The sequence below is a fragment of the Lutra lutra genome, chromosome 15, assembly GCF_902655055.1.
Source record: "Lutra lutra chromosome 15, mLutLut1.2, whole genome shotgun sequence".
Taxonomy (NCBI): domain Eukaryota; kingdom Metazoa; phylum Chordata; class Mammalia; order Carnivora; family Mustelidae; genus Lutra; species Lutra lutra.
The window spans coordinates 5,132,193-5,254,088 of NC_062292.1; the positions used below are offsets into that span (position 1 = coordinate 5,132,193).

Consider the following 121,896-nt stretch of genomic DNA (forward strand, 5'->3'; position numbering starts at 1 on the left):
ACCAGAGTTGGTGGCATCACAATTTCAGATTTCAAGTTCTATTACAAAGCTGTCATCATCAAGACAGTATGGTACTGGCACAAAAACAGACACACAGATCAATGGAACAGAATAGAGAGCCCAGAAATGGACCCTCAATGGACCCTCAACTCTATGGTCAACTTATCTTTGACAAAGCAGGAAAGAATGTCCAGTGGAAAAAAGACAGTCTCTTCAACAAATGGTGTTGGAAAAATTGGACAGCCATAAGCAGAAGAATGAAACTGGACCATTTCCTTACACCACACATAGAAATAGACTCAATATGGGGGCGCCTGGGTGGCTCAGTGGGTTAAGCCGCTGCCTTCGGCTCAGGTCATGATCTCAGGGTCCTGGGATCGAGCCCCGCATCAGGCTCTCTGCTCAGCAGGGAGCCTGCTTCCCTTCCTCTCTCTCTGCCTGCCTCTCTGCCTACTTGTGATCTCTGTCTGTCAAATAAATAAAATCTTAAAAAAAAAAAATAGACTCAATATGGATGAAAGACCTCAGTGTGAGACAGGAATACACAAAAATCCTTGAGGAAAACACAGGCAGTGACCTCTCTGACCTCAGCCCCAGCAACTTCTTCCTAGAAACATCACCAAAGACAAGGGAAGCAAGGGCAAAAATGAGCTATTGGGACTTCATCAAGATCAAAAGCTTTCGCACAGCAAAGGAAACACTCAACAAAACCAAAAGACAACTGACAGAATGGGAGAAGATATTTGCAAATGACATATCAGATAAAGGGCTGGTATCCAAAATCTATAAAGAACTTATCAACCTCAACACCCAAAGAACAAATAATCCAATCAAGAAATGGGCAGAAGACATGAAGAGACATTTCAGCAAAGAAGACATCCAAATGGACAACAGACACATGAAAAAGTGCTCAACATCCCTCGGCATCAGGGAGATACAAATTAAAACCACAGTGAGATACCACCTCATACCAGTCAGAATGGCTAAAATTAACCAGTCAGGAAACGACAGATGTTGGTGAGGCTGTGGAGAAAGGGGAACCCTCCTACACTGTTGGTGGGAATGCAAGCTCGTGCAGCCACTCTGGAAAACAGCATGGACGTTCCTCAAAAAGTTGAAAATAGAGCTACCCTACCACCCAGCAATCACACTACTGGATATTTACCCAAAACATACAAATGTGGTGATCTGAAGGGGCACATGCACCGAATGTTTATAGCAGGAACGCTCACAATAGCTAAACTATGGAAAGAACCTAGATGTCCATCAACAGATGAATGGATAAAGATGATGTGTGTGTGTGTGTGTGTATATATATATATACATCTAATTATGTGTATATATATACATATATATATACACACACATCTAACTAGGTGTGTATATATATATATATATATATATATACACATATATACACATCAGCCATCAAAAAAACCTGAAATCTTGCCATCTGCAACAATGTGGATGTAACTAGAGGGTATTATGCTTAGTAAAATAAGTCAGTCATAGAAAAACAATTGTCATATGATATCTCTGATATGAGGAATTTGAGAAGCAGGGTGGGGGGATCATGAAGGGTAGGGAGGGAAAAAATTAAACAAGATGGTACCAGGGAGGGAGATAAACCATAAGAGACTCTTAATCTCAGGAAACAAACTGAGGGTTACTGGGGGGTGGAGGGGTAGGAAGAGGGTGGCTGGGTGATGGGCATCAGGGAGGGTATGTCTATGGTGAGTGCTGTGAATTGCGTAAGACTGTATCCCTGAAGCAAATACAGAGACACTCACTGTACACAGACCTGTACTCCTGAGCCAAATAACACATTATATGTTAATTAAAAAAAAACAAACCTAAAAATAGAATTACCGTATGATCCAGTAAATCCCCTACTAGGTATTTACCCAAACAAAATGAAAACACTAATTCGAAAAACTACATGGCCCCCTATGTTTCTTGCAGCATTATCTATAATAGCCAAGATATAAACAACCTAAATGTCCATCCATAGATGAATGGATAAAAATGTGAGATATATATCTATGGAAAGATAAGTATATATGTATATATACATGTATATATATGTATAAAATATATATATATATATTACTCAGCCATAAAGAATGAAATCTTGCCATTTACAACAACATGGATGGATCTAGACGGTATAAAACTAAGCAAATTAAGTCAGTAAGAGATAAACAAATACTATATAATTACATCCATATATGGAATTTAAGAAACAAAACAAAGGAAAAAAGAAACAAACAACAACAACAACAAAAACCCCAGCAGACCTTTAAATCTGGTGGTTGCCAGAGGGCAGGCTGATGGGAGGATGGGTAAAACAGATGAAGGGGATTAAGAGTACAGTTACGATAAGCACTAAGTAATGTATAAAATTATTGAATCATTACATTGTACACCTGAAACTAATATAACACCATGTTCATTATACTTAGATAAAAAAAAAATCAGTGGATGCTAAAACTAATGGTGAATGTTTGATGGGATATTTAATTGGTCTCAAAATACTTTCCACAAAATACTAAGTAAAAAGGGGGAAAGAATACTTTTTTTTAATTTTTTATTTTTTCAGCGTAACAGTATTCATTATTTTGCACCACACCCAGTGATCCATGCAATCCGTGCCCTCTACAATACCCACCACCAGGATCCCCCAACCTCCCACCCCCGCCCCTTCAAACCCTCAGATTGTTTTTCAGAGTCCATAGTCTCTCATGGTTCACCTCCCCTTCCAATTTCTCTCAACTCTCTTCTCCTCTCCATCTCCCCTTGTCCTCCATGCTATTTGTTATGCTCCACAAATAAGTGGGAAAGAATACTTTTACAATAAAGGAACCTAGTAGATACTCTTAGTCAAGTGATCAAAGTATTATCTTTAATAAGACAAATTAATATTGGGCACCACCTATTGGAGGCAATGAGAAGACCATCACTTCTGCGATCCTCCTGCCTAAAATAAAAAAGGGTTACCTACATCTAATTATGAAGAAATACCCGATAAACTCAAATTGAAGTACACGTCACAAAATAACTGCCCTGTAATTTTATAAAGTGTGAAGGTTCTGAAAGTCAAGGGAAGAGTGAGGAATGTATGTCCCACTTTGAAGAAGACTAAGGAGACACAGCAAGTAAATGCATTAGGTGATCCCGGACTTGGCGAAACTTGAATGATGTCTTCACAGTAAGTGGTAATAATGTAGCCATGTTATCTTGCTGAATTTGATGGCTGTATTATTATTATGTAGAAGGATGTCCTGTGTGAAAGAACTATACACCAAAATATTGGCGGGAGGTGTGTGGGGACAGAGCATCAGTGCCAGCAAATTCCCCTCAATTGCTTCAATTGAAAAATTATTACTCTATTCTTGCAAGTCTTCTCTGTTTGAAATTATTGCAATATAAGAAGATAAAATTAAATTGAAAATCCAACTTTTAGGAGTAAAGCCAAGGACTACAGAACTTGTAACCCAAGTGGTGTGTGTTTCCTGAAGAACATGTGCTTCTAGAGGTTTATAACATGTCTTAAACGAAGTATTTTTTTCTGACATAAAAATATGGTTTCCGCATGCAAAGCGAATGTATGGTTGGAAAAGAGAGGACTCTGGTCCCCCCGGTGGGAGGAGAAAGAGGAAGTAGTGACTGTTAGCAGTGAGGAGCTTTTGCAGTTTTAGCATTCTGTTTCCTGACCGAGGCGCTGGGTGCTCGAGGGGTCATCCTTATGCATTCCCTCAAGCTCTATGCTAAAGCTTTGTGCTCTTTTCCCTACGCATGTTATACTTCAATAAAATTTAAATTTAAATTTAAAAAATTAAAGTTAATTAAAATTAAAAATAGTTAAGGAGGGCACGTATTGCATGGAGCACTGGGTGTGGTGCATAGACAATGAATCTTGGAATGCTGAAAAATAAAATCAAATTTAAAATAATAATAAATAACAATAATAAATAAAATAAAATAAAATTAATATTAAAAATTAAGATTTTAATTCTAATTTTAAAAAATAGTCCCTAATCTTTAAAAAAAACCCCACAAACCACCATAAACACTAGACGACGGCAACTTCGTGGGAGCTGCAGGTCACACCCGCGAAGCCACAGCGGAAATCTGCAGGTCAAAGAAATTCAAGGAGACGCGTGGAAGCCGCAACAGTCCGCGACGACAACAAGCGTACAAAGCAGCCACACCCCACTCTGCGACAGCGGCGACAGCAGCCCGGTAGTCTGGACCCGCGGGCGTGGGCCACGCCGGCGCGAACCGGATTCTCCTACCGCCTTGTTCCCGCCTCCCTCGACCGTGTGAGGGAAGGTTCGCGCCTCAGCCGTGTCCACTGGAAGGGGACTCGCTGCGAAGACTCCAGGGATGCCGCGCAGTCAGGAGCCCGTCTCCGGGAGGCCCCGCGCCGCCGTCCGGACAGCGCCGCCGGCGGACTCGCAGGGACGAACGTCGGAACGCACCCGCCGTGGCCCGCGCGCGACAGGGACGCGCCGCCGCGCCGAGCGTCCTCCTCACCCGCCGTGTCGCTCTCGCCTGGAAACCCCGGCTCCCTCGGTCGGGAAAGCACGGCCCCGTGCGAGCGCTTGGACCCCTTGACCCCACACGGTGGTCCTGCCTCCTCTGGCCGCTTCTCAGACGTCACCCTCGGGACCTGGTTGAAATGTGGGGTCAAGGGGCACCGGGGTGGCTCAGTTGGTTGAGCGACTGCCTTTGGCTCAGGTCATGATCCCGGAGTCCCAGGATCGAGTCCCGCATGGGGCTCCCAGCTCCGCGGAAGTCTGCTTCTCCCTCTGACCCTCTCCCTGCCCCCCACCACCCACCCATGCTCTCTCTCTCTCTCAAATGGATAAATCAGAAAAGAAAAGAAAAAAGAAAAATGTGGGTTCAAATCCGGGGCGGCGACTCAGCGTTTCCAAGTGCTCGGTGGCCTCACCTGGTCAGCCAGGCATTAAGGATGAACCTTTGTTTCATCTGTTGGCTTCGCCTTTGTGGGAAAGAGTTGATCTGTTAAGACTGAGGGAGGAGGGGGGCGCCTGGGTGGCTCAGTGGGTTAAAGCCTCTGCCTTCGGCTCAGGTCATGATCCCAGGGTTCTGGGATTGAGCCCCGCATCGGGCTCTCTGCTCAGCGGGGAGCCTGCTTCCTCCTCTCTCTGCCTGCCTCCCTGCCTACTTGTGATCTGTATAAAAAATAAATAAAATCTTAAAAAAAAAAAAAAAAAAAAACTGAGGGAGGAGGAATTGCGCTTCCTGCAGTGACGCGCTCAAAGCCTGGAACGTGAGGCCGAGAGCTGGGTGTGAATGGACGGTGTCTCGTCCCCCGCTGTGTGCGCTCATCTCCACGACACCCTTCTTGGCTGTGGAACCCCCAGTCCTGGGTTGAGAGCACAGCTCTCTGGTCCTTACAAGTTGGGGGAGGGGGGGAGCAATGCCACTTTCTCTGTCCTCTTTGCTCACCAGTAAGAACAAAATAATACTGTGTTCTTTGTTCTTTTTGTATTAAATAAAATGTAGTGTGGGCAGTTGGTTTTACATAACTAAGCAATGTGAACATGCTGTTAGGGCATAAAAAGGAACCCTGAGAATGGGGGAGGGTGGAGGGTGGGGAACACGCCTCTGGACTGATAATAATAGTCATGACAGCAGCACATGCGATTGTGACTCACTGAGTGACAAGCCCTGGGCTTCAGCCTTACAGGCTTGACGTTACCTCGTTCACTCCGAGTAACAGCATCATGAGGTACATATTGCCCCATTTTGCAGACAAGAAAACTGAGGGCTCAAGAGGCTATCTGTGGCCAAGAAAGTACAATTGTTAAGGGGTAAAGTAGAGGCAGAATTGAAAGCCCAGTCTGAGCCCAAATGCTAAGTACCAAAATGATTTCCAGAATCATCTGTTTATCATATTCACCTGGATGGCTTAAAAAGATGCCAGGTTCCTGGGCCCAAGCCAAGACCCACAAGGGTAATTCTTACATAGCCTGGCACCAGTCCACACATCTGATTTCAGGGACCACTCTGAAATGTGCTGTCTTCCTCTAATCAGGTGAGGGGACACTCAAAATATGTCTATTGTTGGTATAGAGACCCCAGTGACACTTTAACAGTCATAAGCATGTGTAAGTGACCCCAGCTGGTGCTGGGTGTTGCAGTCAGGTGGTGAGATTCAAAGACAGGGAGAGAAGGTCAGAAAGGCCTCGTGGAGTCATGACCAGGTCGCTAATCTGCTCATCAGTGAATACCAAGGCATCCAAATGTCCATCACTTCCCTCTGGCTGCCAATGAGAAGACCCTGCTGCTCCTTGGAACTGGGCCTCCCCTCGGATTTTCTTGAAGCATCCAGAGTTCAATCCCAGATTCCCAGGACTGGCCACAGTGGGATGGAGCCCACTGTCCTAAAAACCAAGGCATAGCAGCCCCACCAGGGAGACATTACCCAGTCTGGTATAGTCCTTGAGGTGTTTTTCTCTTCACAAAGATCTCTAATGTTTCTTTGACAGGAAGGACCTCGGGGAAGTCCCTCTGAATTCTGCCTGTTGACACTGATCTACTTTGGCCTTCTGACTTGTGTGGGTCCTGAAGACCAGAGGGGAATCTCACTTTCTATTTGCCCAGGGTCAAAGCAAGAGAGGAAAACCTCCACCTACCTTAGTCTACCATAAGCCCAAACTGAAAGTGATGACGTTCATCACCACCCTCAGGTCTTTCTTTGACAGACTACAGGTGGAAGGTGGGAGCTCAATCCAGGAGACCCGAGTTTTAGCTGGGGTTCTTATTTACCAGTGGTTTTACCCCAGTTATGATGACGAGAAAATTATTTACCATATCCTCACCCTGGTTTCTAAATCCAGAATATAAGAAAGTGTTTTCAAGTAATTTCCAAAATCCTGTAGTATATAAACTCCATAAGAATGTCTTAAACAGAACAAGAAGCAATAACCTTGGAAAATATTAATACATTGACCTTACGTCCCTAGAAGTACATCATTAAGGAGCTGAAAATGCAAAGCGGGGGGTAGGTGAACACGTTTGCAATATGTGTTATCAAGCAAATACCAAGCATGTGTCAGAAGATCCATACATTGAGAATACATAAAGAATTGCTAGAAGTCAATTAAAAAAAAAAAGACTAACAATCAGTGTTTTTCAGAAACGGGCAAAAAGCTTAAACAGCCACTTGAACAAACAGGATATCCAAATGGCCAGTATGCATAGGAAAGTGTTCAGCACCATTAGTTATCATGGAAATGCAAGTTAAAACTACAGTGTGATACTGTGATGTCCAGTCAAAATGGCCACAACATATAAGGCCAACAATAAGTATAGGCAAGCATGTGAACCAACGGTAAGTCTCATATATTGCTGGCAAATGTGTAAATTGGTACAATCACCTGGGAAACTATCTGGTAGTACCTCCTAAAATTACGTATTTTTTCTGACCTAGAAATTCCACTCTCGATCTACACCCAAAGAAATGAGTGCTTGTATCTGCCAAAACATACACAGTAAAGTACATACCAACATTATTTAATAGTGCCAAACCAGAAACAGCCCAGACGTCCCTCAATGGTAAAATGGATAAATTATGCTAAAATCCATACAATAGAATACCATGTAGTGTGAAAATGAATAAACCAAGACTATATAAAACGACTTGGATGAATTTCACAGACATAACGTTGAGCAGAAAAGCCAGATCCATAGTGTTTGAGTTCATCTAAATGGCTGTGAAAGAAAGGTAAGATTTCTATCTGTGGTAATGAAAGTCAGAGGAGTGATCCGCTCTGGATAGAGCACGCCAAGAGTGTAAGTAAGGGAGCCTTCTGGGCTGCTAGAGATGTCCCATAGCTCCATCTTGGTGGTGGTTCCACAGGTGTATAAATATGGAAAATTCATTGAGCCACACATTTAAAATTCATGCATCTTACATGTAAGTTAAAGTTCAATTTTTTTAAAGATTTTATTTATTTATTTGACACAGAGAGAGAGAGAGAGCAAGCATAAGCAGGGAGAGCTGCAGAGGGAGAAGGAGAAGCAGGCTCCCCATTAGCAGGGGGAGCCAGCCATGAGGCTTAATCCCAGGACCTTGGGTTCATGACCTAAGCCAAAGGCAGACACTTAGCCAACCAAGCCACCCAGGCATCCCAGTTATAGTTCAATTTTTTTTAAAGATTTTATTTATTTATTTGACAGACAGATCACAAGTAGGCAGAGAGGTAGGCAGAGAGAGAGAGGGGAGGAAGCAGGCTCCCTGCTGATCAGAGAGCCCGATGGGACACTCGATCCCAGGACCCTGGGATCATGACCTGAGCCGAAGGCAGAGGCTTTAACCCACTGAGCCACCCAGGCACCCCTATAGTTCAATTTTTTTAAGTGCCAGCCTTCTTAGGTCATAAGTCTATCCCTGGATCAGTCACTTTGGCCAAAAAATACAATGATTGGCATGGACCTGGTTCAAGTGTTTCCTTTCTAGAGCATAAATGGACAGAGAAGGGACCCTGAAAAGGGAATGAGGAAGTATTTCTGGAAGAGGAGACAGAAGTGCTAGAGGAGAGAGACAACTAATTTCCCACAGTCAAGAAGGAACCGGCCCTCACCATGAGCAAGTGAATCAGGAAACCTAGTCCTCAGGAAGACAGAGAGAAAGAAAGACTACAGAGAGGCAGCGGCAGAGCAACCCAGCTCCTGGCTTTCCAGTTTCTGGTTCTTGGTCCTTTGAGCGAAGCTACACTCTCTATTTTGGGGCTCTATAAGATTCCTTATCCATGGAGCAGCTTTTCATGCCTGTTGGCCATCTGGCGTTTTGAATCTCCCTTTGTTGTCTGGGAAAGCTCCCCCACCTTGTGAATCTCGATGCGAGCCCTGTCAGTGCTGCAAATGCCAAATGCTCGGTTTTCCAGCCTTCCTTGCAGCTAGAATGTAGCAGATGGGTAATGTAGGCTCTGCCAAGGAGATAGCCCTGCTCCTGAATTATGGGGTACGGGGACCACAGGCACATTCATTCTGAGAGATGGCCCACCATCTTGCCGGTTCAGTCCAGTCCTGGAGGTGTCAGAGCGTCAGGCGGCAGCAGCCAGTGTCCTGTGGTGTGGCTCTGTGGTCCTCGCACACCCTTCTACACACGTGTCTACCGAGACCCCACATGGCACCTCCAGTCTTCCTGACTGGATTCAGTATCCTATTCATAGTTCCTTTTCAGTCTCAGTCAACCAGACTTAGTTTATGCTACTTGCCACTGGGTGGCTTAAACAAGAGAAATTTATTTTCTCACAATTCTGGAAGCAAGAAGTCCAAGATCAAGGTGCTGTGAACTTCAGTTTCTGGTGAGCCTCTCTTCCTGGCTTCCAGCCAGTTCCTACCTGCTGTGTCTTTACCGCCTTCCCTCTGTGGAGTCTCTTCCTCTTCTCAGAAGGACACCAGTCCTATCAGATTACAGTTCTGCCCTTAGGGGAGCTCATTCAACCTTACTTGCCTCCTTAGAGCCCGATCTCTGAAAAAGTCACATTGGGGGTCACATCTCCAATATACGAATGGGGAGGGGCACAATTCAGTCAATAACAGGTATTTCCCCTATAGTAGAAGAGGTTAAAACCGTTGCGCAAGGTCTAAATAAAACCTTTGTGCTCTCCAGTCTCAATAAGGAGAGAAAGTATGAAATCCTAGAAATGCAAGCTTGCAAAGCACTGGACGAAACTACATGGACATAGTCAGACATAAAGAAAAATGGGGGGAACATGGGTGACTGTCCAAAGGTCATCCCCAAAGCCAGGGGCTGGAGGAGCCAGATCCACCCACTGGAGCTTGGCCAAGCTCCGGCTGTGTCCATGACTGCCATACTCTCCCGGACTCTCATCATTCTGAGTCCTCTGTGTAGGTCTTGACTCTTTAGCTGCTTCTGGACTGCGGACAAGAATGCCCTCGTTGAACAAACGTTAGTCAGGCTCTGAACCCTCTTCTCCAGCAGGCCTCCCTTGGCCGGCTGAGCCCAGCTTTATTGTGCAGAGCCTTGGCCCCCAGGGCAGGGATGGGGGGTTTCTCTGCACCTAGTAACCATCATCTTCATTGTCATTCCAGCCAAAACACCGCTTCATTTCTTCAGCGACATTACAAATGTTCTTCTTAAGACATGCACGTTGCTGGTGAGAGGTAAGTATCCTCAGCACCCATTTTGTGAAATCTCTTTTAATCATCCGGGCACGGAGATTGTGCTACTTTTTAAAAAGATTTTATTTATTCATTTGACAGAGAGAGAGAGACCACAAGTAGGCAGAGCAGCAAGCACAGTAAGAGGGGGAAGCAGGCTCCCCGCTGAGCAGAGAGCCCGATGAGGGGCTGAATCCCAGGACCCTGAGATCACGACTGGAGCTGAAGGCTGAAGTCCAACCCACTGAGCCCCCCAGGTGCTCCAACCCTGTGTTATTATCTCTGTCTTACAGGTGGGGCAAAGTGTTTTCCTGGGGCACCATTTCCCACATTGTGATCCACAGAATGGTAATAATAATGCTAAGAGAGAAGGATCATGTAATTAAAAATACTTCTGTGGCCGGATATGCTCGAGAAAGAAGGCAAGGGAGGACCATGTTCATAAGCATAGACTCAGGAATCACACAGACCTGGGTTTGAGGCCAGGCTCTGCCAACACTTAGCCATGCAGTTTGAGCAAGGAATAGCCTTACTTGCTTCATCCATAAAATGGGAGTGAGGACACCTGTTTCAGAAGTTCATTGTGAGCATTAATGTCATGAAGGAATAAAGTTCTCAGCGCAGAAAGTCCTCAGTAAATTCGAGCTCTTACTGACATTGTAGCAGGTTAAGTATTGACATCGGAAACCATCTCTTCATTCTTTTTAGGGAGAGATCCATTTCACATAGAAATACACCCAGAGGGGCACTTGGGTGGCTCAGTCGTTAAGCATCTACTCAGGTCATGATCCCCGGGTCTTGGGATCAAGTCCCTCATCAGACTCCCTGCTTGGTGGGAAGCCTGCTTCTCCCTCTCCCACTCCCCCTGCTTGCGTTCCCTCTCTCGCTGTGTCCTTTCTGTCAAATAAATAAATAAAATCTTGAAAAAAAACAAAAACAAATACACCCCGATATACCATTTGGAGAGTGCACAGAGACGAGACTCTGAAGTTATAGGACAGGAAGAGCCAGGACCCAAACCTGGAAAATCAAGTCACAAAATCCAGAGTCTCAGAGCGGGTGGGTCCCCAGTAAGTGGCTGGCTGATTTCTCACCCAGGCTGGTTGTGGCCACAGAAACAAGGCCTTCCCTAGAGTCTTTGCCTCTCTCTTTAGGGCACGACTATACCTTCTTACACATGCACACCTGCACACACTCGCACACACACAACTTTTCAGGGAAAAAGCCACAGCACTGAGTAGAAGTCCTACTACTAAAGTTTTCTCTTTTCTTCTTCTTCATTCCCCAAACCTTTTCTAAAGGAATATATTTCTATGAAGTTTAAATTATTTCCAATAGGATGCATTACCTTTGTAACTAGATTTTTTTTAAAGATTTTATTTATTTATTTGACAGACAGAGATCACAAGTAGGCAGAGAGGCAGGCAGAGAGAGAGAGAGGGGGAAGCAGGCTCCCCGCTGAGCAGAGAGCCCGAGGCGGGGCTCGATCCCAGGACCCTGGGATCATGACCTGAGCTGAAAACAGAGGCTTTAACCCACTGAGCCACCTAGGCGCCCCGATTTTCTTATTAAGAGAAAAAAAAAAGACTTTAAAAAAATGTTCAAGACAGCCCAGTCATGATAAACCCCAGGAAGCCTCCCCTAAGTTAGGCGCCCCTCAAATGAGATCCCAGAATGCCCCTTGTCTTCCCGTGTTATGGATTGAACTTATCAGGGCAGTTGGGTCTCGTGCCTTAGCCAGGCACCAAGCTCCGGGTGTCCAGGGGCCCCGAATTCCTCCCACTCGTATTCCCGGCACCTCAGTGCTTGGCAGACAGGCGGCGGGGTCCTGCCATGGAGGGGCCTGTGACAAAATTGGGCATCTCCCTAGGAGAAGAGTCTGGTGACGGAGGGGAGGGGTCCGAAATGCTACCCCCCACCTTCCTGCAGGACAAGTGCTCAGACAGTACACCTTCCAAGGCCCAGAGCGATGTTCTTATTACATCCCGGAAATCCCCTGGTCGGGGGCTTTTGGGGTGACATCCAGTATGTAAATACGCGGGGTGGGGTCCCGGTGAGCAGCAGTAGCGGTGCCCGATGGGAAAGTTCCACCAGTAGCAGAAGGTGCTTTCATTAGTCATTTCAACGGCACACAGCTGTAAGGAATCTGGCGGAGTTCGATTTGGCTGGGGGGAGTACATTTTCCACTCGTGGGCGTCTTGAAAACTTTCACACCCAAAAAAAAGTAAAAAAAAAAAAAAAATGGTCATAGTCCAAAACGGAAAGCCAGAAAAAGACAGCAGAGACGCTAGCACAGTAAATGTAATGGAGAGAGGCCCAGACTTGGCCTCACTCTGGCCCTGCCACTTCCAGGTTTGTGATGGCCTCGGGCATGTCAGCCCAGGCCCTTGGGACCCTCCCAGGCAAATGGAGATAGAATGCCTCCTGGAGGCAGAAAAGACTCACTGAGCAGGTGGGTGTGAATACGGGCTGCCAGCCAGGCCATGTGCAAAGGTTAGGCATTATTTGGGGGAAGAGAGGCAGAAGACAGAGGGTGCTTAGGAAAGATAGGAGGGTGAAATTTGGGAAAAGGAACTGATGGAACCAGCCCCCACACCTGCATGCAGAACCTGCAAAAGACCCATGAAGAGAGGAAGAGAGATCAAAAAGAAATAGCTCTTCTAACTATGGTTGGGTCGGGGTCAGTAGACCAGGACTAGACTCTACTTGTTTGTGTCCTGGCTATAATAGACTTGAGAATTTTTTCAGATTAAAAAAAAAATAGATTTATTGGGGCACCTGGTTGCTCAGTCGGTTAAGCATCTACCTTCAGCTCAGATCGTGATCCCTAGCGTCCTGGGATCGAGTGCTGTATAGGGCTCCCGACTCAGCAAGAAGCAGTCTACTTTCCCTGTCCCTTTGACCCTCCTTGGCATGTTCTCTCTCTCTCTCTAATAAATAAATAAAATCTTTTTTTTTTTTAAATAGATTTACCATGAATCCTAGAGCAGACTCTCCTGATAAATTTACCCTGGGCTCCTGCCTTCCCTGATTTTAAACTTGGTTTGTTCATGAGTGAGATGAGAAGCCAGAATCTAAACGTAATTCACTTTGTCTGCTCTTTGGCAGAATCACTGTGTTTCCTTTCCTGCTGATTTTTTTCCTCACATTTATGCACTTTTTTCCTTTCACATTTATGCATTTGAAACATGTATATTGAATGAGCTACACACAACAGGATGCAAGTGAAACCCATGATTTTTTCTTTTTTCTTTGTCCCTTCAATGCCACCATCTGGATTTGCACTTTGCCTGCCCTTTGGGTGAATGCTGAGCAACGCCAAGGATTTTTTAGCCACTTTTAGCCATGAAATAAAGAGGCCCTTTGTCATGGCCTTTAAAAGACCAGTCCAATGTAATAATCAGTACTCTGCTCCATACAAAGCTTCCTTCTCTGGCTTTTCACTTCAGGCTTGGAAACCCACAGTACGAAGGGGATGGGTATGGACTTCAGCATTTTCACTACTCTGCGTCCCTTGGCAAGCTGCTACTTCTCAACCTCAAGCCTTGGGAAAAGGAGGAGTGGGGGAAGGAGTACAGTTGTTCGTGTCTCTTGCTGTCATAACACATCCTTAGTGCCCTCACAATCTGGCAAAGTTCAAATTCTAGGGCTCTTCTTGGGAACATTGCAGTAAGAAGCCATGGCCACCAGGTGGCACTAAATGTCTTTTTCCTTGCCGGAAGAGCCTGCCTGCCCTTTTAACCACCACATAATTTCCATAAGATAAAGCTAAATATACTTTCCCTCTGTTTGAAAACAAAACAAAGAAAATAAATATCTAAAACCACAAACAGATCAACTTAACTAACATAAACTAAATATAATTTTAAAAATGATACTGACAATGAGTCTTTGCTTGACCAAACTTTAGTCAGGCTCTTAAACCTTCACCTAGCCCATCTGTAAATTTCCTTGTAAAACCCAGTTTTAGCAAAGACCCTGCTGAGTCCATTCAAATGGAGCTTCCCCAAAAGGACTAGGTTTGGAGAACCTCCGGGTCCGTGAACACACAGAGGTGCTGGGAGAGAGCATGCCTGGAGAGGGCATGGGAAGCTCGTGCCTTTTCCCCCTGCCTTGTCCTATCTATCTCTTTCACTTGGATGTTTGCCTGTGTTCTTTCTCATTTCCGTTTATGAATGGTAGGATACCCAACTGGTGTCCAAAGAATTCCTTGAAGGTGTGAAGATTACCCCAATATACATGTTGGAACTGAGTCCAGGAACTCAAAGAATAGTTAAATTTGAATCCAATAAACAATGAATAATGTTTTAGTATAACTATGTCCCATGCAATACTAAAGACATACTTATTGCATGGGACACAAATATTTCATGGGACATATTCATACTAAAAAAATTGCTGGATATCTGAAATTCAAATTTAAGTAGGCATCCTGCATTTTCATTTGGTAAAATTGGCAACCCAATCCTATTTTTATGGATAAGAAAACTGAACCTTTTAGGAAGATAAGAAACTTGACCGAAGCTAACACCTGGTAAGCAGGGTCACAGGGGAACCCCAGACTCACTGAACCCCATCTCTTCCATTTTATATTGCCCCTTATTTGTCCAGGGAGTTATCTTTATCTGCCAGCTGCTTCCATCTCCTGGTAAAATAACCCATCACCATTCCCAGCTAACCAGAAGAAAAGCTTTCCTTCCCCGCAAAGAAGGATTCACTGAAAGGTGAATACTCATGACTAATGTTCCCAAATCTATCTTCCTTGCTAACATACCTCTTTTGAAAAAAAAAACAGTGAAAACCTCCCTCATGTTTTTCATGCTCTTACTCACATTTCCATAACTCTTTCAAGGCTACCTCTGAAATTTAAATACAACAATCCATCCCTCATCTTGTCTTTCTGGCTTACATTACCTGAAACATAATATAGTCATTTAAACGCAAACACAAAGAGGAAACACGCTGTAGTGTCATTCACCGGGAGGCATCTTAAGCTTAGCTTTTTGTGACTCTTGCTCCGACTCATATCTTCCAACATCGCAGTGATGGTACATCCAACCAGCTTGTCTCACTACAGCATTTACTGCACTGTGATCGGACTATAGCAGGATGGCTACCTCCACAAGGTCAAGGTTAATCTCTGGCACAAAAATTAGGTAACAAAGAATGTGTAAAGTAGTTTATCCATGTAAAGTGCTTGAAACAGTGCCAGGCAAATAGCAAGTGGTCAGTAGATGTGAGCTAACGTCGTTCATTTTCAAATGGGGGGGGGTATGCAATAGTGATGGTCAGCACAGGAAGTGGTCTTGTAATGAATATACCATAAACAATGCAGAAAGATAGGGAAGAAATGATGGTGCCCAAAGGGAAAAAAGTTAGGACTGGGCGAGAGTGGAGGAAGTCCACTCACTGGTTTAGTAGCTATGTGCTAAGTGAGCTCTATGTGCCAGGTTTGCAGGGCTGGGGAGTCCTGTGAGAGAGGCAGGTCCTCGTAGCACAGTGTGATAATTGGGCAATGAGAGAGTGATGCCCAGAGACAAGGGGAACCTGAGACACTCAAGGTGGCCAAAAGGGGCCAAGGTGACATCCTAGTTTGATGCCTCTGCTGCCCCTTCCTGGGGCCCCGAGAGCTGGCCAGGTTCAGCTTGGAAAGACTATGCATTCCAGGTAGAAAAGGCAACACTAAATCAAAGCACAGACTTAAAACAGTGAAATGTACACAGGGGAGGTAGAAACAATTCAGTTCTCCTCCTCCTTGGGAAACCAGTGAATTACTGAGCAATCTGTAGTGACTAGGACAGCAGACACTCAACCGTGCTCCCCTGCAGAAGGGAGCCCAAATGGAAGCCATGTGCTAACCACTGAAAATGTTACATGTTGCATCCTGGTTAACTATGCTAATATCTCTTGTAACCAAAAGAGTTCTAACCAATCTCTGAGCCTTCCACATTAATTCTCATAACCTTCCAAGCATAGATTTTATTATCCCCATCTTACATAAGAGGAACTTGATCCCTAACGAGATTAAATGGTTTTTCTCAAGATTACCAGTAGCAGGAAGAGTAGGAATTGAACTTTTCAATATCACACATAATTTTATTTCCCCTTCTTTTCCACATCTTTAAGGAAAACACAGCCTTCAAGACCCTGCTTAGATCCCACCTGCCCTGCAAAGCTTTCCCCAACCTCCCAGGACACAGTACAGCCTCTCACAGACCAAGTACTCAGTAACAGTTTGATGATTGGCAATGATAATTAATGATTCGATTGTCTGGCAATTACAGATTTGTGTGGGTAAAAAGCGATGACAGTGGCCTGGACTCAGTAGAGAAGTCCTGTAGGAAGAGCTGGCTTTGAGCCAGGTCTTGAACACGTGGTAGCTATGAACTGGCAAAAGCATGTGGTATACAAAGGAGAGAAAAAACAATTTGTACAAAGGCACAGAATGGAAGTAAAACAAAACTACCTTAGCTATAAATCTCCACACGTCCTTGTTGTGGTCAGCCTTTCTCTTACTGAAATCGTTTTTCTAAATAAAATCTTTTCTTTCCACTCTATGTCCAGCTCTGGCTTTTCCTCCGGCAGTGAGCAGTTCAGTCATGTTGAAGGGGATGGTGAACAGTAAATACACACAGAGCATTCTGTGCGTTCGTGGAAGCTCTGTGAACTCTGTGAACCAGCAACAGTGTGAACCAGGCCACGTCTGGGGACTATAACCAAACCATGACTGCTTCTACTTTCCATACGCTGTTGTTCTCTTCTCTGTTAGGATCACTCTTTAGATCTATGGATGAATTTTCCACCCCTTTGAATTCTCTGTTACAGGACTGTGAAAGGCAGAATAACAGCCCCCCAAAAGATGTCCATTCCTAATCCTCAGAACTATGACTATACTAACTTACATGACAAAGAGGATTTTGGATTTTTAAATGGAGGGCTTGTTCTGGATTATTCCAGTGGGTCATTATCCCAAGGATTCTTATAAAGAGAACATAAGAAAGTCAGAGACAGAGAGTGAGGCTGCTGGCTTTGAAGATGGAGGAAGGAGCCTGAGCTAAGGCATGATGGCAGTTTCTAAAAGCTGGAAGATGCAAGGGAACAGATTCTGTCCTAGAGCCTCTAGAAGGAATCCAGCTCTGCTGACACCTTGATTTTAGCCAAATGAAACCCAATTCAGACTTTTGGCCTTCAGAACTATAAGACAGTAAATGTGCATTGTTTTAAACTACTATGTTTGTCATAATTTGTCATCAAGGCAATAGGAAATTCATACAACAGGGGTAGTGAGTGGCCAAGGCCATTTACCTCCATAAAGGTCGAATCAAACCTGGGAGATTGGACCTGCCATACCCCTAGTCCCTAAACCTAACCCTAGGTTGGTTTCTGAGGGGTCTGTCTTCAAGAGCTTAGATCTAAAGAGCCAAGGATTGGGGGCACTTGAGGAATACCAGTGATCTCAGCCAGCCCCCCAGAAGGATACTGCTCCATTTGGAACTCTCAAAAGCTTTCCAAGTAACAGAAGTCTGCATGCCCACCTCTGGCCACCCCCACATACAGCAGGCCCCTGTACCCAAACCCAGAGCTTGACACTCACCCTGAGCAAGGCCCTCCACTCAGCCTCCGGGAAAGATGGAATGAGCGCTGGCAGTCTGGACCTGTCATGCCACTAGGTCGTAACCTTAACTGTAGGTTCAATTCAGAGGGTTCTGTCCCCAGAGGCCTGGCACACAGCCCTCCAGATTGGGGACACCGGAGCCATAGTGGAGGAATCAGACTGCCCCCCAGAAAGAAACACTGCCATTTGGAACTATGGATAGGATGAACAGAACTCTGTATGCCCAGCTGAACCCACACCCACATTGAGTCAACCCCCGGACACCAACCAGAGTCAGACACTCACTCTGACCCATCACGTCAACTCAGCATCTGGAAAACGCTCCAATGTGCCTTTAGATTGTTCCTGCGATGCCTCTGGGCCCTAAACCTAACCCCTCACTGGGTTCCGTGAGGTCCATTCCCAGGGGCCATTCTCCAAAGGGCAAGAATTGGGGATACCTGAACAATACCAGAGGACTCAGGCTGCCTCTTAGAAGGAAACCGCCTTTTGGAACACCAGAAAGGATTCAGTGCTGGAGAAATCTGCATGCCCACCTGAGGCCGTCCCCATGTTCCGCGGCCCACTGGACACAAACCCAGAGAATGATACTCAACCTTACATTCTCTGTCAACTCAGCCTTCAGTAAGGATCACAACAGAGTGGAGGTCATGCCTGATATCCCCCTAGACCCTAACCCTACGTCTGGTTTTCAGGGTTCTGTCCCAGAAGCCTGGCACCCGCACCCTATAGGTTGGAGACACCGGAGCAATACCAGAGGACTCGCCTGCCACCCAGAAGGAACCCGTGTCCACTGGAACTCTGGAAAGGATTCAGAGTAGGATAAATCTGCATGTATACCTGTGGAACCCTGGACACAAATCTGGACCCTGATCCTCACCTTGACCCACGCTCTCAAACCCACCCCCACCATGAACCTCCTGGATGCACCTTCAGTTTGGTCCTGCCATGCCCTGCGCCCTAACAGTCACAGTCGGTTGGGTTCTGAAAGTCTGTCCCCGAGGGCCTGCCTGTAAAGCCCCAGGGATTTCGGACACCTGAGCAACACCAGGGGACTCTGCCCACAACACAGAAGAAAACTGTGCCGTTTGGAACACCAGAAAGCTTTCAGAGCTGGAGAAATCTGAAGGCAAAGCTGGTCCCATCCCAGAAAACCCCCACTTTCATCGATCCCCTGAACACAAACTCTGAGCCTAACCTCCACCTTATCCCTAAACTAACCCTAATCCTAAACCCTAAACCGTAACCTTAACTCCTATCCTCTAAGGCCTAACCCTCCCCCTGACCAGAAGCAGCAGCCTGGAGAACGGAGAAAGACGGTCCAGCCCGCCGCGCGGGGGGACAGCTGAAGCGGGCCCGAGCGCTCTTCTGTAAGGTGGAACCTGTGACCGTCTCCGCAGCCCACGTTATGTTGTGTCCACAGGACACTGTCCCTGTTCGGGGTCAAACGCACTGAAGCACCGTGTGGGGAGCGGCACACGCGGTAAAGACCCGACGGCCGCGGAGTCCGAGGGCGGAGACGGAGCGGATTTGCGCAGCGGCGACAAGGCGACGGCACTTTGGAGTCACCGCAGAGCAAAGGACTGTTCCAAACAGCCGCGTTCCAGCCCGTCACAGCCGCAGGAGGACAGGAGGCTTCGGGATGGAGGCCAAGCCCTCCCAGCTCCCGCTCGCCCTCGCACGAGGCCACACGCCAGCAAGAGACGCGCGGGAGGGCTGGACCGGGCCGGGTCTCGGGTGCGGGAAGCGGCGGGGGTGGTTCCAGTTTCCCGCGCGCCCCCACAGCCGGGCTCGGACTGCGCCGGCGCGGGCGGGAGCCTCCGCACAGCGGCCGGGGCGCCGCCACTCAGCGTCCGTCCCGGGAGCGACCGTCCGTCCCCGACCCGCGTCAGACGCCGCCGCGGGAGAGCCGCCTGCGTCCCGGCAGGGGAAGCCGGAGGTTCCCGTCCCACAGGGAGTCGCCGTCCCCGCCGCCGGCGAGGGTCCCCCGTCACCCGGAGCCCGGCCCGTCGTCCTCCCGGGGACCCGCCTTCCCGGCCGCTCCCGGCCGCCGCCTCCTCCGCGAAGTCGCGGTCGTCTCCCGGCTCCCGGCGCGGCCGGCGGGGGGCGCGGCTCGCTCCCCGGACGCCGCCCTCCGCCTCCCAGACGCGCCCGCGGAGCCGCGCCGGAACCGGGGCCGGAGCGTGAGGCGACGAGCGCGCAGCTCACGAAACCCGCGGGAGCGCCTCAGCGTCCGCGACCCCCCCGCGCCTCCGCGGGCTCGGAGCGACCGTCGGAGAGAACCTCGGAGCAGCCTCGGCCGCGGCCGAAAGAACGAGACACGAGGAGCCCCGAACCCGGGAGGGGACGGAGCTGCCGTCCGACGCCGCGCGACGCTTACGACAGACCCGGAGGGAGACGCCCCGGCGCCGGGAAGCACCCGCTGTGCGCACAGCCGTCCACGCAGTCCGCCGTCGCTCCGCACGCCCCGACTCCGGCCCAGCCCTGCGGCGGGTGTGGACGCGGGGGAGCACGAGCACCGACGCCCGCGGCCGCTCCCGGACCGCAGACCGTCTGAGGAGCCCCAGGAACCGAGTCCGGGGGCGCGGACACAGCCGCGGGGCGGGGGGCGTCCGAGCCCAGAGAGGGGGGACCCCACAGCCCCGCGCCAGCCCCGCGGGAGGCCACGGAAACCCCGGTGTCCGCACGGCGCGCGCTTCCTCCGTGGGGTCCCGAGACCGCGCGCCCCCTCGCCAGCCCCGGCCGGGGCGGCTTCTCCTCACTTTCTCCTCCCGCGGCGGGTCCTGAGAACGCCGGAGTCCCGTCGGTGTGGACGCGGCCCCACGTCCTCCACAGCGTGTCCTGTCGGTGTGGACGCGGCCCCACATCCCCCGGAAGCCTCGACAGTGGGTCCTGAGGAGACCAGGCTCCTGTTGGTGTGGAAGCGTACCCATAACCACTCAAAGCCTCCACAGCACGTCCCGTCAGTGTGGGAGCGGCCCCATGTCCTCTAGAAGCCTCGACAGCCAGTCCTGAGGAGGCCGGGCTCCCGTCCCAGGGGCACCTGCGCAGGCCAGGCTTAGGGCCGGAGGTGGGGTCGGGCGCCCTCTGCAGGTGGTAGAGGGCAGTGCAGGACTAGGGCTGCTCACCCTTCAGTGGAAGCACCTGCTCCCTCCCGGGATCCAGCTGAAGTCTTTTCATTCTGGAAATTCAAGCAGAATGGAGCCCAATATCCTCCTGACTTCTCAAAAAATAGCTAAGGAACAATGAATTGGAAACAATATGGAATGACAACAGTCCCTGACCCAAAGAGTAGCGCCGAACATGACCCTGGACGCAGACGCACACTCTGATCTCAACTTGGTCTCAAGCCTAGCCCAATCCAAGACCCTAACCCTAGCCCCCAGCACGAACAATGTTCACAAGAATCAAAATGTAGAAAATGCAAATATCCATCAGTTGTGAATGCATAAACAAAGTGTGGTGAAGGGTTTGAATTTGGGTGCAGGTTCAGGTTCCAGTCAGAGTTCTAGATCAGGTTTGGGTCTAGGATGGGGGTGAAGATTTAGGGTGAGGGACAAGGGAATGGTTAGGGTTAGGGCATTAGGATAATGATTTAGGGTTGAAGACTTAGGGCTTAGGGGATAAAGTGCAAGGTCAAATTTGGGGGTTGGGTTCATGCTAGGGTTTGGGTTCAGGGCTTGGATCCAGGGCTCAGGTTCAGAGTCCAGGCTTCGGGTTCCATTTCAGGTTTTAAGATTCAGGGTTCCAGTTTGGGCTTTAAAGTCAAGTTAGGTTTCAACATTCAAGTTAGGGGTTAAGATTAGGTTTAGGGATGACACATTTTCTTCAGCTATCACTGTGGACACAAAATTTCTATTTGAAGTTTCTAAATCTGAAATTTATTTTGTCTGGGTGTCAGGAGCTGGTTTGGAATTTAGGGACCCAGTAACTCCCTACAGATAGTATTCGGATCCTAGAGTCTTCCAATCACCCAGAATTTATGTTCTTCTTGGCCCAAACATACCCTTGGCAGAGAAGGGCAGGCTGGTGCCAAAGTTGGGATGATTTCCCATTGGTAGAGTTGTGAAACCAAATATTGTGGAAATGTTCATGGAAAATGAAATAGGAGACAAATAATTGATTGACTCCTGGTTCTTCCACAATAACTAAGTCCAAGTTTCTAATAGAACCTGATAATGTGCCCTAGGAAGGCCTATCATACTCATTACCAGTACCAAAATAAGCCTCCCTCTCCTGGTTTAAACTAGGAATCACAGCAGGATACTTCCAATTTTGTGTCAAAAAATAAAATTTTATTATTTGGCTGTTCCAGTGTACAATTTGTGGAAGCACTGACAACATTTTCCATCTCAAATCCTCACCAACACATGAGTAAAATGCAGGCACTGTTGCAATGCACTGCTCCTTAGAATACCAAGTACAAGAAGGGCTATTAGAAGTAACAAAAATATTGAATATGAAACTCAGAATAAGCATCTTCGATGGACACTTAATGAGGATCCCTAACCATAAGATCTAACATCTCATCCTATGGAATTCTCCCATAAAAATCATCAATAACAATAGCCTGCTGACTACTGTAACCACCTCACCATTGACCTCTAGGCTTGTAATACACACTCCAGCCACTTGTAGGCAGCCACGGACCCAGCTAGAGGCGAGGGATCAAACCAGGCCCTGACTCGTGCCTCCTGAATATCAGTTGAGTTGCGCTTGAGAAAGAGCCTGAGCCATGGACCCTAAGACTCGCTGACGTGATGGCCTGCATGTATTAAGAGGCAAAACTGGGTTGTACATTTAACTATTACAAGATTACCCTGTACTTGCACGGATTATAAATTGTACCATTGTAAGCTCGTGAATTGCTAGTTAAAGATTAGCTAAGTAGACAAAAGTTACTGGCGTCAGAAGATCCACTACCAGCGCTTGGGAAATGGGCTTCGTAAAAGCTTGAGGGGTTCCATGTGAATGTTACGTGTGTATGAGCAATCAACTGAAAATAGATATTTCCTTATAATTGTTTCTGTTAGCTATATGATGCCTCACAGCCTTGAATAAAATTGGCACTGCTTGGACATCATCCACTGTGTCCCTCCTGTCCTCATTTCTTTACAAGTCTTATTCTTTCTCCATTCTCTTACCCTCTTGACCCTGCTCGTGTCGTCACACCAGCCACGACACCATTAGAGACACACTTCTCAGCAGCAGAATGGGACTTGCCCACTCCCAGTAGACCAACTCTTAAAATGAAGCCAAAAAAATCCCACCCCTTGGAAATCCCAGCCATTAAGACAATGTCACAGAAGCACAGAAGCACACCCAGAACTCAATATAGGACAGACATCTCATGAAGCGGATGTTGCAGATCACCCCCACTCCCACGAAGTAACTCTACAGTGGATTCCAGGTCTGTCCCCTTCCTGGGATCACATGGGACACCGCATTCTTCCAATACTCCATCCTCAGAACAAAACCATGAACTGTCCTTGTCAGTCCTATATGAAGGCTCACAGTGAGCTCTACAAAAGCCAGACACCTTCTTGAGAGCACTCAGCCTCTCACGCCTCTCCTAGCAGTCAGAGGGCAGTGCTCTCCCTGACTTCCACACCAGCTAAAGAACACTTGGAACCAGTCTTGCCAGACTCCATGTGAAGGCATGTTCCTCATCTGCAAAATTATGGATGGTGAAACACCACGTATTCCCCACACCTTCTTGAACCTAGGTAAATTGGAGGTACAGCTTCGCCAGAGCTATTATCCCCAACCTCCTAAGCACACATACCCTTCCCTTGTGCACTCCAGACCCATTTCCATCCACTTTGCTCATTCTCAGCCATTGTCTCTGCAGAGCAATACAGTAGTTCCGAGGTGCTGAGACTGATGTGCTAGGTGCTAAGCCAGCACCTTGGACCCACTTACTATCAGAAATTAATATTCATTTTAACAGATGTGTCCCAGAAGATCTTGCCACCACGGCCATTAGAAAAGTCATTACAGGGGCGCCTGGGTGGCTCAGTGGGTTAAGCCGCTGCCTTCGGCTCAGGTCATGATCTCAGGGTCCTGGGATCGAGTCCCGCATCGAGCTCTCTGCTCAGCAAGAAGCCTGCTTCCCTCTCTCTCTCTCTCTGCCTGCCTCTCCGTCTACTTGTGATCTCTCTCTGTCAAATAAATAAATAAAATCTTTAAAAAAAAAAAAAAAAAAGAAAAGTCATTACAACAGAGGTCCTAACAACCAGTGCCAATCTCCATGGCTCCACTCCCTGGGTCCAGGGATGGGCTCATCCATGGGAATATGACCTGGTCCCAGCCAATGAGGTGGGAGGAACCTTGGGTCTCAGCCTGCAGAGCCAAGCATGGGATGGACCACCCAGGCCAGGGGCTTTTCCATTGCAACGCAGAAGTGGCCTAGGCCAGGCCCGTGCCAATGCTACAGAGGGCCCAGGAAGCCAGGTGCTCCATAACATTGCTGAGGGCTGGATTGGACTCGTCCTGAAGCCCACACATGCTAGATCCTCCACCAACTCAGGAGAACCCTAACAGTGCTCATGGTCTTGGCCTGAACAAGATGACCATCTGTGTGCTATATAACCCACAAGATATACCCACCAGGCAATGTGGACATACTCACCCAAACAATACCCACATGGAATTCAACCACAGACAAACATCTTGTGGCAAGTTCAAGGCCTACAGAGAAAGGTAAGAGAATTCCTGATGCCTTAATTGTTGGCCAATCTCACTACCATCTTATTTTCTTTTTTTAAAAAAAGATTTTATTTATTTATTTGGCAGACAGAGATCACAAGTAGGCAGAGAGGCAGGCAGACAGGGAGAGAGAGGAGGAAGCAGGCTTCCCGCTGAGGAGAGAGCCCGATTCGGGGCTCGATCCCAGGACTCCGGGACCATGACCTTAGCTGAAGGCAGAGGCTTTAACCCACTGAGCCACCCAGGCACCCCCCCCCAATCTTATTTTCAAATGGAGGGACTGGGGTCAGGCAGGGTAGATCCCAGTGTATTCCCACTCTGCCACTGGAAAAGAAGAGCCTTCTCCCCCATCATCCATCATGTTGCACATCTGGAGTGTGGGGAAACTACCACCCATGGGCCCAATGAGACCTTCACCTGTATTCTCTCAATCCAGTGTGTCTGGTACATGAGTTATGGACGGTCGGTGGCTGCTCTCAAGGCACAATGCCAGAGAGGAGTCGTTGTCAGAGATGCCACATGGACTGCAGCACTTGACAGAAAATCTTTACAGAAGACTTCCCAGAAAAGTCTGTGCCAATCTCTGGTTTCAAAGATCCTAGGACCATGTCCCTTCTTTTAGTAGAACGTAGCACCTTCTGGGTAAAATCTAATTTCTTCACCCCCAGAGGCAAGGACTTCCATCCTTTCAGCCAGAACGCCATCTCCATCCTCCTCTATGTACACCTGGAATGGCACAGCTATGGGTCTGCAGCCCAATGGGAATTCAGTGTGGTTTCTATTGTAGTGATGCTCAGAAATGGAGGTGTAAGAGTGAACTTGTGAGTGTGAGTGTGTGTTTCCTCTTTGTTAGCCACAGTGTGCAAGAAGAATACAATACAGTAGCATGATTTCTGTCCCCCAGGAATGGCCACGCAATGTGGTTCCATAATGATCTCAGAAGGAAGCCACCTTCATAGAACAAACTTCATCTGGGAGGATTCTCAAATCCTTTGGCCTAGCCACTATGTTCCACTGAGACTGGGGCACACAGAGGGACAGAGACTCCTCCTGCCCATCAGGGTTCTAAAGGATGCCTGCTATTCCAGGACAAAAGATCCCAAAACCCTTCATCTACCTGTCACCCAGCCAGGCATCTGGGAGAGAGATCTACTCCAAGCAGAAAGGACAGACATAGAGACAACAAATGACAGCCTTGTGTGACAAGTGTCATGATAGGGGATACTCAGGAGGACTGGGGGTGTGCAGGGTTGGCCAGACCAGGAGGCAGGGGGACCAGGAGTGCTCCATAAGGATGTCACAGTTGTGCCCTTCTATGCTGCACGTGTCAGTGTGAGCGGGCATTGGCCAGAACGGGAAATGATAGGGCGGGCAAGGGGCTGTGTCCCTAAACTGTCTTCTGCAAAGCAAAATCCCATAATGAGATTTCTTTCAGTACAATTTCATTTCACATGCATCTATGAGTCCCTAAAGCTGATTGTGTAGGACATGAAGTACACAATTTGCCATTTCTTTCAAACCTGAGGTGCCAGGGGCAGAGCACACTGGATAGTTCATACTCTGCTTTCAGAGTATGAGGACTTTTCCCGCCTTCATCTCCAACCCAAGGACAGAGAACTAAGACAATAGAGATCTACACTATGAAATGTCTACAGAAATCTGCAAACCCAAGTTCTCCCAGGAGCTAAAGATTCAGCACCAGGGTGACAGAAAGCAGAGGCAGATAGCAAGGAACCAAAAGAATGCGTCACGAGCATGTGAGCTGGCCCACTTCTCTGCCTGTCAGAAGCAAGCCATGCCTAACCGGAGGGAGTCCCAGCTGCACCTGGTCCCAGTCTGTCTGTTTGCTGCCCTTGAGAAGAGCAGAGGATGTGCTGAGCTGGGTGTGGATGTCGGGGGGGAGATGGCCAGTTGGCCACAGATGCTACCTGCCAAGTACCAGTAGGACCAGCTCCTGGTCCTCAGCTAAGATGAAACAGTAATTATGTTTAGTGACCAATTTCCGGGGACAGAGAATGTGCTCAGTGCTTTGGTGACTATATCCTCTCCCATTTTATTTTTTGAAAACACTATAGGCAGGTAAGATTGGCTTATTAAAAAGCTGTCCGTAGTTAATGTATGCAACTTGACCCTGACCCTAGCCCTAATCTCTAGTTAAGGTATACTTGATTTAGAATATCGCTCATAAATTAGAGGATGGTTTTTAGGAGCTAAGGAATTCAGCAACCAACCTTCTTCTGTCTTTACCTTCAATCTGGTAAGTTGCAACTCATTGGGCCACGTGCTATCTGGAGAGTGGCCACACGGGGGCAATGGTGAGTAAACATTGCCACAAAGCCAGTTCTTCCTTCATCCTGCCAAACCTTGTTCATTCAATGTTTACAGGTCATTTTATAGATTATGAAAAGTGTGACTTTGTCGATTTAAGAACTAAAGAAATTCTTTCTATCTATTAAAAATAGAATATGTTTTCAAAAATCTCCGAGTTGGCAAGCAGATGAAGACCCAGGGGCCTGGGAAAAGGCTATTACTGTTCAATCTATTCAGGTCTACTTAGGAAACAAGGATGACTTCTATCCCAATTCTTTTCAGGAAGAATTTCAGTCAACTAACAGCACTGAATCCACACAAAATAGTGCAGCTCAGAGGAAAACAAAAGGAGAATCAACAGCCTCCAGAAGCAGAGACATAACCACACCCAGGAACCAAGAAAACAGACCACGGAGGCTCTGCTTAGGCCAATTTGCAGCCTGTAGATCCTCTGGAGCTAGAATGCCCCCAGTGCCCCTGGGGGTCGTGGGTCAGCCAGAACACACACACTGATGCTGCACTATTAGAACCCGTGACAAGTCTCCTGGTCCCTTCCTCCACCAGACACCTTTTATCCCCTGGCAACTGCTTCTTGGAACTCCCATTCCCCTTTCTGACCCCATCGTTCACTTTTCCCTTCACTGCCATAATATGGAGTACATTTAACTACTTCCTATTCTGTCATTTAAATGTTTTTTTGTCATGTTTGCTTTGAAACTATACTTTGCATCATCTACTCTGATGTAGAATCACTTGTTGTGTTGCATGACTTAACTGGGGACTCCAAGTGCCCACACAGTTTCACAGGGCTGGTGTCCTGGGCAAGGTCCTCACTAAGCTGGCTCAGCTGTTGCAGTGAAAGCCTGATCCAGGCATTGCTGTTTTTGTGCAAGTAAGACCACACAGCCAAAACCTTGGTTTGGGTTTGGAATTGCTCAGGGCCCCTCAGCCACATCAGATGGCTTGGGGGCACACACCCATTGATCTTTCCTGGACTCCCAGACTCTTGTGGGACTCTTCACAGGGCATACTGTGCAAACAAGGGTCATGTCAGTGCCACAGAAACCTCTGGCACTGGTTATAGCGAGATTCTATGATGTCCATAGAGTCGCCAAGCCATAGGCCATCTCAGAGTTTGTCTGCAAATATATGGTTGTTGGGAAACCCACAGGCTGACAGAGGGTAGAGGAAAATGGAAAAGCTAAGGAAAGAGGGAGTGCTCATGTCACATCTGGTCCCAGATGACACAGTGGTGTTCAGCACGACAAGCCCCCCAAACGCCCTCCAGTGCCTTCACAGAACTCACCTTAAGGTTTAAACTGAGCTTCATACATGGGTCATGAGTGCTCTGGTTGGCTCAGGGAAGCATGACACAGGATGTAATAAAGACACAGTCTTGACAGATGTATATTCATGGAGCAAGAGATTTCTCCAAATATATTCTGAAATGGTAAAAAATCACTGATAAAACATGGATATTTTTGATGAAAAAGAAAGTCATACTTATTCAATTAATAAATATTTATGGAGTATCTACTTAGTGCAGATGTATAGTCCTAGTCCTACCTGGGAGCTTGCGAAGAGGTGAGACATAATCAATGGATCAGCGATAGGAAGGAAAGCAGGCTTAGGGCTAAGAGAGCCATCCTATTCAGAGAGGCCCATTAAGGAAGCCCACTGAGAAGTTGCTTTTCAGCCAAGACCAGAAAGACAGAGCCAGCAAATCCATCTGTGAGAAGAGTGACAGAGCATCTCTATTTTTAAGTATTTTGACCATAAAACATAAATGTCAAGAAATATTGTCTTGGGTGTTGCTGTGGAATATTTGGTTCTTCTCCGTAACTATTGGGGTTACATGCTAACCTTTGAACAATGTAAAACACTCTAAGAAAAGGTCTTATTTAAGCATGGACATCTTGTATTAAAAGGCAAATAAATTAACCCTAGCAAACCACTACACCTAACCACTAACCCTAACCTGTGACCCTAAACCCTGACCCTAAGCCTCACCTCAACTCTGACCCTAGGTTGGGCTCAGAGGGGTCTGTCCCTAGAGACCTGGTGCCAAAATCCCACAGACTGGGGACTGCCAAGCATTCCAGAGGACTCCGCCTGCCACCCAGAAGGGAAACATGCCATTTGGAAATCCAGAAAGGCTTCAGAGCAGAAGAAATCTGCATGCCCACCTGAGGCCACCCCCACATTCAGTCCTCAGTCCTTAGGGCTCAACTCAGCTTTCTGGGAATCTTGCCACATAGCTGACAGATTGAACCTGCCATGATCCTAGGCCCTAACCCTAACCCTAATCCTAGGTTGGCTTTTTAAAAGGACAATTCCCAGAGGCCTGGCTCCAAATCCCTAGGGAATGTGACATCTGAGTGGAGCAGAAGACTCATCCTACAACAAAGTCAGAAATCATGCCTTTTGGAACTGTAGAAAGGATTTAGAACAGGAGAAATCTGAATGACATCTTGAACCAATCCCTGCTTATGTATACTTTCATACCAGACTGAATGCAAATCCTGAGCCCGATATTCTCCTTAACTCTAGCCCTCAATTCAGATGGCTGTGAGGGTCTCCACACCCAAGCACATCACACCTTCCATGCCCTTGGTACCACCCCATCCTAGATTAAGACATAGGTGTAAACATGAACACACCTTTCTACCAAGAGGACATACAAGCAACCAAGAGACACACAAAAAAGTACTCCACAACAATAGCCATCAGGGAAATACAAATCCAAACCACAATGAGATACCACCTTACAACAGCTGGCATGGCTAAAATTATCAAGGCAGGGAACAACAAAATGTTGGCCAGGACATGGTGACGGGGGAACACTCTTACACTGCTGGTGGGAGTGTACACTCGTACAGCCACTCTGCCACGTGTTATCAAGTTTCCTCAAGAACTTAAAAATAGATCTACCCTATGACCCAGCAATCACACTACTAGGTATTTACTCCAAAGATACAGATGGAGTGAAAGTTAGTGGCACCTGCCCCCCAGTGTTCATTGCAGCATCATCCGCTGTACCCAAACTACGGAAAGAGACCAGATGCCCACGGACAGATGAATAGATAAAGAAGATGTGGTTCATATCTACAACAGAATATCATTCAGCCATCAGAGATGATGAAGACTTACCATCCCACCCACCTGGATGGAACTGCAGGGTATTAGACTGAGCAAAATAAGTCTATCAGAGAAAGACAATCGGCAATGGGTTCACTCATATGTGAAATAGAAGAAACACCACAGAGGATCAGAGTGGAAGGGAGGGAAAACTGAATGAGAAATCATCATAGAGAGAGAAAAACCATGAGAGACTCTTCATTACAGAAACAAACTGAGGGTTGCTGGAGGGGAGGTGGATGGAGGATGGGGTAACTGGGTGATGGGTATTAAGGAGGACACGTACTGCAATGAGTCCTGGATGTTAAACACACCTGATCTATTAGCGAACACTGCATCTGAAACTAATGAGGTACTCTAAGTTGGTTTATTGAATTTAAACAAAAAGAACTAAAAAAAAAAAACACTCCTAAAAACTTGTCTGGAACCACTAAAGATACTCAACATCCAAAGCAATGTTGAGAAGAAAAAGCTGGAGGAGTCACAATTCCAGATTTCAGATTGTAGTACAAAGCTGTAGTCATCCTAACACTATGGTACTGGCAGAAAAATATACACAGCAACCAAGAGAACAAGATAGAAGCTCAGATATAAACCCACAATCATGTGGCCAATTAATCTTCCACAAAGCAGGCAGGAATATCAAAAAGGAAAAGGACAGTCTCTACAACAAACAGTGTTGGAAAATTTGGACAGCTTCACACAAAAGAATGAAATTACTCTGCTTCCTTACATCATACAGACAAATAAACTCAAAACAGTTTCAAGACCTCAATGGAAGACTTGAAACCATAAAAATCCTACAAGAGGGCACAGACAGTAACTTTTTGACATGGACCAAAGCAACATTTTTCTAGACTGTCTCCTGAGGCAAAGGAAATAAAACCAGAAATAAACTACTGGGACTATATCAAAATAAAAAGTCTCCACACAGCCGTAGAATTATGAAGAAGTAATAATAATAATAAGACAACCTACGAAAGGGAGAAGATATTTGCAAATATCCTATGCAATAAAGGGATAGTGTCCAAAATATATAGAATGGATACAACTCAACACCCCCAAAAAACAAATAATCCAGCTAAAAAAAATCATCAGGACACATGAACAGACATTTCTCCAAAGAAATACAGATGACCAGTGGTCCCATGAAAAGATGTTCACCATTACCCAACCTCAGGAAAATTCAAATCAAAAGCATAGTGATATAATACCACATACTGTCAGAATGGCTGCCATCAACAACACAAGGAACAACAGGTGTTGGGAGAATGTGGAAAAAGGGAAACACTTATGCATTGTTGGTGGAAAAGCAACCTGGTGCAGCCACTCTGGAAAACAGTATGGAGGTTCCTCAAGGTGTTAAAAATAGAGCTACCCTAGGATCCAGCAACCACACTACTGGGTATTTACCCAAAGCTTATGAAAACTATAACTCAAAAGGATACATGCACCCCTATGTTTCTTACAGCATTATTTATGAGATCACAGTATGGAAGCAATCCAAGTATCTGTTGGTAAAGTGATAAATGAATGATAGATTTGTACACACACACACACACACACACACACACAGTGGAATGTTAGCCATAAAAAGAATGAAATCTTGCTATTTGCAGCCACATGAATGGATCTAGAGAGTATCGTCCTAAGTGAAAACTTCAGTCAGAGAAAGACAATACCATGTGATGTCACCCTTACGTAGAATTGAAGAAACAAACATACATAAATAAAGGAGAACAAAGAGACAAACCAACAAACAGATTCTTTTTTTTTTAAAGATTTTATTTATTTATCTGACAGAAAGAGATCACAAGCAGGCAGAGAGGCAGGCAGAGAGCGGGGGGAAGCAGGCTCCCTGCTGAGCAGAGAGCCCGATGCGGGGCTCGATCCCAGGATCCTGAGATCATGACCCGAGCGAAAGGCAGCGGCTTAACCCACTGAGCCACCCAGGCGCCCCCCAACATACAGATTCTTAACAATAGAGAACAAACTGTTGGTTACCAAAGGGGAGGTGGATGGAGGGATGAGTGAAATAGATGAAGGGGACTAAGAGTACACTTTTCTTGAGCACTGAGTATAATATATAGAATTACTGACTCACGCTATTGCACACCCGAAACTCATACAACGCTGCGTGTTAACTCGACTGGAATTAAAATAAACAACAAGTAAGATTTTTCTTTCAGTAACCTACTTGAAAAAGCTTTGGTACACAATGTTCGTGTGCCCTACTTGGGAGTATTTCCTTGACAATAATTATCCACTCTATGCCTCAAATTAAAATTTCACTGAATTCTTCTATTTTACCTGTTAATCCTAGCCTACAGGAGCTATGGTCCCTTTCCGCCCAGGATCAGCACCTATGCAATCAAGAGAGTGTAAATAGAGAATGAGGCCACTTCATAATCCAGAAAGCTATTACTGTTTCTGTTTAATATGAGATGGCCACAGAGTTTGGGACATGTTTCAGAGCAGCTTTGTTCTCTATCCTGGGTCGCTAATTAAGTGATTGTTCCCTGAATTCATTTGGCTAACAGGTTCCCTGCGGACAAGCTTGCTTCCAAGCACATCCATGGAAGACACAAAGGTGGGTGGGCTCTGTGTGGGATAGGAAGAGGATCAAGTACAGACCAGGGTACGATCCCTCCCCGATCCAGGAACTGTCATGGGTGCGGGTATGGAAGACAGAAGTAACGGGAAACCACCAAGCTCACCAGCTAAAAGCAGGTGGTACAGGTCAAGGGATCTCGAGATGTAGGGCATGGAGGCTGCTCTGAGCTGCCTCTGGGAGGGAGGGGGGGAAGGAATGAGGAAGAGAAACTGCCTGCACCTGGCCCATGCCAGCTGCCCACCGCTCCTGACACACATCAGTCTACACAGCTGACATAGCCTCAGCTCAAGATAGGCTGGCTTGGGTCCCTCAACACTCAGTGAGACAGCTGGCTCCAGGGTCAGGGACATGCTGAGGGAGGTGGCAGGGAAGGCTGCCCTCTGAGGTCATTGCCTCTTTGAGCAGACAGCCCTGCAGGACAGCTGAAAACCCACTGAGAGGTTCAAAAGATATGCCATGAATGAACTAAGGCATGGAGAAAGAGAAAACAATATTGGTTTTTAAGGTTAGAGCTGTCATCTCAGGAAGGAAGGAGAGCTTCCTTGAGGAAGACTGAGGGGAGGGCAGGCCAGCCTGAAAAGGGAGACATGACTCTCCTGATTGGGGACCTGCCGCCCATTCCAGGGCAAGGCCTCGTCCTCACCTCTCAGGTGATTGATGGAAGTGTTCCATCAGGCGACTGACAGAGCTGCCTCTCGAGAAGACTGCCCTGGCATTGGATTACACAAGGCAGAAGATGAGGGCCAGATGGAGGGTGGGCAATACCCTGGGGGGCCATGGAGCAAGAGCAGAGGCTCATGGCCATGGAGATGATGGAAAGTAGGAGGCAGCAGCATGGGAACTGGCTGGCACATAAGTGCCATGGGCATGGTGCCCACAGCTACAGTGACTGGGTGCCTTCTCTGCCAGGCATGGTTCACTTCAGTGGGCTCCAGACAAGTCCTGACCACAACCCTAGGAAATGTGCACAACCACTGCCCTCCTCTCCCCATGCTGCTGCTAGGAATCATAGCCACCAGATCCTGATTGGTTTTCATGGAAACCGAGCAGTGCCTCCCACCACACACTGCCCCTCTGGTGGCAGTCTAGTGTGACCCTAGTGCCGGGCAAGAGACTGTTGTCTACCTGTCTGTACACAACTCAACAAACAGGAGGGTTTCCTTGAATTCCATGGGCTCTGATGAGACAGATCCACAGGCCCCCCTACCCCACCCACCACCAACCCCCAGTGGGTCACTTGGGACCTCGGCTATTGTCATGAAACTCACCATGCCCCATTTTTGTCACTTCCTACAGAAAGTTGGGATCTAATCCCCCAATTTGCCATACATCCTGGTTGCTGACTTGGGGCCATGCCATGAACCCTCACAGCCCCTTTCTGTTAGAGAGGGCCACCCTGAACCTCCTACAAAATGTTTCTAAGGAAGTACATGTCCATCAGGACTACAGTGTGAAGGGTGGTACACAGCTTGCATGGTGGTGATCAGTAGTTGTAACAAGCGTTGACCACCCCCATGTCCCCAGTCTCATAAAACCTTTTTCTGTCCCCATGGATGTTGTGGTCTTCCCTTAAAAAATATCCCAGGAAACTAATCTTTAAACTGAATGCTCCCTTCACACTCTGGTTCAAATCTTATCCAATCACAATAGTATGAAAGTAGAAACCAGTCACAAGAAGAAAATGGGACAGTCAAAAATATGTGGAAATTCAACAACATGCTAATAACCAACAGTCAAAGAAGAAATCAAAAGAAATTTTAAAAGTACCTTGAGACAAATGAAAAAGAGAATTTATGAAAAGCTATGGGATGCAGAAAAAGTAGCTCTAAGGGGAAAGTTCATAGGAATTCAGGTCCTCGTCAATCTACCTGAAAGCTCTCCAATAACCAACCAAGCATGGGAAAGAAGTGGAAAAAAAAAAAAAATGGGCCCCAAATCAGCAGATGTAAGGAAATAACAAAATGGAATGGGGAAATAAATCCAATGGAGACAAAAAAAAGGCAAAAGATCAATGAAAATACAAACTGCCTTTTTTTGAAAGATAAATAAATAAAACTGATGAACTTTCAGCTAGTCTCACCAAAAAAGAGAAAGGACACAAATACATGGGGAAAGAAAGATAATTGATTCCTGTCTCACATCACGATCCTAGAGGAGAACACAGGCAGCAACAGCAACCTCTTCAACCTTGGACACTGCAACTTCTTGCAAGAGATGTCTCTAAAGGCCAGGGAAACAAAAGCAAAAATGAACTATTGGGACTTTAACAAGATATAAAGCTTCTGCACAGCAAAGGAAACAATTAACAAAACTAAAAGGCAACCCACAGAATAGGAGAAAATATTTGCAAATTATATTACAGATAAAGGTCTGGTATCCAAGATCTACAAAGAATTTCTCAAACTCAGCAACCAAGAAACAAAGAATCCATTCAAGAAATGGGCAGAAGACAAGAAAAGACACTTCTCCAAAGAAGACATTCAAACAGCCAACAGACCATGAAAAAAATGTTGCACATCACTTATCATCAGGGAATTCAAAACAACAATGTGATAATACCTTCCAGTAGTTAGAATGGCTAAAATTAACAAGACAGGAAACAAGTGTTGGTGAGGATGTGGAGAAAGGGGAACCCTCTTACACTGTTGGTGGGAATGCAAGCTGGCACAGTCACTCTGGAAAACAGCATGGAGGTTCCTCAAAGACTTAAAAATAGAACCACCCTATGACAAGCAATTGCACTCCTGGGTGTTAACCACAAAGTACACATGCATGAAAAGAAGGGGCACAGGCTCCCCATTGTTCATAGCAGCAATGTCCACAAGAACCAAACTGTGGAAGGAGCTGAGATGTCCTTCAATAAAGGAATGGATAAAGAAGATGTGGTACATACATACAATAGAATATTCCTCAGCCATCAGAAGGGTTGAATACCCACCATTTGCACTGACATGGATGGAACTGGAGGAGGTGATGCTAAATGAAGTAAGTCAAACAAAGTATGACAATAATCATATGGTTTCACTCATGTGTGGAACATGAGGAAGAGTGTGGAGGACCACAGGGGAAGGGAGGGAAAACTGAATGGGAAGAAATCAGAGAGAGAGACAAACCATGAAAGACTCTTAATCATAGGAAACAAACTGGTAGGCTGGGGGGCAGGGTAACTGGGTGATGGGTATTAAGGAGAGGACATGTGGTGATGAGCCCTGGGTGTTATATACAAGTAATGAATCATTGACCATTACATCAAAAACTATACCTTGGCTAACTGAATTTAATTTTTATAAAAATGTGAGAAACTTGAAAAAAGAAAGAAAGATGAGATATTACAATGAATACCACAAAATACAAAGGATCATTAGAGAGTACTATGAGTACGTAGAGGCCAACACCTTGGACAACCTAGAAGAAATGGATAAGTTCCTAACAACAACCTAGAATGACTGAACCATGAAGGAAAAAAAAAATCTGAACAGATTGATCACTAGTAAAAAGATTGATTCCATAATCAAATCCTCCCAACAAACAAATGCCCAAGACCAGACAGTTTCACTGAGGAGTTCAACCAGATGGTAGAAGAAGAATTAATACCAACCCTTCTCAAACCATTTTTTTTTTAAAGGAGAGAAGGGCATACATACATCCAAACTCATTTTATGAAGGCAGTATTACCCTGCTACCAAAACAAGGACGCTACAAGAGAAGGAAAAGCCAATATCCCTCATGAACAGAGATCCAAAATCCTTGACAATTTTCAGCAACATTAATTCAACAATCCATCAGGAGGATCTCACAACACGATCCAGTGGGAATTATTCCAGGGATGTGGGATGACTCCACATCTGCACATCCACCAATGGGATGCACCACAAACAGAAAAGCGACCACTTTCTGCAAGGTAAAAGGTGCAGAGAAGTGAATCCCAGGCTATGTATGAGGAGATAGACTGAGTGGGGAGGGACTCTCTCTCAGCCAGCTACCAGCAAGTACTAGGGGCAGCGGAGCACAAAATCCGAACTTTTAGAAGTCTGCTCTGGTGAGGTATGTCACTCTGGTGGCCAAGCAGGGTGTGGAACCCTCGATGTGGTCTCAAGATCCTTAGGGTCCCAGAAAGACCAGAGGTGCTTGAGGGCAGCAGAGCTCCCAGGTATTGGAGTGGGGAAGCCGGCTGCAAAGAGTGAGCCCAGGAGTGGGCTCTAAGCTGGAAGTTGCCATAAACTGTGATCCATGGCACAGTCTAGCCACTGCTCTTTGAGAAGGGCCCAAGAAGCACAGAACCAAGGGGAGCCCTTTCCTCCCCAGGAGGAGCTGTGCAGGAGTGCACTCGGGAGGCTGCTGGGTCTGGAGACTCCAAACAGGGTCATGTGCCACAGGTAGAAATGCTCAGTCACAGGCCCAGTGAGCATGGAGTATGGACAGAGGCCAGGGAGACACAAATGATTGACCATTTTTCTCTGAGGATGCACTGAGGAGTGGGGCCCCACACTCTCAGTTCCAGGGACAGAGATTGGGCAGCCGCCATGTTCATGCTCTTCCTCTAAAGCTTTGCAGAAAGCCTTCCAGGAACAAAAGCTACAGAGAGCAAACCTGAGCAGAATACTTAGCCTGGCCCTGGCAAGGACGGTGCAATTCTGACTTAGGCAAAGACATTTGAGAATCAACACAATAGGCCCTTCCCCCAGAAGACCAGCAAGAACATCCAAACAAGACCAAGTGTACCAATCAATGAGACCTGCAAAATGCCAGCACTAAGGGAAAATAGAATTCATTTAGCATATAGCATAAGCATATAGAATTCATGGCTTTTTCCCCCCAATGATTCTTTAACCATTCAACTTTAATTTTTAAAATCTTCTTTTTCAGGGGCGCCTGGGTGGCTCAGTGGGTTAAGCCGCTGCCTTCGGCTCAGGTCATGATCTCAGGGTCCTGGGATCGAGCCCCGCATCGGGCTCTCTGCTTGGCAGGGAGCCTGCTTCCTCCTCTATCTCTGCCTGCCTCTCTGCCTGCTTGTGATCTCTGTCTGTCAAATAAATAAATAAATAAAATCTTTGAAAAGAAAAGAAAAAAAATAAAATCTTCTTTTTCAATCAACTTTTCAGTGCCTTTCTTCAATCCTTTTTAATTTTCATTTTTACTGTCATAGTCTATCCCTTCATTGTAGTTAACCTTATTTTTGTGTATATAATTAAGTTTTTCTTTCTTTAAAATTTTGGGATGCTATTTCTTCTAACACACCAAAATGTACCCCAAATCTAGGGTATGGCTCTGTTCCAATCACTTGCCTGACCATATACTCATTTCCACCACCAACCCCCTCAGTTTGGGGTCTCTTCTGTTTAGTGTGTATTTCTCTGGATTCATTGTTGCTCTTTGAGTATTTTTGTTCTCTTATTCATCTATTCTTCTCTGGACAGAATGACATGATGGAAAAACTCACCTCAAGAAAGAGAACAAGAGGCAGTACTTACTGCCAGGGACTGAATCAATACGGACATTAGTAAGATGTCAGAACAAGAGTTCAGGATAAAGATTATAAAGATACTACCTGGGTTTGAAAAAAGCATAGAAGACACTAGAGAATCCCTTTCTGGAGAAATAAAAGAACTTAACTCTAAGCAAGTTGAAATAAAAAATGGCTACTAATGAGATGCAATCCAAAATGGAGTCTCTAGGGGTGCCTGGGTGGTTCAGTCAGTTAACCATCTGCCTTTGGCTCCAGTCATAATCCCAGGGTCCTGGGATTGAGCCCCCACATTGGGTTCCCTGGTCAGCAGGGAACATGCTTCTCCCTCTGCTGCTCCCTCTGCTGTACTCTCTCTCTCTCTCTCTCTCTGTCAAATAAATAAATATATTAAAAAAACAACAACAGGGAGCTCTAACTGCTAAGATAGATGAGGCAGAAGAGAGAACTAGTGATCTAGAAAACCAAATGATGGAGAATAAAGAAGCTGAGAGAAAGAGAGATAAACAACTACTGGATCACGAAAGACTAATTCAAGAGAGAAGCGATGCCCCTAAGGTGAAACAATATTAGAATAATTGGGATCTCAGAAGAAGATGAAAGAGAGAGAAAGGCAGAAGGTATATCAGAGCAAATGATAGCAGAGAACTTACCTACTTTGAGATGGAAAAAGGCATCAAAATCCAGGAGGCACAGAGAATTCCCTCAAAATCAGTAAAAATGGGTCAACACCCCAACATCTAATACAAAAATCTTTAAAAACTCAGAGACAAAGAAAAAATCCTCAAAGCAGCTTGGGACAAGAGGTTGGTAACCTACAAGAGTAAAAACATTAGGTTGGCAGAGACCTAGCCACAGAGACCTGGCTGGCCAGAAAGGACTGGCACAGTCTATTCAGGGAACCCAACAAGAAAAATATGCAGCCAAGAATACTTTATGCAGAACATAAGATGCAAGATGGAGGAGGAGTAGCAGACTGAAATGACATCAGGCCCAAGGAGATCAGCTACATAGTTATTAAACCATTCCAAACACCTACAAACTCAACAGAAGATACAAGAGAAGAAGAGCAGCAATTCTGGGAACAGAAAATTGACCACTTTCTGGAAGGTAGGACCTGCAGAGAAGTGAATCCGAAATGAAGGGAAGATAAACCACGGGGGAGGGGCTGGCCCCCAGCAAGTGGTGGAGCAGCTGAGAACAAAATCAGAACTTTTAGAAGTCTGAGGGACATGGCTCCAGAGGCTAAGTGCAGGTGGAGCCCTTGCAGGGACAGTGTGGTCTCAGGTCCCATTGGGTCACAGAAAGACCGGGGGTATTTGAGTGTGGCAGAGCTCCCAGGTATCAGAGCAGGGAAACCAGCTACAGAGACAGAGCCGAGGAGGGGGCTCTCAGCTTGGGGTTGCCATAAACTGTGATCTGAGGCACAGTTGGGCTGCTGCTGTTCTAGCAGGAACCCCACAATTGGCAGAACTGGGGAGACTCACCTTCCTCCTCTGGGAGGAGTGGTGCAGGGTACATGGCAGGAAACTGCTGGGTTTGCAGACTCAAAATGGGGCCGTGTGCCAGAGATAGAAACGCTCAGTCATAGGCTGGGTGAGCTCTGAGTGCAGCCAGAGACCAGGGAGATGGAGGGATTGACTTCTTTTCTCTAAGTGCACACTGAAAAGTGGGGCCCCAAGCTCTCGGCTCCTATGGGGCTAGAGATTGGGCAGCCACCATTTTCATTCTCATCCTCCAAAGCAGTATGGAAAGCGCTCAGGGAACAAAAGTTTCAAGGGCGAACATGAGCAGATTACTTAACCTGGCCCCTGGCAAGGGCGGCGCAATTCCGCCTCCAGCAAAGACACTTGACAATTATGGCAACAGGCCCCTCCCACAGAAGATCAGCAAGAACATCCAGCCAAGACCAAGTTCACCAATCAATAGGAACTGTGAAACTCCAGAGCTAGGGGAAAGCAGCACCTAAAATTCATGGCTTTTCCCCCATGATCCTTTAGTCTTGCAAAGTTAAATTTTTTAATTTTATTTTTTTCTTATTCTATTATTTTAACTTGTCCTCTTTCCTCTTTTAAAGTTTTTTAAACTAGTTTATCTTAACATTACCTTTCTTTAAAAAATATTTTTAGGGGCGCCTGGGTGGCTCAGTGGGTTAAGCCACTGCCTTCGGCTCAGGTCATGATCCCAGGTCCTGGGTTCAAGCCCCGCATCGGGCTTTCTGTTCGGCAGGGAGCCTGCTTCCTCCTCTCTCTCTGCCTGCCTCTCTGCCTACTTGTGATTTCTCTCTGTCAAATAAATAAATAAAATCTTTAAAATATATATATTTTTTTAAATCATCATTGTTATAGTCAGTTTTTAGCCCTTCGTGGTATTTAACCTTATTTTTTGCATACATATGGGGTTTTTTTCTTTAAAATGTTGGGATACAATTTCTTCTAATAGACCAAATATACCCTAAATCTAGCACATGGCTTTGTTCTAGTCTCCAGCCTGATCACATTCTCTTCTCTTTATTTTTAGTTTTTCCAACCAACTTATCTTACCAATTCCTCCTTTAGAAATTAGAAATTTAGAAATTTTTTAAAATTTTCATATTCCATCCCTTCATCATGTTTACCCTTATTTGTGTGTGTGTGTGTGTGTGTGTGTGTGTGTGTATTTCTCTTTAAAATTTTGGAAGGTAGTTTCTTTTGAGAGACCAGAATACACCCAAAATCAAGTGGGTGGCTCTGTTCTATTCACCAGATAAATATATATATTATATATATTTTTTTTCCCTTTTTCCCTCCTTTCTTCTCCCCCACCCCAGTTTTGGTTCTCTTCTGATTTGGTTAACATACATTTTTCTGGGGTCTTTGCCACCCTTTTAGTGTTTTATTCTCTCATGCATATATTCTTACCTGGATAAAATGACAAGGTGGGAAAAACTCACCACAAAAAAAAAAAAAAAAGAATAAGAAGCAGTACCAATGGCTAAGGACCTAATCAATGCAGACATTGGTCATATGTCAGAACTAGAGCTCAGAATAACAATGATCAAGGTGCTAGTTGGGCTCAAAAAACGCATGGCAGATACTAGAGAAACCCTTTCTGGAGAAATAAAATCCCTTTCTGGAAAAATAAAAGAACTAAAATCTAATGAGGTTGAATTTTAAAAAGCTATTAATGAGGTATAATCAAAAATGGAGGCTCTTACTGCTAGGATAAATGAGGCAGAAGAGAGAATTAGTGATATAGAAGACCAAATGACAGAGAATAAAGAAGCTGAGCAAAAGAGAGACAAACAACTACTAGACAATGAGGGTTGGGGGAGCCAGGTGGTGGGTATTATGGAGGGCACGGATTGCATGGAGCAGTGGGTGTGGTGCAAAAACAATGAATTCTGTTATGCTGAAAAGAAATTAAAAAAAAAAAGATAAAACAATATTAGAATAATTAGGATCCCAGAAGAAGAAAGAGAGAAGGGGTCAGAAGGTATATTGGAGTAAATTACAGTAGAGAATGTCCCTAAGATGGCAAAGGGAACAAGTATCAAAATCCAGGAGACACAGAGAATCCTCCTCAAAATCAATTAAAAATAGGTCCAAACACCGTCATCTAACAGTAAAACTTACAAGTCTTAGTGACAAAGAGAAAATCCTGAAAGCAGATTGGGATAAGAAGTCTGTAACATAGAATAATAGAAATATTAGACTGGCAGCAGACTTATCCACAGAGACCTGTCAGGCCAGAAAGAACTGGCATGATATATTTGGAACATGAAATAGGAAAAATATGCAGCCAAGAATATTATATCCAGCTAGGTTATCATTGAAAATAGGAGAGATAAAAAGCTTCTAGGACAAACAAAAACAAAGAATTTGCAAACACCAAACCAGCCCTACAGGAAATATTGAAAGGGGGCCTCTCAGCTAAGAGAGAGCCTTAAAGTAACAGACCAGAAAGGAACAGAGACAATATACAGTAAAAGTCATCTTACAGGCAATACAATGGCCTAAATTCATGTCTTTCAATAGTTACCCTGAATGTAAATGGGCTACACAGCCCAATCAAAAGACACAGGGTATCAGAATGGATTTAAAACATGACCCAGGGCGCCTGGGTGGCTCAGTAGGTTGAAGCCTCTGCCTCCAGCTCAGGTCATAATCCCGGGGTCCTGGGATCGAGCCCTGCATATGGGCTCTCTGCTCAGCAGGGAGCCTGCTTCCCTTCCTCTCTCTCTGCCTGCCTCTCTGCCTACTTGTAATCTCTGTGTGTCAGATAAATGAAAAAAATCTTTAAAAAAAATTTAAAAATTAAAAATTTAAAAAAAAATGACCCATCAATAGGTGGTCTGCAAAAAACTTATTGTAGAATGAAAGACACCTCCAGATTTAAAGTGAGGGGATAGAAAACCATTTACGCTAATGGACATCAAAAGAAAGCTGGGGTGACAATCTTTATATCAGATAAATGAGATTTTAAGCCAAAGTCTATAATAAGAGAGGAAGAAGGATACTCTATCATATTTAAATGGTCTGTCCCACAAGAAGATCTAACAATCTTAAATATTTATCCCCCTAAAATGGGAGCAGCCAGTTATATAAACCAATTAATAACAAAATCAAAGAAATATATCAACAACAATACAATAACAGTAGGGGACTTTAATGCCAGCCTCACTGAAATGGACAGATCATCTAAGCAAAAGATCAACAAGGAAACAAAGGCTTTAAATGACACACTAGACCAGAAGGACATCACAGATGTATTCAGAACATTCCACCTCAAAGCAACAGAACACACATTCTTCTCTAGTGCAAATGGAGCATTCTCCAGAATAGATCACATCCTGGGTCACAAATCAGGTCTCAGTCGCTACCAAAAGATTGGGATCATTCCCTGCATATTTTCAGACCATAATGCTCTGAAGTTAGAACTCAATCACAAGAGGAAAGTAGGAAAGAACTCAAACACATGGAGGCTAAAGAACATCCTACTAAAGAATGAATGGGTCAACTGGGAAATTAAAGAATTGAAAAAATTCATGGAAACAAATGAAAATGAAAATATAACTGTTCAAAATCTGTGGGACAGAGCAAAGGTGGTCCTGAGAGGAAAGTATATACAATACAAGGCTTTCTCAAGAAATAAGAATGGTCTCAAGTACACAACCTAACTCTACACCTAAAGGAGCTGGAGAAAGAACATCAAAGAAAGCCTAAACCCAGCAGGAGAAGAGAAGTCATAAAGATGAGAGCAGAAATCAATGAAATAGAAACCAAAGAAACAGTAGAACAAATCATTGAAGATAGGAGCTGGTTCTTTGAAAGAATTAATAAGATTGATAAACCCCTCACCAGACTTACCAAAAAGAAAAGAGAAAGGACCCAAATTAATAAAATCATGAATGAAAGAAGCAAGATCACAACCAACACCAAAGAAATACAGTTATAAGAAAATACTATGAGCAACTATACACAGCAAATTTGACAATCTGGAAGAAATGGGTATATTCCTGGAGACATATAAACACCAAAACTGAACCACGAAGAAATAGAAAACATGAACAGACCCATGCCCAGTAAGGAGATTGAAGCGGTCATCAAAAATCTCACAAGAAACAAGAGCCCAGTGACAACGGCTTCCCAGGGGAATTCTACCAAACATTTAAAGTAGAATTAATACCTAGTCTCCTGAAACTGTTCCAAAAAATAGAAGTGGAAGGAAAACTTCCAAACTCATTTTATGAGGCCAGCATTACCTTGATCCCCAAACCAGACAAAGACCCCATCAAAAAGAAGAAGAATTATATAAAAAATAAAAAAAAGAAGAATTACAGACCAAGATCCTTGATGAACATGGATGCAAAAATACTCGCCAAAATACTAGCCAGTAGGATCCAATAGTCCATTAAAAGGATGATTTACCACGACCAAGTGGGATTTATTCCTGGGCTTCAAAGTTGGTTCAACATCTGCAAATCAATCAATGTGATACAATACATTAATAACAGAAAGAACAAGAACCATATGATACTCTCAATAGATGTGAAAAAGCTTTTGACAAAGCACAGCATCCTTTCTTGATCAAAACTCTTCACAATGTAGGCATAGAGGATACATACCTCAATATCACCAAACCCATCTATGAAAAACCCACACAGCGAATATCATTCTCAATGGGGAAAAATTGATTGCTTTTCCCCTAAGGTCAGGAACACGACAGGGCTGTCCACTATCACCACTGCTATTCAACATAGTACTAGAAGTCCTAGCCTCAGCAATCAGACAACAAAGAGAAATAAAAGGCACCCAAATCGGCAAAGAAGAAGTCAAACTATCACTCTTTGCAGATGATATGATACTTTATGTGGAAAACCCAAAGTCTCCACTCCAAAACTACTAGAACTCACACAGGAATTCAGTTGAGTGTCAGGATATAAAATCAATGCACAGAAATCAGTTGCATTTCTATACACCAACAACAAGACAGAAGAAAGAGAAAGTAAGGAGTCAATCCCATTTATAATTGCCCCCAAAACCATAAGATACCTAGGAATAAACCTAACCAAAGAGGCAAAGGATCTGTACTCAGAAAACTACAAAGTACTCATGAAAGAAATTGAGGAAGACACAAAGAAATGGAAAAATGTTCCATGATCACGGATTGGAAGAACAAATATTGTGAAAATGTCTATGATACCTAGGGCAATCTACACGTTTAATGCAATCCCTATCAAAACACCATCCTTTTTTTTTTTTTCAAAGAAATGGAACAAATAATCCTAAAATTTATATGGAACCAGAAAAGACCCCAAATAGCCAGAGGAATGTTGAAAAAGAAAACAAAAGTTGGTGGCATCACAATTCCAGACTTCAAGCTCTATTACAAAGCTGTCATCATCAAGACAATATGGTACCAGCACAAAACCAGACACACAGATCAATGGAACAGAATAGAGAGCCCAGAAATGGACCCTCGACTCTATGGTCAACTAATCTTTGACAAAGTAGGGAAGAATGTCCAGTGGAAAAAAGACAGTCTCTTCAATAAATGGTGTTGGGAAAATTGGACATCCACATGCAGAAAATTGAAACTGTACCATTTCCTTACATCACACACAAAAATAGATTCCAAATGGATGAAAGACCTCAATGTGAGACAGGAGTCCATCAACATCCTTGAGGAGAACACAGGAAGCAACCTCTTCGACCTCAGCCACAACAACTTCTTCCTAGAAACAGCACCAAAGGCAAGAGAAGCAAGGGCAAGGGCAAAAATGAACTATTGGGACTTCATCAAGATCAAAAGCTTTTGCACAGCAAAAGAAACAATCAGCAAAACCAAAAGACAAGTGACAGAATGGGAGAAGATATTCACAAATGGCATATCAGATTAGGGGGTAGTATCCAAAATCTGTAAAGAACTCAACACCCAAAGAACAAATAATCCAATCCAGAAATGGGCAGGGACATGAACAGACATTTCTACAAAGAAGACATCCAGATGGCCAACAGACACATGAAAAAGTACTCAACATCACTCAGCATCGGGGAAATACAAATCGAAACCATAATGAGATACTACCTCACACCAATCAGAATGTCTAAAATTAACCAGGAAATCTGTCAGGAAATGAAGGATTTGGCAAGGATGTGGAGAAAGGGGAACCCTCCTACACTGTTGGTGGGAATGTAAGCTGGTGCAGCCACTCTGGAAAACAGTATGGAGGTTCCTCCAAAAGATGAAAATAGAGCTACCCTACGACCCACCAATCACACTACTTGGTATTTACCCTGAAGATACAAATGTAGTGATCCGAAGGGGCACATGAACCCAACTGTTTATAGCAGCAATGCTCACAATAGCCAAACTATGGAAAGAAACTAGATGTCCATCAACAAATGAATGGATAAAGGAGATGTGGTATATATATACAATGAAATACTACGCAGCCATCAAAAGAAATGAAATCTTGCCATTTGCAACAAAGTGGTTGGAACTAGAGAGTATTATCCTGAGTGAAATAAATCAATCAGAGAAAGACAGTTTTTATCATATGGTTTCTCTGATATAAGGAATTTGAGAGGCAGGGTGGAGGGTTTGAGGGGTAGGGAAGGAAAAAGTGAAACAAGATGGGATCAGGAGGGAGACAAACCATAAGAGACTCTTAATCTCAAAAATCAAATTGAGGGTTGCTGGGGGGAGTAGGTGGAGGGAGAGGGTGGTTGGGTTAGGGACATTGGGGAGGGTATGTGATAGGGTGAGTGCTGTGAAATGTGTAAGCCTGATGATTCACAGACCTGTACTCCTGAGGCAAATAATGCATTATATGTTAATAAAAATAATTAACAAAAAAAGAGAATACTTTATGCAGTTAGGCTGTCCTTGAAAATAGAAGGAGTGATCAAAAGCTTCCAGGACAAACAGAAACTCAAACAATTTGTGGTCACCAAATCAGTCCTCCAGGAAATATTGAAAGGACTCCTCTAAGCAAAGAGAGAGCCCAAAAGGAACATATACCAGAAAGGAACAGAGACCTATACAGTAATAGTCACCTTACAGGCAATACAATGGCACTGGAGTCATACCTTCCCACAGTTATCCTGAATGTAAATGGGCTAAATGATCTAACCAAAAGACACAGGGTGTCAGATTGGATCAAAAAGTGAGACCCATCGGATATGCTGTCTGCAAGATTCTCATTTGAGACCCAAAGACACCTCCGAATTGAAAGTGAGGGGGTGGAAATCAATTGATCATGCTAATGGACATCTAAAGAAAGCTAGGGTGATAGTCCTTCTATCAGACAAATTAGATTTTAAACCAAAGAGTGTAATAAGAGATGAGGAAGGACACTCTATCATACTTAAAGGGTCTATCCAACAAGATCTAACACTTGTAAATATTTATGCTCCCACCATGGGAGCAGCCTGTTATAGAAGCCAATGAATAACAAAATCAAAGAAACACATGGACAATAATACCATAATAGTAGGAACTTTAACACACCCTTCATTGCAATGGACAGATTATCTAAGCAAAGGATCAACAAGGAAATAAGGGCTTTGAATGACATATTGGATCAGATGGACTTCACAGATATATGCAGAAAATTCCATCACAAAGCAACAGAATACACATTTTTCCTAGAGCACATGGAACATTTTCCAGAATAGATCACATACTGGGTCACAAATCAGATCTCAACCAGTACCAAAGGATGGGGATCACTCCCTGCTTATTTTCAGATCACAATGTTTTGAAAATGGAACTCAATTACAAGAGGAAAGTTGGAAAGAACTCAAATACATGGAGGCTAGAGAGCATCCTATTAAAGAATGAATGAGTCAACTAGTCAATTCAAGATGAATTTTTAAAAGTCATGGAAACAAATGAGAATGAAAACACAACTGTTCAATGTCTTTAGGAGGCAGCAAAGGTGGTCCTAAGAAGGAAGTCTATAGCACTATAAGCCTTTCTCAAGAACCAAGAAAGGTGTCAAATACACAACCTAACCCTATACCTAAAGGAGCTGGAGAAGGAGCAGCATAGAAAGCCTACACCCAGAAGGAGAAGAGAAATAATAAAGATCAGAGGAGAAATCAATGAAGTAGAAACCAAAAGAACAGTAGAACACATCAACAAAACTAGAAGTTGGTTCTGTCAAAGAATTAATAAAATTGATAAACCCCTGGCCAGACTTCTCCAGAAGAGAAAGGACCCAAATCAATAAAATCATGAAGGAAGAAGGAGAGATCACACCCAACACCAAAGAAATACAAACAATTATAAGAACATATGATGACAAATTTTTTAAAAATACAGTCTCCAAAGTGTCATAAAGCAAAGCACAATAAAATGAAATATGCCTGTAAAAACAAACAAACAAAAGCCATATGATGACAACTCTATGCCAACAAATCAGGCAGTCTTGAAGAAATGGATGCATTCCCAGAAATGTAGAAACAACCAAAACAGAACCAGAAAGAAAAGGAAACCTGAACAGATGCATAATCAGCAAGGAAATTTAAGCAGTCATCAAAAAATCCCCCAGGAAACAAGAGCCCAGAGCCAGATGGCTTCCAAGAGGAATTCTACCAAACAGTTAAAGAAGATTTAATACCTATTCTGAAACTTCACCCACACTCAAAGAAAGAAGCCTGAACCAGCGTCTCCGCCTGGCAACGCGGGGAAGTCTGAACTGGAGGGATGGAGGGACAGGGACAGACGGAGAGCTCATGTGTGTTGCTGAGGCTGGTGGCACAGAAGAAGGTGCCCGGCCGGCTCTCCACCCGGGCCTCCCCTGTCCTCAGCCTGCTTACAGCTCTGACCTGTCACAACTGTCACACGGGGGGGCACACGGCCACCCCTGGAGCCAGCCCTGCCCACACCCTCCTGAAGAATGCACTCCGCTCTCCTCCGGGAACCCTGAGCTCCTGGAACTGCCCTGTCGAAAGCTCCAGATCTGCCCCACTCCCCCTTCCAAAATGACAGTGGCCCATGGCTTTCATGAGAAAGGCAGGAGGCTGCCTCCTGAATGGTCAGCACCTACTTTCCTCTTCTGTCCTGTTTCTCTGCACTCACCGCTCTCCCCGGGCAAGCTGTCAGTCACGTACCAACGGAGCACGAACGTGCTCGGAGATCCGAGTCTTTCTTGCAGCTCTCCGAGGGCTCCTCATGCAGTAAGGGCCCACGTACCCTACCATAGTGTGTTTGAACCAAAAAAAAAAAAAAAAAAAAAAGGCATTTGGAAAACTGTGTGGTTCAAATTCAGGCCAAGTTTTGATCTGCAACTTTAGATCTAGCCCCAGCAATTTGCTTCACAGGGAAGGACACAGAGGCCCAGAGACGCTCAGTGACTTTGTCCAGGCCACACAGCGGGTAGGCAGCAGGGATGGGCACCAGAGCCCGGGGTTCTGTCTCTGTGTTTATCCTGACTCAGGATCCGGGGCTCTGCCCCCTTACCAACCTCCAGAAAATATGGAAGTCTAGGAAAATGGCAAATGTCCTCGCAGGCAATGTGAGCTCCTATTGGCCTTGGGACTGACTTCACCAACCAAGACAGGAATTAGATAAACATTGGACAAAAGTTCGAGAAAAAAAAAGAGAGTAAAACAATTGTTAAGTGAGAGAAAAGGCAAAATTTTAGACCCACACCCGCCTCAAACCCTCAAACCTCCGGAGCTTCCTGCCTATGAACCGAAAGGGGGAGTGTGAGCTTCTTGGCCCCGCTGGCAGGTGTGAGCTTCTCAAAGCCCCATAGTCCTCCACTTCCTGAGGAGGCAGCGGCAGAACAAAGCCAGCGGACTCCTCTGCTCTCGCGTCCCGGCCATGGCTGCCACAGCCTCGGCGTCCGGGCACCGTCCTGGGGGGAAGGACAAGATGGCGTGGAAGGTGCTGGTTTCCCTGGTCTTGCTGCAGGCACAGCTCCCGGTTACAGGTAAGGCCAGACGTATCGATGGCAAGGAGCGTCTAGAAACTCTGTGCATGTGTGTGTTGGGGGGGACGTAGGGGAGGGCGAGTGAGGAGCTGGTGCGTCTTTTGAATCCTGTTCTCCCCAAATCAAGGGGCGGCCGGGCCGGGAGGATCCGGCTGGACCGGCATCGGCTCCTCACAGCCAAGCTGGGCATCGCTTCAGGGCCAGCGGCTTGAACACACCTGCCCCGGGGACAGGTATTTCCAGTAATAAAAGGAGAGAGGAAAGCCCACGGAGGGGGAAGGACGGGGAGGAAGGAGAAGGAAGACGACTGAGGCAGGACCAGTGTGGAGCAAAGGAGAGCGAGTATCTCTGATGGCCCGTCACGGCACCTTCCTTTACCTCCTTGCTGGCTCCGTCACTCAGCCCCTTTCCTTCTTCCCTTTCCAACAGAAGCTCCTCTCGGTGGTCAGCCGGGGTCAGAGTACCTGGATGGGCAGGGACTAAGCAGCGGGGTCAATGAAGGAGGGAAGGGGTCTTCCTCGGGGTGCATGTCACGACGCAGCTCTGTCATGGCTGCCCCCACGTCCATGGCCAAGGGCGGCCAAGTGACACACCCATCGCGGGCTTCGTGACTCACCCACCACCCCTCACTGCAAGCAGCTCTCCATCTGAGGCCAGAAAGCTAGAGATGCTGACAGAATGTAGGGACAGAGGAGAGGCTGTGACCTGTTAAGTCGCCACTGTGACTACCAACCAACCCTCGCCTTGTTTTAGCTCATGGGAGCCTGGATTTTCTAGAACGCTTTCACTCCCACCGTGTTTCCTAGGCCAGGTAATGAGCAGAACATGTGAAAAGAATTAACAAAACAGACTGTCTCGAGGGGTTGGGCCACGGCACTTTTATAAGAAACGGGACCACCTGTATTTGAATCTGGAGAAACGGGGAGGGTGGTCACCACAAACGACCTTCCTCCACCTCACGGGTTGCCTCGGCCTGGGAGACTGTTTAGCCACCATGGTGGGAGGGCTGGAGAGGCCGCTGGTGCTTCTGCTCCTGACAAGGAACGTGGCACAGCCTCAGCTTGGTGCCTCAGGGGTTCTGAGGACTAAGTAATCGTGGGGTTTTCTGTAAGATCGCAGAGTTCTTCTCAGAAAAGCCTTTGTTGGGTATGAGTCACATGGCGCTGTGGGGTGAGGGCTCTCAGCAAGCCTGAGACAGCCCATCCTGTGTGCAGGGGACAAGACGACCACGACAGTCTGTGAGTTAGTGAGTTCCAGGGAAGAGTGGACGGCAACAGCCTCAGACCCTGGGCTTCAGGCCATGGAGATATTTCTGCCAAGAAGGGTTTCCTCACCTGTCCGTTTGTGTTGGCCTTGGGGCCAAGGGAACAGCCAAGTAGGGTTAGAGGAGAAAAAGAAAAGCTGCTTGGGTGGTGGTGGCTGCCAAGAATGGCAAACAAAACCCCACCCAGCAGACTAGATGGGGACGGTGCCCATCTCCACAATGGCGCCCAGGAGGAGAACGTTAGATTGACTGGATTTTTCATCTTTCCATGCCCCTTGCTTTGCTGGGGTGGAGATGGACATTTCAGCTACTTCTATAGAAGGCTCCTAAATGAAAGTTCTTCCAAGTGTCTCGCCCAGATGAGGTGGGGTGAGGGGAGACTTGGGCCTTTAACACCGAGGGCCACAAACAGCACCATGTTGCCTTTGCGACTTCACTTGGCGGAAAGGCTGCTGACAGAATTTGAGTTGAGGTCTTCTCTCTGTTCTTGCTCAATTAAGTCACCCATCCCCAACCCCCCCCCCTTTTTTTAATCCACTTTTTATTAAGATTTTTCCACTTGCCCTTTATGGAAATGTCCAGATCATGAGGATCAAAGTAAATAATGACCTAATCTGTCTACATGAGGAGGTGTCCCTGGGTGAGAGTCTGCCAGGACAGTCCCCGGGGTCTGCGGCTGGAAGTAACAAAGGTGGTGTGCTTAACGGCACAGGCCTAATTTGCCTGCAGTGCCGTCAGCTCTCAGTTCCTATAATTCCCTACCCCACAGTGGCCAAGAACTCCATGGTCTATGTGGCCATTGTCCTGTGAAGCAAGGATATGCAGCTGTGACACAAAATCTTGGGGACTGCAGACTCCCATGCTCCGCTTCTAGGGAGGCAGCTGGATGTGGTAGCAAAAGTAGGTCAATCACAGATGGAATCCCAGTACCGCCACTTTCCTAGCTGTGCAACCTTAAGCAAGTTGCTTGACTTCTCTGGGTCTTAGTTTTTCCCCTCTAAAGTAAGGATGACTATCCTTGTAAAGTTGTAAAGATGGGAAATGAATGTAATGTGCTTGATACATAGCAGACAGCCAAAACATGGAAATGGTATTAATTATTACTATTATTACATCATGGTTTGTTTTCTTGTTCTCAATATCTAGCAACAGGAAATGGAAACCCATGGTTAGAATTCTTAATTTGCTCTCAACTGTTTTGTAAACAGCACTGGGCATTCTCTCCATCTGTCGAAATCCAACTCATCCCTCCTTCGAGTTCTGAGCATACCCATTCTAGCACAGGAACATTGTGGGGCTCTAGCTGAGCGGTGGGCCCAATCGTGAACAAGGATCCAAGCTTTGACAGGTCACAGGACGAGCATTAGAACCACCATATTTATTTTCTAAGACAATTTGTTCTGTTGGGGGTGTTCCCCCGAAGTAAGAATATGCTCCAAAATGTGCAATATAAATGGGGGCAGGGGGAAATGCGAGACAAAATCCTCCAGGTCGTCGCTGGTCACAATGGCCACCCGGGTTTGAGACTGGAAGCTTAGTGTGCTTGCCCAGGGACAGGATAGTTAAATGCAAACTTCTCGAATGCCAGATCATTGCTAACGTGCTCGGAGCTGGGTATGAGGGGAGCTTCTAAGTGATGCAGGACAAGGTTTGCCTCAGTGGTATTTTCACCAACATCCAATCACCTGGCTCTTCTCATCCAGATGCCCTACTTCCGTTTTCTCCCTGGGCATTTCCCACCCTTGCTGGCTCACAGACCACAGCCACAGCTGTGTGAAAGGTGCCCCCGTACTGGGAAGCTCTTGCTTCGGAATGACCGCCCCCTGTATGTGTTTAAAATTCTCTTTCTGTTTGCCTTTGTCTTTAAAAAATTAGACTTAACTTTTACTGGATGTTCGCTTTTACTTTCCGGAGTCCCCAGGCATCATGTCTTGTGTTTTATTTAGAAGGGTTAAGGCACTGACTCGGGAACTGTTTTGCATTCGAGAGGTCCAAACTCGGGCTTCGGGCTTCGGGAATCTTTCTTCTCCTGAGCCGGATGTACCGAAGCCAGCTAATGGATTAAATAAACAGCAGGGATCATTCGGCACAGACTTCTTCTCTGCTTGGGCCAACGTTAGCTCTTACTCACGCTGAGCTGATGGTAGATTTAATCAATTTGAGCAAACACTCAGTCAGTTTGGTTAAAAAAATAATCACACCAGTCACTTGACACTTTAGTTGAAATGAATTGTTTAGTCACTGCTTTACTTAGCCATTCCTCCCGGCCTGAAAAACCAGTGTGTTCCCCGAGGGAAGGGAGTCCTCAGTCTTGCTCGCGAGGTGTCCAGAGCTTAGCACCCTGCGGGGAGCCAAGTCCAAGCACAATGAATATTCGTTGAATGAATTCAAAAGTGAATGAATGAAAGGAATCTAGATGTTTCCATTAAATTAAATTAAATTAAATTAATGGTTTATTGGCTGGGGAATATACTGGAGTGGCATTATTTGGACGTTTCTTCTAGAGAACTTAGCATTTAAATCTAAACCAAACAAACAAACAAAAAAAAAAACAGAAATTAAGCTCGTGGAGGAGACAAGGCAGTGAATAAAATGATTCAAAATGCGTTGCAAGGATGGTTTAAGATAAAACCTGCTGTTATTAAAATTTTTTATATAAAATTTCCAATATTTGTTTTGGACCTACGAACAAGATCATTTCATATGATTCAAATAATATTTTATCTCAAAAAATAAATCGATAAGCAAATAAAGAAAAACATTAATTTTTCTGACTTGGTTTAAACCCTAGGGGAAATGCAGAAAATAAACAAGGCTATCAAATGTTGGGGAATGTTGACCAATAAACTTTAAGAAAACTAATTAAGGAGAGGTACCAGCAGAAAAATAATTTGTGGATTATGGCAAAAATCACAATATCCAATTGCCTCAAAATATGGAAAGAAGAAAAAAACAGGTTGCCTAACCAGTGTAGTGTGATTTGGTCTAGGTTACTAACTAAATGTTCCAAGTAGCTATCGCTGTTTTCCCCCCTCTCTTAATTTGAGGTATTTTAATAAAAATATCATAAACCCATTTGTGGAAGTTACACATTGTTTAAATCCATAATCTTATAAGCCAGCCCAGTAACTTTTCGTTTTTACTTCTTTGTGTTCCGTTCCAATATTTCTTATAAGTGTATACATATCTTTATGTAGTTACCATCATAAAAGCATTTCCGTGCGCTGTTTTCTGTTAGCAATCCATCATGAACATTTTTTTTCTTATCCCACATGATTTTTTTTAATTCCTATGTAAATTTCCATAGTAAAATTTCCATTTTATGCATTGTATTTTCCTACTTCTTTATTGTTGGACACTTGGGCTGTTTCTAATTTTTGTTATTATAGCTAATCCTGCAAGAAAATCTTTACTTTCGTAGCTCTTAAAATTTCTTTTGAATTCTGTCCTTGGGCTACTTTCTCCAGGACTGACAAGGAAAAGAACTGGTTAACGTAAAAGAATGTTTCACAGGATACTCAAGGCTTCTGTTGAAAACAATCATGGAGGAAAGAGAATTTTTTCCCAACTCTGATCATCTGTAGTTCTGGTCTTCTCTAGAGCTCCAACATGGGGAAGGAAAGAGAGGGCCGTGGAGGTAGAAAGATCTGGATTCAAGGGGTGGTTCCTTCTCAGCCTTTCACTGAGGGGAGCTGCCGGCCCTCAGAGCCTGTTCTTCCTCTGCAAGATGGCGGTGGTGATGTCTGCGGGCATGGGGAGCAGAAATGTCACTCAGGACCGCACACAGAAGGTGCTCGAAAAGCAGTAGCCGGTATCCTGGGGGCCTGAGTCTCCCAACTTGCAAAAGATAAAGAATGCCATTTTCCCAACGCAATAGCTGGAAACACTGGTAGTAATACTTTTCCTTTTCTTTGTTGTTGCTAAATTGCCATGCAAACTTGAGCATCGAGCGCTGTCTGGGCTTTGGCTTCTCATCTGTGAGACAAGAAAGGAGAGAGTTGAACACCTCTTTCACCTACAGAATGAACCACATGTATTCTTGAAATTACAAAGTTTTTTGGTTGGTTTTTTTTTTAAGATTTTATTTATTTATTTAACAGAGAGAGAGAGAGAGAAAGCACAAGCAGGAGGAACAGCAGGCAGAGCAGGCAGAGGGAGAAGTAGGCTCCCTGCCAAGCAAGGAGCCTGATGTGGGACTCAAACCCAGGCCCCTAGGATCATGACCTGAGCTAAAGGCAGCCGCTTAACCAGCTGAGCCACCCAGGTGCCCTGAAATTACAAAATGCTTAAGAACACTTACTGATCAGCCCCCCACCCTCCTGGTATTGGCTCACGGAATTAGGAAACTAAACTTCGTGATTTCCTGCAGCTCCAAATGCTTTTTTTTAAACCTGGGCTTCCACCTTATCACAGTATTTTTAACTCTCCAGCAGGAGCCTCTGTTGTGAAAGGTCCAAGGACGAAGTCCAACATTTTCTGGCTTGTCCCTTATGCCTGTGCATTGACTGCAGATTTATCAGGGGGCCCCCCAAGGACTTTGTTGGTAAGGACGGACTCAAAAAGAAAGCAGATTGCTGTCTAAAGCAGCCAAATTTGCAGAGGGGGAAACGTTAGAAGCGTCCACTGTCCCCTCTTCTTACCTGTTATGATTTGTGCTACTCAGCAACCAATTTTCAGGCTCAAGGGGAAAAAAATAAATAGAAAACATTTGAACAAGGACAGGCAGGATCCTTGCCCGCCCGGTCCAGACCGTCGGTCACTTGATACACTCAGACCCTTCTATTTGCAAAGTGCCTTCCTCACTTGGTTCTCATCACATTCTATGGCAGGTGGCAGATAAAGGAGTAGGATTCTCTTTTCACAAATAAACAAAATTATGCTTAGAAGTCTGATGACTTGCCTAAGAGCAGAACCAGGCCCCAAACACTGTCTCTCTAATCCCTTGTTCAGGGTATGCGTTCTCAAATGTTCTGTGCAGCCCAGGTCCTTGCTCTTCAGTTTGCAATGGCGTACGCCCAGGGACTGAGCTCTGAGGCAAACTTCTGAAGGTATTACCTTTAGTCAGTACTCACTCCTATTTCCCTCTCAATTTTTGAAGAAATAGTTATTTTGATGCTGAATATCCTCACATAATATAAATTTTTCTGCTGAGTATGAAATGTTTGGTCGTTAATATGAAATTATGTTTTTCTCTGGAATGCTACTGTAATTCTGAACTCACATTTCCCACAAATCTGGGAAAAATCCATCTTATCTGTTTTACTCTTTTTTTTTTTTTTTAAGACTTTGTTTATTTATTTGACTCAGAGAAAGACAGTGAGAGAGGAAACACAAGCAGGGGGACTGGGAGAGGGAGAAGCAGACTTCCCACTGAGCAGGGAGCCCAATGAGATGCGTTGCTCAGACCCAGGACCCTGGGATCATGACCTGAGCTGAAGGCAGACCCTTAATGACTGAGCCACTCTGGTGCCCCATATCTGTTTTACTCTTAATAAATACATCTATCTGGGAGCTTGTCTTGGGAGGGATGCCCATCCGTGTGCAATCAGGCCGTTTCCATGTGTGCCCTGTCTCCACCACAGCCCTCCCTGTATGTGAAAATGAAATCGTAAAGCAAAATTAAAGTAAATGACATTGGAGAGGTTTTGATTCTAAGTCACAGACTGCAATTGATCTGCTTGGTAAGAATGTAAGGCTTTGTATGTGTGAGGTTTTCTAAAGCAATAGTGCACCGTTACACACAGACTGAGCTGAGATTTGTGTTTTGTTGTTGTTGTTGTTTTGGGTTTTTTTTTGTTTTTACAAGATCCTCAAGGAGTGAGAGGATGGCCTTTGAATGACAAATGTCTGTAATCAGTTTTCAATTATTTTTGCCAGATCGTACCCTTGAGTCCACTTGCTTGATCTGAGCTCAGGGAGGGCAAACCCTTTTGCTATCACTGGCACAAAACAAACCAAGATAAGAAATCCAAGGCAGGGCACAAAAGTGAAGCATTAAAGAACCAAATATGTGGCTATCTGTTGCCTTCCCAAAGTTGCCTGGGAGGAGGGCCGGGGAGAGGAGCACTCAGGAGATTCTGCAGAACGTGTATAGGGCGCTGGGCTAAGCGTGCGTTTCCTTTGCAAACCTCGGGGTCGGGGAGCACAGCCCAGAATGTAAGCCGCCACCACCATTTAGGAGACGACACATTCCTCCTTCTCGCTATTACTGTAAATACTAGAGGCTCAGCTGTGTGCTTCTGTGTTTCCCCAGGTCCCCTCCCTGCAATACTGTACTGGTTCTAAGACATAATGTGAATGACGGCCCTGCATTAGAACTGCCCTTTCCTCATGCGGGCTGAGCGGGACGGTGGGACTTGGAGAGAAGAGCTGTTCTAGGGGAAAGAACAGAAAAAACAACCTGGGGGTACGGGTGGGGGTGGCAGCCTGTTGCCACAGGAGGCAGCATGGCCAGAGCAACCTGCTCCAGGGAGAAGGCAGCTGAGCCAAGGGAATCCACCATGGGAAAGCCTGTCCCCAAGCCCAGTCCTACGGGGGTGGTGGCTCAGGGTGGGTGCTGGCAAACATCCGTGCCTGTGTGTGTTTACCCAAGAGCTCTGGTGGGGGTGTGGGGGTCTGTGCCTGAGTGTCGTGCATGTGCTGGTGTGAGATGCTGTGCTGTATGTGTGTTCTAGTGTGTTCCTGTGTGTGTGTGTGTGTGTGTGTGTGCCCAGTGTTCATGCACTGCTGTGCCTAGTGCATGCATATGCTGATGGACAGGTCTCGCGTCTGCAGATACGTGTTTTTGTGCACGACAGTAAGTGGTTTTGTGTGTATGGCCTATGTCTTTACGAGGTGATAGGTGGCAGCATGACAGCTCTGAAGAAGGAAGGACAAACATTGGTTGAACTCACAGCTGGCAATCTGGGGAGTTGAACAGTAGGGCTGAAATGTCACATTCTAGGGACTCTGTGCAGAAGGGAGAGAAAACTTCTATGCAAACTAGAAGGTCTAGGATACTTGAGAGGTGGGGGTGGCCTCCCTAGAGATGCAGAATCTCTTGGCCTCCAACTTCCCCCATCTCCCAAGTAAGCCTGCTGTCTTTCTTTCGTTTCCTTCATTCTACCTTTCTTCCAGCTCTCTCTACTGAGAATGCTGACTCTACCTCACGGCCTGCCACCTGTAGAAATCCTGTCTGCCTCCATACAATCAAGCCCAGATATGTGTGGGTCACCTGGGCCCACCGTTGACATTGTCATCTGCATTGAGGTGACAAAAGAAGGTGGAAAAGTTGTTGTTCTTAGAACTCAGAATTAAAAACTCAGCACGAATAGTTCCCTATGGTGAGCCTTTCTCATAGTGGAAGCCCAGCACACAAGTAGTTTCAGGAACACTTACCCATCAGCAGAAAATTTTGCGAGCTCCCCAAATTCTTACCAACTCTTTCCACAGCGGCCATCTTATGAGTTCTGATGAAAATAGTCAAAATGCATGTGATGCTTTTCTTTATTTCTGCCCTGAGAATAGAACGGCAAGCAACCCAATAAGGTGGTTTCTGGTGACCTACTTTGGCCATCAAGGATTGGTATTGCCAGACTGACAGTTATTGTTAATATCCACTCATTCAAACCATCTGGTCAGCTACTGGCCATATCAATGAGTGAATATTAACCAAGCACCCATCATGCACCCCGAATCAAAAAGTCCTACAGATGGTTGGCCAAGTGCCCCGTTGACCAGGCCAGTATCTTAGAGATGGATGTTGAGTGATTGGGAGCCTATAAGGAAAAGAAAGCTTCCCTAGTCCTGTAGGTCACGTTCTCAGGTTTTATGAAAAAGTCTTAATTTGCCGACAGACTTGCTTCTTTATGGTCTGGCCTAATTTTCATCGTTCTGTGAGCCTGTGCTAATTTCCATGCTGAGTTCAGTAGCAAAGGGGGTGTATATCTGGAGATGCCACCCAGGACTGTTTTGAGTTAGGCCAGAGAGCTTCAGAAATTCCCCCTTTGATTTCCTCAGATTAGAGGGAAATCTTTGTCTTTTCTCTCACTTAACTATCAATGCTTCAAAGCTCAGACCTATATAAAATACACAAATGCTTCCTGGACAAAATGAATCTTGTCCATTTTCTTTGGATTTTAGTGGGAACAATAAAGATTGAGCTACAAAAGGTTGGCAAAGAGGATTATTCTTTTTCTTTCTATTAAGTGGAGAGGCTTCAAAAGAACAGCTCAGAAAGTCAGATAATTGTATCCGCTGCAGCTCACCCATCCATCTCCCTGCTGACCTGGTCTGTGAAATCCCCTTCAAAAACTTGGCCAGCTCTCACCTGCCCATTGCAAATGCTGTATTGTTAAATGTCCCCATACATAATTCCACAAGGGAAGCTGCCATAAAGCAAATTCCTTCCGTTTTGACAGACCACTTCGTCAAAGATGGCTCTTTGGGGTGAGGGGAGGAGCGCCTCCAATTTTCAAAGCTTTGCGATCTCATCTTGGAGAGGGAGCTACTTGAAAACAAGAAATGGGTTGTGAATAAAGTTATAATCACAAACTCCTACAATCTAAAGGGGACCAGCAGGGAGGACGTGGAAGGGAAGATTTAGAGAACAGTTTTTTTTTTTATCTTCATGGCTATTTTTTTATTTCATTGGTTTGGGAAAAACACATCCGTTAGCTTCTAGCTATGGCTGCAAACACAAGGTCTCAGACCTGAAGCTAATCTAATCCCTGGTTTGTTTTCAGACCGTAGCTTCCTCAGAAAATTCCTGTCAGCCATTTTGAAGAGCACAAAATGGCTCCTTTGTGCCAAAGGATGAAGAGAGGATTTGGCTATTTAGACATTTTTAATTTGGGGGTTGAACATTTTTGGGCAGCATTCAAGCCAGGAGTGATTTCAATTTAAAAAGAAGAAGAAAAAGAAAAAGAAATCTAACTTCCAAATTGGCCAATCATCTCAAATTCAGTACAGAGTGATCACCCAAGGGAGGACCTAGGTCCTCTCTAGGGCATCTCCTTGGTCTTGGATGATTCTATGGCAGGGTTCCTTCAAACCCCTGGTCCTTCCCCAACGAGTCTGACCTTGTGCCATCACCTATCTCTCCTACCACCTCCAATCCCTCTCTTGAAGGTTTAAAAAATCAGAGGGAATGCACAAGTTACATGTAATGGGATTTTGAATTGTGAAAATTCAAAAAATGCAATACAAAAAATTAATGCTTCAATTTATGTGCACTATTAAAAATAATGTGCACTTATTATTTATTAATTACACTTATTCCCATGAGAAATCAATTTTGCAAAGTCACCAAGAATGCAGCTCTCACTTTGTGGAATTACCATCTTATCAGAAGGGGCTTGTGGTCACATCATGATTAGGTCGGGGTGGGAGTCGGGCTGCTGCCACTGAATTTTACCTGCAGTGACAGGAAGAGGACGTGCAGCCTCTCTGAGAAGATTGTCTATGATCAAAATGGGGCTGGACTGATGTGGTCGAATCACAGGATATCTGAGCTAGGGAGCATAGATATCTTCAAGTTCCACTTCCAGATTTTACCAGGGAGGAAATGCTTGCCCAAGAAACCAGTAAACCAGCTGAATGTCACATAGCAAGCAAGTGGCAGAGTCAGTCCTTGAACCAAAGACTTCTGGATTCTTGCTCTGGCTTTCATTCCTCTGGGTCAGCAGGTTGCCCAGCAGGTTGCCCAGCTGTAAGTAAATGGTGCTTCCTGAGCTGGTCGCTTGGGTCGTAGGTGCCTAGGAATAGGCACAGCGTGTTGGAATAACAACCACGGAGAGCTCAGGTGGCTGGACGCTATTAGCTCAGCCTGCCCGAGAGTCCCCGATGATGGCAAACAGGTCTCCTCCATGAGCTGAAAATACACTTGGGAGAGTGTTGTTGAATTGTTTAGTAATGTAAGGATTTATTTTCTATTTTTTCATTTGTTTATATTACTTTTTTTTTAAAGATTTTATTTATCTATTTGAGAAACAGAGCATGAGTGGGGGTGGGGGGAGGGGAGGGGGAAGCAGCCTTCCCGCTGAACAGGGAGCCCAACACGGGGCTCGATCCCAGGACCACAGGATCATGACCTGAGCCAAAGGCAGACGCTTAACCGATGAGGCCACCCAGGCACCCCAGGATTTATTTTCTAATTTAGCTATTTTTACTTGTTAAATTTTCACTTACTGAATTTTCATAGAATGAACATCCATACTTAATCTTCTTAAAGATAGACACGCCAGATTCTCCTTTTGGTTGTTCACCTCCCTAGCGTGCGCAGGACTGAATCCTAGGACTGGGAAGGGTTTCCCTCCCAGGGTTTTCTGTGATGTCTTTTCCCCTGGGATCCCCACCCTCCTGCCTTGTACCCCCTTCAGGAGGGAAAGGTAAATGCCTTCGTCTGGATGACCAGTGGCTTCTTCTCTGCTGACAATGTCCAGGACCGTGGTGACCACAAAGACCCACTGATGGACGATTCCGGCCGCCGAACCTGCCGCTAGTAGTCGTAGGACATCGGTGAGGTGCATCTAGTTGGGGAGAGAAGGTTAAAGCAAGCGAGAGAAATTCAAGTCATTTTCCTATTCGTGAAGAGAGTGTATTTTAACAATATATTTCATCGTCAGAAACATCAGTGATAGAAAATTCAGAGCACAGCCATGCCTCGGTTCATCCTGGATGTATATGGGCCTCGAGTGTCTGATCCCCGCGAGGGAACTCCCGGCTGCTGCGCTCAGAGAAATCAAACACTAACTCCCACATTCCAGGGGCTGCTGGGCGGGTTGGACTGGTTTAGTAAAGTGACAAGTGGCAGGGGCAGCTAACCCTCCTGGAGAGGAGCTCATTTCGCGTGTCGTTCACACGTATTAGGTCATCTGATCTTGTGGCACTTTCACCACTGTCCTCGTTTTGCAGGGGGGAACTGAGGCAGCGGCGTGTGGCTAGCACATACCAGAGCTGTGCTTTGACCCCAGGCAGCCTGCGCCCGCCACGAACCATGTCGCTTCTGGGTGGGGGTAAAGCCCCACATGTCTCGTGAACTTCAGCGGGGGCGGGGGTGCTGGGGTTGGTTTGCCACATGGAGAAGGGAGTTGAAAAGGACAGATCTGGTGGACAGAACACCATGTCCCCACCCAAGGAAACCAGCAAACACCAGTGAGTGCTCCCAGTAGCTTCCCACTGCAATCCTGGGACCCTCACTCCGCACCTTCGGGGTGAGTCCTGGGGCAGAGAAACTGGGGGCGTCTCCCAAGTTCTTTCCATGATGGCTCAATTTACTTGCTTTGAACACTGATTGCCATTCACCGTGACGGGCTCAGTGGGGAGAGAAGAGTCATGTGAACCTCCAAGAAAGGCGCAGGGGTCTTTGCCATCTGCATCCTGAAATTAGCAAGGACCCTCCCAGCTTAAGACATAAACATTCATTTCCAAGCAAGGTGGCTCTCATGTCCCTGCCAAAATGGGTGCTACAGATGCAGATTACAGGGCTGCTGAGCCAGCGCTGTCCCCTCCCTACCTCCGGAAGATGGAATAAGTATGTCAGAAGGGAGGGTGCCTCCCATCTCGGGAGCACCGGGGTTGCCCTTTAGAAAAACATCGCCAGCACATTCTGCAATCTTGAAATGAGTCTGAATGGTAATTCGAGCACTGGGGCTTGGTCTGGATTTTAGACAGTCCTGCTGGCTCCCAAGCCTCCTCTTCCCTGCCCCAGCTCTGTTGTGTCAGCTCCACCGTCGCTGGGGTCTCAGCGAGCAGGAGACTTGGCAGTGGCCGTGGCGGGCCCCTCCCGCCTTCTGCGTGGTCTCCTCGGCTGGGGAGGGGAGAACACACAGTTGCGTTTCCAGGTCACAGCTGCTGGGGGGCCTCGGCTGGGAGGCCGGGTGGTCCTAGTTTTGTTCTGAGTCAAGAAATGCTTCAAAGCTCTTCTCCCTGGGAAGAGTCCCTAGGATTTGGTCATTTCTCTCTGTAGTTTTCTTCAGTCGATGAGCATTTGAGAAACTGGGTGAAGGCCCAGCCCTGACTTGCAAGGAGAGGCCACATGAATGTGTTCCAGCTAAGAAAAAGTTTTCATTCTAGTGAGACCTGTTTGTTGACAACACAGGTGTATAGGTCGGGACTGGGGATGACCTCGATTTTCTCTGCTCTGTGTGTGTGTGTGTGCGTGTGTGCACGTGTGAGAAAAAGAGGGGGTCAGGGGTGGGAATTAGGAGTCAGGGAAGGTACAAGAAGATGTGGTAAAAGGATATTCATGAGGAAAATAATACACTCTCATGGTTCCTTTTCTCTTTTTGTTAGCAACCATTTCTCATTTCGTTACAGTGTGCCGCACGGTCTTCCTTCATGGGGGTGGGGGGGGGACTGTCTCTCGGACTCTTCTCCCCCACACTTGGTGCTGCTTAGACCCACCCTTGCAGCCCACCCCAGCCTGCAGTCATGCCGTCCTTCCTCAGCCTCTGAGGTACTCACTGTCTGGCCACTCCACGGTGGGTGAGGAGCCTGGGTTCTGATGCCTCATTGCTGGTTTCAAACTCTGCCTCCAGTACTTTCTAGTAGTATGTCTTTAGGACACATAAAGGCTCTCTGGATTTGGCACTCGTCACCTGTGTGATGTGGGTATACTAATATTTACCTCAAAGGGGTTTTGTGAGGAACAAACCCAGTAATGCATGAAAAGGGCTGGGCTTGGCACCCAGGACTGTAGCACTTGGTATACCAGAAAGCCAGCTCATAAGATCATCGCACTGTGCTATCTTTGATTGCTGACTCATGTCATCACCTGACTCTTATATTATTAATTAACTTCTCATGTAGTTATGCTTTGCCTTGCCAAAGGAAAGATTCGTGAGGCAGGAATTCTGATATTTATTTCTCTGTGTTCCCTATATGCCTTAAGTATTTACCATGGGGCTCCCTCAGATGAAACCCAGTGGTTAGGCAGTGGTTAGCAAACTTTTTCTCCAAAGGACCGGGTAGTAAACATTTTAGGCTCTATAGGCCATATGGTTTTTATCACAACTACTCCACTCTGCTGGTGTAGCACAAAAGATCCCAGGGACCGTCTATAAACCAATAAGCATGGTGAGGTTCCAGTAAAACTATTTACAAAACATGCAGCCACTCATATCTGACCATAAGCCATGCTTTGCCAACCTCTGGTTAAGAGCAATGATCAGAAGTCGAATGCTTGGGTCTAAGCCTAGCTTCACTACTACTTATGCCCCAGTTTCCACCTCTGGGTTTGAGAAGAGACCCCATCAGGAAGTATCTGCCCACCTCTGCATGTGCTCCTCCCCTAGCACCAGGGAGACACCAGTGGTGGCCTCCTCAGGCGCCCACACAGCTGGAGAGGGGGGCCAACTTCAGGGAGCAGCTAGCACAGGTGCCAAGCTTCAAACAAAAATGTTGCCCGTCCTCAAGGCCAATGCCCACTCACTGATGTGAAAGGGAAAACCCGGAGTGATTCGGCCGGCCCGAGCAATAAAGATGTCTGTTCTTCTTCTCTGATTTGCTCTGTTTATGGAGAGTTTAGTCATAGGAGTTTCTATTCTCAGGAACTCACAGCCCATCACAAATGATAGCTCATTTGTTCTCAAAATAATTCTCCTCTGCATCACAGGAAAGAGAGCAGTTATGAGAAACCATGTGTGTCAGAATCACTACAAGGGCTTTGAGATCATCAGAGGGAAGTTCATTAGTGACACATGTACAGGCCACTTCTCTAATTCACAGCAGAAGCTCGGGTTGTAAGGAAAGGGTGGCATGGGCTCTTCTAAACTTTTTTATAACCTTTGAAATTGTGTTGATTTTGAAAGTGAAAATCCAGCATCCTGTCAGTTAAGGAAAGACAGAAACAGACACGAATTAAAGAGCAGCGAGGATTTGGCTCCAAGTGGGAAGAACTGGTGTAGGACCAATAAAGCATAGAGTGATGTCACTTGGGACATCACTTGGGAACCAGAAAGCTGTGTCATAAATATTGTCTGCCTGATCATCCTAGCCTTGTAATGGGAGGTACTGTCTTCTCGGATGCAGTAATGTCCTTTGGGACACGATTAAGATAAGTTGAGTTCAGTGCTTCATTTCATGCTATAGAGAGTATCTCTCCAGTGTGGCATGGAGAGAAACCATACCATGGACAGAAATAGGAGAATCGCCCAAGAGAAACTAACACAGCCAGCAATCCCGTGAGAAAATCGGATACAGACAATCCACGCGCCCCATGAAGGAGAGGCCTTCTATGTGTGCGTGATCAAATCATGCAAACAATGAGATCATACTTTGTAGTTTTGCCAAGTGCTTTTATTAAATTACTTTGTGAGGAATCTACAGCTCTCTGGGATCTGCAGGCAGAGCCCCCTCCTTCTGGTGGAGAAGCTAAAGCTTAAAGAAGGTGATTTGTTCAAGATCAGTTGTTGGTAGATTAGGAATGTGAAATCCATTCCTCTGGATCCAAACCCAAGCTCTCCTCCTATGAGTTGCACAAACCTGTGGCCCAGAGGGGTGATGTGCAGGGGGGCAACTAACCTTATAGAGGAGAACTCACACTACTAAAATTTGCACATGATCTTCCATTATTACACATATTTTTCATTTTCTGTTTCTTTTCCTCCCAGAGGTTAAATTTTCCACTCTTGGTTTTAAAAATCAAAGAAACACTAAGTAAATTCCATGGACCACTCTTGAGTAAGACAAACTGGGAAAAACACACAATGCCCACTGACTAGCCGAACAGGATATGGACACCCTTGGCCACAGTGAACACGACAAATGCCCAGGAATAAAATATCTGCTCTTCCTGATATCGAATTAAGCTGCAGTTGCATCGTATCGCTTTGAATTAAGTGTCTGCAACAGGGTTTCTCAGCTGCTGTGCCATGACATTTGGAGTCAGATGACTCTTCGCTATGGGGGCTGTCCTGTGCGTGGTAGGATATTTAGCAGAATCCCGGACCTCTACACACTAGATCCCCATAGCACCTCCAAGTTGTGACAACCCAAAATGTCTTCAGACGTTGCCAATACCCCAGGGGGCAAAATCTGCCCCTGGTGGAGACCTAGTGACTGAAGAAATAATTTTTGTTTGTAATCACTCTGTGATGGGTTAGGCTATGAGGGACAATCCAATCTGACTTCATTTTGGCCATTAAGCTGACCAGCACAGGAGGCTAGCAATTAATCTATTGCTAATCACTTTCCCACCTTTAGTCAAAATGATGGCTTCAGGGATGTCCTATGAGCATGGCTTTTAGAAAGGCTCTTCCCAAGGGGACAGTCACAAGGTAGGGAAATCAGTTGCTTGACGCTGGGTGTCCAGTCGGTAAGTGACTCCTTCATCTTCCACCTGCATTTCCATCTAGATCGAGGAGGTCAGTTTCAGTAGGAAGTGGAAAGAGGAGAGATTTATGAGGCAACCAGCCCCACACTGAAATTCTGGCTTTAGCACTGCCTAGCTATGTGACTTTAGGTGAGTGACTCAACCCCTCTGAAACTATCTTCTCTTTTATAAAATGAAAATAACTCTACCTACCTTGAAGAGTCCCTGGGTTATAGGGCCTGGATGGAGCTAGGCACCTATCAGCAGTGTAATGAATGTTTTCTGTTACTATAAGTTAAAAAAAACGAATGCCTGAACAGGAAAGTACAAATCCCAAATGGAGCTCCTGAGGTGCATCTCTGGGAATGCCAGAGGCCATGGGTGCCTGCGGCTGACCTCTGCGGTCTCCCGATGACCCTGAAATCTGCGCCCTCCCTAGCTCCTCAAGGCCCTCTGACCTGGCCTCAGCCAGGTCAGTCAGCTTGTCTGACTCTTGGGGGACCTGAGCTTTCCAGAATGAAGGATTGTGAAGACACGGATTCCTGTAGAAAGATGCCAAAGCCTTGTTACTTTAGCAGCTAATCTGTCTTGGGGTACAACCAACCAAAATTAGGAGCCACAGCAAGACTGAAGTGTGAACAGATGGGTGGATGGGAAGGGATACAGGACAGGCTAGAGGACAGGAGGGATGGCAGAAGTCTGTACAGACCAGGAAACCCAAGGCTAAGCTGCCGGCACCTGTCACCCGTCTGCAGTAGGGTCTCCATTAGGCACCAAGCAGAAAAGGCCAGGTCCTCAGTAGAATATTGGCCAGGACAGCCCTGGGTAAAATGGTGAAGAAGGCTTTTCTGGCCCCATCTCTCTTCCCTTTCTGCATCATAGAACCTCTGCTTGGTAGATGATCTCCTAGGTCCCAATCTCTATCTTGCTGAGAAAGGAGGTGGCGTCCTGAAGCCGGGGGCTGAGCCAGCAATATGCCACAGGTGAAGTCAGGTCATGGGTGGAGATGGGGGTTTCTAAGTCTGTTGCGAGTGTGTGGTTCTAGATCTGCAACCCGGACTGGCCCCCAGCCCAGGGCTCTGCTATGCCGGGCTCCCTCGCTCAGCCCCATGTCTTGTTTTAGTTCTATGTTCCAAGATAACAGGTATTCAGAGAAATCAGGATTGTTTCCAAGACAAATACCAGCCACACTTGCTATCTTCTTGTCCTTATTATCTCACGCTTCTCCTAAAAGTAGCAATTTACCACCGAGAACATTTCCCCTGCCCCAGAAGACTAAAGAAAATTAGAAATAAGCAAAACATGACCTGGAAATCAGCTGGGTCACTGTTTATTCTTATTTAAAAGTGGTTGGATTTAATTTTCTGCTTTTAGAACCAAAAGCACACACACTTTAAAGGAAAATATTTTTCGCATTTTTAGTGTTCACAAGGTCAAGGCATACTTCCTGTGGAAAGCTCAGAAAATACAGAAAAGAACAAAGCAAAAACAAAAATCGTTTTTTACAAATTTGCCACTGAGACTCATTAGTATGTCGGTGACTGTCCTTCGAGGTCTGAATACAGGCATTTAGTTTTGTAACTGTGTTTTTCACTGAGCAATAAATCATGGCCATCGTTCCCTGCTGTTAAATATTTCTCTCCATCAATTTTAGTGCCTAGAGAGTGTCACATTTTATTCTGCCACCACCTATTGTCGGGCATTTAGATGGCTTCCCATTTGACACATTATGAACTGCACCGCTGCAGGCACTGCTGTGCATTTATTGGTGTCCCCGCTTGGGGTTATGTCCTTGGACTAATCCCTTGGCCGTGGAAATGCCCCTGCTCCCTGGGGTCCACCTCTTGGGACTTCGTGGGCCCAACTTCATTCCCCATCTTCTTCGGGAAGCTTCGACTCCATGATGGAGGTCTCACGGGAGACGTGGTACATGCCACACCCCGCCTGGCATCTCCCAAAGCATGGAGCTGATGACCATTGGTGGTCATGGTGGTCATGGTGGTCAAGAATTGTATCGGTCCTCGCAGGTGTTTATGACGGTGACCGAGATGACCGAGGACCACAGTGGATACAGCGCTCTGGGGCAAAGGCCACTCTCAGGAAGTGCAGAGAGGTCATTTAGAAACAGTCCCCCAGCTCCGTCCCTGTTTAGACTTTTGCCTTGCCTGGTAGTATCCCCGGTTGTGCTTTTTCTTCCTCCCACTCTGGGTCCACCTCTCAGCCTCACTCAGGAAGCCCCGTGTGTCCTCTGGCCTGGTTAATTTCTCTCTTAGCCCAGCACCCCCGAACTCCAGCTTCCACCTCCCAGACCCCTTCTTCCTCCTCCCTGCCTTACTCCACAGAGAAAGGCAGACCCTCCATCCTTTGGGATGCAAAACCCCAAAAGGATGCAAACCCTTATGAACCTCAGGATTCGGTGGTGAGCATTTGCATTTGGGCAGCTTCTTAGCCAGGCGGACCCCAGGGCCAACCGCCGGAGGAGGGCTGGGGGGGCGCGGGAGGTGCACAGGGCTCCTGTGGTCCTGCTTCCGCGCATGCAGGCCCAGCTGGGCGCAGCAGTCAGAGAGTGGGAGGTGACTTCAAGGCCATCAAGTCCAAGCTCTTTTCACAGCATAGCTATCACTCAACAGAGCCTTGGGTGGGTGGAAATCTCTATGGTTAGAAATACTTTGGTAATGACCAACTCACTACCTGTCGACTTTCTGCTTTATTCCATAATTCTTGCCATGTAAGACCAAAGCAAAAGCCACCGTTAATGCAATCTTACCTTCCAGCATGATCACTCCAGCAGCTGGGCTGGAATTTACTGAGGAGGGATGAGGACAGAAGTATTACTTAAATAGTGTCATTTGTTCCACAAACATTTATTGAGCTCCTCTGTGCCAAACACAGAACTAAGTGATGAGGACACACCAGGAAGCAAACTCTCCTCCCTCCTGTAGGTCTGTATCACGACGGTCCCCACTTCTGTCATTTAATGAGCCGTAGCCAGTGTTGAGCTCCAGGCCGGACATACCCCACCCAATGGCAACTGTGCCTCTCAAAAACCTGTGAAGAAAAAGCCCCTGAGATCCCCATTTTACAGATGGAGAAACTTGGGCTCCGAGAGCCCATGCAGCCAGCAACTAGCCAGCCGGGATCTAACTGGGGACTATTCCACTCCGAGCCTGCCATCCTAACCCTTATGACCTGGCTGGAAACTTTTTCTCAGGCTGCACTTTGCACGTCTCTCTAAAACAGCATGAGAAGTCCACTAAGCTCATTCAGGATCCCTGGGCCCCGGTCCTCCTCTCCTCCCGCTGTGTCTGAATGGAGGGTCCCGCACACTATGCAGGGACCCAAGAACCAAGCGGGCAAGAACAGAGTTCCAGTCCCACTGGGGCAAGCTGTTACCCTTCTCTGAACCCCACTTCTTTGCTCTAGGATACGGCCCTGGAATAGGTCTCTAACCCTTCTTCTAGCTCCAGAACCCGATGAGCACAGGATCTGATGTGATCATTGCCTTGCCCCTCGCATTTGAGTTTTGATGAGACTTTCACACCTAACACCCACGGCATTAATAAACATTTCCCTCTGCCTGGAGATACAAAATGCAGGGCAAAGCTCCTGTCCTCCCAGGACCGCGTGATTCATGATCTTACCTGGTCCTTATAGCAATCCAGGGAGGTGGGCAAAACAGAGCCACAGTGCAAGATAGAACTAGGACAACGCCACGAGACCACCACACCTGTGAGCGGTGCTTTCCCGCTACGCCCTCCCACCTATTTGCTCCTCCGACCCTCACAACACACTTGAGAAGCAAGCGGGATGAGGAAAGGATTCCCGCATCCTAGGGGGTGAACCGCAGCCCAGTGCACTGCTTGGTTTCTCTGCTGTATTTCTCCTTCAGCCAATCCAACAGTCTCTAGCATATTCCAAGTACAGTACCTGGCCATTGCCCACGCAGAAGGAGAACATCTGGCTCTTTCAGAAAAGATAAAATCAATCCCTAATTTTTTGGCAGAGGCTTTGCTGCCCTGGTCTCCAGGGCTTCTGGCTTGATGGCTAGCATACACGAGAAACACAGCAAATCATTCTTCAGAAAGCGTGTTTTATGTGGCGCCCCCCAACCCTCCCATCCTCCGCAAGTTACTCCTGACCATGATATCTCCTCGCTTGTCCTGCTCCCCTAATAACTCTGGGGAAACCCAGCCCAGCTTATCCCGTGAGAGCCCTAACCCGCGTCTTCATTTTGCAACCCTCCAGGCCCGCAGAGCTGAGCCCCAGAATGTCCAGGGTCCCCGAGGCTGTACCAGCAGACACAGATCCAACAAAATAAGAACCTAACACATGTCCTGGGCCTGTGGAGGGGTATTCTGATCTAGGCCGGACCGGGATAAGTGCCTAGTAAGTGCTTCCTGGATGTTATTGATTCCAGACAAGTAAACCTAGCAGACAGCCATCTACAGAGAAGGCCTCTAGAACAGAGTCTTGGCATTAGGTGGCCAGCTCCTGGGTCTGGGTTTGCCACTACCCAGCCTGTGACCTTAAGCCTTTCACTTGATGTCTCTGATCCTATTTTCTTCTGCATGCTATGGAAGGTTTGGGCAGAGATAATTAGTAAGTCTCCTTTCAGCACCAGAATTCAGCTATCCTTGAAAAGGCAGGCAGGCTAAAAAGCTACATTCCTGTCATGAGCCTGGTTGTCCCCTACCCTTATCTGTCAAACTTCTCCCCCATTCCCTGCTGGCACTGTTTCCGCCACATGTACTGCCCTAAGGGGAAAAATGGGAAAAGGAATCTGTGGAAGGGAATAAGGAAAGGAGGGAAGAGAATTTGAAAAAAAAAAAAAAAAAAAACAGTAACTTGATGACAAGTCTGAGCTCTGAAGGCAGACCTGTCCGTTCCAATCTCTGCTCTGCTGTGCTCCAGCTGTGTGACCTTGGAAAACTGATCTACCCTCTCTAAGCTTTAGCATGTCCGTCTGTGAAATGGGCACAATAACAGCTATCTCACATGACTGCTGTGATACAACCCACGGTGCCCTTAACCCTGAGAGAGGGCTCAACCAAGTAACAGCTGTTTCTCGTATGCCCATGCTTGAACAAGGAGGGTGGAGGGGGAGGCAGGCAAGGTTCTAGGGTGATAGTGGAATCATTTTCACCTGCCCAGGAGTGGAATGATGTGTATGGACTCCCGAACATCCATCCCCCCATTCCTTCCTCTGCACCCCTAGTAGACCTGGGGCACCCTGGGAATGAAGCCTTCTGTAATTTCGGGGCACTCTTCTCAGGGCTGCACCCTCCTGGGCATCCCTGGACACCCACCCACCGGAGGGGGTCTCTTTGACATGGATCTGAGTGGTTTCTCACCTCCTACTAGGGGACCCTGTTAGTTCAAGCAGGAGCGTTGGGAGAACAGGGTGTCCCCCACCTGGGGCTCACCCTGGCTGGGAGGTTGTTTGTGATTTGAAACTGAAGACAACAGCCTACGCTGGAGAGGAAAATTCCCCTCCTTGTTAGGTAAGAGGCTTCACAGACCTCACCAACATGTTGTTTTCTCTCTTTTTTTCTCTCTCTCTCTGTGCGCACATAAGCTTCGAAGTTTTGTAAGCTATTGCTTACTTTTTTTCTCTGAAAGCAGTGGAAAATGTGGGACCCACAACAGTAAATGATGACCAACTGGGGAATAATAAAGTCACAGAGGCAAGGTCTCCACTGTACCTGGCGCTGCAAGGGTTAAACCTTTCTGTGCACGGCTAGCAGCCTGCCTCAACTCCTAACCTCGCTCACCACCTTCCCTCCCAAATGCCCGTCCTAAGCTTGGGGAGTACTCCCAAGACAGCCCTCATACCTAACACAATTGTAATAGCAAATAGCAAACTATAATTTCAACGTCCCCCTCCCGTGCTTTGTGGTAAAAGAGCACACGGAAGTTACCACCTTGATCACGTTCAAGTGTGAGCTTCGTGGCATCGAGCACGTGTATAAGGCTGTGCAACCACCATCACCATCCAGCTTCAAGCTCTTTTCATCTTGCAAAACTGAAGCTCTGTACTGGCCCCCTCCCCGGCCCCGGGCGACCACCGCTCCATCTCCCGCCTCGATGAATCTGGCTCCTCTGGGTACCTCTGCAAGTGCAAATACAAAATACGAGTCCTTGTGCACCTGGCTGATTTCACTTCGCGGAATGTCCTGTCTCTCGGGATCATGCACACCATCGTCTGGGTCCGAACCCCCTTCCCTTCACTGCTGGGTCATCTGTGCCTGCGCAGTGGCCCGTGTTGGCTTAGCCATGCATTCGGTGGAAGGGTGGCTTTGGGCCGCCTTTGGGCGAGCGCGACTCTCGCTATCGGGAACAGGGGCGTGCAATGACCCGTTCTGGACTCTGCTCCCGGTGCCCCTGGGTGTGTCCCTGGAGGAAGAATTGCTGGGTCCCCAGGGGGTCTGTGTTTAAAGGGAACCCCACACTGTGCTCCGGGGTCCCACCTGGCCTTGTCTGTTGATAATAAACAGATAAAAATCCATTGGGATGGAGGGCGAGAGGTCGAAATTTTGTTCAAAAGGAAGAAAGGGCCACGCGAAGATTTCAGAAGTTATAGGTATAGCGTGACATACACTATTTTAGATGTGACAAAGTAATTTCATAATGATTTTTTTTTAAGATTTTATTTATTTATTTGACAGACAGAGATCACAAGTAGGCAGAGAGGCAGGCAGAGAGAGAGGAGGAAGCAGGCTCCCTGCTGATCAGAGAGCCCGATGATGCGGGGCTCGATCCCAGGACCCTGGGATCATGACCTGAGCCGAAAGCAGAGGCTTTAACACACTGAGCCACCCAGGCGCCCCTCACAAAGTAATGATTTTGATGCATGCATCAGAATATCATAACTGATAATATCAAGTTCTTTCAGAGATGTGGAAAGGAGGAGAGGGAGAAGGAGAGGGAAAACAAAGAATGGGAGGAAAAGCTGTGGGGAAACGCAGGCAAGGTGAAGGGAAGAGGCTCTGAGGGGGGCATCTGGAATCCTGTCTGGGATTTTGAGGCCTCGGCCAGCCCTCCAATGCATGCCCACCTCCCCTTACAGGTCCTGTGTGCCTGTATCTGCCTGAGGGACGTTGATGGCTTCCTACAGTGTATCTCTGGGCTGGGAGGGACACAAAAATGGGCAAGCCACTTTCTTGACTTTGGCTGGAAGGTCAGGAAGGTCCAGAAAGGGTGGGGACGGGGCCAGTGACCACTGACCAGGCTCTGCCTCCCCTCACGGCCCAGCTGCCCCATACCTCCTCACAGCAGCAGGTCCAAGACCGGGAGAGCCGGTGTTCAGTCTCCTGGTTCCTGCATTTCAAAAGCGACTGAAGAAACAGGCGCTTCCCAGTTCTTTCCTGAGGGGGTGGGGAAAGCTGGGGGCCGTCCGTCTGGGGTTCCCACACACAAAGCCCTGCTCCCCCACTGCTGGGCTCTGAAATGCAACGGGCAGGAACCCCAAGGCCTCTCTCCCAGGGTCCAGTCACAGCACGTTTTACAGAGAGGGCCCAGGTCCCTGTTGCGTGTCTCTCTGGGTTTGCCTCCCTGCGTCTCTGCGGTGCAGTTCATGGCAAACGCGGCCTCTAGATGAACAGCCCGAGTTTGCATCTCTCATCCCTGGGGGGGTGGGGGGGTCACGCTTCAGTGGAATTCCACAACCAAACCAGACGCACAGAAGGAAAATGAACAGAGTCGAGTGTCACCCACTCACAGGCAGCCAGGAAAGGTTTCATTAACCCTCTTTGCATACCCAAAAGCCCGTAATAACATGTCAGCCCATTTGAATACATATTTTCAAAGGTGAAGTGGAACCGTTTTTCTTTTGGTTACTGGTGAGCTAATTTAGCCTCATGGATATTTGAAACTGGTGTCCAGGAACACAAAATCCGCCCCTATAAACACAAGAGTCTGGGGGACAGTCCTTCTAGGAACTTCCTTCAGGTCTTTCATTTGAATTCTGCAGTGACACATCCCTCTTGGGGAAAAGCCTGCCCTGAAATTTTATCAGTCTTTTGTAGGCTGTGGGGACGAAATCCTGTGGCGTCCATTCTGTGCTCCTCAGCCCTGCCTTTTGATGTGCCTCTCCCTGAGGTGGCAGAGGGAGCCCCTGCCCTCGGTCCAAGGACTGTTGTTCCTGCAGGAGATGCTCAGGACCCATCGTCTTCTCACTTCCCTGAGTTTTTTATTAAGAGCCACTCAAACTTCAGGAATGTAGCCTAAAAATATGCATGCACAGGCAGAAAGGGAAATATTAATTTGCTCCATCAGACAGTAGTTTTTCCCCCTAATTTTAAGATAAGTCTTAATTTTATGTCATCTTAGCAGTAAAACTGTTTTTTAGACTTTGATGGAACGCACAGTAACATGGCCATATTCTGGTTTCCACTTCACAAAGCTTTCTCATCGTCTCCTCTCCTTTGTGCCTAATCATAAACCTTCAGAAAGAATGATTGTCGTTCCCATCTGGCAGGTGGAGAAACTGAGGTTTGGGGAGGCTGAGTGAGTGCCTCAAGGGAACGCAGCTAGAAATAATACCGTGGGACCAGCCCAGCGCTCCCTCCAGTTAGCCTTGCTGCCTGGTCACAAAAAGACCGTCAACACAGTGTTATTGGAAGGATGGCGCATCAGACCCTCACCAGAGAGACCAGGGACCAGTTCAGTCAGTACGGGCAGGGGGGTTATCAGTCCGAGCGCTGGACAAAGGCACCAGGCTGAGGCTGCCGGTGGGTCCTGGCAGCTGCCCGTGCCCCCTGCGGTGCCGTGCCTGGGCCTGCTCTCCTCAGGGATCCCCATGTCTACCGCACACGAAGGCGGAGGCCCTGCATAGGTGGTCAGAGTCTTTCCCAGGCTAGGAGGGGGTGATTCTGTGCTGACCCTCTGAGCAGGCAGCCGGTCCCACAAGCCAGAGAGAGAGGATGTGGTAGCAGACACTGGCCCCCTTAGCGTGGGAACGGCTGCGTGCCATCAGCAGCGAGGCTGTCGAGCTGCTCGCCAGGCCTCGAGTGGAGTGGAGTTCTGGACGGTGCAGGGGCAGGGCCCGTGGGCATCCGGGCCCTGGTCCCGGTTCCGCCGCTGACCCCCTCGCACCCCACTCCTATTTTCCAGTTTACAAGGTATTTTCACAGCAACGATCTCTGTGGATGCCACCGCCGGCCTCTAGGGTCAGAGCACCCTTGTTCTGCTCTGAGGCTCAGAGAGGGTCAGTGACTTGCCTGTGGGTCCACAGCCCTTCTGCCTCCAAGGCCAGGGCACCCGCCCTCTCCCCAAGTTGTCTCTCGCCAACTGTGGTGTCCTGTGTCCCTTCTGAATTGATTTCTCATATGAAAAATGAGGGGGTTGGTGTAAGAACCAAACCAGTTTCTTGATTTTGCTGTGATGAAAACGTGTTTTCTTTCTACCAACTTTCCCATGTTGCTCATTTCTTTGGCCCGGCAATACTTCTGCCGCTCTCCTAGGAGCAGCAGAGGGGCCGTCTGCCCTCGGAGCGCGAGCGTGTGTCCTTGAAGGGCCCCGAGGGGCAGTGTGGAGGGGGAGTTTTCTGGAAGGTGCCAACAACAAATTGTACCCCTCCCCACCCCAGCCCTCAGGTTACTTCCTTTGTGGTTAATGACCTGGTTGTTCAACCTCAGCCTCTTCCCACCCCCACCCCATCCCCACCCCACCCCCACCCCACCCCACGGCTGGTCTGGTCTCCAGGGCTCAGCCCAAGGGAGGCAGAAAGCAAAATCCGTATGATGGGGAATAGTTAAGATGAGCCAAACTCACCAAAAGAGGGTTGGGGACTTGGGACTGAAGGAGGGTTTCCTGAGCTCTGCCCTTCATGTCCCCCGCCCCGGCCCCAGGTCACCAGGAAACCCTGCCTGGCAGGCCTCGCCTCCTCTGTGCCAGGCAGCCCTGCAGCTGCCAAGAGATGGACAGACAGAGCGCAGGTCCCCAGGGCCCGCGGGGAGGCAGGAGAGGCGACTGCGCCCACAGACCACTTCCTTGAGCCTCCGGAGTGCACGCCTGGCCCGAGATCCAGCCGCCGTCGCTACTGCTCTGTCTGGCTGTGGGCCGCCACCCTGCAAGGTCAGGTGTGGCCACCCTCACAGTGCCGGCCGGCCGCGGCTCTGCCCAGGCCAGGGTGTCCTGGCACCGGCCAGCCCCGGGCCTGCCTCGTGTTCACCCAGCGGCAAAGGTGGGGCCCGCCTGGGGGACCAGCCCTCCGGATGCTCCAGACCTCCCGCCCCCGGGGCCTCCACCCGAGCCAGGAAGGGGGCTGTGGGGAGCCAGGAGGCCGGCCAGCTGTCCCTGGGACTGAGGGGGAGCTGTGGGATCCTCTGTGATCCACGGCAGCCCGTGAGGAAGGGGGGAACTGGCCACGCGGGGTGAGCCAGCAGCATCTGTCTGGCGATTGGAGGTGAAGGAATCCGTCTCCCAAAGGCCAAGCTGCTCCCAGAGAAATAAGGAGAAGACAGAAGGGGGCCACTGGCCTCTGTGCCAGAGCACAAGGAATGAGAGGGAGGAGAGCTGTGGCCGCTGAAGCGGGGGGCCCCGTGTCACCCCACCCCTGACGGCACGTTCTTAACTCTGCCTCGACGGTCAGCTGCCGACCGGGCCACCGCTCAGTAGAGCTGGCCCCCAAGGCCCCGCCTCACACGCAGGGCAGGACAGCGAGCCACTTGCTGGGGGGTGCCCTGGAGCGGGGGCTCTGCTCGGGGAGATCTCCTGCTGTCCCTGGAGCCAGCCCGGGGGGCGAACCGTGTCTCCAGACCCTCAGGAAAAGGCTGAGGCTGAGGTGACTCCGGGGCCGGAGGAGAGACAGGCAACCTCTCTCCTGTTTGGGCTTCATGCCCCCAACTCAGAGCCGAGGAGCCCTGCTGTAAAGCGTATGCCAATGGGACTCTCTTCCATGGTCACTGTCATTGTCGTCGTCCTCATGACAGGGCACGTCATGCCCTCCCCACCCCCAGCCGGCCTCTGGAGGCAACCACTCTACTGCACGTCCCAGAACAGCTCCTGCTGGGGCCTTGGGCTGGGAACGCAGCCTCTCTGAGCCCCTGCCTCCCGGCTGTGCCCAGGGCCCATCTCCCTAAGCAGTCTCTGAGGGTTAAGTGGGATCAACATTTGGAACCAGTGCTGGGAACCGAGCTCCCTCGGGGAAAAACTAGCCCGAACGTGTCAAGGGCATGAGGATACCCAAGGTTGGGGAAAAAGCAGAGTGGGAGCCAGAGGGCGGCGTTTGCAGGGTCTAAGCACCAGATCCCTGAGAGGGGCTTAATTTTCTCCAGTGGGTGCTATACTTTATAAGCTAAAGGTACTGGAAGGTTAGCTGCTCTGTGGGCACAGCTGTGGGGTTCCTGGATCACATTAAGCAGTTCAGGAAGGGCCCAAACCAGGAGCTGGATAAGGGCTCGCTCAGAACTCTCCCTCCCTCCACTAAGTTCCTCACATGCCCTTGAAGAAAACCTGGGCTCCGTCCTAAGGGACTGTGACTGCATGTTCAGGATATACCTCCCCACCCCCACCTCCCCTACTCAGGCTGGGGCAGCTCCAGGCTCTCTTCCACAGGAGGAGATACGAGGCCCTGAGGACAGGAGTGCGGGAGGATTCCTGAAAGTCATTCCAGGTCCTCCCAAGTGCTCAGAGACCCAAGGCCCAGGCCTCCCTGGGCAGCCGCCTCCGTGGCTGCTGGGTTTCCTCCATTGTCTGATGTCAGCCGTGTGCTCTTCAAGGTCAGCACCTGGCCTGGCCACCAGAGGCTTTGCTTCTAGGGAGGGTGACAGATGGGAGAGGGATGTAGGCGGAGGCAGGAAGGGGGTTGTGCTTGAGAGACACTGGGAGAGGAGGAAGGCTCACGCAACCCCAGCCCCCCAGGCTCACTCAACCCCAGCCCCCGGAGGCAAGATGAGATTCAAAACAAACCCTCCAGGGACGCATGGGTGGCTAGGTTGAGCGGCTGCCTTCGGCTCAGGTCATGATCCCAGAGTCCTGGGTCGAGTCCCGCATCAGGCTCCTTGCTCAGCAGGGAGCCTGCTTCTCCCTCTGCCTCTGCCTGCCACTCTATCTGCCTGTGCTCACTCTCGCTCTCTCTCTCTCTGACAAATAAATAAATAAAATCTTTAAAAAAAAAAAAAAAAAAACAAAACAAACCCTCCAGGACCCCAAAGTCTGAGCTCGACTCTACACGTGGCCTCTTGGCTGTCCGTGGCCAGGTCCCAGCCACCTTCTTTTCTTATCATTAGTATCTACAGGATCTCAATATTTTGTGAGCACAAAGGAGAATGTACAGGTCCTGAAAAGATCCAAAGGTGAGAAGGACATGTCCTTTTGACCTCTTCATCTCAGAACAGTGGGGGACAGGGCTGTCCCTAGCTGGGCAGGGAGAGGCCCAGAGCTGCTCTGGGACTTTCCACCAGACTGAGGGATTCCTGCTGTGGGAGTTCAGACGGTGGAGTGTCCTCCGAGGAGTTGTCCAGTAGGGGATGAGCAAGTCCCCAGGAAGTCTTGGTTGAGAGACAGGGAAGGGAGGGGGCCGGTTGGTTAAGCAGGGAGCACACCAGCCACTGGCACAGACAGGCACCTCGGCCGGAGGCCTGAAACCCAGCTCCCCAGAGGCCTGGGGTCCTTCTCAGCCCCAGCCCCACCTGCCCTGGTCCCTGGTAACACAAGGGCCAGCAGGAACTCCTGACACTCTCACGGGACTAAATGAAGCGAGGATTCCGCGATCCACACTGCTTTTCCAGGAGACGGCTGGGACAAGGGTCCCGTTTGGAACGTGGCTCCGCCTGGAGCACAGATACCAACCAACCCAACAAGTTCTTTCTCAAGCTGGGGGTGGGGGGAGGGCTCCGCACTAGGTTGCATAGGAACTTAGCACATCTATCCTCGAGAACTGCACGGGTTTGAAAAGAAAGAAGACATCTGCCCGAAAGGATCAGAGCAGTGATTCTGAATTGTTCCTTCAACCCCCACCTCACACGGATGGCACCAAAGTGTGTGCTCCCCTCGTGCTTACGCAATTCCACTCTTACCCTACTTCCAAATTTCTCCCCCATCAAGAAAGCTTTTGGGAAGCAAAGGAGAGGACAGGATTTTAGTATGGGCATAGCTTTGACACCATTTAAAAAAATTTTAAAGATTTTATTTATTTGACAGAGATCACAAGTAGGCAGACAGGCAGGCAGAGGTAGAGAAGACGGGAAGCAGGCTCCCTGCTGAGCAGAGAGCCCTATGCGGGGCTCCATCCCAGGACCCCGGGATCATGACCCGAGCCAAAGGCCGAGGCCCTAACCCTGAGCCACCCAGGTGCCCTAAATTTTTTTTTTTTATAGATTGTATTTATTTATTTGACAGAGATCACAAGTAGGCAGAGAGGCAGGCAGAGAGAGAGGGAGAAGCCGACTCCCCACTGAGCAGAGAGCCTGATGCGGGGCTCGATCCCAGGACCCTGGGGTCACGACCCGAGCCAAAGGCAGAGGCCCTAACCCACTGAGCCACCCAGGCACCCCTGTTTTAAATTTTTTAATAGAGCAAGTTGTTTTCAAGTTTTATATTCTATTCTACATAGCGATTTTCTTACAATATATCCTTTCGGGCTGTGGTTGAGAACCAATGATACACAAGACGCCAAGTCCCAGGCAACGCTGTAATTGTGCCGTCCATCAGCCTGAGTGTTGCCTTCAGAGCCACATAACTCTTACCCGTGAAAACAAGCTGGAAGTTAGAGTCACACGACAAAAATTCCCAAGAACGCCAAGAAATCATAGCCTATTACAAACCAAATGAATTATTTACAACCAAATGATTTCTAAATCAAAAGTATAAAAACATTACATCTTTTTGTAGTGAAATAGCTGTATATTTTATGTGGAATGTGCCTCCCCTTTTCATTTAAGGTGGGGTGGCTCAAAGAGGTAAAAGATCTAAAATTTTTGTCCTATCCAAGCCATCCTTTAAAATAAATCTTTATTTTCTTTAAAATCACCAGAAAGGGTGTCCAGAGTCACCCCTGTTCACCGGCCTCAGAGCCCACAGTCTGAGGTGCCCTCCACGGAGCTCTGGGAGCTGGGAGAGGCCTCATGGTGGCTCCTTGGCTGGTTGAGACAGACAGGCTTGTGGGGGGGACGGGGGGTGACCTCTGGGAGGGGGCGCCAGGAGCACTCACAGCTGCCACGCTTTTCTCTGTATGGTGAACGCGAGCGTCCCCTCTTTCTCCAGCCTGATGAACACTCTTCTATTGACTTTGCACTTCCCAAGCTGCTTCCCCTCTGCACGCATCCACCAAGAACTGTACCCCATGGGGCACTGTATGAGGAGCTCTACCCTGGTCAGAGGAGAGCGGACTCTGGGGCAGGACTGTGTCTTAACCGCAGGGCTACCCTGACATATCGCCTTCCATCCGCGGGCCCACTGCCTTTTCAGATCCGGGTCTGCCCACACGGGTCCTGGCCTCTGCTGACCCTGCAGACATGGGAGACAAAAGAGACATAGAAAATGTGACTCTACACTCAAGAAGCTTAGCCTACATGGGGGAGGCAAGACTTGGGTCAGGAAGCAGCAAATAACAAGGGCATGAGGGTTTGGTGTAGGAAAGGAGCCGCTCTGTGCACCTGGTGCAGAAGTGACCTTGGCTGATGGGTGGGACCTGGTGGGGCATTGGGGACAGTTGAGGCACGGACAGGGCAGGGGTGAGGGAGGACCCATGGAGGCAGCCCTGGCCAAGTGGGAGAGACGTGGACAGGGAACGTAAGTGGAAAGTTGTGTGACCAGAGTGTGAGAGGCTGAAGCTGCGCAGTGAGGAGGCTCTGCCACGTGACACAAAAGCAAACCGGAACTCCGAGGTGGTTTGTTTGAAGGTGGCGGCTACGGTCACCGTCCGGCTGCACGGTGCGGTGGAGGGAGGAGGATGTCATGTGATGTAATTGCCACCATCTTGTGGTCACGGAAGCACAGTCATGGTAACTAGAGTGGCAGGCCTCTGGGGGCCTTTGAGCTAAGGCAGACTGACCTTTTCTTTTGATTTCTTTTTGGTTTTTATTCCAGTTAATGTCCCCTTCCATGTTCAAAGTCATGCACATTTAATTTGGAAATTTTTAAAAGATCAGAAAAGAGGAAAGACGCGAACAAGCCGTCCTCCCCCCAACCTGCTCTGCGGGGCAGCGGCTGCTGTCACCTGTCCCCTTCCAGTCTTTAGGCATCTGCACTGGCGTCTTTGCGGGCTTGGGATTAAGCTAAGTAATCCACCTGACCAGGACCCATATAGACATGGATATTTTTAGTGAGGGGGCAGTTTAGTGACCAGGATCTCACTACCTTCTTAAGCATATTATTATCCCTTTCCAAAACAGGGCACTAAAAATGGGGCTTTTTCACTTATGAAGTAGGATGTGGTTACCTAGAAGGTGTGCAGCATTCAAAAATGTAAGAAATTTAAATCACCCATAACTCTCACCTAATCTTTTGTGGTATTTTCTTCATTTTTTTAAAAAAGATTTTTTTTTAAAGATTTTATTTATTTATTTGTCAGAGAGAGAGAGGGAGAGAGAACGAGCACAGGCAGACAGAATGGCAGGCGGAGGCAGAGGGAGAAGCAGGCTCCCTGATGAGCAAGGAGCCCGATGTGGGACTCGATCCCAGGACGCTGGGATCGTGACCTGAGCCGAAGGCAGCTGCTTAACCAACTGAGCCACCCAGGCGTCCCTAAAAAAGATTTTTTAAAAATCTTTTTATTTGAGAGAGAGAGACAGAGACAGAGACAGTGTGAGAACGTGCACAGGTGGGAGGAGAGGGAGAAGCAGGATTCCCGCCGAGCAGGGAGCCCAACGTGGGGCTCGATCCCAGGATCTTGAGATCATGACTCGAGCCGAAGGCAGATGCCTAACCAAATGAGCCACCTAGATGCCCCTGTGGTATTTTCTTCTAATATTCATCCAAAACAGTGTGTACTTTAAAAACAAAACTGGAGGGATGCCTGGGTGGCTCAGTCAGTTGAGTGTCTGCCTTTGGCTCAGGTCACAATTCCAGGGTCCCGGGATCAAGCCCCGCATCGGGCTCCCTGCTCAGTGGGGAGGCTGCTTCTCCCTCTTCTGCTCCCCCTGCTTGTGCTTGATTGCTCTCTCTCTTTCTGACAAATACATAAATAAAATCTTTTAAAAAATGAAAACAAAGCAAAACAAAAAAAACTGGAATCACACCACATACATTTTGTATCATGCTGTCCTCATTTATCCTGTGATAGAAGTTTCCAATTTCTGACAGTTGTGGACATTATACTAACCTAACACTGGTTACTTAGTAGGAGTTGGGCCATTTGAAACATTTCACATACATCAACTCATGTTACAACAACCCTGGTTGTGGGGCACCTGGGTGGCTCAGTGGGTTAAGCGTCTGCCTTTAGCTCTGGTCATGATCTCAGGGTCCTGGGATCGAGCCCCACATCGGGCTCCCTGCTCTGCGGGAAGCCTTCTTCTCCCTCTCCCACTTCCCCTGTTTGTGTTCCCTCTCTCACTCTCTCTCTCTTTCTCTCTCTCTCTCTCTCTCTGTGTCAAATAAATCTTAAAAAAAAAAAAAAAAAAGATTTTATTTGTTTATCTGACAAGGCAGAGAGAAAGCACAAGCAGGGAGAGTAGCAGGCAGAAGGCAGACACCCAACCAGCTGAATCCCCCAGGTACCCTGCACCTGATCTTTTAACCAAGAAGTCATCAGCAGTCACAAGAGCCGGTTTGGAAGAGTCTGAGTGGGTGGGACCAGCCAGTAAGGAAGATCTTCAGGGAAACTGCTGGAACCACACAGAGGGCACATCCACTGGGGGCCTCCCCCCACCCCCGGGTCTGTTAAAGAAAGAGGAAGCCAGCTTCGTTTGCCATCACCGGCACTGATCATTCAAGGTAGGGGTCAGGGCAGGCTCCAGGTAAAACTGCCAAGGTCATGGGCTTTCATCCTCAATACCTGGTCTGACGGGTCCTATTTCTCAGGGTCCTGATAAGGAGGGAGAGGACTCCAGTCAACAATCCCGTATTAAGGCATTCGCGGTGCTCCCTGCGCCATCTCTCAGGGTAATTTCTATTTTAACAGAGACCTCTTAGACACCCATAGGCCTCAGTCTGAAGCTATTTCCAGAGCAGGGGTTCCCCGTTGTCCCTCCACTTACAACAGGGTGACAAACGCTCTCGGCACAGTAAGAGCAAAGACTGCAACCAAAAGGGCACATTTTACGTCTCTTCTTGGCTGTCCCCACTGAGGGAGAGGAGGGCCATGGCCGGGCACAGCTCCTAGGGGTTTGCGAGAATTAACTAAGTAAGCTGATGTGTCATCTGAAGCCGGTGGAATCCAACCCGCCAATCAGCCCTGAGTGCAGGGGAGCCCTCGTTGTCCCTGCAAGTTGTTATTTCTGGCTGGAGAGCCGTTCGCATACATTCTGCCATTTTCTCCTCATGACAGCCCTGCCCGTTCCGTTTTATTGCTCCCGTTTCACAGATAAGGAAGGGAATTGAGAGCAAGTGATTGCTGAGCAGGGCCAGTCTCTGAGAGGATGGTCCCCCTGGCTCGGCAGGGCAGGGCAGGGCGGAGAGAGCTGCAGGGGAGGGAGCAGCGGGCAGGAGAAGCCCAGGCCCTGCCCCCACCCTCCGCAGCTCTTCAGAATCTCTGAGAGGGCTCACTTCAAACCAACTCTGGCTTCTGAAGGGGCCAGAGAGCGACTCTTTCTGTTTTAAATGTGTGTAAAAGCAGGGAAAACAATAAAATCGATAGCACGTGCACATTTCAGTGTGTATCTCTAAAAAATAGGGACCTTTTTAAAAACATAACGGCAATACCGTCATCCTCCTTATACAACGTACACTGATTCCTTAAGATCCTCAAACATCTACTCCGTATTTAAACTTCTCCCACTAGCTCTCTTTTTAAACGTTTCCATTTGTTTGAATTAGGAGCCAACTGGCTTGTGTGTTGCTTAGTCTCTCTCTCCTACTGAGAGCTCCTCACCCCTTCCCTTCCTTGAGCCGTACCTGCTGAGGAAGCCAGGTTGCTTGAATCACCCTGGTCACGTACCCCCATGGTGTCCCGAGCCCTGTGCCTCGGGCTGAGGTCCGTTCATAAACCGGATGCTGGGTCTAGAGGTCTGGCCACATTCCAGTCTGATGATGGAGGGAGAGCTCTTCAAGGCCGTTCGGTGTGTGTTCATCGGGAAGCTCAGGCTGTCCCGGGGTCTCACTTTGGGTGATGCTGGGACCACGGATGGTCACTGCCCAGAGCAGCTATTTCAGTGGGGGTCAGCTCTTTTTCATTTACTTGAAATATTTGGAATATTGCTATAAAGACATACTATTTGCTGCTCCTGATAAACACCCAGGGTAAATGCTTGGTTCCTTCCCCTTATGTACAGTGACTGGTTATCGTTAGATGACATGGCAGATGTAATGCTTGTGCTTTGGGTCCACATAATCCTGGGAAGGGGGAAGATGGGTATGTAGAAGTGCTGTGGGCTGGTCCCCGTTGACTTGAGAGTAACAGGTGTGCAGAGTTCATTCCACCATTCTGCTTTAAACTATTTTTTTTTAAGATTTTATTTATTTATTTGTCAGAGAGAGAGAGAGAGAGAGAGAGCACAGGCAGACAGAGTGGCAGGCAGAGGCAGAGGGAGAAGCAGGCTCCCCACAGAACAAGGAGCCCGATGTGGGACTTGATCCCAGGACGCTGGGATCATGACCTGAGCCGAAGGCAGCTGCTTAACCAACTGAGCCACCCAGGCGTCCCTACCAGTCTGCTTTAATGTATGTTCGGTATAGTTTATAACAAAAAAGAGGCTTTTGTTTTTTGGGAGAGTTTCTTGGGAGGTTTTTTTGTTTCTTTTTGTTTGTTTGTTTTTTCAGTAAAAAGGTAAGGAATGATCGAGTTCCCTGGCGTCCTCCAAAGGCGAGCCATAAATGGGTCAGGACGTCCTGTCTTGATCTTGCAGTTGTCTCTTACTGCCCTTTCACCGACTCTGTCGCTGCCAATGGGACCCCCATCAAGGTGGCTCCTAGAAGTCTCTTTTGACATCAGTGCAGTATCCCTGATGGTGTCCTTGCTTACAATATGACAAGAGTCCATTTGTCCATGTACGTTTCCTACACAGACCTGGGACATTTTTCCAAGGTAGAGCTGCTGTCTCTCACTAAGGGTCTTTCTTGTGCCTGGTCGCTGTTACCTGAAAAGATCTCTCTGAGATCTAGTTACATTCTATAGACAGGAGCAGACTTTTCCTCCCCACATGCCAAGCAAGTGTGCCTCTGCCACCCTCCGCCCCACTGCCACTACCCTCCCACCCCCACCCAAGCAGGTGTCTCAACACGTTGACTGTGCTGGTAGGTGGGTGGAGGGGAAAGGAGATTAAAATCTGACTTTAAAGGCTCAGGCAGTAACTTGCTTGAGTCTGTCTCCCCCTCCCCAGCGGCAGCTCCACCCCCAGACTCAGAACCAGGGAGAAGGAAAAGAGGGCAGTGAGAGTATTCAGTATTCGCTATCTCCATTTATCTATATTTAGGCAGACTTATCTTGCAAGCAAAATCAGAGAGAAACATTCAAGGAGGAGGTAGTGGGGTACCTTGGGTTCTCATAGCTTAATCTCATTTGCTGGGGTGGGGCTAGAGGGGTTTGCACAGTAGGCAGAGCCCCCCAACCCCCACCAAGACAAGTGTAAGATGAAAAGGGCACAGAAGACCAAAGGCGTATAGGCCAAGAACAGTCTTCAGCTCTGTGAGGCACCAGCAAGAAGGAGAAAGAGCATACTCGTTACCTTCCAAGGACGCAGCTAGACTCGGTGGGGCAGTGCAACAGGGAGGCTAGTGAGAAGGGCTGCTACACAGAGCAGGGAGTCCCTCTCCACCACAAGAGTCCACCAAGTCTGGTTGATCCCTAGTCAGGAATGTCTGAGTAGTGGGGGGGCGGGGGTTCCACTGTGACCACTGGCACGGGCTCACAGAGAGAGCGTGAATTTGCACATGGCAGAGGAGAAGAGGCCCAGGGCTGACTGTTGGACACACCAGCTGTGTGAACTCAGTCTGCCTAGTTTCTTCCCTATTTATTTATTTTTTTTTTACAATGGAGATCATAATCACGCCTCATCCTCAAGGCTGCCGTAGCGGGTGAGGGAGTCAGGGAGCTGGGCAGGCCTGTGAGCCACTGGGTGTGAGTATGACTAAGTGAGTCTCACATCCCTTCTCTGACCCTGGGAGCCAGGTAAGAAACAGCCACAGCTGTTTTCAAAACAGTGTCCAGAAGCCCTATTGGTGAGGCAGATTGAGATAAAGCACAGACGCTTACAGACACAGGAGATGCAGGACAGAGACCAGGCAGAAATTTTCCCTCTCCAAGACATGAAGTCCCTGGGCCACGGAACCACCACGCCAGACAAGCAGGGGGGCTCGATCGGACACGAGATAGGCAGCCACACAGTACAGTCAGCGTTTCCTACGGATGCCTCTGTCCCTTTGAGTTTTCTTTCTTGCAAGAAACTGGTAAGTTAAATAAGCCGCAGAGGGACCTGAATTTAGTGTTGGCAAAATCCGAACAAAAGTATCATGACCCGTGCCTGACCCGGCTGTACGAAAATGATCTCACCCATGTTGTCCTTGTCCCCTTGAGAAAACCCACAACTGTGCCTTGTTAATTTTGCTGCATTTAAATAGAAAAAGTCAATTCTGCTGGACTTGCTTTCCTGATGTGCTTACACTGTGTGTGTCATTGTAGACAAACACATTTAGCAACAGATATAATCCGTCAACCTGGGCTGCCTCTGAAGACGTTGCTTAAGTTTTCACTGTGAATGTTTTTCGGAACATCCCTGAAAACTGTACCTTCAGGAAAATATAAGTGAATATGCATTTGATCTCAAAATGAGGAAATATTTTCTAAGCATATAAGTAAAAGCAGAATATTTGACTAGGGTTAAATTTCAATTTTTATGTGTCAAAGACACCAGGTGAAAGGTAGATGACAAAGTGGGAAAATACTCACAAAACATACAATGTGCAAAGGGTGACTATCTCCAGTAATGCGCTTTTAGAAATCACTTAAGAAGGCACGTCCAAAAAAATTGTAATATGCAAAGGTAATTGCCACACAATTCATAAAACAATAAATAGACATGGGAAGAAAATACACACAAAAATGCTCAACATCCCCAATAATCAAGGAAATGCAGCTTTTTAAAGTAGATTTGGTTTTATATATACTGCGTAGGTCATTTCGGGTTTTATTTAATGATAATACACAGCATTGGCAAGCGTAAATGAATTAGAGTCTCTCAAAAATTGCTGAGTGAAAGCTGGCCCTGTCTTTCTGGAAAGTAAACCAGCCTTAAGCTGAAAGAGTCTCAAAAATATTTATACCCTTCGGTTGCACATTTCCGTGCATCTTCATTTATTTCTTAAGAAATAATCAGAGGGATAAAAGTATCTATGTTCAAGGATATTTATTGCAACACTGTAATACTAAAAAATCAATAATAACCCATGTTGTCACAATATGGGGGGTGTGCTAAGTAATTATACATAATGATACCTAAAAACGGTCAAAAAATAGGGAGTCCTAAGTAAAAAACAAATAACAAAAACCCTAAGGATACAATCCCAATCTTGAAAAAGAAAAATTAGAATAAACATCAGAGGAAAATTCGGCAAAATGTTAGCAGAGATTATGTTTGGGGGGGGTTGTGGGTAATTTTAACTTTCTCATTCATGCTCTGGTTTGGGGCCAGCATGTTAAATGGACTCAGTCCCACAAAATGCATAAATCTCACTTGCCAAACTTTCTACAAGATTTATTTCGAAACCAGATCAAATTTTTCCGTTTTAGGAACTCCTGTTTCTGACTGCGGCTTGCTTCTTTTCTATACGTGGGACTGTAGCTTCTTCCTTCCACTGCCTGGAAGGAGAGACAACATTGTATTTCCCCATTGCCTTCATCTACAACCCATCAGCTAGCTGGAGGACTTCTGCCTAGGAGCGACCGGTTCATTGGGAACAGAGGTGTTCGGCCCTGTAGATGGGCTGGTTACAATTTAGCAGAAGGCAGGTCTGGCAGTGGCAGTGGCAAGAGAAAAAGGAGCTTGCCTAGCCTTGGTTTCTCTTCTTGGGAGGAAGGTGGCCAGGGTGGAAAGACCAGTCCCTCCCCAGCACTGGGCCGGGGGATGTGGGCTCAGGATGTTAAGTCGCTGGGCTGAACCACAGGCAGGCGGCTCCAGCAGTCCCGTCGGGCTCCTGGAGGCTGACTTGGAAGAGCCTTCCCATTAAACTGATTGATGTCCTCTCCGTGTCTAGGAGAGGTGTTTTGGCTCCGTGTCAGAGCCCCCATCAGACAGGCCTGTGCTATGAGAGGTTTGAAAAATGGCTTGGATGAAAAAATTGACTCTGTTCAATAATAAATTATAATGATGTTTTGTATTTATAGAGCATCCTTCAACTGAGGGAGCTCTATGTTCTTTATGGATATGAACTCACCTTTCTCACAATGGAGAAAACATAATTTTGTCAATTCAATATTTGTGTATCCTTTTTTTTTTTTCCTTTACTTGGGCAGGAGGGGAAGGATGCTATTACAGGGGTGTTTTCTTATATTAATTTGGAAGCGATAAGTCTTCCTTTCACTTTTTTTTCCCACTAGAAATCTCTTCTTATTGAATATCACATAAGAAATTAAAAATGAATAGTGATGTCTAAAATGTGTGTGTATATGCATTTATATGTCTATGTGGATATAGTATCTATATAAATATTTAATTTTTATGGTCCAAGCCTTCTCCCTCCGTTTTCATGAGCTAGAATTTATTAGCTACTGAACAGTGGGGCTGTTATTATTTGCTTTTGCACCTAAATGATTTAAAAGTCAATTACGAATTGGCTAAGGGAATTGGAGGACTGTGGCGTGTAATATGGTTCTGCAACTTCGATTTGTTACCAAATGTCTGAAATGAGGAAGTGTCCAGGGTGGGAAATAGCCCACAGACGTACCCTACGGATATTAAACCAACCAGACAGGGGCCCTAGGTCACCGGGATGTGAGCAAGCCTGCTGGTGTTCATCTGAGTGGATTAGGAGTGGGGGCAGATGGTGCTGGGGGATGGACAGGCAGCCACATAAATCTGAGAATAAAGCAGAGCCCCAGGACTGGCCAGAACAATGAATGAAAACTAAGCAAGCCCAAGGAGAACGAGTCACAACAACCAGCCCCCAGCACTGAGATCTGTGCTCTACACCCCTAACGACAATCAGAGCACGCACCAACCTGCTCCAAGGCTGCCTCCGGGAGGGAGCGTAAACCTTTACTGCCTTTCCTATTTATCTGCAAAGTGCCCTGTACCGTCACCAAGGCAGAGAAGTGGGCTGGATGCCTGTAATAACCCAATACAACAGAAGTATTTCTCCAACAGAAAATTCCCCTCTAGAATTCCAGTCTCTGAACATTCCAAATGGGAGATGGGAGGTTTCAGGTGCTTAAAAAAAAAAAAAAAAGTAGAAAATAGCAAGGCACAATTCATGCCCTGGGCCCTCCACTGGGGAGCTTTGTGACTTTGTGACTCTGTTTGTACAAAGGGCCACTGAAAAATCAGATTATTTTTTTCACCCAGGAATTAGCCAGGAGCAAATAGTGAAACTTCATTAACAAGCTTGGAGTCCACAATAAATGTTTAGAAGTGAGAGTACACCACAGTGAGCATTCATGATAAATCTTTGGATGCCTCTGGGTTCTGGGCTGGAAGCTCAAAAGAATGAAGTACATTTGGGATAAGAGACAGGACTTCCAATGCCTTTTCCCATTAACTAGCTAATCAGGGGCGCTCCAACTGGTGGGGCTTGCGCTACCTGATAGTATCACTCACCTGGCTTCTCAACAGTCCTCACCCCTGAACGCTGAAATTGCTGCTTGTCATACATTGTATACATTGTCAAGTGCGTCTATATACACGTATGAGTACACTGTATATGTTGTCAGGTGCGTCTATATACACGTATGTGTACATTGTATACATTGTCAAGTGTGTATATATACACATATACATACATTATATACATTGTCAAATGCATACACACACACATACACATGTATGTGTATACCTGTACATACATACCTATGTGCACACATATACATAGAAGCACACTTTTTCCCTCATACATGAAATTAAAATTTATTTTCAGCATTCAAGTGACTCTTAAAACTGAGGGGGAAAGCTGGGGTTAAAAGGTCAGGGCAAGGGAAATAATTTTTCTTTAAGTGTCAATTTCCCCAAAAATGTTAGTGTAAATTTCCCCAAAAATATTAGTCCCCAATTATAATATTTTTAAAAACCCCAACCAAAGTAATACAATCTAAAGATAGACTCAAATGTAATACACAAAACCGTCTGGCACCAGTAGTCCAAAGACAAACTGATTTTTTTTTCCCTAAAGGAGGTCAGAGTTAACCTGGCAAACGGCCAGACAGGTGTGTGAGGGGAAGGGTTCTTTTCGTGGTTAATTCGTCTGCTGTGAGGTGCTCCTAAGCACGGTGATGGGTACCAGTCACGAGGTCCGCACTGAGCCCCAAACTCCAAAGCAGCAACCAAGCCCCCAGGGAAGTTAATTAAGTTTGAGTCTCAGGCTAGTTGATGCCAGGATAAATCTTGTGTGTTGTCAACGGGCTAAGAGCTCCAGGGAGGAAATTTCTATGCAGTAAATACCACTTAAATTCCCCTCAAAGTTGGAGCTGGTGTCAAAGTCCAAAAAAGCACTATTGCATGGTATCTGCTGCCAGGAGTGTGTGTGCGCCTGGCCATGTACCCCCGGAGCGCTCAAGCTAGCAGAGGAGAGCGAGCGAGTTAATATCCCCAGCTGACTCTGCTCCAAGAACCGCTTTCACTGTAGCCGGAGAAATATGGGGGCTCGCCCAGTCATCGGTGACCTCCAAATGACGAGACGCTCAGACTTTTCTGGCAGCCTGGGCTAGATAAATAATTCCTGCTGTGAAATAAATAAACTCCCTGAAATATTTCAGGGAAACCGCTGCTTTGACTGTCAGTCTCTCCCAGCTGCAAGGAGCTGAGGGAACGGCCCAGGTGAGGCGTGAAGCCAGGTGGGGAACCTGCCTGCTGCTGCCCGGCGCACCGCCCTCCGCGTAGGGGGGCGACTGGCGACCCCGGGGAGGTTGGCCAGGTGAGGCGGCAGTGCGAGAGCTTCCAGAAGTCTGAATGTGAGGCTTGTAAACATATTCCAGGTCTGGACAGGTCTTTGGTAGGGAAGGAAGGAGGGAAGGGGAGGGAGGGAGGAAGGAAGGGGATAGACGGATCGGGAGACTGAGATGGGAGAAGAGAAAGACAGGAAACTGTGAAATCAATAAAAGAGGAAATCTTGATGGGGAGAGACTGGGAGGAAAAGAGAGGGACAGGAGGAGAAAGGGAAGGAGTAAAAAGATGAATGCTAGGAAGCTTAGAGTAAAGGGCACTTTTTTTTTTTTTTTAATGGCGTACACACTGCAGGTAAACATTACAGTCTTGAAGCCTTTTCAGTAACTGTGTATCTCTTGTTTTTTCTCTTTGCTTTTTGGGCATTCACTTGACAATTTTTGCCTTTAAAGCAGAGACGATCAAAGTTGTGGGTTAGCCCTGTCACTGTTTCCAGAGTGTTTCTGAGGTACAACAACCACAGGCAGAATTCTCCCAGGTTCCCCACCTTCCTGCTCCCATCTGGCTTGTGCACCTTTCTGCTTTCAGAAAGGGGGTGGGGGGTTGAGAAAAATACCTCAAGGTGGGGGCGCCTCCCTGCTTCAGAGCTGCTCTCAGCCCAAAGCAGGAGGGAGCCAGTCTTCCCTGGGCAGGGAGGGTGGGGGAGATGGGACCCCTAGAGAAGCTCAGAACTGAAATCCCACTTCTCCTCCCCCAGAAGAAAATCAGGGATGCTCGAGGAACCAACACACAACTCATGGCAGGGAGGCAGCCTCTGCATGTGGAGTTAAGTGCTTAAAAAAGCCAGTCAGAAATGCGGACTGGGAAACAAATCAGCCGCCTTCAATGCATCACAAATTGGGAAGCGGAAACACTGGGGCTCTGTGCTGGGCTCCACAGCAACCCGGGGGGGTGATTTTGTTCCAGAAGAGTGGCATCTGCTTGTGTGGAAATTTTCAGCTTCTTATTTCCATTTGTAATTTAAGCTTATCAAAGGAAGGGAACTTAAAAACACTTTTATTATTGCCCAATGAAGAGGTGCTTGCTGCTGTCACGATCGGCACATTCTGGAGAAAAACAGTGTGCGGCTGAACACATGACACTCGAGCCTCTTTTTGAGGCCGTTATTAAAACGCGTCCTGCTAGCTGGAGTCAGGGTCTCAGGGTGTTTTGTTGTCTCACGGAATGAGGAGGCCCTTTCCCAGGTCCTGTGCTTCTTCAGTCAGCAAACAAAACGTTAAAGACAAAGCTTTTCTCCGCCATTTCCCTGACCACCCCCCTTTGCAGCTGTAGGACACAGTATTTCCAGAAAAAGAAAACTTATTTAGCCAAAATGAATGGCTGGTATTCACTCAGGCCGTAGGTTGGCATTCTCCTCAATTTAATAATCTGAAGAAATAAGTTGATGTAGATCAAATTCCAACAGTTCGTTTCCATGAGGTCTATTTTTTTAAGTTGAAAAGTTGGATTTTGTTCAAAAAAAAAAATAAGGACTCTTTGAATTCGATGTTCAACCAATAAATTAGCACAAATTTAGTTCCAGTTCCCACTAAATTGGAGGCTGGCCTGCAGGATCAAGAGGAAAGAGATGCGAGTTGGAGGTCCCAGATTCTACATAGCCCAGCAGATGCCCTCCATGGAGACGACTTTCATTTGTGTGTGTGTGTGTGAATTAGCGTATGTGTGTTACCCTCCCTTTCGCCCTTCTCCTTTGAAAACAAGAAAATGGTGACTTTTTCAGGGCTCGGCTTCCAGACGGGGAGGGCTCCGAGCATTTGAAGTCCTCCGGGAGGCAGGAGCGAGCACTGCTAATTGGCTACATCCCGGCGTGCTCCTCTGAAGGGCGGCCAGTGTGACCGCGGGTTTCCGAGTTCGCTGTCTGCACCTGGCTTGGCTGGGGGGTGAGAAGGGCTTGCTGGCCCGGGTCATAGGTCACGTCCAGACTGGACTGCAATTCCCTCTGCTCGAGGGGGCAGTGTGACCTTGAACCTAAGCTCGGCAGGCCGGCAGCAGAGCGGAGCACAGCCCGGGGACGGGTGACTCGCTGTCTCCAGAAAGCTCCATCCAGCAAAAACAACAGGCCCCAGGTCCTTACGGCCCAGGCTTCGGGGCAACATGTCAGTCCAGGCCATCCGAGGTGACAGGCCTCAATGCCACCTCCAGAAGGGACCAGGTGTGAACGAGGAGGGGTGGAGGAAGAGGAGAGGATGAGAGAGAAAGAAAAGGCTGGTACAGGAGAGGCAGGGAGGGGCTGCGGAGAGAAGACAAATAAGAGAAAACTAGAGGGAGGAGGACAGAACCGCACCAGAGGGAAGCGGAGGAGGGATGCGAGCAGGGAGGAGAGAGCTTTCCAGCGCTGGGAGACTGTCTGCTTCCGACCCTGCAGAGAGAACCTTGGTCAGGAAATGTCCCCAGGGCCGCCTCGCTGTGAGTGTGTCTGGAGCTGACCGCCCTCTGCACAGTCCCGGCAGTCCTCGCCCGGCTTGGCCCTGGCCCAAAGGGCTTGTTCACCTACTTTTCTACTGTCCTGAGAGGCAGGACAAGCCTGTAGCCGACCCTCCTCCCCGGGCCCTCCTGTGATCACACTCACTCACTCACACACGTGGAGACTCCCAGGCCCCAGGTGAGGGTGCCCACAGCACACCAGCTTTGTCAGAGTTCCTGCCGGCTGCAAAGGCTTTGTGGGCCTAGCTGCACGGCCAGACCTGGCGCAGGGCACACTCTGGCCTCTTCCTCCATCACGGGGACAGAGCTGTGGTTTGGAGGGGTCCCCTGTTGCCAGAGCAAACCCAGACTCCAGCTTGGTCCTTGCACTGGGATGTGAGCGGGGACTGTCAGGTCCTGAGCGGGACGAGGAGATGTGCTCCCATTGGCTTCCTAGGCTCCACACTGGCTCATGCCTGCTTGGCTGGCAGAGCCCCGGGGGACTTGGACCGCGCTAAGTGCCCACCCCCTACCTCCTGCTGGTGTTGGAGTGAAGAACACCCAGTGATTCAACGAGTCACTGACTTGAAGCATGGCCGAGGATGAAGAGGGGTGGTTAAGAGAGGCATCAAAAATGGACTTTTACTATTTTCTCTTATTTCCTAATCTTATATCTTTAATGTATTGTAGGACTTGGACAATAGGGAAAAGCATAAAAAGATCGAAATCACCCACAATTTCACAAACCAGAGATGACAACACTGCTGACACTTTGTTGTAGTTCCTTCCAGTCGCTTTTCTAGAGGAATATCCGAATCTGTGTCTATACTCATAATCTCGAAGTTGAGTCAGATAGGAATGATGAGAGGGTCCTGCAGGTGTCACCGTCAGCTCTGTTCCCTGGTGGTCCTGGGGAGATGTCCTAAGGACTGGACTATGGGGAAACTGAGAGAGCAAGAGGGGAGGTGACAGGCCCCAGGCTCACCCCCATCCTATCTCCCCTCCCAGAAGGGGGAAGGCCCAGGGCCCTGTTTGAAGGTCCCAGGTGAACTCCCCCCTGGGAGAGGCTGTCAGCCCACCACCGCCCACGTCCCCCAGCACCTCCCCAGCTGCAGGGGCGGCAGGCTTTGTGGGGCCTTTGATCCATGCAAACGAAGTACGTCACAGGCGAGCGCTCGTGGGGCGTGGGCTGCTGGGCACACGGAGGGTTGCCAAACTGACAAACACACTCCAGGAAAGCCTTCCCACTCTTGCAGGGCTTCCGTCCAGCAGCAGCCCCGCCGTCTCACAAGAGACCCACAGAGGAGACTTGGAAAAGCGCACAGCCCTTCTCGGGGCTCGGGCCCTCAGCATAGACTCAGAGGAGCTCAGAAACCGCTTGTCCCGGGCTGCAAGGCCAGTCAGCCGCCCAGCCGGGTGAGAAAGTGGTCTTGCTCTGGTCTCTGCCTGCACACAGGGCCGGATTCCTCAATATCAAAGACAGAAAGCTGTTAGTCTTAACCTTATTTCTTCTTGTCAGACTTTTGGAAGGATTAGGGAGAAAGAGCTGAACACACAGGGATGAGGGAGGCAGCCCACTCTGGGCTCAGCCTCAGTGTAAAGTTCGAGTAAAATCTACCAGACTTTATCATTTATTCATTCAACAAACCCTTATAATTACCTCCTTTATGCTGGTGCAAGCCAAGGACTGGAAAGTCAAAGAAGAATGAAATCTATGCCAGATGTTATGGAGTTTAATTTTTAATGGAGACAGACCCGTCATTGAGTAATTAGTGAAATGTGTCTGAAAAGTCAGAAATATTGCCATTTTATCTTTAAACAGAACATTAACTACATTTTCCAATAATATGCTCAATATGATTTTCTTCAACCCCCTAGACACCTTATCAGAGAGTCCTTCTAAGTCTAAAGCGATGAGTCCCATTGTTAATGTGAAAAAGGACAAGAAATATACTACTTCCTGGAAACACAGAAAAACTTCTGTAATCCCTGTAACTTTTTCTTTCACAAGGTTGACGATTGGATCCCTTTCCTTCATTTATTTTTTTTTCCTTTCCTTCATTTAGAAATACTTCTGAAAGTTGAACAGGTGTCTGAAAGTTGAAGGAAAACATATACATATTGAATGTATTATTTGAAAATGTAAAGGATATTCTGTTTAACAGTGAATTTCACCCATGACTAATAGAATAGAAGCAGGTGCCCACTGAAGGGAGATCAGTTTTGCCAGAAGCAAGCAGAGAAGTTTTCCCGGTGGGGGGTAACACCTGAGCAGGGGCCTTGAATGATGAGTAGAAGTTTGCTGAGCTGGAGACAAGTACACAGGTGTACTGGAAGGGGGGAGAGGTGCTGGCTCTTCCAGAAGGCTGGCAGCCCTTCTCCGGGTGATCCTTGGCTGCCCTGTGTTCAGATGTCAGCAGAATGCTGCCTGGAGTGGCAGAGCGTCTGCTCACCTGGGGTCCGCCCATGAGAAAACTCCCTGCCCACCTTACTCCCTCCAGTACTCAGGGCTCAGGAGCTGCAAACTCCCCATCTCCCTCACTCTCAGAGGGACAGTAGGGAAAGTAGACAGCATGTTTAGGAAGCTGACACTTTGTGATGGCTCCTCGTTATGAAATTTTAAGTCCTTTTCTTCCTGATGACTAGCTTGAGCACTGATCATGGAGCCACAGAGATTGTTAAATTCATACCTTCATTTCGGAGGCAAGGAAACCAGAGTGAAGTAACTTCCCTAAGGACACATGCACTTTGGGTTATAGCATTAGCCAAAGTGCCTAGAAAAATGGGCTCTCAGACATCTCCCAACTCACAGATTCTTGGACGTGTAAGGGGCAAAATTCATTCATGTTATTGCATTGATGACCACTACTCAGTCAGTCAACCAATCGGCGTCTCAGTTACCCAAACGATTACGTAATTACTGAGTCCAGCAATGCCTACCAATGGGCTTCCTACAGCAGCAGAAATAAAAGAACTAGAAGCCATGGTCTTTGACCTTGAGCAACCTGCGATCTAGTTGATCAGGAAAGAACCCATTAGAAACAATGAGGGTAACAAATGAAGTGCTCTTCCCACTAAAAATAACTGGTGCAAGTTGGTGTGGTCTGGAGCCCTGGTGTCAGGAAGACAGGGGTGAAGGTGACGGCTGAGAAAGGCTTGGAGAGGATGACCTGCAGGGCAGGGGAAGGTGGCACCGGGATGGAGAGCCCTGGGCAACATTTGGGAAAACTCAAGCGCTCGTTTGCAGGTCAGACTGTGCCCATTTCTACGCTCCGGCACGTCCCACCTTCTGGGCTTGGTGGCTCATTCTGTTCCTTCTCCACCCAGGATAAATCAGTGCCCAGATGCCAGCTCCATTTTGGCTACAACATTTCTTGTTTCTTCCCTTCTTTGCTGCTCTGTTTGGAAACTGGACTTGTTCTCTGTGACCAACTAACCCTGCGAGAGGGACTCAAGCAGGCAATGGGGGACTCATCCCATGAACACAGTCCTGAGAAAAGCTCAGAGTCCCTGAATGGCCCAGAGCAGCTTGTGGCTCCCTTCCAGGAGCACAGAACACCACCGGGACCGACCTGAGGCAGCGTGAGACACCCAGCCCAGCTCCTGGACCTGCCCAAGCCGGCATCTGACACCACCAGCCTCCCCCAGTCTCCCAAGACCAGGTGGCTGTGAGGTCTTCTCGGCGGGGCCCCCAGGAAGCTGGTCCTCAACAAACACCTGGCTGTGAAGAAGGCAGGGTAGAAGGAGAAAAAGAAATCCCAGGACGCTCCTCATTAGTGTGTTTTAAACACAGTGAGCGATGAGATGACACATCGGTGTGAATAAATGTGGGGGCGTGAACACACGTGGATTGGGATGTGGAAGTCGTGGCTCCCTCAGGGGTCTCTCTGACAAAAGAGAGGGAGCTTGTGCGCTTTGGCCCACATCTGGTCACTGTGATTACCACAGACAGGTCTGGGCTGCCCTCCCTCAGAGAGCAGTCCAGGGGGCAGATCCAGGCACAGAATCTTCCAGATCCAAACAGCCCAGAGAGCAGGGGTGCCCAAAGCACGGTGCGCACGAGAACGTGGGGGAGCGGGTTACAACACAGATCCCCACACCCATCCCCAGGGACTCTTAGTTCAGGGGCTTGGGGTGATCCTGACAGGGCCCCAGACCAAACTGGGGAGCCCGGCTGAGGACTTGGCTGCAAGCCAAGAGGAGCCAAGAAACCTGTCTTGGCCCAGAAACTAGCTCGACTGACTTTGGTCTTCCTAAGTCAAAACTCTGCATCTGTATTTCCCTAAATACCTCGTCGTGCGACGGGGCAGCTCAAGTCAGAGAGAGGCAGACAACGCCGCCGTCAGCAACCGCGTGGCCCCGGCCTCGCCCGCGCGGCTCCTCGCTGCAGCCCGGGCGGGACAGCAACGCCGGGACCCGGGAGCCCCGAGAGCCTCCTCCGAGCTCCGCCGCGCGGCCAGAACCGGAAAATGATGCCGGTGGGGCTCCAAGGGAGAGTCGCGGTCGCCGCCGAGAGTGGCAGCTTGACGACATGCGGAGTCCCCGTAGGAGAGCAGAGACCCCCGCGCTTCCTCCCTGCTCCGGGGCGCGTGGGGGGGGGGGGTCAGCCCCGACGGGCGGCGGCGTCTCGCGCCTGCAGGTCGGGCACCAGCGCGGACACGTGTGGGCATTCGCCGGGGTAACCCGGGCTAGGCCTTGGCCCGACCGCCGACCCCCGCCTCTCAGGGGAGCCCCCCGGAGCGCTCCCCGACGCCTGGGAACCAGCCCTGCACCCCGCCCCCGCCGCGCCGAGAGCTCCCGGGCCGGCGACTCTCGCGCAGGGGGCTGGGACGGGGCGGCTCCGGGGACCGGACCGCAAGTGGGGGCGGGCGCCGCAGTGCGAGCAGTTGAGACGCGAGATCACGGGCGATAACCCCGGCCCTGGATGGCAGCTCAACAGGAAACCTCGAGGAGGAGCCGGTGCGGGCAGGAGGGCGGGGCCGCTGCTCGCGGTAACCGCACGGCGGGGGGGGGGGGGCGCCGCGGGGAGCCCGGCCGCGTGCGGAGGAAGCGCCCCGCGCCCCTTCCCGCGTCCCGGGTTTTCTCTCCCTCTTGCCCAAGGCTGTCATTTAGGAATTGGGTTGGGGACTTCGGGGCTGGGGTCTAGCGCGCGCCCGGGCTTCGGGGGTGGCTGGAGCGCAGAGGCCGAGCGCGCCCGGGGGGCTTCGGCAGCGGGAGCAGGGGGACCGCGGCTCAGCCCGCGGGTGGGGACAGCGAGTGTGAGCGCGGCCACCTCCGGAGAAGCCTCTGGAGCCCCTCGTTCTCTTCCTTCCGCTTTCCACGAGGGGCTCCGCCGCGGGACACTGAGCACCCCTGGGAGGGCCAGGCTCGTCTCTGAAATCCCAGTGAGCTGTCAACTCCGACCCAGGAGCTCTCTGTGTCTCGTTTAGAATCAAAGTCGCATTTCCTCCCACCCCGACCTCCGGGAAGCTTGGCGCAGTGGGAAGCTGCTCCCTGGCCGCCTCCTGCGCTTGCGGCCAGCCTGCCGCAGTGTCCCGCAGAGTGGGAGGCGCAGGGTCCCCCCACAGAGGAGGACAAGGTGTGGCCCGGGGCTCAGGAAGCCCCTGGCTGAAGGGGGCATCAGGCAAGCAGGTTTCTGCTCCGGGTGCAGCGGGAGCCCTGGGGTCGTGCCTTCGGTGGCCTGGGGCCTGCAGAACAGCTCCGGGGGACTGGTGCGGCTGCTGGTACAGGCCGCGCCCCACCCCCAGGCCCCGAACCCAGCCCCGGGCTCCCTTCCACCTCGCCGCCTTCCTTTGGTTGCCCAGCCCGCTCAGCGCGTTGCCCAGAAACCCTCTCGGCCTCCAGCATGGCCGGCTCCCCGAGGGAGGGCCCTGTGCTCTGGCCGGAGATGTGTTCATCTCACTCGAGGGTCAGACCGGACCGGTGCTCGGGTGGGTGATGGGGAAGGGAGGGAGGGACTTTGCCTCTCATGCCAGCCTCTCCAGGTAATAACAGCACCAGTAATAATCAGGCTGTTTGCCAGCAGTGATTGTTTTCGTGTTCATACAGAAATGGAACTGTATTCCCCCAACACCATTATAGTGACAATTTCTATATATTGGAGATATTTCCAAACCCCAGTAAGTCATCACCAGAAGTGCACTGAGCCACGGCCTAGTTGAGGGTGCTTTGCTGGATAGATGGGTCCCTGTGCCGCCACTTTATACCACCCTAGAACCATCTACACACACTCAGTGTGATTTAAGTGTTCACGTCACTCATGGAAAATAAATAAACTTCTCCCGGCCTCCCCTTTTCCTGGCTCCTCTGGAATTGAGTGAGAGAACATTTTTTGTGTATGTAGCCATCCAGCTATGGATGTCAATATCAGTAGTGATATAGACATACATAAATAAACATTTCTATTGTGGTAAAGTATACAAAAATATAATTTTGCCATTTTTAATCATTTTTAGGTGTGCAATTCAGTGGCATAAAGTTGTTGGGCAATCATTTTTACCACTCTCCATTTCTAGAATTTTTTCACCGTCCCAAACAAAAACTCTAACCAGATAGAGATTTCCGTATTATTATACACACACAGCCTATATGTCTTTTCTTTTTCGTATGTAAATATTATGCATACCATCCTAGAGATTGCTTTTTTCACCTAATTATCTTGGAGCACTTTCCACTGCAGCAAATACAGAACTGTCTGTTGTATTTTTGGTTTCTTAAGCTGCTACATATCAATACACCAACATTTACTAATTAGGTGCCCAGCTGGTGGATGTTTATGTTGTTCCCTTTTTTCTTTTTTTGCTTCCGCAGATAATTATGTAATAAGCATCTGTGCATGTATGTGTGTGTGTGTGTGTGTGTGTATGCACATGTACCGTGAAGATTTAATATGCAGAATAAATTAAAGTCTCAGAGAAATGGCAAAATTGGGCCACCTGGGTGGCTCAGTCGGTCAAACGTCTGCCTTCAGCTCAGGTCATGATCCCACAGTCCTGGGATGGAGTTCCACATCGGATTCCCTTGCTCAGCAGGGAGTCCACATCTCCCTCTCCTGCTCCCTCTGCTTATGCTTATGCACTCTCTCTGTCAAATAAATAAAATCTTTTTTAAAAAGAAAGAAAAAAGAAATGGCAAAATCGTGCGTGGAATTTTGACCGAAGGAGTTTAAGAGAGTAGATTTAAGTAATGCTAATGTTCAAGGGCGTGATGTGGGGGCTGTGTGCTGTGTGGGGAAGAACACAGGCTTGGCAAGACCTGGTCTGTCATCCAGGCTCTGCTACATAGGCGCCTCAGGACCTCCCTGACCTTCCGTGTCTTTATCTGTAAAGTGGAACAAAGAAGATCTGCCCAGATCAACCAGTCACATTGGCTCAGGACCCACCCTAGGTCATCATTTTAACCGAATTACTTCTGTGAAGGCCTCTCTCCCAATATAGTCACATCCTGTGGCCTAAGGGTTAGGACTTCAACCTCTGCATTTGGGGGGTGGGGACACAATCCAGCCCCTCACAGAGGGCTCAGTGATGAATATGTGCTCCTGAATGACAAAAGAGCACAAGGACGAAGGGTTTGCCTCGTCCGTAGAAATCAAGGTAGAAATCAAGCACTTACTGTGTGCAAACCAGAGCTCCGCTCACGGGGCAGGGGCAGGAGGAGATAAAGATGACTCTATTCAGGTGAATGCGAACAGACTAGAGAAGGTCCTTCTAGGGCAGTCCGCATCCTGGTGGCAGAGCCTGGATTTTAGGCCTGTCCTACAAGCCTGCCTGGGCAAAGGCAACCATGAACCAGATTTATTCCAATTGGCTAATTTTTCCTTTTAAATTTTATTCACATTCTTGAAATTACAAAAACAATGTGCATTTGTTATAAACACGGAAAACCCTGCAGTTGCTCCCCATCTCATTCAGAGTAAAGTGCACTGGCCAAGAGGGTCCTAACTAATGCCCCAACCCTCTTACCCTCTGACCGCATCTTCTAGCACGCTCCCTCTTTCATGCCACCCTGGCCAGGTCTACTTCCTTGCTGTTCAGAGACACCAGATCTACCACAGGACCTTTGCACCTTCTCTTCCTCTGCCAAAGGGGGTCCTTCCTTCACATATTCTCACAACTGAGGCCTTCTGACTCTGTGAACAACAGGGTCCCTCTCTCTGTCCTTTTGTACTTTCAGGAGTAAGTAACCAGTGGGGAGGCTGAGGGTCTTTTTATATAAGCTTTCAACAGTTTTGTTTTTCCTCCTCTAAAGATTGCCTGTTTATATCTTTTGCTGATTTTTCTCTTGGATGAGTTGTCTTAGCTTTCGTTTTTCGAAATTTTGTTGATTGAATTCTAAACCTGTAGAAAGCTTTAGGAATGAGCTGTTCATCACAGAGTCCTTTACAGTGGTGAAAAAGTGAAAACAAACCCTCCAATGCAGAAATAGTAAGTAAGTACTGGAGGAATTGTTGTGCAACCGTTAAAAAGGCAATTCAGTAGACCTGTGAAGTAACAGGAAACATGAAATATAGATATGTGAAATAACATGAAAATATAATGTTAAATTATAATACTAACAGGAAAAAATAGGGAAATTTTTTTCAGGGAAAACATTTTTGCATAGAATAATTATCATTTATAAATAATGAACACCTTGGAAGGCAATCTGCCATCAGGGGAAGAGTGGTTGTGTTTGAATTAAGGGTGATTCTGATTATCTTGTACTTTCCTGCACTTTCATAATGAGTTGATTTACTTGAAAATGAAAAGTGATTGTAGATAAATTTTAAAAACTATTGCACGAATCATAGCAAATGTAATGAAAGTCATAAGTAATACAAACAGGGAAATATTCTTCCAGAATCCCCTTACTTCTAAGAAATCAAACAACTCCTTTTCTTTCCCCTGTGCCTTGGAATCCTTGCCTGTGGGGTTATAAAATCTGTAGGTAGTGAGGAGCAGATATTCACTTCACAATGAACCATGAGTATTTGAAATCCAGCATCTGAGGGACAGGGGGCTTGAGGGGACTGTGCCAAAGTAAAGCGAGTAGCAAGAAGCTATGTGGTACCAATATGTTATGTAAACTCATTCTGCCGATCAAGGCTGGCTCCGGGTGGGTCAGCCTCTAAGGCATTGGCCCACACAGCCGCTCATCTAGCAGCCGCCATCTGCCCCTGTTAACGCTGTAGGCCTCGCGGCGTCCGGCTGCCTCAAAGAAAGAAAGCCAAGTGTGGGGTCAGAAACACACCTGCTAATGGGGTGGGGTGTGAGTCTCAGAGAAGGTATGAGTCCATCCACAGCCTTAAAGGGAACCCGTCTCCCTGGCCCTGAGGACCAGGAAGGGCCCAAGGTCAGTACGTGGTCCAAATGGTGGGCGAGATGGTATCTGGACTACAGCTCTAGACAGGCCTGAGCTCAACCCCAGATCTAGACCTTTGGCATGTCGTGAACCCCTCTGAGCCTCGTTGTAAAGTCACCGTTACTGTCAGGACTGAATGAGGAAACTCCCACCTGCTTCAACCAGTGGTTGTCATCGTTACTCGGGGCGTCTATCTTCCCTACAGCGGTGAAAGTTCGTTGCTCCATGAAAGGGAGCAAACCCCTCGCAGGGGTGGTCTGGCGCCTCTGGTGCTGTGGTCAATGAGCTGGGCACCACCCCCAGCACAGGCACCCCCAGACTGCTGCCACAGCCTTCCTGAACACACATGACTTCCTGTTTTCTAAACTCTCTGCCTGCAATGTCATCTCCAGTCATGTCGGGGCCTGGGGGTGAGGCTGGGCTGCAGCAGGGCCTGGGGCTCAAGGTTCAGGCTGCAGGAGGCTGGGTCAGGCGGCTCAGAACCCGGCTGATCTTACCTGCACTGTGGTCTTTATGAGGAATATTGATGCCACGAGTGCCTGTATACTGAGAGCTTACCCTGTGAGGTAGCTGTGACGTGATCCCATTAGAGACACAGATGGTTAAGCGCCAGAGCCAAGACTTGTGCTCAAGCCCTCTACCTTCGAAGGATTGGTTTTTGCTGTGATGCCCAAGTGTTTCCTATTAAGGGGGAAACCAGCTGGACATGGGTGAGATTTTAAAGGCTGCCTTATAGGCATGGGATAGTCTGTGTTCTTTGTGATTCTGAAAGCAGAGCTAGGACCAAAGCTGTTTTTGAACAACTCTGAAAATGTGAGCTTTCCACCAGTGACTGCTGAGTGGTGAGTACCCTGTCACCCAGGGTATTCAAGCAGAGGCTGAGGGTATCAGAGGAGAAATGCCTACAGAAGGTGGGAGGCCCTCTGGAGAACTCAAATTCTAGAAGCACCAGGATAAAGTGGAAAGACAAGGGAATTCACGTCAGATGCACGTGGGAACTTTCCTGCTTCAACTTCCTTGTCCGCAAGATAGAGTTTGTAGTAATTTTGTCCATGCCCTGAAGAGCTGTTCTGAGGATTCAACCATATAACGCGAGGGCAAGTCTACACTGAGTGCAGGTGTGAGTTATGTTGTTAACCTTTCCCGAGGCCAGGAGAGCTCAGAAACGCCCCCCTGTCTCGAGCTCCCAAGCACTTCATGGATCTTCGTTATCTGATTTTATCCTCATACACTTGAAAGGTGGGTGTCTTCATGGTGAGCAGGGGAGCCGAGCAGGTTCTGTCCCCCGCCTTGGCAGGAGTGAGAGGTGGGGAGGCCTGGTCCACTCCTGCGGCTGCTTGGCCTTGCAAGGCCTCTGTGGTAGCAGAGAAGACCCCGAGACTCGGCTCAGCGCCCCTTATCTCCATGCATCTGCACAACTACCCGGGAGGTCAGTCTTCTCAGCCCTCTGGCAGGTGCGGGAACTGAAGTTCAGAGAGGTCAAGAAAGCAACCCCCAAACACAGAGCCAGGAGGAGGCCGATTCAGAACTGGAATCTTCGTCTTTCTGGCTCCAAGGCCTATGATCTTTCCTCTTCTCAAGTGGCCTCATGGGGAGGAGAAATCAAGTGAAACCAAAATGTATCACTTATGCTTTCCAGGGCTTGCTGGGGCAAGGGCACCAGACATGAAACGCCCCTAAGCTGCGGGGACCACCTGCGAAAACCTGGCAAACAGTGAGGTGTGTGAGCTTAGGGCTGGGTGAGAACTCTGGGTCCTGCACAGGTGAGTCTCTCCCCCCGCCCCACCCCCAGGCAGAGAGGCAGGAAAAGTCCCAGGAACCCCACCCAGCTCTGAGGAAGTTACTTTTCTCCTTTGGTCTCGGTTTATACCAGAGTTGCTTAGGCCCCATAAGAGCGCCCTGCCGACATTCTGTATCTCACAGAATCGAGCTCCATCAGGCACAGGAAGCAATTTTAAAAGTACAGATTGGCGGCCACCTGGGTGGCTCAGTTGCTTAGGCCACTATCTGGGCTCAGGTCATGATCCCTGAGTCCTGGAACCGAGTCCCGCATGGGGCTCCCAGCTCCTCAGGGGGTCTGCTTCTCCCTCTGACCTTCTCCCCTCCATGCTCTCTCTCTCAAATAAATAAAATCTTTTAAAAAAATGTACAAATTGGGGTTCAAGTGCGAGGGACCCTTACCAGTTGGAAGAGAGGGAGCCCGGCAGTCCCTCTGCTCCCAAACGGGGTCGGGGGGAAGAGAGGAAGTTGGCTGGGGGGCGACCAGCAGGAGTGTGTGCTCCCAGCTTTCTCGTGGCCAAACTGGGCGGACTGAGACCTGCTTTTCCTGTTCTCAGAAGCTCATGGTCCAACTGGGACACAATACAATTCAAACACACCTCATCCAAAGAAATGAGACTCTGTAAGGGCAAGTGCCTCCCCCAGGCTGCCCTCTGCCCTCCCCCCAACCCCCACAATATTCCTGTGAATGGTCAGTGCCAGGAAACTTCCTGATCTGGCGGCTTTTGTAGAGACAACAGGGTGTAGAGAGCCGGCTGGGCTCGCGCTCACTAATGAGACTCATAACGTTTTTAGATGCCGGGGGGCTGTGGGTACAGAGACTCTGTGATCCCTCTCCGTTGCCATGGAGTCTCCTCTGGGCGTCTCACGTAGCCTGTTCCAGGTACCGTGCTACGGGGCAGGCAGACTCCAGCTTATTAGGCTTCAAGTAAAAAACATTGTGGCACGACGGGTGGGGGTCTTCAGAGCAGGAAGGTGCTCCCTGAGCTCCCATGAAGCGGGGCGGGGTGGGGGGGTCGTCGGGGGGTGGGCAGCATCTGGGGCTGGGTGGGGACTGGAGGCCAGAGCCCAGGGTACATCGTCCACTCACTGCACGTGGCCGCGGGAAGACTGTGCGTGTCAGGGGCGGGAGCCTGAGACAACACCGGGTCATCGAGGCGCTCGTCCGGGAGATGGTTTTCGTCGCACTGGGCGTGAGCACTAGACGGGACTCTACGGAAGGCTGTTCATGCAGGATCCTGAGCCTGAGGCCCCCCTGCCCCCCACCAGGACCATGTGCTGGGGAGGGAGGCCCTCTCTCTGCTGAGACCCCTCACCCTGCCCCCCCCCCACCCAAGACTGTGCAGGGTAATATCCTGGCCGCTGGGACCTGGGGTGGCATAAAGGTTTTCCCTCCAGGTGAGATCAGCAGGTTTCCTACCAGCATGATATGAAGACCCCTGTGAAGAGAAGGAGAACTCTGCAGATGGTGACCGACACCGTCCCACATGCTGGCCGCCCACCACAGTCCTCTGCATGTGTCCCAGGGTCTGGTCTGTGGGAGGGGAGGGACGAGAGTCCGGCTTCCCACTTCAGCTGGGCCCTGGCGGTCCTGAGCTACACCGTGTTGGTGACGGGGATTGTCGTAAGCATCTGGGGCAGTGACCTCCTGGCTGTGGACAAGGTCAGGCTCCGGGCCAGGCTCCCCCTCTCAGCCTCCCCCAGCGTTCTAATCTTGTGTCCAGTACTGGGACTACGTGAGTGAGCAAGGCAGGCTCTTCCAAGGCTTTGGCTTGTTTTTCTGCCAGGTGTCATCGTGCTTGTGTTTTACCCAGAACACCTAGAATCCCCTAAAATATCACTGCCCGCCATCAGCCTGGCCCCCAGGTGGACGGCCTGATCACCTGGGAGCTTGCCTAACACCTAGATGTGCTTCCCACGTCTGGAGCCCACCTGGACTTCAGTTTCCACATTTGCCATATGTCTGTCCAGATGCAAGGGTCTGGCGCGCGGGTCCCCCGTTAGGCCTGGAAAATAGGGTCTCCTTATTTTCCAGATTTGCTGAGTGTGCCTTGGGCAGGGGGCCAGAGAATGGCCTGTGGAGGTCCAGGTTGGATGGAAAAAAGGCTCAGGGGGTCAGATCCTACCTCAGCTCTCCTGCTTTGCAAATAGGGCTTGTCGCCCTCCTCCTGGTGACCATCACGTCTGGGCCTGCGCTCGGAGGCTATTGTTAGGTTGTCTTTGCTCTCGTCAACACAACTCCTCTGATAGGAAGGCAGCATTTTCTAAATGGGAAATCATGTGACTGCTCAGAATACCTCCCCCTCATCAAATGCCCCCCGGTTTAACGGTGAGGTCAGGATCTGGTTAGCCGTGTGGCTTCGAACACCCAGAAGTTAGACACATCAGCGTCTCTCGTCCTACCTAGTTGAAAAGTTCTTGATGAAATTTGACCCTTTCTTCCTAAAAAAAAAAAAAAAAAAAGAAGAAGAAAAAAAAGAAAGAAAAAGAAAAAAATGTTTTGGTGGTGATTTGGGGGTGGGGGGACAATTACGGTGACAACAACAGCTGACCTGGAGCACTCATGACGCGTGGGGTTGGGCACCTGCAGGCCTCACTACTGCCTAGTGAGACACAGACGGCGTTAGCTCCGTCTTCCGGATGTGAGAAGATGTGAGACGTGACTTTCTTGTAGGGTATGTGTGTGCGAGGCTGCACCTATGTGATGTTGCCCCTTCCCAAATCTCAACCCTGGAGACCCCCTGGCCCAGGCTCCAGCCCAGACCTAGTCAGCGAGAAACAGGGGGAGATGGGAGCGGGCAGCCACGACGGAGAGTCTGAGTGAGACCCTCAGTCAGTTTCTGGACCCTTGCTCAGACCCTGGGTTCTCCTGGGTGCTGTGGACCTGGGGCAGAGGCCAGGAACCGTGAGAGAAAACAATCATAGCTGTAGAGAAAAGCAGCCACCATCCCCCATGTTAAATACCCACCTTCCTTCGCGACCGGATGTAATGAGGCTACGAGAAGGTGTGCGAGGGGCTCAGGGAAGGAGGCAAACAGCTCTCTGCCCTGGCGATGAGGGTGCAGGGAAGAAGCTAGAACCAGGGAGCCAGTGTATCTACCTCATGCCTTTGAAGGGGCATCCTGGAGAACTCTCTGCTGTTCGAGGGAAGCCCCTCAACCCAGTGGAAGCCATGGCCTTAGCCCCACAAAGGCAGGGACTCAGAAGACCTTACCCACCTCTTGGACGTCACTGTTCTTCTGGAAGAAATGGTCAAAAACATCTACCAATATATTTTTTTATTTTATTTTCATCACACCCTTAAGGTAGATCTGATTACCAACCATTTTACAGATGAAGAAACTGAGGCCCAGAGAGGTGAGGTGACTTGTCCAAGACCACACAGCTACTCAGTGGCAAGGGAGGGACTAGAACCCAGCTGACACCCGCTCCAGGGCTCCTTCTCTTCCAGCATTCCCTGGCACTGAGCAGGTGCCCAAGAAGTAGTTAATCAGTTACCTCATTGAATTAGTCCTGGGTCCCTGTGGAACTCTCCGTGTGACCACTGCCTTCCGCAGGCCCATCGCTCCCAGCACAAGCACAGCTGGACTGCGTGGATGGCTGATCCCTACCCCAGGAAATATGTTGCGGTTAATATCCTCTCCTCGGCCAAACCACACACAGCGGACTTGTCATGGGCCATAAAATCATGTTGCTCTTTAAAAAGAAAGAAAGAAAACCTGTCCCTGTTACTAATCTCTGGGGGAGGCAACCAGTCTCCTCCCCCACCGCGCTGGCTCTGCACAACACGAAGAAATATTTCTTCTCATTTGTTCTAAATTTACTGTCCAGTAATTTTTCTGTTCTCATTTTATGTGACAGGCGGCTGAGCGACTTTCTCCCAGCCTTTTCTCTGAATCTCAACCACCCCAATAAATTGCTGACACCTCTTCTCCATTCCTAAAAGAAAAAAAATCACCCCAGCGTTGGTGGCCTTTGTCAGGGGGTGGCCTGCCTCCTAGGGGGTTTGGACCCTTACCTGTGATCAGTGGGGGTCCTGTGGGTCTGCCTCAGGGCCAGAGGGCAGGCCAACTTTGCATCTTTGCTGAAAACTACAGGATATCTAATGAATGGCTCCCCTGCACCCCTGTGCTCAAAGCGCGGCCATTGGTCTCCAGCCCTTCAGCCTGTACAGCCTAGGAGGAGGGGAATCTCAGAATCTGGCGAGTTATGCGAGTTATGCTTGTGGGGTGCTTTGTGGGGGTCAGAATCAGCTATTGAATCCCCAGGGGCGAAGGTGGGGGGATAAGAGTCTCACCGCTGGGGGCGCCTGGGTGGCTCAGTGGGTTAAAGCCGCTGCCTTCCGCTCGGGTCATGATCCCAGGGTCCTGGGATCGAGCCCCGCATCGGGCTCTCTGCTCAGCAGGGAGCCTGCTTCCCTTCCTCTCTCTCTCTGCCTGCCTCTCTGCCTACTTGTGATCTGTCTGTCAAATAAATCTTTAAAAAAAAAAAAAAGAGTCTCACCGCTGAGGGAAGGGGTTGAGCAATGGGGAGCTGGAAGAGGAGGGAGCTCGAAGTGGGTTGGAAAGTTCTGGAGAGCTCAAAGAGAGGCAGAAGAGGCGGTGTGGGGGAGGCATGGGGGAGCTGGGCCTGGGCTGGTGGCTGCCGGAAGCTTACGAAGAGATCAGCCACCAGGGACCCAAGAGGTCCTGAATCAGGGTGGGAGTAGAACGTTTGAGATTGGGATTCAGGGACGTTAGAGGTGGAACCCAGGGGGGCAGCCTGGGATCACCTGCTCCCATAGTGCAGGTGGAGGGGGGGTAGATGCCCAAAGGCTGCTCCTGGAGAAGGGTGGGCAGAGCGGGGCCCAGGGCAGGAAAGCGAAGCGAGGGGGGTTCACTGCCTGCCAGAGTCCTGGGGACAGCCTCCGGCTTGCTGCTGACCAAGCTGACAAAGGGGTCCTCTGTGTTTCTACGCGGGGCTGTTGGGAGGATCTGGTAAGTTATTCCATTAAAGGGGTGTCGGACACATAGTAAACACTGAAGAAACGTTAGTTCTCACCCTTCTTAATGGAAGAGGCGACTGAAAGAGGGTGAATACTTTGCCCTGAGTCAACCCACGGAGGCGCGCGGCATCCACTCCCACGGCCGCGGCGGAGGGCTGCAGGTGGCCACCAGGGGGCACCCTGGCCTTGGGAGACGCCGCCAGGGCGGGCCGACCCGGGCCCGCTCAGCGGAGGCCGGTGCTAGGACGGTTTGCAGGCTGAGTTGCTGCACACATCCCCAGCAGGAAGTACAATCTAAAATCCACGCCTTCTCACTCGCAGTGCCGTGAGCTTTCAAACAAACGTGCTCTGATTTAACCAGAACATTTACCATACGGCCTTCCCCACTCCCTTTGCACAGTAATGCCAGCGCCCGCTAGATGTGCGCTGCTGGTTTGACAAGGGTTAATACGGCTGTGAGGACTCGGGGTTCATCTGCAAACTGGGCAGGAGCAAGCTAGATGGAGTTCTGAGCTACATTTTGTAGGATGCATCAGACTTTACCAGATGGCAGAGTTGCAAGGAGAGAGAGGGAGAGAATATGTAGAGGGAACAGTGCATGCAAAGGCACAGAGGCAGAGTCTGGAAGAGCAAGGTGTGTCCCGGGAATTTTAAGTACGGGAGGGAAGGGAGTGGGCAGGGACAGCTGAAGCTGAGGCCGTGGGGCTGGGACCAGTAAGCAGGGAGACTGCCAGGTTCGGGCGGGGAGGGGGCTCCCCAAATACACCTTTGTCTATTGCTCAGGAGACCTTTTGGGCCCAGCCCCACACCCCACCGCCCTGAGCGGGAGACCCTACTCAGCGCCTGGCACTGAGGAAACTGCGAGTCAGGAGGGGAGAGTTAACCCAAATTCTCACGGTCCTAATTACTGATATTATTCAAACATCAGTCCTGTTATCTGCCTGCGAGTGGGCCTTAGGGAGCTACATACCCTAATTCAGGTGGGGTCATTCATCCAGACATGGGCGTTTTATTAGGGCGTGGTTCATGTGGGAGGTCGCAAACAGCTGGGCTCCAGTGGGCCCAAGGCACCATCCTGTGTGCACTGGACGGCTTCACCTTCCACCTAGTTTCTGTTTCTTTCCGGTCTTCCCAGGATCTGAGGCCCCACCAAGCATCACGACTGGCTGTTAGCGGAGGCTGGGTTTTCCCCAGAGCTGGTCCAAGGGTACAGGAGGAAAGTTGTGGTTAGAAGGGGTAGGGAATGGATCTAGTCACCCCACTTGCCAGGATTTCCTGGCCTAGTCAGTCCTGGGGCCACCTTGGGATGGTGGGCACGTGTGCTGTCACCCTGGGCCTGGCTGATCAGTCTCATCTCTTGGCACAGGGGCACAGAGCTTCGGCCTGCTGGACCCCAAACTGTGCTACCTGCTGGACGGAATCCTCCTCATCTATGGTGTCATTATCACTGCCCTGTTCCTGAGAGAAAAGGTGGGTACCACGGGCCTTGGGGAGCAGGCGTGGGCTCCCCTGCTTCGTGCATGTCCGGAAGGGCCTTAGTGTTGGCAAGTCTCAAGCACGGGTAGGGCCTGGAGCTTGGTGTCCATGGCAGAGCAGGGACCAGCCAAGATCGCAGCTTGGGTGGCTGGGGAAGGGGGCGGGGTGGTCTCTGCCACAGCCCTGCGGTGGCGTGGGAGGATAGTGGGAAGCTGGGTGTCCTCCTGAGGAGCCATACAGATGAGCAAACATCAGAGCATCCCAGGGCCAGGCTACCGCCAGCAGGAAAGGGGCTTATGTCTCAGACAACCGAGAGCGGGAGGTGGGGCACCCACGGTGTGTTCCCAGGCTCTGCTGTCCCGCTGCTGATGGAGGTGGAAGTAACCTGTCTCTGGAAACCTCGGGGTCCCTATCAGTGCACGTGAGGGGGACCCAGAGCATGGGTTTTCAGCTGGTGCCTATGGAGCCTGAATTTCTTGAAAGGTCTGGACTGGGTGGGCCACGGTGCCCGCAGCAGGTGGGACGTAGCTCTGTCCCTGAGACCACTTTGGTCCTCGCGCCTACTGCCCTTTAGGACGGCAGACTTCGGCAAAAGTCTTCATTTGTAGAACAGTCTTACCTACTCATTTTCTTTTTAAAAGTGTGAGCAGGGGTGCCTGGGTGGCTCAGTGGGTTAAGCCACTGCCTTTGGCTCAGGTCATGATCTCAGGGTCCTGGGATCGAGGCCCAGGCTCCCTGCTCAGTGGGGAGCCTGCTTCTCCACCCCCCCACCCCCCCCCCCCCCGCCTACTTGTGATCTCTGTCAAATAAATAAAATCTTTTTAAAAACATAAGTAAATAAAAATAAAAGTGTGAGCAGAGCTGTCCTAGATGACCTCTCGGGGGGCTTCCAGGGCTGTGCCCCCGTAGGATCTCGCTGTTTCTCTCCCTCGGGCGGCGGGAACAGCGCCGAGGGCGAGGCTCCGTGCGCCTCGGCCGGTCCTCAAGGACACTAAGCTGGAGCGACATGGCGACGCACGAGGTCTCGAGAGGAGTGGGGGCCCCGTGCAGCCACCGCCCACCTCGGAGTCAAGGCGTGGGGTGTCACACGGCGCAGCGCCCAGGCGGGGAGCGGGGCTCTAACCCGGCCACCCTCTCTCCCAGTTCCAGTTCTGCAGGAGAGCGGCTGCCCCCGAGGACCCGCAGGGCCCCAACCAGCTCTACAACGTAAGTCCTCCTCGTCCCACCCCCCCGGATTTTCTAGATCGCACGCGGCGCAGGAACCGTCCCGGCCGCGCGGGGGTGCGAGCGTGAGCGTCCTCCCGCGGATGCGGATGCGCATGCGCGGCGCCCGGCTCCGGAGCCCTTCTAACCCTCCTGCCCCCGGCTGGCCGGGCCCCTGCAGGTGGGGAGGGGTCAGTCGGCCTCCAGGGTAGGAGGGAGCAGATTCCCTCTCCCTGTACAGTGGGACTTGGGTCGGATCCATTTACACACGCACACGCGCGCACGCACACACACGCACAGGACTCAGGGCGCTGCATGTTCTCTGAGATGCCCTGTGAGAGGCTGGTCCCCAGCTGGCCCCCAGCTTTCACCCAGACCGCAGTCCCTGCTCCTTTCTGTGAGAGCCACCACCCAGAGGGGACTCCCCCTCCAGCGGTCCAGTCCTCCTGAGGGTGTCTTTCCTGGCTCTGAGGCTTTCCTGTCTGTTGTAGGAGCTCAATTTAAGAGGAAGAGAGGAGTATGAGGTTTTGGACAAGAGACGACGCCTGGACCCCGAGATGGGAGGAAAACAGGTAGGGTATTCCTCTGTCTGCCTGTGAGTGTGAGTGAGTGTGAGTGTGCCAGCGGGCGTGCTGAGGACAGTCAGGAGAGGCCTCCTGGGAGCCAGCACACTCTATCAGCACAGTCCGTCCTAACACGCAAGGGGCCTAGGGCCCGAGGACCGCCGGAGCCCCAACTGCTTCCACCCCCTCCTCTTCCTTCCCCGGACTCCATTCTGCATCGGGAGGGACCTCCCACACGGGAACATGGCACTTGGCCCTTGCGACCAAGCACCACCCACCTCCTCTTAAACTGCTTGGCCACCCTGAGATGCAGGCCCCCAAAAGGACAGATCTGGTGAAGAGGTCCATGCAGGAAGGGCCCAAGACCGTTGGACACGGAATTCTGGGCACAAGGTATCCCTTGGAGCAAGGTCCAGCTCCAGGCTCCTAGTGGCTCTGTTCTCTTGCCTGTGAACTCTGCACCCTGGGGGGAGGGGAGGCTGGACGAGGCCAGGGCAGGGTCCTCTTATAAATAGGGTTCAGGGGTGCCTGGGCAGCTCAGGCAAGTTAAGCGTCTGACTTTTTGGTTCAGGTCATGATCTCGGGGTCCTGGGATGGAGCCTGTTGTTGGGCTCCCCAGTCAGCGGGGAGTCTGGTCCTCCCTCTCCCTCTGCCCTTCTCCCATTCATGTTCTCTCCATCTCTCTCAATTAAACAAATAAAAACTTAAAAAAAAAAAAAAGCAGGGTTCAGCCCAAAAGCCCAGACTGCCCAGGTTTTAGGACACTGCTGCCTGACAGTACCCAGTGGCCCTTGATGTTTCTGGCCACACCTGTCGCCCCAGCCCCACACTGTCCGAGCCCTGCCCTGGGCCGGGCATGTTGTTGCTAGAGCCAACGGGCGGGGAGGAGACACTGACAGTTTCCTTGGTCCCTGCCGTCCAGCCTCAGCTCGCCTCTCCTCTTTTTACTTAGATGAGGAGGGGTGAAGGGGGGGTTGGGGGTCACTAGGGCTTGCTGGGCAGTGACTGGCCCTGCTCTAAGTGAGGGTACTTGGCACCTTTTGTTTGAAGCCACTTGTGACATGTTTGGCACTGTCTCTGCAAGGGGACACAAACGGGCTATTAGCAGAAACCCCAGAGGCCAGCCCTGGGCAAACTGGGCTGAGGAGGCCCTCGGGGGTGGGGGGTGGTGGTGGTGGTGGTTGTGAATCCAGTGTGCCCGGGAGCGCGTGTGTGCGTGCTAAGAAGTAGGAGCCCCAGTAGAGCTGTGAGGGTAGGGGTGGCGGGGGCAGGGCTGTAGGAGGGAGCAGGGCCGGGGACGGGGGGCAGGCAGGGGTGGCCCAGGGTATGAGGAGAGGGGTGGCAGGAAGGGTGCTACTATTGTCCTGGCCTGGAGCCCTGTCTCTCCACCCCTAACCTGCCCCTTGTCTTTCCCAGCAGAGGAAGAGGAATCCTCAGGAAGTCGTGTACAATGTGAGTACAGGTGGACGTTGGAGGGAGGGCTCTGGGTGGAGGCATTGCTCCCTGCCCTGCGTCTTTGCCTCACTTGACCTTCACCTTCCTGTGCCACGGGACTCATCTGCTTGCTGCCTGCAGGGCTGGATGTTCGAAGGACACCCCCTTCCCCTGCTTTCTCCCCTTCCATACCTGGGTCTGCTGGTGGTGGTGCTGGGGGGCAGCAAGGTCGGGCTGGGCAAGAAGGGGGGCGGCAAGCCCCTCAGAGGGGCTCCTGCTCCCAGAGGCCAGAGTCTGTTCCTGAGTGTCACCTCTTGTTGGAAGGTCAGCTCGCCACCTGGGTGTGGATCTGGTTGTGGTTTTCAGGCTGTTGATCTGGGGGTGCCCTGAAGGGGACGGTTGCAGGTAACCTCCTGGGGAGAGAGGCACCTCTTCTTCCTTCCTGCATATGGGGGAGGCACTGCCCATGGCCTTGGACATATAAAGAGACACGTAGCTCAGATAGATGGTGCTGGCGACTCCGGGTGAGCCCTTGCACTGTCCCCGTTCATGTGCTTCGGCTAGAACTCCACATTTCATCTTCAAACCTAGGTTGAGCTTCTCAGTTCAGTGCCAAAGGGCTGGCCGCTCAGAGAATGTCCCAAAGGGGGTGCCTGGTGGCTCAGATGGTTGAGTGTCTGCCTTCCACTTGGGTCGTGATGCCAGGGCCCCGGGGTCCCGGGACCCAGTTCCACGTCGGCCTCCCTGCTCAGCGGGGAGCCTGCTTCTCCCACTGCCTGCTGAAAAGAATGTTCCAAAGGGTGAGGAGCTGGTTGTGGACAGAGAGGCTTGTGAGAATAAGGACCGGAGCTTTGACTGTGGGAGCTCCCTGCCAGGTAGGAAGCTGAGAGGCTTCCTCTTGTGCGGGAGCCCACTGTTTTCTGCATTAGTTAGTAAACTCAGTGTCCCACGCCCTCTGCTTTTTCCAGGCGCTGCAGAAAGACAAGATGGCGGAGGCCTACAGTGAGATTGGGATAAAAGGCGAGGTGAGTGCTGATTCCCAAGGTTTGGCTCAGGGTGGAGAGGCCCCCAGGGAGGGAGGGAGTCCCTCCTCACCTTCTAGAGGTCCCTGCTGTAGGCCTCCGTCCGAGTATCACCAACAGAACGCCTTGTGGTAGCAGTCAGGGGCAAAGCGTAACCCAGCTCTTCCCCACTCGACGGCACCTAAGGCAGTGGGGGAAGGTGATGTTCTTTCAGGAACCAAGTCTAGATCCCAAGACGCACTAAGCTTTGTAAAAAGCAAGGCGGATCTGTCACCATCAGTAATCACCAAGTGCTTACTGTGTGCCACGCTGGGTTCAGAGCTTAGGTCTCTGAGACTCAGGGCAAAATGAAAATGCAGGGCCCCTTATTTCTAAAAGATTAAGAATTTCTGAATGATGAGAGCGGAGTGCTGACCCCTCCCTAGTAGGTGCTGCGTAGGTCACGTGTCCCCAAAGCAGGTCTGGTCAGTGCTTTACCAGGTAGGCGGTCTCACGTAATCCCCACAATAACCCAGGGAGAACCACGGGAGGTGAACCGACTTGCCCGAGGTCGCTTAGCTAGTAACTAGGGGAGCCCAGCGTGAGGGGACTCTGCAGCCAGAGCTGCTCCCACCGCGTAGTTGTCTCTCCCAGTGAGCACTGAAGAGTAGCCAGGAACTCTGCGAGCGGCAGGCAACATGGCCAGCTCCCATGCAGCCCGGATTCTAGGACTCTTGATGTCTCTGAGCACGTGAGTGGGGACCAGCAAACCTGGGCCCCATTGAAGCCAGTACTCACCTTACCTGCCGAGTGAGGTCTGACAAGCCGCCTGCGGACCCTTCTCCCCGCCGCCTGGGAAACAGTCAGTCATCTCTGACTCTCTGGGGGCCCTGAGAGTTGGGACCTTGAGTCGGAGGCTGTGCTGATTGACTGTCTGCCCTTTTGGTTCCTTCTCGCAGAACCAGCGTCGGAGAGGGAAGGGGCACGATGGCCTTTACCAGGTAAGCTGCCTCTGGTCTGTGCTGCGGGCACCCCCTCCCTGCCTGGTGCTGTCTAATCAGGGGCAAGTCTAGACTCCCCTGTTTTGCTTGCTGGTGGCACCCAGCTCTTGCCATCAGCTGGCCAGGGCGAAAACCACAAGTCCCAATTCACGTTCTAGGGCCACATCTGCCAGGAAGGCCCTGGGGCATGGCTGGGATTCAGCCATCCAAGCATAGGACTTGGTTCCAACCAGGAGACCATGGGAGCCCCCAGGCACTGGCCACAGAAAAGCAGCAGCTGCCCAGAGGGCTGATGTAGGCAGAAGACACCTGCCTCTTCCCCCACTGCTCTGGGCCCTTGAAAGAAACCTTGCTCTGCCTTGTATCCTCAGACCTAATAAGTTGGGTGGGTGGGTGGGAAAACTGAAGGGGGAGAAAATCAAGAGAAATAATAACTTTAAAATGGAGATGTTATAGTCGGGTGCCTGGTTTATGCAAATTAGTGTGAAAAATTATGCAAACCAAGGACACCCAGCCTACTTCTTTAAAATATAATCCCCATCGGGTTCTTATTTGGCTACTTCTGGCTCCCCTGGGCTCTTCAGAGCTTGCTTGAGTGACTCCAACGTGTCAGGCCGCCCAGCTTGCCTGAGTTTAGAATGATGTCAAGGGGCCCTCAGAATGTTCCTGAGTATGGCAGTTTTGATATGTCTTCTGGACCAGGGAGAGCTGTTCCAGTGGGATTGGGACCAGCTTGCCTGCCCCACCCCCCAACAAAGAGCATAAGTGTAGTAGGGTGATGTGGGAAGGAGGCTGGGGGGAGAGGGCTGAGGTCAGGGGGCCACTGTCTCCCCGTGACAAGTCCTGGCTTCCTGGAGGCCCAGGTATGAGGGACAGCAAACACTATGGAGCAAACCTGATTCCAGCTCAGTGTTCAGGGATGGGGGTGCTTCCCTTCCTCTTGGGTCCAACAGAAAGAAGTTCTAGGCCCACGCACAGGGCAGAGAGTGCGTCTCTCCTGCAGCCCTCTGGGAGGCACGAGGGGCTCATTCTACTAGTTGACCTCTAGATAGGTTTGTGCCCGTGCGGAGCTCCTGACCCACTTTTCTTTTCTGATTTGCTTTCACCAGGGGCTCAGCACGGCCACCAAGGACACCTATGATGCCCTCCACATGCAGAACCTGCCTCCTCGCTAACAGCACCAACCACAAGCCAGACCCGCGGACACCCAGATTGTTAAAGACACAGGATAAAGCATTTATAACCCAGTTCACGCCCAGTTCACCTCCAAAGTATTCCCTCTTAAGAACTGGATGCTTTGCATTGTTAACATTTGGACATATCCAAATCCAGACCATCATCCCTGGACTCTGGAGGGCAGTGTGCTCCACCAGCGTCATAGCCCATCCTTGAGGAGTCCGTTGTGAGGGCAGCACATTTTGGGGGTTTCTGTGTGGGGGCGTCTTCCGGTGCACTGGGGACGGACTCCTCTCCTGGAGACCCCGGGCTCCTCCTCACAGCCGTGTTCTGTCCATGTTTTGTCAATTCCCCAGAGAAACCCCAAATGTTAGCACATATCCCAATAGCTTTTATTGTTCGGGATTTGAGTGGCTTTGCTCCTGCTGTAAATTTGGCTTCTGTCGTCAACCTGTGCCTTCATTTCAAGGTCACTTGTCACTGGGGCAAAGGGGCTGTTGCGTCTCCCCGTGAAAGGCCTGGGCAGAGGGGGAGAGGACCGGTGCGGGGGGGCGCGTTCAAGTTGGCTGAAGCAGGGGCGCAGGGCAGCGGCGACGGAGGCTCCGTGAGAGCAGGGAGGGCTGCGGGGCAGAGAGGACGGGCCCCCCTCAGTCAAGCGTACACCCCCTTTATCGAAACAGCATTTGTGGGCTGCGCACTCGGGACCGGACGACGATGAACAGGCCCTGCACGCCCTCACGGAGCTCTCAGCCTCCCGCGGGGGCCGTGAGCTCTGAACTGACCGGCCTTAAGGCACATGGTCGGTGCCACTGCGGAGTGCGAACGGCGGGGCGAGGGAAGGGGGCGCGCGCACACCCCTTCCAGGGACCCGTTCACTTCCTGGCGTCCCTGTGAAGGCCTCCGCAGCCGGCACAGCGCGCCGCACCCCTGCAGAGACCCGAGGGCTGCGGCAGGCGGGAGTCGCCTCGGCCGCCTTCCGGGGTCGCCTGCGCCGCCTGCTGGGATCGCCTCGGCCCCGGCTTCCGGCTTCCCGCTTCCGGGGTCGCCTGAGCCGCCTGCCGGGATCGCCTCGGCCGGCTTCCGGCTTCCCGCTTCCGGGGTCGCCCGGGAGGGCGTCCAGGAGCATTGCCGCGTGAGGTGTCGTGTGTGACGCTCCGCTCCGCCTGGTTGTCATTTAGGCCGGCGTGCTAAAGCCCTGCTTAGTTTCCGCATAATAAACGCGCTGGCGAAGATGCCGCTTTCGCCCCGAGCTGTGTTGCCGCCCCGGCAGGTAACGGTGATTCCGGTGATTCCGTCTGGGGCGGCCCAGCCGGTGCCCTTGCCTTGGGGCGAAACTGCCGACTCCCAGCGAGCACGGTGGCTGCTTGGACCCTGCGTGCAGGGACCGGGAGTGCTGTCCTCCGGGCCGGTGGCCGTGTCTCCGGGCCGAGCGGGCGTCAGGCCGGGTCAGGCCTGGAAGGGGCCGGGGAAGCCGCCGCGACCGCAGGGCTCCCAGCCCCGTGGTCAGCTTGGGGACGACGGGCACGTGGCAGAGGGAGGCCCCGGAGCAGCCACGGTCAGCAGAGTGGGGGTGTGGGGGTTGCAAACGGCCGCTGACGCCTCCGTACAAACCCTCTGTCTGCAGGGGGAGGGCTGGAGGATGACAGAGGTCCCTTTGGGTCAGGTTCTCTCTAAATGTAAAAGCGGCCCCAACTCGTCAAGCTGCCAATTAACACTGGGTAGACTTCGAGATCAAAAACCCAAGGTCACGGCTGTTAAAAGCCCCGGAGCATTTGGGATTCCAGTGGGAGCGACTCGCATCTCAGCGAGGCGTGCATGTAACACCTCAGGAAGAGACGGCGCTCGATTTGAAACCTGACCTCATGGGGGGAACTCAATTCCATTCAACAAATATTTACCCTGCACCGACCTGTTTCTGTGCCCAGCACTTTGCAAGCTCCCTGCGAGGACACAGAAGAGCCACCGCAGAGCGGGGGACTTAACAGTTTGCCATTGGATTCCAGCCACATCACGGAAAGAGCAGCATCGCCTGGCCGGTCATGACACCCAGGGGGCAGGTAGGAAGGGGAGCTGCCAGGGAAGGGGTGCAGACAGAGTCCAGCCAGGGGCTGGGGAAGTGGAGCAGGTTTCATGGGAGGATGGCTTCTGAGGACAGCTGGCCCTAATTAGGCGACCTGGTCACCAGGCAATAGAATGGAAAAATGATAGCGAGTGGCTTCAGCTGCCTTGATTCCAAGACAACAGATGGTCCTTTTTGGGTTACTACTTGTTTCTGTCTCCTACTCACTGGGCTTTTTAACACCTGAGGTTGAGTTCATCTGTTAGTCAAAATGAGTAAGCCTCAGACCTAGTCAAGGCCCGCTGAGTTATCTACAGGCCACACGACCCATACGGCTGGCTTGAAAATAAGAGTTTGACCCAATTCCATCAAGAATCTGACTCAAGAGGCAGGGAGGAACGCTGGCAACAAGGTGTGGGTGCTGTGGCTGACCTGGGTGGGTGGGTGAGGACACTACTGGACCACATGCAAGACAGCTGGGTGCGAGATGAGCACGTGCCAGGGGAGCGAAGCAGGGGCCAAGAGAAGGTGTCCCCAGCTGCCCAGCTCCTGCCCTTCTTCTGGTCTGGCAGTCTTTCCAAAGCTCAGCTGGATTCTTTTCATCCCAGGAAGTTCTTGATCATAAAAGATGGGCCATCAACATAATTTAAAAACAAACAAAAAACACTCTCGGGGTGCCTGTATGGCTCAGTCATTAAGCGTCTCCCTTCAGTGTAGGTCATGATCCCAAGGCCCCTGGTTTACAAACAGAATGGTCACTGAAGGCCAGGTGTGGCAGGTATGAAAAGGGGAGATGATCCATTCAAGCTAACAGGATAGCTCCAAAGGGGACTCAGGGCCTGGGCATTTGGTTCTAGCCATTTGTTCTGTCTGAATAACTCATGCATTTTCGTGACCTGGCCCTGGATGTTTCTGTGAACCTATGACTCAGGCCTAACTACAAATGTATGTCCTACAACTCAAAGCCCTCGTTTCTGGAGAAGAAAAGGCAACAGTAAGAGCAGACGCCATTCACTTCGTCTTACAGGTGATTCAGCTCGACAGATGACAACCAGGAGTGGGTTAAAATATAACCACATTTAAAAAAAAAATAACATATGATGTATTATTTGCTTCAGGGGTAGAGGTCTGTAAATCATCAGTCTTACACAATTCAGAACACCATAACACATAACCTCCCCAGTGTCCATCACCCAGCTACCCTATCCCTCCCCCCACAACCCCCAGCAGCCCTCAGTTTGTTTCCTGAGATTAAGAGTCTCTTATGGTTGGTCTCCCTCCCTGGTCCCATCTTGTTTCATTTTTTCCCTCCCTACCCCCCACGACCCCCCCGCCCTGTCTTTTAAATTCCTCATATCAGAGAGATCGTATGATAATTGTCTTTCTCTGATTGACTTATTTTGCTTAGCATAATACCCTCTAGTTCCATCCATGTTGTTGCAAATGGCAAGATTTCAAGGTTTTTGATGGCTGCATAGTAGTCCATTATATATATATATATATGTGTGTGTGTGTATGTATGTATGTATATATACATACATACATACATATACGTATATACACATACATACATACACACACACACATATATATATATAGTCTCTTTATCCATTCATCTGTGGATGAACATCTAGGTTCTTTCCATAGTTAGGCTATTGTGGACATTGCTGCTATAAACATTCGAGTGCACGTGCCCCTTCGGATCCCTACATTGGTTATCTTTAGGGTAAATACCCAGTACTGCAATTGCTGGGTAATAGGGTAGCTCTATTTTCAACTTTTTGAGGAACCTCCATACTGTTTTCCAGAGTGGTTGCACCAGCTTGCATTCCTACCAACAGTGTAGAAGGGTTCCCCTTTCTCCGCATCCTTGCCAGCATCTGTCGTTTCCTGACTTGTTAATTTTAGCCATTCTGATTGGTGTGAGGTGGTATCTCATTGTGGTTTTGATTTGTATTTCCCTGATGCTGAGTGATTTTGAGCCCTTTTTCATGTGTCTGTTGGCCATTTGGATGTCTCTTTTGGTGAAATGTCTGTTTACATCTTCTGCCTATTTCTTAACTGGATTATTCTCTGGGTGTTGAGTTTGATAAGTTCTTTATAGATTTTGGATACTAGGCCGTATCTGATAAGTCATTTGCAAATATATTTTCCCATTCTGTCACTTGTCTTTTGGTTTTGCTGTTTCCTTTGCTGTGCTTCCCTTGCCTTTGACGATGTTTCTAGGAAGAAGTTGCTGTGGCTGAGGTTAAAGAGGTGCTGCCTGTGTTCTTCTCAAGGATGTTGATGGATTCCTGTCT

The 121,896-nt window shown here is 49.0% G+C and overlaps 1 protein-coding gene across 2 annotated transcripts; it reads left to right on the forward strand.

Annotated features, from left to right (window-relative positions):
- The first annotated feature begins 49,250 nt into the window (after window positions 1-49,250).
- On the forward strand, window positions 49,251-117,974 carry CD247 (CD247 molecule). 2 transcript variants are annotated; one of them, XM_047705531.1, is made up of 8 exons: window positions 49,251-49,435; window positions 111,050-111,153; window positions 112,303-112,365; window positions 112,854-112,934; window positions 114,342-114,377; window positions 115,328-115,384; window positions 116,320-116,361; window positions 117,471-117,974. In XM_047705531.1, exons 1-8 carry the CDS (start codon window positions 49,327-49,329, stop codon window positions 117,534-117,536), a joined length of 558 nt encoding a protein of 185 aa, XP_047561487.1. In that variant the 5' UTR covers window positions 49,251-49,326; the 3' UTR covers window positions 117,537-117,974. The 2 variants fall into 2 exon arrangements, with proteins under 2 accessions (XP_047561487.1, XP_047561488.1); XM_047705532.1 differs by having other exon boundaries at window positions 114,345-114,377.
- Window positions 117,975-121,896: the final 3,922 nt, after the last annotated feature.

What these genes read in the sequence shown, in the direction of transcription:
- CD247 (XM_047705531.1), top strand. Translation starts at nt 49,327, where the DNA reads ATGGCTGCCACAGCCTCGGCGTCCGGGCACCGTCCTGGGGGGAAGGAC. An exon ending in GCCCCAACCAGCTCTACAAC is followed by an intron (nt 112,366 to 112,853) that starts GTAAGTCCTCCT and finishes TGTCTGTTGTAG; the next exon opens with GAGCTCAATTTAAGAGGAAG. An exon ending in AGATTGGGATAAAAGGCGAG is followed by an intron (nt 115,385 to 116,319) that starts GTGAGTGCTGAT and finishes TCCTTCTCGCAG; the next exon opens with AACCAGCGTCGGAGAGGGAA.